Raw genomic sequence first — 125409 nt, 5'->3', positions numbered from 1 at the left:
CTAGTTTCTTCCAATCCATTCTCCACCTAGAACTTACAATGATCTCTTGAAAATGGGATCATATCAATCTCCTCAGATCACATCAGTACCCTTTTTGAATTCATTCAGTGTCTTCTAATCACACTCAGAATAATATTCTAACCCTCATAGTAGCTTGCAAAGGCCTTTCATCAATGTTATTGATTTATTTGTCAGAGAGAGAGAGAGAGAGAAAACAGTATGAAGCCTGATGTGGGACTCGATCCTGAGGCCCTGGGATCATGACCGGAGCTGAAGGCAGATGCCTAACCAACTGGTCACCCAGGTGTCCCAAACAATAACTTTCCATTCCTCCACTTCTTTTCATCTCCTGGCAACCACCGTCTTACTTTGTGTTTTTATGATTTTCACCTCTCTAGGCCCCTCATATAAGTGAAATCATATAGTGTTTCTTTTTTTTGTGACTGGCTTATTTCACTTAGCATTATGCCCTCAAAGTGTATTCATATTGTAGCATGTGTTAGAATTTCATTCCTTTTAGAGACTGAATACTATTCCATCGTGCATACATGCCACATAATTTTTTATCCATTTATCTTTTTTTTTAAATATATTTTTTTAATTATTTGACAGATCACAAGTAGGCAGAGAGGCAGGCAGAGAGAGAGGAGGAGGAGGCAGGCTCCCTGCTGAGCAGAGAGCCCAATGTGAGGCTCGATCCCAGGACCCTGAGATCATGACCTGAGCCGAAGGCAGAGGCTTTAACCACTGAGCCACCCAGGTGCCCCTTATCCACTTATCTTTTGACAGACACTTAGGTTGCTTCCACATTTTGACTTTTGTGAATTTGCTGCTATAAACATAGGTGTACACATATCTGCTTGAGTACTCACTTTGGATTCTTTTGGGTATATACCTAGAAGTAGGATTGCTGGATCATACTGTAATTCTACTTTTAATTTTTTGAGGAACTACTGTACTATTTTGCAGAGCAGCTGCACCATTTTACATTCCCACCAGCAATGCATAGCGTTCCAATTTCTCCACATCCAACCAATATTTGTTATATATATATTTTTTGACAGAGAAGAAGATCACAAGTAGGCAGAGAGTCAGGCATTGGGGGGGGAAGCAGATGGTTGGGGGTGGGGGGAAGCAGGCTCCCTGCTGAGCAGAGAGCCCGATGGGGGCTCGATCCCCGGACCTTGAGATCATGACCTGAGCTGAAGGCAGAGGCTCAACCCACTGAGCCACCCAGGAGCCCCAATATTTGTTATTTTTTGTATTGTTTTTGTTTCGTTAATAGCTATCCTAATGGGCATGATGTGGTATCTCATTGTTTTGATTTGCATCTCCCTAATGATTAGTGTTGTTGAGGATCCTTCCTTGGAGAAATGTCTGTTCAGATCTTTGCCCATTTTTGCTTTTTCATTGTTTAATTGTAGGAGTTCTTTATATATTTTGGATACTAATTCCTTACTATATATATAATTTGCACACATTGTCTCCCATTCCATGGGTTGTCTTTTCTCTCTTGATCATGTCCTTTCATACTTAAAAGTTTTTAATTTTGATGAAGTCCAATTTATCTACCTTTTTTTGTTGTCGGTGCTTTTGGTGTCATTTCCGTGAAATTATTATTAAACCCAATGTCAGGAAGATTTCTCCAATGTTTTCTTCTAAGAGTTTTACAGTTTAGCTCCTACATTTAGGTCTTTTTCTTTGTTTTAAAAAATTTTATTTATTTATCTGAAAGAGAGAGAGAGAGAGAGCATGATTAGGGGGAGGGGCAGAGGGAGAGGGAGAAGCAGGTTTCCCACTGAGCAGGGAGCCCAGTGCAGGGCTTGATCCCAGGATCCTGGGGACATGACCTGAGCCAAAGGCAGATGCTTAATGGACTGAGCCATACAAGTGCCCCTCCTACATTTAGGTCTTTGATCCATTTTAAGTTAATTTTTTGTACATGGTCCTTAGTAAAGGTTCAACTACATCCTTCTGCATGTGGATATCAATTTTTACCAGTATCTTTTATAGAAAGTTATGACTAAAAAGATATAAAATATGACAGCATATACATAACATGGAGGAAAGAGAGGAAAAAAAGAGAAAGAATGTATTTGGAGGCTTTCTTTCCTCTTCTAATTTTGGGAATAATTTGAAGAGAATAAGTATTAACTTCTTTAAATGTTTGGTAGATTCACCTATGAATCCATCTGGTCCAGGACTTCTTTTTTTTTTTTTTTTTTTAGTTTTTTTTCTTACTAATTCAATATTATTCCTAGTTATTGGTCTGTTCAGATCTTATATTTCCTTCTGATTCAATTTTGGAAGACTGTATCGTTTCAGGAATTTATCCATTTCTTATAGATTTGTCCAATTTATTGTCATAAAATTTTTCATTGTACTTTTTGTTTGTTTTTTTAATTTAAATTCAATTAATTAACATACAGTGTATTGTTAGCTTTAGAGGTGGTGTTCAGTGATTCATCAGTTTTATATAATACCCAGTGCTCATTACATCATGTGCCCTCTTTAATGTCCATCGCCCAGTTAACCTTATTCCCCAACCCTCCTCCCTGCTTCACATGACAAAGAGTCTCTTATGGTTTGCTTCCTCTCTGATTTTGTCTTGTTTTATTTTTCCCTCCCTTCCCCTATGTGCCTCTGTTTTGTTTCTTAAATTCCACATATGAGTGAAATTATATGGTAATTGTTATTCTTTGACTTATTTCTCTCAGCATCATAGCCTCTAGTTCCATCCATGTCATTGCAAATGTCAAGAAGTCATTTTGTTTAGTGGGTGAGTAGTATTCCACTGGGTAGATTTTATAAGAAATAATATCTTCTTTATCCGTTCATCAGTCAATGGACATCTCGCTCTTTCTATAGTTGGGCTATTGTGGACATTGCTGCTACAAACACTGGGGTGCAGATGCCCCTTTGGATCACTACATTTGTATTTCTAGTGTAAATATCCAGTAGAGCAATTGCTGGGTTGTAGGGTAGCTCTATTTTCAACTTTTTGAGGAACCTCTGTTTTCTAGAGTGGCTGCACCAGCTTGCATTCCCACCAACAGTGTAGGAGGGTTCCCCTTTCTCCGCATCCTTTTTTTTTTTTTTTAAAGATTTTATTTATTTCTTTGACAGAGATCACAAGTAGGCAGAGAGGCAAGCAGAGAGAAAGAGAGAGAGAGGAGGAAGCAGGCTCCCCGCTGAGCAGAGAGCCCGACACGGGGCTCGATCCCAGGACCCCGGGATCATGACCTGAGCCGAAGGCAGAGGCTTTAACCCACTGAGCCACCCAGGCGCCCCCTTTCTCCACATCCTTACCACCATCTGTTTTTTGCTCACTTATTAATTTTAGCCATTCTGACTGGTGTGAGGTGGTATTTCATTGTGGTTTTGATTTGTGTTTCCCTGATGCCAAATGATGTGGAGCATTTTTTCACGTGTCTGTTGGCTATTTGTGTGTCTTCTTTGGAGAATTGTTTGTTCATGTCTTTTGCCCATTTCTTGATTGGATTATTTGCTCTTTGGGTTTTGAGTTTGATAAGTGCTTTATAGATTTTGGATACTAGCCCTTTATCTGATAAGATAATTGCAAATATCGTCTCCCATTCTGTCAGTTGTCTTTTGGTTTTGTCGACTGTTTTCTTTGTTGTGCAAAAGCTTTTTATCTTGATGAATAGTTCATCAAGATAGTTCCAATAGTTCATTTTTTAACTTTGTTTCCCTTGCCTTTGGAGATGTGTCTAGCAAGAAGTTGCTGTGGTCGAGGTCACAGAAGTTGCTGCCTGTTCTCCTCTAGGACTTTGATGGATTTCTATCTAACATTTAGGTCTTTCATCCATTTTGAGACTATTTTTGTGTGTGGTGTAAGGAAATGGTCCAGTTTCACTCTTCCGTATGTGGCTATTTTTCATTGTACTTTCTTATTATTCTTTGTATTTCTGCAGTGTCAGTTGTTACTTTTCCACTTTTGTTTCTGATTTTATTTATTTGAGTCCTTTCTCTTCATTTCCTTGATGAGTCTGGCTAGGGGTTTATCAGTTTTGTTTATCTTTCAAAAAACAAGCTCTTGATTTCATCAATTGTTCTTTTTTTTTTGTCTCAGTCATTTATTTTTTTTAAATCTTCTATTATTTATTTATTTATTTATTTATTTATTTATTTAAAAGCAAACCCTATGCCTCCCATGGGACTTGAACCCATGACCCCAAGATTAAGAGTTGTATGTTGTTCCAACGGAGCAGGCCAGGTGCCCTTCTGTCATTTATTTCTGCTCTGACCTAATTATGTCCTTCCTTCTGTTATTTCCTTCCATCTTGGGCTTTCATAGTTCCTTTAGGTATAAGGTTAGATTGTTTATTTGAGTTTTTTCTTATTTCTTTACATAGGTTTATATCATTATATATTTTCCCCAGTATCGTTTGTAGAAAAGATTGACCTTTTGCACATTGAATGGTCTTGGCACATTTGGGACAAAGAAAAAAATATATATATTTTATACTTATTATAAATAGTAAACTAGACATAGTTGAAAAGAGAAGTTAGTAAATTAGTGGAGAAAATTGAGTAAATCAAGTAAATGAGAAAATTGAGTAAATATGAGGACCATATTTCAGCATGGGGAAATATTTAGTATAAAATAGAGGTTAAGAGATATAGATGATTCAACATATTCTTTTTTTTTAAAGATTTTATTTATTTATTTGACAGAGAGAGATCACAGGTAGGCAGAGAGGCAGGCAGAGAGAGAGAGGGAAGCAGGCTCCCTGCTGAACAGAAAGCCCAATGAGGGACTCGATCCCAGGACCCTGAGATCATGACCTGAGCTGAAGGCAGCGGCTTAACACACTGAGCCACCCAGGCGCCCTCAACATATTTCTAATAGGGGTTCTAGTTAGGAATAATGACAAAAATGGTGGAAAACCAATATTCCATGAGTTACTGGTTGAACATTTTTCAGCATTAGCATGAATCCTCAGATTAAAGAAGTGTATTATGTCCCAAACAGGAAAAATAAAGAACACATACATGTAAAAGGGCAGAACCTTGAACAATGTGAATATCTTAAAAGACACCAGAGAAAAGACAGTTTTTAACAAAATCATGAAAAGCAGGCTGACCGGAACTTTTAATCAGTGTATGAAAGCCAGAAGACTATGGAAAGAAAAATGTCTGAAATTGTCAATCTGTAATTCTATACACAGCTATTCTGTCATTTCAAATTAAGGGTGAAATTAAAACAATTTTACATATATAAAGTGTCTTACTTTCATAAGGCTGCCATAACACGTACTACAAACTGGGTAGCTTAAGACAACAGAAATTTATTTTCTTATAGTTTTAGAATCTAGAAGACCAAAATCAAGATGTTGACATTTGCCATTGTCCCTCTAAAAGCAATAGAGGGCTTCTTGCCTTTTTCAGCTTCTGATAGCCTGAAGTATAACTAAGAGTCTTCACATGTCATTTTCCTGTCTCTTCATATAGCCCTCTTTCTGTGAAGTCTCTTTGTGTCTAAATTTCCCCTTTTTAGGAGTCATATTGTGCTATGGTATAAATGTTGTGTACCCCCAAATTCATATGTTGAAATCCTAACCCACAAAGGTAATGGCATTAACAGGTGGGACCTTTGGGAAGTGCTTAAGTCTTGAGAATGGAACCCTTATGAATGGGATTGATGCTTTTATAAAAGAGACCCTATAGAGATCTTTCATTCTTTCTTGTGAGAATACAGCAAGAGGTCAGAAGTCTGTAACCCAGAATAAGGCCCTCATTCAACCATGCTGGCACTCTGATCTTGAACTTCCAGTCTCCAGAACTATGAGAAATAAACCCTTGCTGTTTATATAAGCCATCCAGTCTGTGGTATTTTGTTACAGCAGCCTGAAGGACTAAGACATATTGGATTAGGGCCACCCCAAAAACCTTATTTTATCTTGATTACCTCTATAAAGTCTTGATTTTCAAATAGATGACATTTGGATGTACTTCAACTCATCTTTTTTTGGGATGGGGGACACAATCAAACCCATCACACAAGGCTAAAAGTTTACTCTCTAAGACTCTTCCAGAAAGAATCTACTAAAGGATTTATTTCATCAGGAAGGAAATTAAACTCAGGAGGAAGGAGTGGTATGTAAAAAGGAACAATAACAAAAATCAGAGAGAAGATTCTTTCTTAAGGTCCCACCACTCTTAAATAGCGCAGGCAGTATTTGAACCCAGGTTGTCTGACACCTTAGCCTATGATTCTAACTTGGACACTACATACACCTCTATGAGGAGTGTTTTAAAATCTCACGAGGTAATGTACAGGAAAGTGTACGTTACTTTGAATTTTGATATTCAGTCCTTATTTATTAACTATAATTAATGAATTTGATGTTCAGTCATTATTAACTATAATGAAATTCTAAGAAGATCCCAGAGGAGAATTAGACCTTTCTTTTCTTTGCCAAATTAGAAAGAAATGATTGGTTTTCTTCTGAAGCATTCATTCTTACTGAGTGTTTATTTTGTATTTATTCCCTGTGAAGTACTGTAATTGGTATTCTGGGTATAAAAGGAAGAGCTATTACTCCGTAGTTCTTGATTTCCAGAAATTACAGTTAATAAGAATTTTTTTTGTGTGTGTGTGGGTACACCTGGGTGGCTCAGTTGGTTAAGCGTCTGCTTTCAGTTCAGGTTATGATTCCAGGGTCCTGAGACAGAGTCCTACATCAAACTCCTTCCTCAGCAAGGAGACTGCTTCTCCCTCTGCCTGCCAATCCCCCTGCTTGTGCTCTCTCTCTCCCTGACAAATAAGTAGATAAAATATTTAAAAAAGAACTTAAAAAAATTATTTTTTAAAGATGGGAAGTATCATGTACCTGAGAAAGGAACAGATGTAGTTCTGAAGAGACTTTAGAGGAAAGATTGTTTTTGGTATGTGTGATGAATGATACAAGAGACAAAAAAGATAATGGGAGAGGTGGCCTGCTTCCTAGACCTTGAAAGACATAATAATGCTAAGCACATCACCTTAACTGTAACTATTGTGTACCTACTGTGAGCATGATGCTCTGTTTGGAGCTTTTCCTAGTTTACTTATTCCCTAAAATAATCCTGTGAGGTCAATGTTGTTACTCTCAAATTAAATGAGGATGCAAACTCTACTGTCATACAGCTACTGAAGTAGAACTAGACAAACAAGAGTGAACTTTGAATCCGGATCTAGTTGGCTCCAAATTCCCTGCCCTTTCCGCTCTCTCTCAAATTTTTAGAGTAGGTAAAACATCCATTTCTTCCTTTTCTTTAAGTCTAATTACCATTCATCTTCTGGTTTAAATGCCAGGTCTTTTATGGCAGATTCTGAAAATGTGGTCTGCAGATGGACTTGTATCACGTCATAAAGGGAGTTTGGGAAGACAAACTTCTGGGCTCCAATTTCAGAGATTTCTCAGTACTTAAGTATGGGATGAGGACCAGAAAATCTGTATTATTATTATTATTTCTTCAAAATATTATTTGAGAGAGAAAGCATGAGGCGTGAACGGGACAGAGGTAGAGTCCAAAGCAGACTCCCTGATGAGTCGGGAACCCAAGGCAGGGCTCAATCCCAAGACCCCTGAGATCACCACCCAAGCAGAAACCAACAGTCAGGACCTTTAAGCAACTGTGCCATCCAGGCACCCCAGATATTCTGCATTGGTTTAGTAAATTTGGCCTCTTGAGAACCACTGTGTCTAGAAGGTCTTCCAAGAGATTTCGGTAGAAATAAATTCGTTGTTAGAACACTTCTACTAAAACTGCTGGACTTCTCCATACTGGCATGCCTGAAGCTGAGGCTGATTCTTCTACTTCCCCGAGAGCACAGGGTCCAGCTGAAGTAATGAACACCTGAAGAGGTTTGGCCCAATGCACATTCAACTCTATTCACCGGGCACTAAAGAAGCTATTTGTCAAAGCGCTTAAAACCATGCTGAGAATCTGCGTGCCCAGCCTGATAGATCACGTGAGGAAGACGTAATCTGTATCCGTAATACTTCAGAAGACCAGCTAGCCCGACTCGTGCGCAGGCGCAGAAGGAAGGGGGACAGTCGAACCGCCAAGGCGCGCCCCTCCTCCACCTCTTTCTATCCTACTGCGCAGGCGCGCCGAGTGAACAAAGATGGCGGCTCCCGTGGATCTGGAGTTAAAGAAGGTAAAGGAGGGTCCTGAGCCGCCACAGGCTTCTCTTTGGGAAGCTAAGGGGACTGTGGATAAGAATATCGAATGAGACTGGAGTCCTGAGGAAGGCAAGAGGCCCCAGGGAACTGGGGAGTGATTTCCCAGAGTCCTGAGGCGGGACTAGGTCTCCTTAGGTTGGCCTGGGGGGCGAGCAACTCTTTCTGGGTAAGAGGCGGTTGGGCTGGTCTGTTTAAGTCTGGCGGGGAAAGAGCTGCCCTGTCTTCTCATTCCGAGCTCCAGAGCCGTTTCGTTGTGTGGAGGCTTCAGTTTCATAGCAAGACCTGAAGTAAGCGTTTCATATTCGAGCCCCTGCGGACCGCTTGCCCGAGCTGAGGCGTCTGTAATTCTAAATCCTCATTTGCTTTAAAAATTCCCAAGTCCACTCTGTGTTTTTACGCCACTTTTCTCGATCCCGTGCTTTGAAAGGTCGCAGTATCTACATGAAGTTCAAAGTTATTTTCAAAGCAACGTTAGTATCAGGGCTTTAACTCCCAGCCCTAGGCCCCCCACCCCCTTCTCCTTTTCTTGAAGGACTTGTCAAAAAAACCCAAAACAGGTCCGTAAAATTTTCCAGATAAAATCGATATCAGAAGGAATTGGGCTTCTCTCTTCAAACAGTTGCTTATAAATGTGCTGTTAGTCAACGTATTCGCCATCTAAGGGTTGTAAGGGTAAGGATCCTGGACTTCATCTACTTTAAACCTGTACTTTTTCTAGAGAAGGAAACTGAGTTCCAGAGAAGATTTAGTCAAAAGTTGGAGCTAGAAACCACTATTCTCTACTTTCTCCGCACGTTTTGATTGTTAGTTTAGGTTCTTCAGAAGAGCAAATTTTATGCCTTAATACTTCTGGTCAAGCTTTGCATATGAAATAGGACAGCTGAGCGAGTTGTTGCTCCTAATAAATGAAGCTATTTGTTATTGCCCTGAGGATATATTTATGTGTAATTTGCTCTTTGTCTTCTTTTGAAACTTGTAAATTTAGTCTTTAAGGTGATGTTTTCTAATGCTGCAATATCTCAGCTTGAGCACTACACCAGCTTCCTTAGCATAGTGTGTACAGGTCAGGTAATTTTACATGCAAAACAATTCATTTTAAGAATTCTTAACCAATTCTAAAAATTTACTTTTTTTTTTTTTTTCTGTTAAGAGTTGAGATGTAAGTCAGGGTTTAGTGAAAGAGCTAACAATAAAATACAGCTGTGAATGGTCTTACCTCCCAGTATTTGAATTTGTTATTAAGAAACCCCTGGACAATGAATGCAAACTAAGAAAATGATTGGAAACTTAAATTGGGTAGTTTTGACAGCTAATTAAATTAACTAAAAAAGAAACTTCTTGTTTAAAGGTTTTATCTTCTAATATCTTTATAAGGTCTTTTGTTGTTGTTGTTGTTGTTGTTGTTGTTGGAGACTAATAGGAAATTTCAGGCACCTGCCTTCCCAAATCAGTTTCGGAAACCTACTAGTAGGGGAGAACAAAGTCAGAAAAATGTTTAGTAGCCTTTGCCATGTATTGTAGTTAAAAATGTTATTATTAAGGCATAAATTTGACAGCACCTGAAAGTCATTCCAGGCACTTCAACAAGAGTATCCAAAAATTGTTTATCTTTGAGTTAAGTGCACATGAGGGTCAAATTTGGCTTGGTATGTAGATACGAAGATCAAGATACAGTTCTCCCACTGCTTTGAATTTTTTTTGTTTGTTTTTTATCTTTTTCTCAAAAAATATTTGTAGTCTGAGTTTACTGTAGGCAGTAGAATAGAAACATCCTGAACTCGGGGGCGGAAGAAATGGATATAAGTACCTGCCTTTCCACCTAATAGTTGTTCAACCCTGTGCAAGTCACTTTTATCTCTTTAACAAATTTACTTACTTTAACTTGTAAAGAGTGATGTTGAAACTGCCATCACTAACTCATAGGATTATTGAGAAGAGTAAATGAGATATTATTATATTCCTTAATGTTCTCATATTAGTATTCCCTTGTTAGTATTTCAAACAAATGTGGGAAAGTGTTTTGAAACCTAGTTATGTAACACAAATGAAGTGAGTCTTACATTTGTGGTTCTTGTTTTGAATCTCGGGGTTTCATACTCTGGCTCTCCCACTTATTGTTTTTTATTAGTCCTTGGATACCTGCTTTTTCATATATTATTTAATATGCATTTGTTCTGCTTCAAATAGATTGCATCTTTTGAGAACAGGTTAAGTTCATTATTTAGTATGGTGTCTTGATTGTTTACAATTATATTGACTTTTACTGATGTTTGTGTCGGTAAATTTAACCACTTTGTCTCTGGTTAGCATGCTTTATTTTCATGTGTTTGGATTTGACTTGTGTTTCCTGTACATGTTTCACCCACTAAATCAAGGACTTGTTTTTATTAGGCCTTCACAGAGCTTCAGGCCAAAGTAATTGACACTCAACAGAAGGTGAAGCTTGCAGACATACAGATTGAACAGCTAAACAGAACGAAAAAGCATGCACATCTTACAGATACAGAGATTATGACTTTGGTAGATGAGACTAACATGTATGAAGGTGTAGGAAGAATGTAAGTAAAATATATCCTTAAGGGGCTTATTGTGGGAGGGTTTTTGTCTAGAATTTGTTCATTTCAAAACTTGGGTTAAAGTATCATAGTAGTTGTAAGGATCATCTAGTCAAAACCTCCTTTTAAAAAATGCTAGCTGAACCCCAGGTAGATGTGTTTAATTTTAGACTTTGAAGTACATTTCTTAAATATTTTCCTGTTCTTCTCTCTATGATCAGGTAGGTACTTAAGTGTGTAACTTTAATGACAAAAATATGATTTGTCATGAAAAGATGTTTATAGTAATTTTGTGTGTGAAGATTTATTTAAGTAGTTGTAGTTTTAACTTCCCCTATCCTATCTGGTTTATTAGGAGTCATACAAATCCTTCATCTTTTAAATGTTTGACTGGTGTTGTAAAATAAAAATAGATTCATTTATCATTTAAATAAACTCATCCTAAAAAAAAATAAACTCATCCTATCATACATGAGAAATCAAGTAAACCAATTTACCTTTTGCTTGTTCTAGTTGTAATTATCATTAACCACCCACACTGCACTTTTTTTCTTTTAAGAAATATAGTACCCTTGTGAGGGAGAATAGATCTGCTTCGCCTTCTCTAAGCAGCAAATAAGGAATGGAAAAGCCCCTAACTACAGGTCACATTCCATTACAATGAGCTAAAAGGGGAAGACTGATTTTTTTGTTTGTTTGTTTTAAGTGGGGGAGGTACAAGAGGGTTTTTCTGGAATTTGGTCTTTGAATATTATTTAGTAAGTGGACCGTTACTTCAAGTTTGGAGATCTTTTAGTTGAATGGAATTTGACCTCAGTCTTAGGATGACTTGTTTTGTGATTGATTTGAGGGAAGCATAACATGTGTAACATTTAGTAATGGCTTTGGAATGACATGAGAAGTGGGCCCTGCTCATGACTAGCTACTCCATTTCTTTCTGGAAAAGAGATAGATTATGATAAACTTAATGTGATTTGTTTTCTCAGGATAAACAATATATCACAAATAAATTTTATCTCTATAGTTCATATTTTTCATTTTAGCTTATTTTTAGAGGAAGAGAGTCCCACTTTGAGGGTTTGCTTACTGGGACATGAAAGAGCTGGAATGGTAACAAAGTAGAACCCTTGACTATCTATGTAGTATGAGGTGCATTGTTGGCATTCACTACAGGGTAATTTTATCCTTAATGTGAATACCCTTCTGTGTTAAAACAGTTATGCTTGCTTTTCCATCATGTTTGTTAACATGTTGCACCTGGATATCCTGTCAGAGCATTAGCCTTTGCAACAGTTAAAGAATCTCTTTTTCCAAAAATAGAAAAACTTTTTTGACTGTCTTTGGCCTTTTGAGCTATAATGAAGTTGTTAGTTTTAATCAAAATAATTTACTAAACATTGTGCAGAAGTGCTAGGGTAGTTGCTTTTTTTGCATACTGCCCTAAGTGCTACAAATAGGTTGTATTCCATGTGAAGAAGTCTAGAATTAAAAGGCTAGGATATGATTCCTTAACAGTACAACAGCAGTAGTATTTCCGGAAGATTTATTTCATGTAAAAGAAATACATAGTTTTAAGTGTTGGATAAAGTAGAACCTACATAGTTTCAAACTTTGGCTTTCAATTTGACTTTTATGCTTTTTGCATCCCACTGGGGTGCAAATTAGACCCTGCATTTAAGGGGCATTTAAGGTGAATTGTGTTTGTTGTTTGGCTAGAGTATTAGTGCCCTCCGGAAGAAAAGACTTGCTGAGTATTAGTCTAAGTATTAGTCTGGTCATGAAGATGGATGTTCTTCTTGATGCTAAACCTGAAATAACTATTTCTGAATTTATAGTCTTGAGTAATCTTGAGTATCATTGTGATTCACTTCTTTAGTTCCAGTCTTTATCTTAATTTTAATTTGTCCCTTCCTTTTTGAGTATTATTTGGGAATTCTAATTAGAATACTAATTTTTCTCAAGCGTTTGTTTTATTTTTTTTTTAATTTAAATTTTTTTTTTAAAGATTTTATTTATTTATTTGTCAGAGAGAGAGAGGGAGAGAGAGCGAGCACCGGCAGACAGAATGGCAGGCAGAGGGAGAAGCAGGCTCCCTGACGAGCAAGGAGCCCGATGTGGGACTCGATCCCAGCACGCTGGGATCATGACCTGAGCCGAAGGCAGCTGCTTAACCAACTGAGCCACCCAGGCGTCCCTCAAACGTTTGTTTTAAAACCATGAATTATAAAAGCCAAAACACTCTGTTTTTGTTTCAGAATCTGCAGTAGATTTGTGCCATCACTGAAATTCAGGCCTCATCATATCTTGTCTGGATTATTGCAATAGTATCTTAATTGTTCTTTCTGTCTTTATTCTCTCTGTCCAGATACAGTCTTCATACTTCTGCCAGAATTGATCACATCTGTATTTTTCATAAAATTCTTTGATCTATTGTCCACAGGATAAAATCTGTACTTGTTATCCTAGCAGTCATGTTCATTCATAATCTGTCCTTAATGTATCCCCCTACCCTCAAGTCCTGCCACCTTCTGTTCCCACGCTCAGAATAGCACATAAATTTCATGTCATGGACTTCTTGCTTTGATTTTGGGTTATCTGTTGAGTTTGAGTTCATGTGGGCTTTAAACATGTTTTAGTTGATTAGTAATGGCTGTCGTGGGTGAAGGTAGAAGAGTATTAAGTAGCACACGTTCCAGAAATAGTTGTCCCTGCTTTTGTCACAGGGCTTTGTCACACACATTTTTGTGCCTTTTTGCTTTTGCTCATTCTGTCCTTGGCCTGAAGTATTCCCTTTCTCTTGTGAAATTCTTATCCTTTGAGACATAGCTCATCTTCTCTGAAGATTTTTTTCTGTCCTCCATGGCGGACTTACTCACACTTCTGGGTGATACAAGAGCTTTTGTTCATGTGACTAGTACAGCAGAGAGAGAGATGATTGATTTCTAAGTGGGTCATTTTCCTCAACTAGATCGTCAGCTCTGTGAGACCATATACAGATTTATGTTTGTTTCCTCAGTTCTCACCATAATGTCTGGCACAAAATAGGTGTTAAATGTGTCTTGATTTGAAATGAATAGGATTCTTTCTCTTGCCTAAAATAACTGCATTTTCTTTTATTTCTTTAGAAAGAAAATATGTTTGGAAAGTTGGACAATTAAGAATTAGACTTTCTTCTGTTTTAAAATATTCCAGCAGAGGTGAAATTGTAAAAGTAATGTGTTTTGATTAAGGTCAGAGGAGTTGTTTTTCACCAAAATTATGTTCTTTGATTGGACAGGATTAATTCTTTATTACATCTACTGAGAAAGTTGACTAATTCTAAATGCCAACCATTTGCAGAGATGTTCATTCAGAATTGATGGAATAGAAGAACCTAAGCCTTTAGAATTATGCAGAGGGCAGTATAATCCTTAAAGAATAAAGGCTATTCTGTGCAGAATAATATCAATATAATCGTATTTTTTTTACCTTTCTCATTTTCATATAGGATAGAAATCAGATTTTCCTTTACAGGTTATGTATTTAGTTTAACAAATCTTGCCAGCCTAGATGTCTTTCAAATCACAAGTATGGAGAAATTTGGTAGTGTTAAATACCTCTTATATATGGCTAATTTTAGTTTTAAACAAGGCGTGAATTGCTATATACTATAAGCTCTGCGTATTCGTTGCTCAAAGCTATAGTCCGTCCAGTCACTTGGCATGTTTCCAGCACATTTTAGTTCTCTTACTTCATATTCTTTGGAGAGGCTGTTAAGTAGCCTGATACTACTACCACCAATTTCTAGTTTGGCTACTTAAGCTGTTTGTGAGCTGACCTCACCATACTGCTTTGAGAACTATGATGAAAGTTACAACTGTGGAATGATCTGTCTGAATAGTTGCAAGTGTTTGTCTTTGCATCTTTCTAGCATGCAAGGAGGGAATAGACATAGTCCTCAAATACTACATGAATGTTTCTTGTATCTTTTTTTTTTTTTTTCCTGAATAAGAACCAGTTTATAATGGTTTATGGGGGTTTTCTTCCCTTTTACTTTGCACATTAGAAAATAAGAGTTTTTTAAAAATAAGAATTACATTTGAAAGTGCATGTAAAGGACATTTAACCATGCTGGTATTTGAAAGGACCATAATTAGAATAAATGTCAGACTTACTTTTATTAACAGTAGGTATGATCCTGACCCTGATGTCAGGTTTATTATTCTGTAATTTTAATGTCCTTTTACTGGAGCATTACATAAACTTTTTTTCCAAAGGGACAAATTAAGCTTTTAATTTTTTTAATATGGGAGGAACTTGAGTAGATTAGCCTTTGAGAAGAATGATTAGTACCTTTTTAAAACTTGAACCTAACCAAAAATAACTTTGTACCATATTTAAACCAATTTAGGGGTATGCCACCATTCTGTGGGTATTTTTTACATTTAAGGAACTAAGAATGAACAATGGTATAAATCTACCAACTAGTTAAGTGTCTAGCAATGCAGAAATTGCTGTTTGGGAGCGGTGTTGCTATTTCTACTTGTTGAAGTAATCTGATGGTTGATCTCCAATGGTTGAAAGATCCAGAAATGTAAAACCTAAGATAAATGTGGCACAGGTAGAAAGTAAAAACAGTAGATATATTCCTGATAGGTAACAAATTAACATCAGCAACAAAAATCTAAATGGTTGAGCAACTTTTCAACTATTTAGGATGTAGTAATCTGAAGTCTCCATGACAGCTTGTTTGAAATGCCCTTTGTTTAGAATACTGTGTTGCTTTTGTTGTGATTTTGTTAGTTTGGATGTTAACCTGTAATCTGAAGCCAGGTTGAAATATTTGCTCTTTCTGTGTTTCGTTATGTTAAATATTAATAGAAAGGGACATAGTCATGGTGCCTCAAGTTTTGCAACAATTTTATGATTTCGTGTAGCTGTAGAGTTGGTATTCCAGTCAATTTGGGGTGATTTTAAAGCTGACAAAATAGTTGTACTAGATTAAGAAATAAACCACAAATCTTGGTGCAGTAAATATTGTTGATGTTATAGTAAAAATTGTTAGGTATTGTTCTTACTGGAATTGAGTTTGGATATTTTATTTAGTGCTTGCTGTAAGAAAAAAGTGCACATTACTTTTGTTGTGAGAGCACACTGCAGGTACAAATTTATCAGCTCCTTGTATACTCTTTTTAAAGGTAGTAATCTGTTTTTTAGGAAAAAATGAAGCAAAGATAACTAAAGAGTTCTAATTACCTTTGAAAATTATTTTGTTTTTTTTTTTAGATTTCATTTTAAAGGAGGAGGAGTTCCTGATGTTGAACTGCTTTTACTAATAGAATGTGACCCATCCTTTTTGTGTTTTTATACGGAGCCATTTAAAGTCCTGACTTACATTGCTCAGAGTTCTAAAGGGAAAAAAAAACTTTTCTGTTGTGCAGGGAAAAATGACTTCAGTCTTGTTGATTATGAGTGTGTATATGACCCCAGATGGGCACACTCTCCTCTTTCACAGATGTGGTACTCTAGGGAGAGGAGATTTTTGAGTAATATTCTTAATTTCCTTAAGTTGTCAATGATTTAAAAACTCAAGTGTTGATTATAACTGCTGTATGGCTATGTAGAATGACATCACTGTTTTTGTGCCGGGGGAAGTTAACAAACATTTGCGTAGGAATTACATAGCTATGTTTTTTTTTTTTTTTTAGAGGAGTATTTTTAATAATTCTTTCCCTTCTTCCCCTCCCATGTTGTCCAGAATCCAGGCTGTCTCACTGAAACACAGGAAATTAGTTTCAAAAATTGTTGTGCTAATTAGGAGTTTATTGTAAAAAAGGAAAAGAAGTCTGTTATACTTACCTTGGGATGTACAAACATGCTAAAATAAAATTTTTATTTAATGTGTCCTTGTAGGGTTACTTATTTTAGGCTGGAACTTGATTTAAAAATGTAAATGTAATTGATTCATTTGGTTACTTGGAGGACTTGGCTTTTGCATTTCCTGACATCAAAAGGACTGACATTTTTTTTTTTTTTTTAAACTGGCAAAGGATTAAACAAGACCTGCTTTTGTTGCATGAAAGTAGCAATTACTCAGCAACACAAGAGGATACTACAGTGTATTCCAGTTGGTGATAAGGATTGATTTAGTAAACTGAGGGAAGGGTGAAAAGTACCATTACCTTGTTGTTCCTATGTAAATAAAAATTAAGGTAGCATTAACCTTGAACTTTACTTTGTCATTGGGGAATTGTTTGCTGCAACTGACTTCAGCTGAATTTCTCTGAAATGAAAAATAATCAGTTTTAAGCTGTACCAAGAATTTTCTGATTTTAGCTGCCACTTATCTCATAATGGCAAATTTAGGAACAACTTGCTATCTAATCTTTTTGAGAGAGGACTGAAATGGTTGTGTCAAGGAACATAATCTGCTTACTGAAACATCCAAAAGGAGCTCAAAAAAATATTGACCTAGAAGATGAAAGTCAGTCTGTGTATGTGAACATACACTTGAGAGTAACTTCTTAGTATTCTTTCTAATTCCTTGTATCAAGAATGGCTGTGAGCTACAAATACCCTTTGCCCAGAAGGAATGATTAGGATTGCAGTTTGTTGCATGCACCATTAGTGCATGTGGTTTTGTGAAGAATGTATGCTCAATTTATTTTTAGCATTTAAGTTCGAATAGACATGTCTGAGGGAATGTTTGCTTATTGTACCGGCCAGGAACTCTCATTACTATCTCTTGTTTTGGGGAAGGTCAGCTACCTTGAAATGGACCAGATTATTTGGAAGACACTGTTCCCCTGGCTTTGAAGAGGAGTTGAAATGTTCTCATATCAAAATTTGCACAGCAGCAAGAGTCCAGTATTAAAAATGTATCTTTAAATAAGAACATGACTGCCCTAAACTGAGCCTTTTACATTGTTTGGCTCAGGGTGAAAAGATTTGAATCACAGTATACATCCTGTATGTGTATTTGACGGAGTCTTGCATTTGTGGCAAAATATATTTATATTCCTCTGACTTTTCTGCTTTTGTACCAGGAGTCTTCTGTTTATGTCCTTCAGTACTCACTGGATAGTAATTTTTAATATCCAGTGGTTATGTTTCGGTGTTACATTTTAACCTTCTAGTAAAATATCATATCTTGGAAAAAGTTGTAGCAAATCTTGATGATTATATGTGGATATGTTTGGGGTTTGATGAGGCTAGAATAAAAGTGGTAAACATCAGAGGTGATTATTTACCAGAATACTTAGAATACCAAATAGTGACCAAAAATAAACATCGTGTTTAAAATAGATTAACATACTACTGCTTCCATTTTAGGAGTGATAGTTTGATTTAAAAATACACAGTGATTTCTAATTAGTACAAATTAAAAATACACAGTGATTTCTAATTAGTACAAATTGAACCTAGCAGTGTGTGAGTTACTCATCTAGAAGAAGAGATATTTACATGGACCTGGGTTCCTGAAGGGACATTGGTCCTCTAATAATTCCAGTGAATTCTCAGTCCTCATTTAATTTGACCTATCAGTAGCATTTATTCCCGATGGTCTTGCTTCCCGTTGAAGCCTTTTCTTCCTTTGGCTTCTAGGATATCACCTCTTGGTTTTCCTTTTATTTTACCGGCCATTCCTTCTCATTCTCCTTTACGGTTTCTTTTTCTTTCCCATTTCCAATTTTTTTTTTTTTTTTGAGACTTTATTTATTTTGACAGAGAGAGAGACAGTGAGAGCAGGAACAGAAGCAGGGGGATTGGAAGAGGGAGAAGAAGGCTTCCTGCTGAGCAGGGAGCCTCATGCTGGGCTTGAAGCTGGGCTCCATCCCAGGACCCTGGGATAATGACCTGAGCTGAAGACAGACTTAATGACTGAGCCACCCAGGCAACACCTGCCCCCACCCCCACCCCCATTTCCAAATTTTAGATTGCACTTAGGCTCAGCTTTTTAAATTTCTTTTCTCTTGTCTATACTCAGTCTCTTAGTGATCTCATCGAGGCTTATCTCTTTAAGTGCCTTTTTATATGCTGGCAACTCCCAGATTTTTATCTTTAGCTTAGACCCCTTCCCTGAACTCCAAACTTGTATATCCACCTGCCTCCTTTATTCTCCATTTGACGGTCTAATAAGCATCTTAAAATTAACTTGACCAAAATAAAATTCTCACTGTTCACAAGTAAACCAGTTCCTCCCTACAGTCTTCTTCATTTCAGTAGATGGCTTTCGGTCCTTGCACATGTTATAGTCATCCTTGACTCCTCTCTTTCAGTCTGACACTCAGTCCATTAGCAAAGACTATCTTTAACTTTGGTCCAGAACCTGAACATTTCTATTAACCACTACCCTGATCTCAGCTACCATCATATTGCAGAGCTTCCTATCTGGACTCCCTGCTTTCATCCTTACCACTTTATAGGTGTTCTCAACTGAGTGCCCAGAGTGATCCTTTCAAAACATGTTTGATCACTGTAGTCAGAACCTTCAGATGATTATTATTGAAAAAGAAGGGCTCTGCAGTTGCTGATCTCTCTGTTTGGAGTTGCCTTCTTCAATATGTCTCCTGTACACCTTTCTCTTCCTTGAGGCCTTTATTAAAAAGGCCTATATAACCATCCTATTTAAAATTGTGTACTTACTTTGACCCCCAGTCTCTTGCCTCTTGTACTCTCCTTTGTTGTCTATTTTTCTCTATAGCATGCATAACCATCTGGCATACCGTAGTACTAATTATCCATTTTTCTTAAGTAAACTTTATTGAAATAACATCTATAGTAAGATACTCATTTTTAAGAATACAGTTAGATGAATTTTGACAACTGTAACTATCACTCCAGTCATAATAGAACATTTTTGTCAAAAATTCCTTCTTCTCCCAAGTCATTTCTTCCCTCCCCCAAGTTCTCTAGCCAGTTGATAATCTGATTTATATCAATGTAGATTAATTTTGCGTATTTTAGAACTTCATATGGAATATGTGTGTGTGTGTGTGTGTGTGTGTGTGTGTGTATGTGTATAATCATTGTAGAATGTACTCCTTTGCATGGTTTCTTTCATTAAGCCCAATGCTTCTGAGATTTATCAGTGTTGTGTGTATCAGGCTTCCTATGCTGAGCTGCAGTTTTACTTCTTTACTCTTGCCTCTGCCCTCTTTGTGCTTGCCAGCTTTATCTTCCAGGTTGGCTGTAGGAGTTCCAAATACCTCATTCAGATGTGACAACATCTGGAGGTAGAAAGTATCATGTTTTCTATGTCACATTTGTAGGAGCAAAGAAATCTTTCCCAGAAATCTTCAAAAGGGCCACCTCTCACATTTCATGACAAGAACTGAACCACGTGCTTAGGCTTAAATTTTGGGGGATGGGACTGCCATGATTGGGTAAGACCAATTAAGATTCACCCCGGGATTCACTTCCCTGAGTCACTTGGGGTAGTTGAGGGTCTCTGAACAAAATTTGGGTTCTATCAACAAAGAAGAAGAATGGATATTGGATAGCCAACCAGTAGTGTCTACTAAAATCATCAGCAAGTATTTTTACAGTGACCAATAGTGGAGGGCTAGCTACATGAAAACTGTTGGTAATATATGTAGGATGAATTAGAGTTTAATCAGGGAATACAGAAGGAAGCTATTGATATAATTCAGGAGTGTAATGATAAGGGCATAAGTTAAGGTGGCAGAAGTGGATGGAGAGGAAAAGAATCAGTATGAAAGAAAATGATGAGTCAGTGATATATTGGGAATATAGAAGGTACAAAGAAGATAGATATTTGCAGGTTTGAGACTTAGGTGAGTGGACAAGTGGTGTTGATAGCTGAAGTTGAAATGGGAAAACTGCTTTTAGGGAATGTTGGTATGGGTAGGTAAAAGGAGTTTAATTTGGGACATGTTGAGCTTGAGATGTGGAACATACAATTAGAAATGACAGATGATGCAGAGATAGTCCAGGTGATGGGAGTGATTTTATTTTGTGGGCCATTAGCCGAGTTGAAGCCTTGAAAATAATTGAGTTCTTGGAGGGACTTTGGGTAGAGATTGCTTAGTAGATAGCCTTCCGTAATGCTTAAATACTGGTCCTGGAAGAGAAGAGGAAGGGGTGTGTGTATTTAGGGATATAGTAGTTGATGAGGGGAACACAGTATAGTACTAAGATGTAGCAGCATCTCTCAGAGTTAGATTTGAGCGTACTGTATTCTGCAGATTTCTTTTGCCTAAGGTATGGCAGGTCTGGGTGCTCTATTTCTGGATTATAATCTGAAACTACGTTATTTTGTTGCTCAAATAGTTCCACTTTGACATTGATTCTTTTAGGTTGTCTCCAACTTGTCCCCAACCTTTTGTTATTTGTTTCTTTTAGAGGGAGTGAGCAAGCTAGCACGTGCACACACAAATGCTTGGTAGGGGGAAGGGCAGAGGGAGAGGGAATCTTAAGCAAACTCCACACCTGATGGGATCTCACGACCCATGAAATCATGACCTGAGCTGAAATCAAGGGTCAGATGCTTAACCAACTGAGATACGCAAGGATTTAAGGATGAATAATATTGTGTATATATACCACATTTTCTTTATCCATCCATTAATGGACACAGGTTGCTTCCATGTCCTGGCTAATGTAAATAGTGGTACAGTGAGCATGGAGTGGATATCTTTTCAAATTGGTGTTTTCATTTTCTTTGGACAAATACCCAGAACTAGAATTGTTGGATCATATGGTAGTTCTATTTTTACTTTTTGAGGAACCTCCATAATATTTTTTATAGTGTTTACAGCAATTTATAATTCCATCTGCAGTGCCCAAAGCTTCCCTTTTCTCCTTGTCCTTGCCAACACTTGCTATTTCATGTGTTTTGGTAATAGCCATTCTCATAGATTTGTGGTGATATCTCATTGTGGTTTGATTTACATTTCCCTAATGATTAGTGATGTTGAGTACCTTTTTATGTACATGTTGGCCATCCTCTGTCTTTGGAAAAAGGTGTATCTAGATCCTCTGCCCATTGTTAAATGAGGGCTGTTTTCTTTTTTATTATGTTGTGAGAGTTCTTTTTTATCTTTTTTGGGTATTCACACCGTATCATATATTTGTGAGACTGACGCGCTGCCTACTGCGCTAAGGAGGCACCTAACACCCTATCATATATTTGATTTGCAAGTATTTTCTCCCACTTGAAAGTTGCCTTTTCATTTATTTTCTTGGCTGCATAGAAGCTTTTTGGTTTGATGTAGTCCCCCTTACATATTTTTGCATTTGTTGCCCAAATTTTCTTCTGGAAGTTTTATGGTTCAGATCTTAAGTTCAAGTCTTTAATCCATTTTGAATTGATTTTTGTGCATACTGTAAGATAGTGTTACAGTTTAATTCTTTTCATATGGCTGTCCCGTTTTCCCAACACCATTTATTGAAAAGACGGTCATTTCCTCATTGTATATTCTTGGTTCCCTTGTTGTAAATTAATTGAGCATGTATATGTAGATTTGTTTCTGAGGTTTCTATTTTGTTTTGTTGATCTGTATATGATTTTAGGCTAGTACTATATTTGATTGCTATAGGTTTGTAATATAGTTTAAAATTAGGAAGCATGACACCTCCCCCTTTGTTAGATTGCTTTGGATATTTGGGGCCTTTGATGGTTGTATACAACTTTTAGGATTGTTTGTTGCAGTTCTGTGAAAAATGCCATCAGAATTTTGATGGGGAATGCATTAAATCTATAGATTGCTTTGGGGAGTGTGGACATTTTAACAATATTTGTTCTTTTGGTTCATGAGCATGGACTGTATTTCCATTTGTATTGTGCTCAGTTTCTTTGATCAGTGTTTTATAGTTTTCAGAGTACAGGTTTTTCATCCCCTTGGTTAAGTTTATTCCTAGGTATTTTATTATTTTGGGGGCAATTATTAACGGGATTGTGTCTTAATATCTCTTTCTCCTACTTCGTTATTAGTGTGTAGATAGGCAACAGATTTTTGTACATTGATTTTGGAGTTTTTAATTTTTGTTTTTTCTTTTTTTATGTTAGTTTTGTGACCTGCAGCCTTACAGAAGTCATTTGTTCTAATAGTTGTTTGGTAGAGTCTTTAGGGTTTTCTGTTTATAGTATTATGTCATTTACAGATAGGGAAAGTTTTACTGTTTCCTTACTAATTTGGATGCCTTTTATTCCTTTCTCTTGTCTGATTGCTGTGGCTAGAACTTCCAGTACTGTTAAATAAAAGTGGTGAGAGTGGACATTCTTGTCTTGTTCCTGATCTTAGGGGAAATCTCTCCATTTTTCACCATTGAGTATGATGTTAGCTGTGGGTTTTTGATATATCGCCTTTATTTTGTTGAGGTATGTTCCCTCTAAGCCTACTTTGTTTCAAGGTTTGCATCATGAATGTGTGTGTGTGTGTGTGTGTGTGTTTTAAGATTTTAATTTATTTGAGAGAGAGAGAGAGAGAACAAGCTGGGGGAGTGGGAGAGGAAGAAGCAGGCCTCTCGCTGAGCAGGGAGCCCGATGTGGGCCTCAGTCTCAGGATCCGTGGGATCATGACCGGAGCCGAAGGCAGATGCTTAATGACTGAGCCACCCAGGTGCCCTGTGACTGTGTTTTATCCTTCGTCAGGTGCTTTTTCTACATATATCGAATGATAATGTGGTTCTTATCCTTTCTTTTATTGTTAATGTGATGTATCACAGTGATTTGCAAATATTGAGCCACTCTTGGCATCCTGGGAATAAATCTGACTTGATCATGGTGACTGATTTTTATTTTTTATTTTTTATTTTTTTAATTTTTTTTTTTTTTTAAAGATTTTATTCATTGATTTGACAGAGAGAGATCACAAGTAGACAGAGAGAGAGAGAGGGAAGCAGGCTCCCCGCTGAGCAGAGAGCCCGATGCGGGACTCGATCCCAGGACCCTGAGATCATGACCTGAGCCGAAGGCAGCGGCTTAACCCACTGAGCCACCCAGGCGCCCTGGTGACTGATTTTTAAAAAATTATTGTTGGATTTGATTTGCTAATATTTTATTGAGGATTTTTGGATTGATGTTCATGAGAGATGGTGGCCTATAATTCCCTTTTTTTGTAGTTTCTTTATCTAGTTTTGGTATGGGGGTAATGCTGGTCCCAGAATGAATTTGGAAGTTTCCCTTCCTTTTCTGTTTTTTGGAATAGATTCTTCTTTAAATGTTGGGAAGAATTCACCTATGAAGTTCTTCAGTCATGGACTTTTGTTTGTTGGGATTTTTTTGATTTTTTGATTCAATTTCATTGCTGGTAATTGGTCTGTTCAAATTTTCTGTTTCTTCCTGATAGAGTTTTGGGAAGTTATATGTTTCTAGGAGTTTATCCTTTTCTTCTAGGTTGTCCAATTTGTTGGCTTATAATTTTTCATCTCATTCTCTTATAATCCTTTGTCTTTCTGTAGTCGGTTTTTATTTCTCCTCTTTCATTTCTGATTTTGAGTCTTTTCTCTCTCTCTTATTTATTTATTTACTTTTTTTTTAAATGAGTCTGGCTAAAGGTTTATCTTTTTTTTTTTTTTAAGATTTTTATTTATTTGAAAGAGAGATAAATTCCTTTAACTTTTGTGTGTCCAGGAAACTCCTTATCTTTCCTTCTATTCTGGGAAATACTTTATCTCTCTTTTTGGGATAGAGAAAAACCTGGTTGCAGGTTTTTTTTCTTTCATTGTTTTGAATATATCGTTCCATTCCCTTCTGGTCTGCCAAGTTTCTGCTGAAAAGTCAGTTGATAGTCTTACAGGTTTTTCCTTGTTTGTAACTGTTTTCTCTTGATGATTTTAAAATTTTCTCTTCATCACTACTTTTTGCCATTTTATTATTTTTTATTATTTATTTATTTTTACTTTTTGCCATTTTAATTACTTGTGTCATTGTGTGGACCTCCTTGAGTTGCTTTTGTTGGGGGCTCTCTGTGCCTTCTGGACCTGGATTTCTGTTTTCTTCCCCAGACTGGAGAAACTTTCAACTATTTCTTCAAATAAATTTTCTGCCCCCTTTTCTCTTTCTCCTTCTGGGATCCCTATAATGTGAATGTTATTATACTTGATGGTGTCACTGAGTTCCCAAAGTCTTCATTTATTATTGTTACTTTTTTCTTCCCTGTTCAGCTTGATTGCTTTCCATTACTCTGCTTCCAGGTCGCTGATTCCTTCTTCTGCTTCCTCTAGTCTACTATTTATTCTGTCTGGTTTGTTTTTAATTTCAGTTATTGAATTCTTCATCTCTGGTTAATTTTACATTTTCTTTCTCTTTGTTGAGGGTGTCTCCACTCTTTTCTCCACAGAGTGTCTTTCTAACCATTACTTTAAGTTCCCCATCAGACATATTACTTACCTCCATTTCATTTAGCTCTCTTGCTGTGATACTGTCCTGTTCTTTTATTTGGGGCATACTCCCTTGTCTCCTCACTTTGTCTAACTCTTCTATGTCTGTTTCTGTATATTTGGAAAGTCAGCTATTTCTCCTGTTCTTGAAAGTAGTGACCTGATGAAGAATAGGTCCTGTAGTGTCCTGCAGTGCAGTGTTCCCTTTTCAGCAGTCCTGGCCCTTAGGGGTGTCTCCTGTGTGTGTTGTGTGTGCCCTACTGTTGTGTCCAATCTGTGTTTGCCTTCAGTCTAGTCATCTTTAATAGTTCTCTTTGCCTCTTGTGGGCAGGGTTTGGCCCCTGTGTTGTTAATGGGCCGGTCTGGGTCCACTTTGTGCTTGAGTTGAGTCAGACCAGGTTTTTGCCAGAGATGCGGTAGCACTGAACTTCAGGGTACTCTCCCTGTGTTGTCCCCTGAGAAACTTTTGTTGCTGGAAAGGGCCTGCAGTTAGACCCAGTGTCTGCCCCCAGTTGGGGCTGTAGTTGTAGTGGTGTGTGGGGTTATCTTTGCTTCTCCCTGGGAAAGGAGTCCCTTTGAAGTGGTGCTGGCCCCTCTTGGGACTGCTTGCAAACTACCAGGTTTGTGACACCACTTTAGAGGGCTCTGAACAAGGGCATATTGGAGGGAGCATGTTAGCAGCAGAACATGGAGTGGGGTTCACGGTGCCAGCCTGGTCTGTGCTGTGTCCCTGCAGCCTCCTGGGAAAACTCTTGCTGAGGCCTGCTAGGTTGGAGGAGGCAGAACTGCAGAGGTACCTGTGGATGGGGACGCTGTTAGCAAGCAAGATGGGGAGTATAGGTGCTGTGCTGGTTCCCACAGGTGTATCTATGCTGTAGGGTGGGGAAGATAAGTGGTATCTGCTAGGTCTTTAGTTCCCAAGGATCCCAACCCTTCCTGTACAGACTCTGAGATTAGTCAGTAAATCTTCCCATATACCCCAGGCATTTTTCAAACTGCTTCTTCTGTGCTGTCTCTCAGCAGGATTGTTTCTTGTTCTCTTTTTTAAAGGTTTATTTATTTGAGAGAGAGTGTGTGTACACATGTATGTGGGCGGTGGTGAGGAGCAGAGGGAGAAAATCTTCAAGCAGACTCCCCACTGAGTGTGAAGCCTGATGCAGGACTTGATCCCACAACCCAGGAGCTCATGACCTGGGCCGAAATGATGCTAAATTGCCTGAGCCACCCAGGCATCCCTGTTGTGTTGTCTCTTTAAGGACAGGGCCTGTACCCTCCCCACTCTCCTAGAGCAGAGCTTCCTAATTATGAATATTCCAGGTGTTAATCCCTACTGATTGTTAGGTTCCTCTGGTTTCCTGAGCCAAATGTTATGGGGGATCTGTCTTCCCCTTGTGCCTGGGTACCTGGTTTGGGGATCTGGTCATCTCCCCTTTCTGCATCTGCCAGTCCCTCCTACCACAGACAGTCTTTGGGATCCCTTTGGCTTTCCACCCTTCCTATATTCTTTGATGTGGTGCCTTCTCTACATTTAGATGTGGAGAGTCTGTTCTGCGAGTCTTCAGGTTATTTTCTGGGTCATTTATGCTGATATACGCGTTATCTAGTTGTTCTGTGGGATGAGGTGAGTTTAGCATTCTCCTATTCCACCATCTTTCCTGGAAATCTCCCCAGTCCCCCCTTGTAATGTATATTGAATTTGGTTTGCTAAGATTTTGTTGGGCATTTTTGTTTCTATGTTCATCAGTATATTGGCCCGTAATTTTCTTTTCTTTTTTGTTGTCTTTATCTGGTTTTGATATTACGGTAATGCTAGCCCCCTAAAATGAATGTGAGAGTGTTTCCTCCTATTTTTTTTGGAAGAGTTGAGAAGGGTTGATATTAATTCTTATTTGAATGTTCGGTAGAATTTATCAGTGAAGTCACCTGGTTTTGGACTTTAACCCTTTGGGAGATTTTTGATGACTCCTTCAGTCTCTGTAGTAGTTGGTCTGTTCAGATTTTGTATATATTTATGATTCAGTTTTGGTAGATTGTATGTTTCTAGGAATTTATCCATTTCCTCTAGGTTATCCAGTTTGTTGCCGTAAGATTGTTCAGTCTTTAATGACCTTCTGTATGTGTGGTATCATTTTTAAAAATATTTTACTTATTTTAGAGTGAGCATGAGTGCATGAGGGAGTGTGGAGAGAGGCAGAGGGAGGGAGAGAAGCAACTCCCCACTGAGCAGGGAGCCCAATGTGGTACTGGATCCCAGGACCCCATGAGTTTCTGTGCTATCGATTGTAACATTTCTTCTTTCATTTCTGATGTTGCGTCATCTCCTTTTTTTTTTTTTTTGTCTTGGTGACTCTAGCTGCAGGATTGTCTATTTTGTTTATCTTTTCAAAGAACCAGCTCTTAATTTCATTGATCTTTCTATTGTCTTTTTACTCTCATGCTCTCTCCTCTAACATTGTTATTTCCTCCTTTTGCCTAACTGAGCCTTGTTTTTTCTTGTTTTTTCTTTTTTTTTTTACCGTAGTTCCTTGAGGTATAAAGTTAGGTTATTTGAGATTTTTCTTCCTGTAAATTTTGCTATTTTGCCTTTCCAGTTTCATTTATCTCCAAGTATTTAATTTCTCTTTTGGTTTCTTCATTGTTGCCTTGCTTGTTTAGTGACATGCTGTTTAGTCTCTACATATTTGTGAATTTTCTAAGGTTTTTTTTTTAACATGTAATTAATTTCTAGTTTCATGAAAATATGCTTATATGTTTTCAGTTCTCAAATTTATTAAAATTTGTTTGTAGCCCAACATATGATCTAACTTGGGAACTGTTTCATATGCACTTGAGAAGAGTGTGTATTCTGTTGATTTGGGATGGAATGTTCTGTAAATATCTGTTAAGTCTGTTCGGTGTTAAATGTGTCACAAAGGCTGATGTTTCCTTAGTGATTCTCTGTCCGTTGATGGAAGTGGGGGCATTAAAGTGCCCTGCTATTATTGTATTGCTGCCTGTTTCTCCCTTTGGATTTGTTAATATTTGCTTTAATTATTTATTTTTTAAAGATTAAAAAAATTTTTTTTTAAGTACCCTCTATATCCAACATGAGATCTAGAGTTGCATGCTCTTCTGACTGAGTCAGCCAGGTGCCCTGCCTTGCTTTATATTTAAGTGCACCTGTGGTTGGCATGTAAATATATACAAATGTTATATCATCTTTATTGGATTGGATTGACTCCTTTATCAGTATGTAGTGCCCTATTTTGTCTGTTATTACAGTCTTTGTTTTAAAGTTTATTTTGTTGGATACAGGTATAGCTTTCTTGTGGTTTCTATTTGCATTGAATATCTTTTTCTATCCTTTCACTTAAAGTTTGCATATATCTTCACATCTGAAGGGAGTATCTTGTAGGCAGTAGTAGGTGGATGAGTCGTGTGTGTTATTTATTAATTCATGCTGTTTTTTTTGACTTGAGAATTTAGCCCACTAACATTTAAAGTAATTGTTGATAGATTTGTGCTTGTAACCATTTTCTTAATTGCTTTCTGGATGTTTTTGTGGTTCTTCTTAGTTCCTTGCTTCTCTTGATCTTTTCCTTTGTGGTTTGATGAGTTTTTTAGTGGTATGCTTATATTTCTTTCTCTTTATTTTTTGTGAATTTACAAGAGATTTTTGCTTTGTGGTTACTATGAGGCTTATATACAATGACGTGTCTAAAATAATGTCTTTTAAGTTGATAACAACTTAAGTTTGACCCCGTTGTAAAGCTTAACATTGTTAATCCTGTCCCATCACGTTTTATGTTTAACTTCACATTTTACATCTTTTTTTAAAATACAGGAATATTTGTTTATTTTTAGATTGTAATTCCAGTATAGTTAAGATACAGTGTTACATCAGTTTCATGTATACAAAATAGTGGTTCAACAATTCCATACATTATCGCGCAGTGCTCATCATGACAAGTGTCTCCTTAATCCCCATCATCTGTTTGAGACATCCTCCTTCCACACCCCCTCCACCATGCCCCAACCCTCAGCTTGTTCTCTATAGTTAAGAGTCTGTTTCTTGGTTTGTCTTTTTTTCCTTTGCTCATTTATTGTGTTTCTTAAATTCCACGTATGAGTGAAATCATATGGTAATAGTTTACATCTTTTTAAAAAACTTTTATTTAAATTTAACTAACATATACTGTATTAGTTTCAGAGGTAGAGTTCAGTGATTCATCACTTGTCTGTAAAGTCGGTGCTCATTATATCACATGTCCTCCTTAATGCCCATCACCCAGTTACCCCAGTCTGCCCCACCACTCCCCTTCTCTCCAGCATCCCTCAGTTTATTTCCTATAGTTAAGAGTTTCTTATGGTTTGTCTCCCTCTCTGATTTCATCTTATTTTATTTCTCCCCTCCGTTCCCCTATGAGCCTCTGTTTTTTTTTTTCTTAAATTCCACATATGCTCGAAATCATATAATCGTCTTTCTCTGGTTGACTTTTTTTGCTTAACGTAATACCCTCTAGTTCCATCCACATCCATTTTCCATCTTTTGATCTTGTGTATCCCTTAACTAATTATTGTACTTGTAATTTTTTTTTAGTTCTTTTTAAAAAAGATTTTCTTTATTTGAGAGAGAGCGAGAAAGTACTAGTGGAGGGGAGGGGCAAAGGGAGAGGGAGAAGCGGATTTCCCTGCTGAGCAGGGAGCGCAACACGGGGCTTGATCCCAGGACGGTGAAATCATCATCTGAGCTGAAAGCAGCTACTTAATTAACTGAGCCACCCAGGCACCCCTAGTTCTTTAACTTCCACAATTTGTTCTTTTTGTTCAGTTATTCTTGATAAGTATCTGATTTTATTTCGTAATTTAAAAAAATGGATGTTCTTTAGTCACTTTGAAACTCTTAAGTGTACGTATGTTAATGTCATTCTAGGGTTAATCTATTTCCATTTTGTTACAAATAAAACCGTTTCCTGATTTTTTTTTTTTCTTTTTAAAAAAGATTTAGTTATTCATTTTGGAGCAGCAGTGTGGAGGGGCAGAGGGAGAGAGAAACTCAAGCAAACTCTGCACTGAGCACAGAGCCTGACACATGTCTAGATCCCACAACTCTTGAGATCATGATCTGAGCTGAACCAAGAGTCGATGCTTAATCACCTGAGCCATCTAGGTCCCCCAGACTTCCCCTTTTTAGTCATACAGTTCTCTTATCTTTTGACAAACATATATGGTTGTGTAATTAACACCACAGTCTGGTTTTAAATATTTACATCTCCTCAAAACATTTCTTAGTCATTCTTCTCTTTTTACTCTTACTCCCCATTAACTATTGGTTTATTTTTTTTTTTCACTTATTTTCCCTTTTTAGAATGTCATGTAAATGGAAGCATACGGTATATAACTGTTTGTATCTGTTGCCTTTGACTTGGTGTAATTTTGAGATCTTGATGTTCTTAGGTGTGTATCAGTAGTTTGTTCTTTTTATTGCTGAATAGCATATGTGGCTGCACCACATTTTCTCTGTTCACCAGTCGATGGACATTTGAGTTTACAGTTTTGGGAAATTATGAATACAGTAGTCCTAAATATTTGTGTACAGTTTTGTTTTGTTTTTGCAGACATATGTTTTTATTTTTCTCAGATACAAATTTAGGAATGGGATTGCTGGGTTCAATGGTGAGTGATTGCTTAAGTTTATAAGAAACCTGCCAACTCTCTTCCAAAGTGGCTGTATCGTTTTATAATATATACATATATATGTATAATATGATTGTGTTTGCCTTCTCAACATTATATTTTATTTGTCTTATTTTAAGTATTCCTTATTTCATCTTGATGACCCAGTGTGGGGCTTGAACTCATGAACCTGAAATCAAGAGTCACATGCTCTTCTGACTGAGCCAGCCAGGCACCCCTCAGCATTATGTTTTAAAGGTTAATCCATGTTGTAGTATGTATCAGTCAGTACTTTATTCCTTTTCATTGCTGAGTAATATATCATCGTAGGACTGTACCACTTTGTATTTATCCATTCATCAGTTGATGGACAGTTCAGTTGTTCCCACTTTTTGACTGTCATGAATAATCTGCTTTGAATATTTGTGTGTGTGTGTATTCATTTCTCTTGGTTATATTCCTAGAAGTTAAATAGCTGTGTCATAATTAACTCTATGTTTAACATTTTGAGAAACTGCCAGAATGTTTTCCATAGCAGCTATGCTATTTTACATATCCACCAGTAATGTATAAGGGTTCCATTTTCTCTATATCCTATCCAACATTTGTTACTTTCTTCATTATTTACATCCCAGTGGGTGTGATCATGCTTTTACTTTTAACCTATGTATGTGTTTTTATTTTAGGTAGATTTATTGGTGATTGTGTAGCTGGGTCATGATATTTAATCCAGTCTGACAATTTTTGCCTTCTTTTTTTTTTTTTTTAAAGATTTTATTTATTTATTTAACCGATGGATATCACAAGTAGGCAGAGAAGCAGGCAGAGAGAGAGGAGGAAGCAGGCTTCCTGCTGAGCAGAGAGCCTGATGCGGGGCTTGATCCCAGGACCCTGGGATCATGACCTTAGCCAAGGCAGAGGCCTTAACCTACTGAGCCACCCAGGTGCCCCCAATTTGTGCCTTTTACTTAGGGTGTTCAGATCATTTATTTTTCAAGTAATTGTTGCTGTGGTTGGATTGAAATCTACCACTCTGCTACTTGTTTTCTTTTTGTTTCATTTGTTCTTTATTCCTTTTCCTTTTTTTCTGCCTTTTAGGTTATATATATATATATATATATATATATTTTATATGTATATATGTATATATTTTATATATAAATATATTTTTTAAATATATTTATATATATAAATGTATCCTATTTTTTGTTTTTTAATAATTTTTGTTTCTCTTTGAGTTTTTATTTATATATATATAAATATATATAAATGTATTTTTTATATATATAAATTATATATAAAATATATAAATGTATTATATATAAATTTATTTTTATATATAAATATATATTTATATATAAATTTTATATATAAATATATATTTAAGATTTATTTATCTCAGAGGGAACATGTGTGGCAGGGAGGAGCAGAGGGGGAAGGAGGAAGAGAAACTCAAGCAGATTCTGCACTGAGCAGAAAGCACAAAGCCCAACATGGGGCTCAATCTCATGACCCTGAGATAATAACCTGAGCTGAAACAAGAGTTAGACGCTTAACAAACTGTGCCACCCAGGCACTCCACGTTTAGATAATTTTTTTATGGTCCTATTTTATCTTCATTTTTGGCTTATGAGTCTTTAGTTTAAAAAAATCAGTGATTTTCCTGTTTTTACAATATGTTTTTATTACAATCTACCTTTAAGTACTATTATATTGCTTCATCTTTAATATTATATTTCAAATCCCTTCCCTCATTCCTTTTTTTTTCCTTTTTACTGTGATACCTTTTACATGTTATAGTTTATTTGTTTTTTTAAAAGATTTTACTTATTTCTTAGAGAAAGCAAGAGTATGCACAAGCCGGAGAACAGAAGGCAGAGGGAGAAGCACACTCCCCACTGAGCAAGGAGCCCAATGCGGGACTTGATCCCAGGACCTTGGGATCGTGACCTGAGCCAAAGGCAGACTCTTAACCAACTGAGCTACCCAGGTTCCCCTATAGATTGCTTTTGATCAGGAGTTGGCAAGCTTGTTTTGTAATGGGCCAGACACTAAATATTTATGACTTTGCTGGCCATATGATATCTGTCACAACAGTCTCTTTTAACTCTGCCTTTGTTGTGAGAATATCCATAGACATTATAAAAGCAAATGTGCCTGGATTGGACTGCTAGCCATAGTTTGCCAACCTCTGCATTAGGCTGTCACCTATCCTTTTTTTTTTTTTTTTTTAAAGATTTTATTTATTTATTTGAGAGAGAAGAGTGAGAGAGAACATGAGAGAGGAGAAGGTCAGAGGGAGAAGCAGACTCCCCAAGGAACTGGGAGCCCGATGCGGGACTCTATCCTGAAAGTCCGGGATCATGACCTGAGCCAAAGGCAGTTGCTCAACCAACTGAGCCACCCAGGCACCCTGTCACCTATCTTTTAAAATGATTAACAGTAGGGGAGCCTGGGTGGCTCAGTTGGTTGAGCATCTGACTCTTGTTTTGGGCTCAGGTCGTGATCTCAGAATCATGGAATCAAATCCCACACTGGGCTCATGCTCAACATGGAATCTGTTTGGCCCTCTCCCTCTGCTCTCTCCCTGCTTGTGCTCTCTCTCCCTCTTTCTCTCTCAAGTAAATAAATAAAATCTTTTTAAAGTGACGATAAAAAAAAGTCTCTTATATTCATCTTAATTTATACTGTCTCCAGTGCTTTTCATTTCTTCGTAAGTTGCCTTGTTATACTCCTTCTGCTAAAGAACTAATTTTAACACTTTTTACGGTCTATATTTGTCAAAATAAATTGCCTCTACTTTTTTTTAAATTTTTTTCTTCATTTTTTTGAAGTATTTTAAAAAATTATTTCTGAGAGACAGAGTGTGCATGAGTGGGGAGAGGGATAGAGGGTGATAAATAATCCTCAAGCAAACTCCCCACTGAGCGTGGAGACTGACTTAGGGTTTGATCCCAGGACCCTGGGATCATGAAGTGAGCTGAAGGCAGAGGCTTTAACCCACTGAGCCACCCAGGCGCCCCTCCTTCATTTTTGAAAGATATTTTCACATTGTATGTTCTTCTGGGGCAATAACTTTTTCCTTTCAGTACTTTGAAAATGTAAGTCCATTGTCTACTGCCATATATAATTTGTGATGAGAAGTTTGTCATGCCTCTTTGTTTTTCTGAACATAATCCGTCATTTCTCTGGATGCCTGTACGATTTTCTGTTTATCTTTGAGTTTCAGTAGTTTGATTATGCTACCTGTTTACATCTTTAGTTTTGTTGTTTTGCTTGGGTTTCTCCAGGTGTCTTGGAACTGTGATTTGGTGGTCTTTTTGTTTTTTTGTTTTTTAATTTGTTTTAGGAAATTCTTGTGCATTATTTCTTCAGGTGCTTCTTCTGTTTCACTCTTTCCTTCTGTATCTCTCCTTACACATATGTTAGACTGCTCAATATTGTTTTCTTAGGTCTTGTGTGCTGTTTCCTATTTTTTTTTTGTTTTTTTTAATAGTTTTTTTCTCTTAGTTTGATTAATTTTTATTAACCCATCATCAAGTTTACTTGAACTTTGCCATCCACCTAATTAGGAACACTGTAAATAAAAGCCTGTGCTGGAGATTTCTAAACCATACAGTAGGCCGAATTTGACCATAACCCATGAGAAGGCCAGTTATGGTTACACATTCTTTGATTCTTTTTTTAAGTTAAGACTTTTTAAAAAAATTTTTTTAGGAAATGTAGGATTACTTTTAGTGAGACTTCAGCAACTCTTAGCACTGCTCACCAAAGTTTTATAAGTTGTTAATTATTTAATGTTATGTCTTACTTTTAGAAATAGTTTGCAATCTGCCTGATTTGCTTTTTGTTATCTACTTAAAAAAATAAAAATAGCAGAGCCCTTATATTCCAGTAAGAACTGATACCTGAAACTAACATAATGTTACATGTTGGTTATATCCCACTTAAAAAAAGATACCCAAGTTTTTGGGTTTTGTTTTTTTTTTGTTGTTGTTGTTGTTTTTTTTTTTTTTTTTGAGTAAAAATGAAAATTTTTTTTATGTCATGCTTAACTATTTTTTAAAAAAATTGAACTAGCTTTTGTCTTGAAAAGTTATTTACATTCTGAGAATTAAAATGTGGAGATTACACTCTTCCTACATAACTGATGTATCTTTAGTCAAATTTAAAAAAATACCATTTCACTATATATTTCATTTTTTTCTTGTGTTGAATTTTAAAAATATTTTTATTTTTTAATTGAATTGGGATCACCAGTGGGATGAGGCAAAGAAACAAGATAGACTCACTCATTTTGTTTTGTTTTTATTAAAGATTTTATTTATTTATTTATTTGACAGAGACACAGCACAGGCAGGCAGAGCAGCAGGTAGAGTGTGAGGGAGAAGTAGGCTCTCCACCAAGCAGGGGAGTCCAATGTAGGGCTTGATCCCAGGACTCTGGGATCATGACCCAAGCTGAAGGCAGCTGCTTAACCGACTGAGCCACCTGGTGCCTCTGTTTTAAGTAGGCTCCACACTCAGCATGGAGCCCAACATGGAGCTTGAACTTAAAACCCTGAGATTAAGACCTGAGCGCGAGATCAAGAGTCAGACGCTTAACCAAATGAGCCACCCAGGTGTCCCAAGATAGACTCATTCTTACTCATTTTTATTTTTTTAAGATTTTATTTATTTGACAAAGAGAGAGCACAAGTAAGCAGAGCAGCAGGCAGAGGGAGAGAGAGAAGCAGGCTCTCTGCTGAGCAGGGAGCCAGATGTGGGGCTCCATCCCAGGACCCTGGAATCACCACCTGAGCCAAAGGCAGCTGCTTAACCAACTGAGCCACCCAGGCACCCCTTTTCATTCTTTACTGTGCCACTTAATTTGTGAATGCCCTAAATACCGTATGTTTTCAGATATCCTCCAGAAGTTTCTCACCCAGGGGCGCCTGGGTGAATCAGTCATTGGGCTCAGGTCATGATCCCAGGGTCCTGGGATTGATCCCTCATTGAGCTCCCTGCTCAGTGGGGAGCCTGGTTCTCCCTCTCCTACTCCCTGTGCAAGTATTCCCTCTCTCACTGTCTCTTTCTCTTTGTCAAATAAATAAAATTTAAAAAATAAATAAAAAGTAAATAAAAGTTTCTCGCCCATACAAACTACATTATCATAAGCATATTATTATGTCTAAATACTCTGTGTCCAGGTGAGCATACCCAAAAGACAACATTGTCACTCACCTTGGCTTGTATTTTGGGTAGGCAAACAACACTCTTGTTTTTTTTTTTTAAAGATTTTATTTATTTATTTGACAGAGATCACAAGTAGGCAGAGAGGCAGGCAGAGAGAGAGGAGGAAGCAGGCTCCCTGCTGAGCAGAGAGCCCGATGTGGGGCTCGATCCCAGGACCCTGGGATCATGACCTGAGCTGAAGGCAGAGGCTTTAATCCACTGAGCTACTCAGGCACCCCGGCAAACAACACTCTTAATTCATGCTGAGTTGTAAGAAAGTGGAAGTCACGGGCACCTGGGTGGCTTAGTTGGTTAAGCGATTGCCTTAGGCTCAGGTCATGATCCCAGAGTCCCGGGATTGAGTCCCGCATCAGGCTCCCAGCTCCATGAGGAGTTTGCTTCTCCCTCTGACCTTCTCTCCTCTCATGCTCTCTCTCACTCTCTCTCAAATAAATCTTTAAAAAAAAAAAAAAAAGTCATGTACCAACCTGCTGGACAGCTCAGAACATAACCTCTGACATCTCTCAGGAAGCAAACACAAAAGCCATCATAAAAATTATGTATTTTTAAGAAATGTGTATTTTAGGTGGCTTTATTCTAAATAAATTAGGAAATTAAATAGGAGGCTACTTGGGCTTGGAAGTTGACCGTGCAGGGCCACTTAGCATTGGTTTCCAGTGTAAAGGCCTTTTATAAAGCAGTGACTCTAGTCTAGAATATATAATCCTGAATATTGTAAGCACATTCTTTGCATGTTATTTGTCGTATAAAAATAACTTTCCTCTTCACAGTTTATTTTTCCTTTGTGGCACATTTTGAACTGCAGAATCCTTTATCTACCATTTGGCTTTCCATAAGCTATCAGGCAGGATCTCTGTGAGATTCTCTACTTTGAGAAACTATGTGCCTAATATTTATTTATGATATGTGACTCATTATTACATTATTATGTGTTTTCAAAATAGTGTCTGATAATTCAGTGCCTTTTAACAATAGATAAAATGTTTCTAAAGACTTTCCAGAAATTCATATGTTTCTTGGGGCACTTCCCAATCTTCATTGGATTTATGGTTGGTGTTTTTTCAAAAATAAGGGACTAAACTAAAATTTCCACAAGTTTTTTTTTTTTGTTTGAATTTTACAGTGTAACTACTCACTGAGGTAAACATTTCTGTCTACTCAGTACTCATCCTTGTTTAAAACTTTTGTGATTGAGATGTCCTTACACTTATAGTAAATTGGTTAGCTTCAGTGACATCTCTCTGGCCTTTGAAGTTGGCATAGTCCATTATAGCTACCTAAGGGTTGTGTGGCTATGGAAAAACATGTTTTTGTTGTTGAGTGTTCTTGCTTTCTAGTAATTTTATTTTCTGCTCAAGGGATTTAGTATCTGTTCAGATATTTTATTTTTAAAGGCCACATAAGTAATGACTTGATCTCTAATCTTAGCTTTGAAAATTTCCTAGACACTAATAAAGGTAATGTCTGATGACCTATTACATGAAAATACTACTCACTGGCCAGCAATCAGTGTTATTTAAAAATGTGTATTTTATTCTGAAAATTATTTCTATGGCTAAAAGTCTTTGTTAGTAAAATTGTGCATCTAATAACATAATTTGGTGACTTTGGACCTAGGTTTATAGTAACTTTTTACTGTTATCACTGAGACTTAGTATAGTTTAAAACACTTTGCTCTTCAAAAACTACTTAATTTTTTTTTTAAAGATTTTGTTTATTTATTTGAGAGAGAGCGAGAGAGAGCGTGCACGCGCACAAGCAGTGTGAGAGGCAGAGGGAGAGGAGAAGCAGACTCCCCACTTAGTGAGGAGCCCAGCATGAGGTTTGATCCCATGACCTGGAGATCATGACCTGAGCTGAAGGCAGCTGCTTAACTGACTGAGCCACTCAGGCTCCCCTGTACTAAATAGTTCTGAGAAAAATATTCAATAAATCATAGTCTCACCAGAAACAGCACCTGTCTCTTGGACTAATAAGAATTTTTGGTCATAAAATGTTCTATAGTAATCCTTATTTTGCATGAATATGCACTATCTTGGCAGTGACTGTATGAGTAAGATTTTAACGAAGGATCAACTTACTGCTGAAGACCAGGGTTATCAGTTATATCATGTAGACTGTCCACATAAGGACATTAACAAGGTTGATTATTAGTGGAGTGAAAGAGAACTTTACCGGGTTGTATTATATATGACAGGGTGTATTCATAAAGAAGAGGAACAGTTTTCTCCCACTGGTCTGGACAAAGCTGGAGTTGCCATTTGTGGTCTGTCTTTACTTGTTTTATATCTATAATAACAGATCCTCTTGGTAAAAACCCACCCTAGGCACAGTGATGGTTTTTTGTTTGTTTCGCTTTGTGTTGTTGTTGTTGTTTGTGGTTGGTAGAGAAAACTGCACATTGCTGCCTTGATATGTTTTCTTATTTGGCATTCTGTTAAAGGGAGATATACAGGTCAGTGAAACAGAATAGAGAGCCCAGAAGTAAACCCATGCATATATAGTCAATATATGACAAAGGAGACAAGAATGTATAGTAGGGAAAGAGTAGTCTCTTCAGTAAATGGTGCAGGGAAAACTGGATCACAATCTTACTTCATATTCAAAAACTATCTTAAAGTGCCTTAAAAACTTCAGTGTAAGACTTTAAGCCAATAAAACTTCTATAAGAAAATATAGGTAGTAAGCTCCTTGTATTAGTCTTAGTGAGGTTTTTTGTTTTGTTTTTGTTTTTGTTGTTTGCATCTAACTCCCAAAGCAGGGGTAATAAAAGCAAAAATGAATGAGTGGGACTACATCAAACTAAAAAGCTTTTGTACAGCAAAGGGAACTGTCAACATAATGAAAAGGTAAACTGCTGAATGGGACAAGATATTTGTAAATCATATGTCTGATAGGGGTTACTGTCTAAAATATTACAAAGAACTCCTACAACTCAACAACAACAACAAAAAACAATCCAGTTAAAAAATGGGCAGAGGATATGAATAGATGTTTTCCAAAGAAGACATACAGATGGCCAAAAAATATATGATAAAACACATACCTGCTCCCTCCACATGCACATAGGAATAGTACTCAGCCATAAAAAATAATGAAATATTGGCATTTATGACAACATAGATGTAGCTAGAAGGTATCAGTCTAAGTGAAATAAGTCAGAGAAAGACAAATACGAAGTGATTTCTCTATCAGTGGAGTCTAAAAAAAACAGAACAGAGAAAACAAAACCCAGACTCATAGATGCAGAGTTTAGGGGTGGGGAGTGGTTGGGGTGCAAAAATTGGTCAAGGGGATTAAGAGGTTCAAATTTCCAGTTATAAAATAACTTCAGTCTTGGGGATATAATGTACAGCATGGGGAATACAGTCAATAATATATTAACTTTAGGGGCGCCTGGGTGGCTCAGTGGGTTGGGCCTCTGCCTTCGGCTCGGGTCGTGATCTCAGGGTCCTGGGATCGAGCCCCACATCAGGCTCCCTGCTCAGCAGGGAGCCTGCTTCCCTTCCTCTCTCTCTCTGCCTACTTGTGATCTCTGTCTGTCAAATAAATAAATAAAATCTTTAAAAAAAATAATAATATATTAACTTTATATGGTTAGAGATGATAACTAGACTTACTGTGGTAATCAGTTTGTATATACAAATATTGAATTGTATATACAAATATTGAATCACTGTGTTGTACACGTGAGACTATTAGAGAGACTAATAGAATATTGTTTGTCAACTGTACTTCAATAAAATCAACAACAAAAAGAAATGAAGTTTAGTTCTTTGTTGCTAAACTCTAAGTTATAAAAGTGAAGAAACTATCTGCTTAATTAATTTCAGCCTTTAATGGAAATGTGTTATAGCCTAGTTGGACACTTGATTCCAGTAGAAGGGAAATAATTCATTCACTTTTTTGAGGATAGAAAATAGTTATTCTTCCTTTCTCTACAACAAAAATCATGAACGTATGTTCACAAAACGTATTCAGTGTTAATTTTTAAAGTTTCCGCATATTTCCACTCTCATCAGTTGTAAATAATGTATCTGACTATAAAATGGAAAAAGTTGAAATTTTCCACTTGTGCATTTTGAGCTTCTCAGAGGTATTATAAACTCTGGAAATAATAATAAAAGATACTAGGCTTTATACAGTGCTTTTTGTTTGAGGAACTCCTATAAACACTAATGCATTGATCCTAACACAGTACTTGATTGTGACTTTAAAAGGTCATGAGTTAGTGCTGTTACAAAAAAAAGTTTAAAAAGATTGGAGGGGGAGCTCTAACTTATAAATATTGTTTAAAAAATATCTAGATAAAAGTTGATCTAGACTATAGAAAAAATAAAAATTAAGGGAGATTTTTATTATTTAACTTTTCTCTTAGTCTGTGATAGATTTTTATCCCTTTAATTTTTTTTCATTTATTTATGAATCTTAAAGTCTGATTCCCTTCTTAGAGTAGTAAGCAGAATTGTCTTTTAAACTTTTAGTTCTTCTCAGCCAAGGCTCAAACCTGTGATGGTTTTCTGAGTTTGTCACATTAACATAGCAATGCATTTTATTGGTCCTGAATTAGGAGATCATTGTTTTAATTTTCTTAGTTTAATATTTATGGTATGTAGCTGTTGATTTTGATGATTATGGTGGTCATGTGGCTTAATACTCAACTTTTTTGTGTTTTGTAGGTTTATTCTTCAGTCCAAGGAGGTAATTCACAGTCAGCTGTTAGAGAAACAGAAAATAGCAGAGGAAAAAATTAAAGAATTAGAGGTAAGTTTTAAGTGAATATTGACAGTAAATTTTAAGAAAAAGCGAATTATCTCACTATGTGATGTTAAGTGAAAACGTATGCCTGCCAAAGTCAGGTAACATTGTTTTCATCTTTTCAAATTGTGTTAGAACAATAAATCAATCATATGCATGGCAGTGTGTAAGATTCCACCCCTCTCCCTGCAAAGGAAAGAAAAAAGGAGGGAAGGAAGGAAGAAAACAGAATAGTCTCTTGGAAATTTAGAGTTTTGAAGATGGGATGCTGTTAATCTGAATGTATTTTCTCCATTGCCTTCAAAAGAACATGTCTGTTTTTAAAAACAAAGCAGGGGTGCCTGGGCATCTCAGTAAGTTGGGTGTCCAACTCTTGGTTTGTCCAGCTCTTCAGTGTGGTGAGATTGAGCCCTGCTTTGCGCTCCCTCCTCAGCACGTGGTCTGCTTAGGTTTCTGTCTTCTGCCCCTCCCATTCGTTCTCTCTCTCACTCCTGCTCTCTCAGTAAAAATAGGAAAATCTTTAAAAAAGTCGGGGGGGCACCTGGGTGGCTCAGTTGTTAAGTGTCTGCCTTCAGCTCAGGTCATGATCCCAGGATCCTGGGATTGAGCCCCGCATCGGGCGTGGGAGGCCTGCTTCTCCCTCTCACACTCCCTCTGCTTGTGTTCCCTCTCTTACTGTCTTTCTGTCAAATAAATAAATAAAATCTTAAAAAAAAAAAAAAAAGGAAAACACAATATATGTTTAAACACCACATATTGTGGTGGGTTGGCATGAGAGTGGGTAATGATAATAGTATTTAAAGGGTCTTGATGTTTGTCTCTTACGTATTGTAATTCATTTAACGTAGATAGGTATAACTAACTGAAGGATGGTGCTGCAATGAGGAAAACAGTTTTTTTCTCTCTCTTTTTTTTTTTTGCTAGGGAAAAAGGTGATGACAGAGTAACTTAGTAAATTCTTGGATAATTGGAATTTATTACATTTTCCATATACATTAAGACCTTTGATGAGATACTCTTCTTGGGCTTGAGTAGAAAGTCCATCCTATATATAGTAAAAGTTGGCCTGGGCAAAAGACTGGTTGTTATTTCTTTGGGGCCAAGATTTCCTGAAATGGGGGTGGTTGCGATGACTTCATAGGTCACTTTATCTAATTTTTGTGAGTACTGTTTGAGGCAGTAGTTCAGAATCTGACTCAGCCCTCTACGGAATTGGTGAGACACCCCCTGTATCCTCCCGGGGATTTCTTATGGGCACCAACTTGGCATGGCCTGACTGTGTAGTGTCTTAGGTTACTTAGGTTTATTTTTGACTACTGACCATAATTTAAACAAACTTGATAATAGATTTATAGCTTAGAAAGGTGTATTGTAAAAACAAAACAATTAAGCATACAAACAAAAGACAAAAAAAAGAAAAACTTAACTTTTAGTGACCAGGTTGTTATTGTGTCCTATTTTATCATTCTTGTTAGCCCAACTGTTCTAGATTGAATTTTATATCTTCTACTGTTCTCAAAGTAACTTTTTTTTTAAAGATTTTATTTATTTATTTGACAGACAGAGATCACAAGTAGGCAGAGAGGCAGGCAGAGAGAGGAGGAAGCAGGCTCCCTGCTGAGCAGAGATCTCGATGTTAAATGGCTTTAACCCATTGAGCCACCCAGGCACCCTCAAACAAAGTAACTTAAAAAAACTCTAAATAAAACTATTTCATGTAGATAAATGAAAACCTGTTTTTGCAGCTGTAGGTAAATACATCTAAAAATTATCCTGATGAATAAGTAACCAGATGTAAAGTACTGTGTATATGACTCTCTTTTTATGAAAACACAGAAAGTAAGAGCTCTATATAAACATTCAAAATGATATGTCAGGGGGGCGCCTGAATGGCTCAGTCTCTTAAGCATCTGCCCTCAGCTCAGGTCATGATCCTGGTTCTGGAATGGAGGCCCTCGTTGGGCTCCTGAGGAGGGAGCCTGCTTTTCCCTCTCCCTCTGGTGTTCCCCCTGCTTGTGCTTTCTCTCTCTCTCTGTCAAATAAATAAAATCTTTAAAAAAGAAAGATATGTCCATATATGTATTACATTAACCCTGGTTACCCTAAGGAAATTAGGTGGGATATGGGCATGAAATTATTTTTTTTCTTACAATCTTTGCATTGGATAAATTATAGCAAGCACGTGTTAACTTATATAATTGAAAAGAATATTATGGTAAAATTGCCACAGATGATGATTTTAGCATACTGTTCAGTTTTGATGAATATTAGGATTTTTTTTTTTAAGTAAGCTTGAAGTCACGATCCTGACATCAAGATCTGAGCTGAGATCAAGTGTTGGATGATTAACCAACTGAGCCTCTCAGACACCCCAGGAAATTTTTTCCCCCAAGTTACCTTTTTTTGGAGTTTCTCAAATATTGGTAGAGTATCCTGAATCTGCCAGATAATAGAAGTAGATTAGCTGGCTTGTTGGTACTATTTGAAATGCTAATTGCAGCTACAAAAAACTTGCACTTAAACATCTTCTTTCCTAGAACATTTCATTGTGTTTTTTTCTTTTTAATCCTTTATTTTACATGTTCTTTAATATGACAAAAGCATTATAATGTGTACTGTAAAAAAAAAAGAAAAATAGCCAATAAATATAGCATGATTAAATGAAGATGGTGTTTTCCCCTCTTCCCTGCACATGCCCAGATGTCACCTCTGCAGTTTGGTGTGTATCATTCCAAACTTTATTTTATAAGCACATTCATACACATGTATATACTTTTTTAAAAACAACTTTATTTTTTAAAAAATATTTTTGTCAGAGGGAGAGAGGGGGAGAGAGGCAGGCCGAGGGAAAAGCAGGTTCCCCATTGAGCCAAGGAGCCCAATGCAGGACTCGATCCCTGGGATCATGACCTGAGCCAAAGGCAGACACTTAACCAATTGAGCCACCCAGGTGTCCCTATACTTTTTTTTAAGATTTTATTTATTTATTTGACAGACAGAGATCACAAGTAGGCAGACAGGCAGGCAGAGAGAGAGGGGGAAGCAAGCTCCTGCTGAGCAGAGAGCCCGATGTGGGGCTCGATCCCAGGATCCTGAGATCATGACCTGAGCCTAAGGCATTGGCTTTAACCCACTGAGCCACCCAGGCGCCCCGCTATAACTTTTTTTTTTTTTTTTTTTTTAAATAGGAGTTATGCTGTGTATACTGGTTTTCATCATTTGACAGTTTATCTTTCCATTTCTAGTTTATATTTTCCACTTTCTTGTTTTCTACTTTTCTTATCGTTGTAGGTTACCCAGTATTTAATTAATTGCATGATCCCTATCTCTGCATTTTGTATACTTTCCAATACTGCCCTAATATGTATTTTTAATAGTATCTCCCACTACACCCTCTCTTCTCTCCCCTTCAGTAATCCTATACTTTGCACTGCCATACTCTTACAGTTTTGTTACCTCAGCCCGAAATGTATGCATGTACACAAGCCCACATGTGCACTAATGCACACATACATTAATTGTAGTGTTCAGATTCTGTGTTTCTTACTGATTTTTTTTCTGATTGTTCAGTTAATTATTGAGAGAGATATGTCAAATCTCCATGGTGATACATACCAGTTTTTCCATCTTTTAGCTTAGTGGGCACTGGTGTTTAGAGTTCACTCTCTGTGTAGTTAAGTGCTCATTATTATTGTATGCATAGTTTGGAGGATAGGTTTCATTTTGCTTTATATATCTGGGAATTTCTCAGGTCTTTTAAAGATAATATTCCACTGACTTCTGGCTTCTGTTGTTGCTGTTGAGAAGTCATCTGTCAGCTTAATTGTTGTTCCTTTGTCTTTTTTCTCTGGTTACTTTTATGTATTTATTTAAAAGATTTATTTATTTGAGAGAGCCTGCACATGAGTAGGGGATAGAGTAGAGGAAGAGGAAGAGAGAGAATCCTCAAGCAGATACCCCGTTGATCGAGGAGCCAGACATGGGGCTGGATCCCAGGACCTTGAGATAGTGACCTGAGCCAAAACCAAGAGTTAGCTGCCCAACTGGCTGATCGACACAGGCACCCCTCTGGTTACTTTCTTTCTTTCTTTTTTTTTAAGATTTTATTTCTTTCTTTGAGAGAGAGAGAGATAGTGAGAGAGAATACGAGCGGGTGTAGGGAGAGGGAGAAGCAGGCTCCTTGCTGAGCAGGGACTCTGATGTGGGGTTTGATTTCAGGACCCTGGGACCATGACCTAAGCCAAAGGCAGATGCCTAACTGACAGAGCCATCCAGGTGCTCCCACTCTGATTGCTTTTAATATTCTCTTTGTCTTTCATGCTTTGTGGTTTCTTTGGGATATGTTTAAGTGTGGAGTTAATCTTTTTATTATTTTATTTTCATTTTTTTAAAAGATTTTATTTTATTTATTTATTTAAAAAAAAAGACTTTATTTATTTCACAGAGAGATCACAAGTAGGCAGAGAGTCAGGCAGAGAAAGAGGGGGAAGCAGGCTTCCTGCTGAGCAGAGAGCCCCATGCAGGGCTCGATCCCAGGATCCTGAGATCTTGATCTGAGCTGAAGGCGGAGACTTAACCCACTGACCCACCCAGGCACCGCAGGAGAATGCTATGATTAATCTGATATATATTTTAGAATTATCATTCTAGATTACCAGGTAAAAATGGTGTTTTTTGTTTTTGTTTTGTTTTTTTTTTTTAATTTTATTTTTTATAAACATATATTTTTATCCCCAGGGGTACAGGTCTGTGAATCGCCAGGTTTACACACTTCACAGCACTCACCATAGCACATACCCTCCTCAGTGTCCATAACCCCACCCCCCTCCCAACCCCCCTCCCCCCATCAACCCTCAGTTTGTTTTGTGAGATTAAGAGTCACTTATGGTTTGTCTCCCTCCCAATCCCATCTTGTTTCATTTACTTAGTGAAATAAGTCAATCGGAGAAAGAGTAAAAGAGTAAAAGATTTTATTTATTTATCTGACAGATCGAGAGATCACTAGCAGGGGGGACAATGGGGAGAGAGAGGGAGAAGCAGACTCTTGCCGGAGCAGGGAGCCAGATGCGGGGCTCTATCCCAGGACCATGGGATCATGACCTGAGCCAAAGGCAGATGCCTAACCATCTGAGCCACCCAGGTGCCCCATACCCATATTTTCTTAATCCTACTTGGTTTAAGTTGGGTTTCCTGAATCTGAGGATTAAGATCTTCCATCAGCTCTGGAAAATTCTTTTTTTTCTTTTTCTTTTTAAAGATTTTATTTTGTTTCTTAGAGACAGAGCAGGAACTGGGGGAAGAAGCTGAGGGGGAGGGAGAAGCAGACTCCCCACTGAGCAGGGAGCCCAGTGTTGGGCTCCATGCTAGGACATTGGGATCATGACCTTATCTGAAGGTAGACACTTAATCGATTGAGCCACCCAGGCCCCCCAGTTCTGGAAAATTCTTATATTTCTGAATATGACTTCTTCCCTATTATCTCTATTAAGTGGTATTTCCTCCTGGAATTCCCCCCCCCCACCCCGCTACCTTTAAAGCAGCTGTTTCCACCATTGGCAGTCACATCTTTTTGTTATTGTTGTTAAAGATTTTATTTATTTATTTGACAGAGAAAGAGCACAAGCAGGGGGAGCAGCAGGCAGAGGGAGAGGGAGAAGCAGGCTTCCCACTGAGCAGGGGGGCTGACATGGAGCTCAATCCCAGGACCCTGGGATCATGACCTGACAAGTAGGCAGCCTCTTAATGGACTGAGCCACCCAGGCACCCCGGCAATAGCATCTTAACTGGCTGTTTTTGTTTTTTCTTTTTCACATCTCTGGTTTCCCCCCATCAATTCTTTTAATGTATTTAAGCTAGAATATCCTTTGTTACATATTAGAAAATCTGGTCCTATTATGCCTCTGTGTAAAACCCATCATTGTTCTTGGGTAAAGTTCAGACTTGTTAACATACCTTCAAGGCTTTTTGTGAAATGACTCCTGTCTATTTCTCTCATCTCCCTCATTTCCTTTGCCTTCTTTTCTTTTCTTTCTTTTTTAAAGATTTTATTTATTTGAGAGAAACTGAAACAGAGAGAGTGAGAGAGCATGAGTGGGGAGGAGAGAGAGAAGCAGCTTCCTGATGAGTGGGGAGCGCAACGTGGGGCTTGATCCCAAGATCCTGGGATCATGACCTGAGCTGAGGACAAATGCTTAACCAACTAAGCCACCCAGGTGCCCCTCTTTGCTGCCTTTTACATTTTATACTTCAGCCTTTCAGAAATAATTCTGTTTTTAGAACTTGCTGTGCTTTCTTTGTTTCTATTAGATCTTTGGAAAAAATAATTTCCTCCACTGGGGAACTTTTTCCTCCTGCAGTTATTAGTGGCTCTATATATTAATACTCAAGATCTTAGTTTAGGGCTACTTCTAGGAAGCATTTTCTGATTCCTCAGTCTTAATCAGGTCCTTTTTCCTTGTTATCTCTAATGATTTTATCAGTTTCATACCACATTGTGGTAATTTGAGCATAAAAACTATTACCACTTGAGATAATTACAAATAGGGTTTCCTGGGGGCATTTGGGTGACTCAGTTGGTTAAGCGGCTGCCTTGGGCGCAGGTCATGATCTCAAGGTCTTGGGATCAAGTCCTGTGTTGGTCTCCCTACTGAGTGAGGAGTCTGCTTCTCCCTCTGTCCCTCCCCACTGCTTGCTCGCTCGCTCTCCTCTGTCTCTTTCAGGTACTAATACCCTGCCTTCATGTTCCCTTGACATATGGAGTTATATTACTTACTGCAAGGGTAAAGGCAAGTACTAGCTAATCGGGAAGGTAGTCTTACTGTCTTTTCTGTCTTTTTATTCTTAACACTCCTGTATTTACAAAATACTACCCAAATGTTGGGTTATTCTTTGGACCGTAGTCATTTTACTGGGCTTGATCAGAAAATATTTTCATTAAGATTCACAGTACCGTAGTATTAGATTTTTATCTGTCCTTTATAAAGATGGTAAATCAGATTCTTGGAGGAACAAACGCCATTTAATCCTAATGGTAATTAGTATAGACCAATGATGCGGATCCTGTTTAAGAGAAAATATAAAATGATGGCTTTAGTATGATAGAGTAACCATGTTATTTATGTCTTTTTGTTAACAATTTGATAATTTTGGGGGGGCACCTGAGTGGCTCATTCGGTTAAGCATCTGCCTTTGGCTCAGATCATGATCCTGGAGTCCTGGGATTGAGCCCCACACTGGGCTCCCCGCTCAGCGGGAAGCCTGCTTCTCCCTCTTTGCTTGTGTTCCCTCTTTCACTGTCTATCTCTCTCTCTCTCTCTCTGTCAAATAAATAAAATCTTATAAAAAATTCTGGTAATTTTTAAATAAAATAGCTGAAAGAGTGTATATGATACATAATACAGTATATGTTAGAAAAGTACAAAAGCTTAATTTCTTAAATGACATGAGTATAATTGGGATTTGGAATCATGACTCTGAGGTTTGTTTGTTTTTTAATATTTTATTTATTTATCTGACAGAGCGAGATCACAAGTAGACAGAGAGGCAGGCAGAGAGAGGGGGAAGCAGGTTCCCCGCCAAGCAGAGAGCCCGATGCGGGGCTCGATCCCAGGACCCTGAGACCATGACCCGAGCTGAAGGCAGAGGCTTTAACCCACTGAGCCACCCAGGTGCCCCCATGACTATGAGTCTTAATCTGTTTTGTTTTTTTTTTTTTTTTAAGATTTTAAAATTACTTTTAAGTAATCTTTACACCCAGTGCAGGGCTTGAACTTATAAGCCTAAGATCAAGAGTTGCACACTCCACCAACTGAATCAGCCAGGCACCTCTCATCTGTCTTTGTAAAAATAATTTTCTTTTTGAAATGTACAACATTGCTACAGTGGGAATATAGAAGTTTTTTTTGGTATTTTTGTTTTGTTTGAGAAAATTCAATTTTAGTTAAAGTTGAGTTACAACATTATTGGTTGAGGAAATATGTTCTAAAGAGTGAAAAAAAATACTTCCTGTATTTTTTGCTCACTTTTTTTGAAGTAAGAAGGGTATAATTTATGGAGTTTTTTTTTTTGCTTTTAAAAAAAATTTGGATTCCGCTTTCAGATGAGCCTAAAGCTCAGTTTCTGACCCTCTTGCCTTATGAATCTCAACATTTTGGAATCCTTGAAATAACTGTAAGCTTTCAGTGATGTGTTTGAGCGCATTTTGAATACCAGGTTCGTGCTTAGGTTCGCTCCCTTGTTCCAGATGAGGGGCAGTTATTGCTTGAGCCTCATCTGCATTTAGTCTAAAGTCCCCATTAGCTTTTAGACACCCACGTGTACTGGGTGACCACTTTCTCTCCTTTATCTTTGACGTCACCACACCTTCCACTACCGTGGTTAACTTAGCAGTGACATAATAACAATAAGAGTAAGGAAACCCAGGACATTCTGGCCTGCATAATGCTGCTTCTGACGCAAAATATTATAATCTCAGGGTTGTGAAATAGCTCTGCAGCCCATGCTGTAATTAAAATCTAAGAAACTGTAAAAGTCCCAACTCTTGCACAAAAAATGACAATTTTGGTCAGATAGTGGTTCCTGAAACAAGAAGGAAGAATAGTGGCAAGGGAACTGGTAGGAGGTACTTGTGACGTTCTGCAGTTGGCTGAGTTTTGAGACTCTGATGAGAAAATGTTTTGGAGGGGTTCCCATGATTGAGGAAGTTTTACTCTGCCTATTGAAGATCATTTTTTCCATAGCATGGGTGGTAACTGGTAGGCACTTGGCTGGATGTCCATGTTTTGCCCTGAGTACTTCATTTTTGAGGTGGCACCGTTGTGGAAATTATGGGAACCCTTCTTTGGAGGCGATATCAGGTGGACACAATTACATGATAGACAGTGATTCTGTTATGTTTCGAGAGAAGGGCAGGTGAGAGAAGAGCCAGTGATGGGATTTTTTAAAACACATTAAACAAGAATTATACTCAGTTCTGGCATAGCTCAAAATTTAGAATCCACTAAGAAATTAGTCATTTATTTTGTAGTGAAATATAGCATTTAAGATAAAAAAAAAAGGGGGGGGCGCCTGGGTGGCTCAGTGGGTTAAACCCTCTGCTTTCTGCTCAGGTCATGATCCCAGGGTCCTGGGATCAGGCTCTCTACTCAGTGGGGAAACCTGCTTCCCCCCTCTCTCTCTGCGTGCCTCTCTACCTACCTGTGATCTCTGTCAAATAAATAAATAAAATCTTTAAAAAAAAATAAACCTTAAAATACATAGAGCTTAATACAAATTGACATGCATGAGGCTCTCCCACTCTTTTCTTCCCTTAATCACAGTGCCATGCCTGCCCCTTCCTATAGCTACAACCCTAATTTTTGTGATAGGTATTAACTTTTTCCTTTAAGTTTTCACTTAAATTCCTTTTAGTTAACGTACAGTGTACTGGTGCACCTGCTTGGCACAGGTCATGATACCAGGGTCCTGGGATTGAGCCGCACGTTGAGCCCCATGTTGTGTTCCTTGCTCATTGGGGAGTTTGCTTCTCCCTCTGCCCTTCCCCCGCTCATGCTTTCTCTCTCTTTCTCAAATAAATAAATGAAATCCTCAACACCCCCCGCCAAAACCCAAACCATACAGTATACCCTTAGTTTCAAGTGTACCATATAGTGATTTAGCACTTCCATACATCACAGGTGCTCATCACAAGTGTACTCCTTAATCCCCATCACCTGCTTAACGCATCCCTTCACCCACCTCCCTTCTGGTAACAATCAGTTTGTTCTGTATAGGTAAGAGTCTGCTTCTTGGTTTGCCTCTTTTTCTTTCTTTTCCTTTTGCCTATTTGTTTTTTTTTCTTAAATTCCACATGTGAGTGAAATCATATGGTATTTGTCTTTTTGTGACCGATTTATTTTGCCAGCATAATACTGTCTAGCTCCATTCATGTCATTGGAAATGGCAACATTTCATTTTTTTTAATGGCTGAATAATATATACCATATCTTTATCCAGTCATCCGTTGGTGGACATTTGGGCTGTTTCCATAATTTGGCTCTTGTAGGTAATGCTGCTGTAAGTATCAGGGCGCATGTATCCCTTTGAATTAGTATTGTTTTTGTTCTTTGGGTAAATACCTAGTTGAGTGATTGCTAAATTGTAGTTTTATTTTTAACTTTCTGAGGCATCTCCGTATTGTTTTCCAGCATAACTGCACCAGTTTGCATTCCCACTAACATTGTGTGAGGATTCTTATTTCTTTGCATCCTTGCCAACACCTGTTGTTTCTTGTGTTTTTGATTTTAGTCATTTTGACAGGTGTGAGGTGATCTCTCATTGTAGTTGTGATTTGCATTTCCCTGATGAGCGATGTTGAGCCCATCAACATCGCTCTGTTGGATGTCTGTATGTCTCTTTTGGAAATACATCTATTTATGTCTTCTGCCTGTTTTTTAATTGGATTATTCATTTTTGGGGTGTTGAGCTTAATAAGTTCTTGATATATTTTATTTATTTATTTTAGAGAGGGAGACAGAGTATGTGCCTGAGCAGGGCCTGGGGCAGAGAGAGAGAGAGAGAGAGAGAGAATCCCAAGCAGACTCCCTGCTAAGCATGGAGTACAGTGCTGGACTCCGTCTCAGGACCCCAAGATCATGACCTGAGCTGAAATCAAGAGTCAGGTGCTTAAGTGGGTGAGCCACCCAGGGGTCCTGGCTGCCTTTTACTTTTGTTGATAGATTCCTTCTCTGTGCAGAAGCTTTTTATTTTGATGTAGTCCCAATAGTTTATTTTTGCTTTTGTTTCCCTTACCTCAGGAGTTATAATCTAGAAAGAAGTTGCTATGTCTGATGTCAAACAAGTTACTGCCTTTGTTCTCTTCTAGGACTTTTATGGTTTCAGGTGTCACCTTTTGGTGTTTAGTCCATTTTGAATTAATTTATTTTTTTTAAAAAAGATTTTATTTATTTATTTATTTGACAGAGATCACGAGTAGGCAGAGAGGCAGGCAGAGAGAGAGGAGGAAGCAGGCTCCCTGCCGAGCAGAGAGCCCGATGCGGGACTCTATCCCAGGATGCTGGGATCATGACCTGAGACAAAGGCAGAGGCTTTAACCCACTTAGCCACCCAGGTACCCCCATTTTGAATTTATTTTTGTGTATAGTGTAAGAAAGTGGTCTAGTCTGTCTTTTGCTTGTAGCTATCTAGTTTTCCCAGCACCATTTTTTGAAGACATAGTCTCTTCCCATTACATATTCTTTCCTGCTTTTTGAAGATTAATTGACCATATAATTATGGGTTCATTTCTCAGTTTTCTTTTTTTTTTAAAAGATTTTATTTATTTATTTGTCAGAAAGAAAGGAGCGAGAGCAAGCACAGGCAGACAGAGTGGCAGGCAGAGGCCGAGGGAGAAGCAGGCTCCCTGCCAAGCAGGGAGTCCAATGTGGGACTCGATCCCAGGACGCTGGGATCATGACCTGAGCTGAAGGCAGCTGCTTAACCAACTGAGCCACCCAGGTGTCCCGATTTCTCAGTTTTCTGTTGTGTTCCATTGATCTGTGTGTCTGTTTTTGTGCTAGTACCATACTGTCTTGATGACTACAGCTTTGTAGTATAACATGAAGTCTGGAGTTGTGATGCCGCCAGCTTTTCTTTCTTTTTAAAAAAATGATTTTATTTATTTATTTGACAGAGATGACAAGCACACAGGCAGGCAGACAGAGAGAGGGGGAAGCAGGCTCTCCACTGAGCAGAGAGCCCAGTGCAGGGCTCGATCCCAGGACCCTGAGATCATGACCTGAGCCAAAGGCAGAGGCTTAACCCACTGAGCCACCCAGGCGCCCTTACTTTTCTTTTTCAAGATTGCTTTGGCTATTTGGGGTCTTTTGTGGTTCCATACAAATTTTAGGATTGTTTGTTCTAGCCCTGTGAAAAATGTTGTTAGTGTTTTGATAGGGATTGTATGAATGTGTAGATTGCTTTGAGTAGTATGGACATTTTAACAATATTTGTTCTTGCATCCATGAGCATGGAATGTCTTTCCATTTCTTGTGTCATCTTTAATTTCTTTCATCAGTGTTAAGGTTTCAGAGTACAGGTCTTGTACCTCTTTGGTTAGGTTTATTCCTAGGTATCTTACTGTTTTTGGTGCAATTGTATTCTTTTCCTTTCTCCTTTTTAAAAATTTTACCACCTATACATACCTCCACCCCCCAAACAGTGTATTTTACTTTCATTTGTTCTTGCACTTCATATGAACAAAATCACTGACAATGTATTTTTTGCCTCCTTTTGATCACCGTTGTGTTTGTGAAGGATGTCTGTGTTACTCGAGATTGTGATTTGTTCATTTTCATTGCTGTATGGTATTCTGTTATGTAGAGTTACCACAATTTATCTTCATAGATAGTCCATTTTTATTCTTAACAAGTCAAGATGTTTAATAGAATGTACAATTTATCTTTAGTCATTTGCTGAAGGGAGCTCTTTTTCAGAGACCTCTGCTGCTCTGACCCAATACTTTGAGTACTAAAGTATAAAATGTCTGTACTCTAAAAATTAGCTTGATGGTGTCCCACCTCCACCTAGGTCACTAGACCCTCTGAGTGGCCTTTTTGTTGTTAAAAAAAATAATTGCAAGTTAGTAAATTCATCTCTGTTCCATGTTTTGACTTGGAGAGTCCTGAGTGATGTTTCTCTTGCCATCCCATACTTTGGGATTTCAGATATGAATACTTATCTCTTTATAGAATTCATTTGCATTCTCAACATATATAAAAATGGATGTTTGTTTTAAAATAGTTTTTAGTTATTTAAGACTTAAATCTAAAAGAGCCTGATGGTTGGAAGCCTTAAAGTTTGTAGTGAACTATATATATTCTCTCTGTCCTGGTGTCTTAAGGCTTAATGTAGCTGCATAATCTTCCTCTTTGGCTTTTGGAGAAAGACAAGTCTGAAAAAGCCCAAAATGCTCTTTTTCTGGTTGAGTATTCTTTGTTGGTTATTATCAATATTTTCAATGCCTCTGTCAGTGTATATGTTTTGTTATGATCCAAGTTCTAGTATTTACCCAATGTAAACTGTGATGTATTTCACTTCCTTATTAGAAATATTTCAGTTCAGGGATGCCTGGCTGTCTCAGTCAGTATAACATGTGACTCTTTATTTCAGGGTTGTCAGTTTGAGTCCTACGGTGGGGATAGAGTTTACTTAAAAAATAATATTTCAGCTCTGGTGAGAACTCAGATGTGATCCTGTTCAAATAGATTTGGCCTGTTAACTGGACAGTCTTCCTTATTTGTAAAATATATATTACAAATATTTTACACATAACACCGCTCTGATTTCATCTGTTGACTGATATGTGTGTCTTCATTTTATAGTTAAGGTAAAAGAAGGATTTGCATTCCAGTTAGACTTGAGTTAAGCTTTCTGCATCTTCAGTCTGTTAATCTTTTATTCTAGAATGCATTCCCAGTGTGCCTTGATTTCCTTCTTAGAATATTTGTCTATATCCACACCAGACTATCCCTTTAAGTGTTTCAGAGGGTTGTTGACTGACCTCAAGTTTCACTGCTTTGTATTTTTTGTGATCTGACTTTTCTCTGTGCCTAACCATGATTATTTGTCTTTATCCTCCTCCCTCCCATGTGTGAGAGTTCCTGCAGTCACTTTCAGCCTGTCTAGAGAATGATATCTTTGATGAGGTAGACTTTGAATTTCCTTTCATGTTACTGCATGCCTCCCTGCTCTTGTATCTAGATGGTAACGGGTAGTTAATCAGTATATTTTCTTTACTCTAGATTCTGACTCTGGTCAGTCCTTACAAGCACAGGTCTTCCCTAACCCGAAGTAATAGATACTGTCCAGAGGAAGTGAGTTGTTCGAAACTCAGTGTGGACAGGCCACACCTGTATTAATGAGCACACACTGCATGTCAGCTCAAAAGAACAAGATCCATACTGATATCTGAACCATAAATAGAGATCTCCAAGTCTACTAGATTTACAACAGAGCATTCATTACCCTAGATTCCTAATTTAAATACCTTCTGCTGAGTTAGGACTTCTGAATTCTACCCCTTGCTATACTCTAAGCTTCAGTGTCGTCATCTATAAAATGAGAGGTTGGATTAGAAGATATGTATGGGCAGTTCTGTTAAATTTATCATTATAACCTTGGTATTCTTCTGAATTGACACTTGAAGAGCAAAAAATGCCCTCTTAAAAAAAGTTGGAAGGAGGCAAAACAAAACAAAAACCAGTTTCCTTTCATGTCCAGATTTAATTTAAAAAGTTAATTGGAATCCTTTTCTTTGAAGGTAAAATAAAAGTAGTTTTTCTGCTCACAGCTTTGCCATTTAAAATGTAGTAAAAGGTAACAACATTTCTTTTGATATCTTTGTAGTAGTTGCTTAAATTACAGTAATTGCTTGTGATAGCTTAAGGTATATATTGGGCATTACCTGTTTTAGAGATACTTTTGGATGGAGCTGTATTATTAATCCCATATATGTAAGTTAAAATAACAGACCCAGGAAGACATCATTTTATTCATTTGTAGAGCTTTATTCTATACTGTCTTATAAAATACATCATACTTAGAATAGTGGCAAAAAATGTTCAGAAAGTGTTCATAAATCATAAATTCCTGAACATACATGGACATTTTACCTTACTAAACAATAAAAAAAGTATTTTTATGAATTTTAATCTGCTGATGCAGATAGTTCTACTACATTATCCCTTTTGTTTTTTCATTTTTTCTGAGAATTTTTAGTACATTATTTCATTTATAAATAGAGTGTCTATGGGCAGTGCTTTCTTCCTAATTTTGATTACTTAGGGGAGTTTCTCCTACCTCACTTAAGCTTATTGCAATTCTTTCACCTGTCACCAGCGTAATAAAAATATTTGAATTCCATTACTATTCATGAAGCCATTCTTTTGGGTGCATAATTATCTTGTGAGGGAATTCTTCCAAAATGGACACACGCATTTTACTCCTAACTTTTGTGTAAAACAACTTAGTTCATTTTATTCTGCTTTTGTTTTTAAGAAAACACATGTGAGGGTGGAACAGTCCTTCAGATCAGGAAGCATTATCGGTTTCCACTGATGTTTTATATGGACTCTGTTTTTATGTGAGACTCTAAAAGCTCAAACTCTGCATGATGCTATGAAGACATGGAAAATGATTCTTTCTTAGGGTTGGAGGAAGTGATGACTAGTGTTTTTTTGCTGGTAGTATCTGATAATCCCCCCTCCCTTTAGCTATTCTAGGCATGTTTAGTTGTCAGGCGTTGTCGGACTAAATTGCTAAAAATAATAAATAAGGGGGAGGCTGTTCTAAGGCCAGATCTTGCCGCTGTCTGTAATCTGTTTAATTTAGTTTCTAGGGAGAAAGGGCAAAAGGAACATGGTGCCATTCTCACTGAATGGATTTTTTGTTTAAAGTGCTGACAAGAACATTGTTTGAGCTCTCCTTTTTCCTAAGCCCCAGTGGGCTTACGCACCCACATCCACTTGCAGAGTACAGCCAGCACTGGGGGACTCAGAGCATGCTCCAGTCAGTAGTTATGCTAGAGGTTAACAAGGTGATTGTGGTCTTTTCCTAGTCTTTTAATGTGGCTTTTGGCAGTGGAAATGCACAGTTAGTGTGTGAGAGAGGGTGAGAAGGAGAGAATGGTGATTACAGATGGGGGAATGAGTGTGAGAATAAAGAAATGTTTCTGTTCAGTCCTTTTCCCTAACTCATTGTTCAGAGAGTCAGGTTGTTTGATGAAATTACCACATGGTTGAGCCCGGTATACCTGTCAATTTTAACCCACAGCGCCAGCATGAAGTTCTACTTGGATCTGGCTCTTGACCTCTCTTTGCTTTCAGTTTTTTCTAATAATAGAAATAACTTTCTATAAAGTAGACATAGCAATCTAGTACTTGTTTGTAAAGCAAAGGAATTCACAAAGGAATGATTTACATGCCTTTCCTGTCCCTTGCTGTGTATTTGCCAGTGGTGGACCAAAGTTTCAGTTATATTGTGGTATTCTGCAGTTTATGTGGACACACCTGAGGGATTATTGATTTGTATATTCTTAGGTTGCTTACTGATCTCTGTATCTGAAGTTGTATCCAAAATCCCTTCCTTTGTATATATATTTTTTTGTTTTTGGGGGAGCGGGGAAGGTGGTCTGAACCTGACCACTTTTTAAGCACCAAAGAAAGAAATGGATTGGTTTTATTATTTGGGGGGAAATGTCTTGGGGAAGCCTCTATTAATGTTGAGCTTTAGGTGTTTACCTAAAGCTTTGGGATCTGAGCACTTGGACACTGCAGGCTTTGGGAATGCTTACTTTTGGACATTTAAGTCACCAACCTGCTCTACTCTCTAACTTAATAAAATCATGATTTTAACTGAACTAAAGGTTCTCAGAGAATTTAGAACACAGTCTTCAGGATTATCTGGGATCTGTATATATGATAAAGTCTTGTGATTCATGTAGAATGACATATCTGGCAGTGCTTTAAATATTTTAAAGTGGTTCAAAACAGATAAAATTTGTGCTTGAGTTTAATCAGCTCCAGAAATTTATAAAGAAAAACTTCACTTTTTGCTCAGAACCTCGGCTTTCTTTGGAGTTCAAATTCAGAGCCTTCATTAATGCATACTCTCTGTCTGTTTTCGTTAGGTAAATGGTAAAGAAAAATAAAAGAGAAAGAAGGAGCTTCTAATTGTATAGTTGAAGCCTTAAACTGGATCCAGTTTCAAACTAAACTATAAAATACCAATTGCCATAAACTTTTAAACTTAGATACTTTTAATAGCAGAGGCTGAACTTTTTCACTTAAAACTGATTCCTTTGGGAGGACTAAACAATTCCTAGATTTATAACATAAGACTTTGGCCAGTAACGTTGTTAGATAGACCAGAAGACATATACGCATATTTTTAAAAAGGCATTATTAAATGTTTCTGAGTGTCTGAATTACACACAGTACTTTGGGATATGTCTGTGGAGGCTTTTTGTTCTTTCTTTCATACATTAAGGAACATATAGTCTGTTGTATTTGCTATATGCCAAACAGTGGTATATGCGATGTAGGCAGAATTAGCAAAGGCCCTGATGGGCATGGAGCTTATATTCTGCTGAATGGGAGGGGGCAAGAGATAATAATATAATTTACAATTGCTAAAAAGAGAAATAACTTGGAGTAAGGAGACAGAGAATGATGGGAATGTATAAGCTGTTTTATATAGTGTTGACAGGGGAGGTTTTTTTTTTAAGGTGGTATTTGAGCAGTACTTGGAACAAGCTGCATGTACATCTGGGAGGAGAGGACTCCAAGCAGAGGGGCTAGCTAATATGAAAACCTGAAGGTGAGAGTGTAATTGACCAGTTGGAAGAACAGCAAGGAGGCCAGTTCAGCTAGAGCTGAGTGAGGTAGAGAATACTAGGTGAAGAAATCAGGGAAGGGTCTAGGAGTAGATTAAATTTTACAGAGCTTGCAGGCCATATTAAGGATTTTGGATTATGCTCTGGAATTGGGAATTTGGGAATGGTTTTGAACAGATGAACTAGATGATCTGATTTCATTTTTTAACGAGACCAGACTGGGTACTATATTGTAGATTAGATTAGGGGTGGCTGGGTAGTTCAGTCAGTTAAGTGTTCACCTCTTGATTTTGGCTCAGGTCATGATCTCATGGTCCTGGAATTGAGACCTGTGTCAGGCTCTGTTCTCAGTGGGGAGTCTGATTGAGATTCTTTCTCTCCCTCTGCCTGCCCCCCACCAAATAAAGAAATAAATATTCTTTAAAAAAGGTAATGGATTATAGGGGACAAGGGTGTAAGCATGGAGATCTGTTAGGAGGCTGTTGCATTATCCAAGTAAGAGACTGATGGTGGCTTGGACTAGAGCAGTGCCAGTGGAGGTGGTCAGACTCTGGAAATATTTGAAGGTACAGCCAAAGACAGTTGGGTGTAGGGATGAAAGAAAGGCCAAAATTTTGGCTCCTCCTTCCTCCCACGTGTATCATTCATTCTCCTCTTGGAGAGATCTGGACAGGGTTCATGGGAGAGGGGTCATTTCATCTGGACCTTGACAGTCAGAATTTTGCTTGCTCAGGGCCGGGGCAGAGGAGAGAACATTTCAGATCAAAGAAATAGTGGCGATAGATGTCTGGAAGTGGAGTGGTAAAGGAGGTTGGGGTGAGAAATGAAGCTAGAGAGATCTGAGAGAAAAGAGTTAAGGCTAAAATGAATGAAACCCGCATCGTTTCCACTCGCTTTGTAGAAGTACTACTTGTTTTGCTCAAGTAATAATTCCCAGTGCCAGTGCTATTTATTTCGTTTGTTTCCACACAGCATTCCATGTATACTGGGCTCCACAGAGATTCCATGTTTATGGGAACACATGTGCTGTTGGTAATTCATTGGTCAGTTTCTCCTAGTTGATCTTCAAGTTTCAAAAGTAATTTTAAAAGCAAATTGAAAGTTTGATTTGTGATACCCAAGTGGAGATATTGAATAGACAGTTGTATACATGAATCTGGCCCTCAAGGCTAGTGAAATACAATTGAGAATTATGTATAAATTGTCAGTTTATAGGTGTCATTTAAAGTTAATAGAACTGGATTGGGTCCACTAAGGAGAAAAAGGTAGCTAGAGAAATAATGAATAAGAGTCATGCAGCAGGATGTACAAAGCTCTTTCCAGAGGTGTGGACAGTGTGTAGTGTGAGTCCAGAGACCTAAGTGAATGTCTATATGGGCAAGTCTGTGCTAAGGGGCTACTCCCTCCTTGGTGAGGAGGCTGTTCATGCCCTTGGTTTTGTGGTGGCAGCCGGAGCTGTCAACTCAATTAGACTTGAGTTGCAAATGCTGGTACTGACCCTGGAGGTAGGTAAGCCTGATCTGCTGAGGGGAACCTGTTCCCTCGGGGAGGGGTTGCCGACGGTAGAGGCTGACATCAGGTGAGGCTCAGAACTGAGCCCTCTGTCCGTGGGACTGTACTTAAGGGAGTGGTTGAACACAGTTCATTTAGAGCACAGGAGATAAGTAGCCTTGCTATGCATCTGTGGTATCCTGAGTCATAGTTGAGGGAGGTGGGTATTTACATGGGTGAAAGCAAACCTGCCTACTAGTTTTGAACTAGTTTTGGAGGTTAAAAGTTTCCTAAGGAGATTTTATAAGAAATCGTACTTTCCCCGTACACGCTGTCACATATGCACACACTTAAATATGTGCACTTTCCTACCCTCTTTCAGTATGTACTAAGAAAAGCTTTAACCTTTATTTTTTAAGTTCATTTTGAAGATTTTTAGTGAGTTGTAGGTATTGCTTTTCTATGCTTGGATATGGTAGCATAATGCCTTGGCTTAATAATTAAGAATATGAACTCTGAAATAATGAATATGAATTAGAACTCCAGCCCTGCTGCTTACTACACATTGGGTAAATTACTTAGTGTCTATAAGCCTAAATCCGCTCTTCTATAAAATGGCAACAACAATAGTGTTGATGGAGAAGGACAATAAATAATCTCTTTATTATCTGCCTAAGTATGGAACCAACTGAAAGTCAGATTGAGATAATTTTTATATATTTTCCCTTTATTAGTTACAGATGGCTTGAAGAATGTGGCTTCACTGTGTAGCGATAACAGTGATTTCTGAAACTGATCCAGAATTAGGCATACTGATGAGCCTAATTTACCCAGCACATCTCTTCAAGTGTAGGACAAGCACATGTCTCTTTCTCCAGAGGCACACTGATACTGTCAGATGAAGAAAATGTGTACCTTTTGCAAGCAGGCACATCCTGGCAAACCAGGAGCTGAGCAATATTGTTTTTTCCCCAAACACACCAATCAGAAAAACCACTAGTCTTCCTGAGAGTAGATTGAGGTCAGGGCTATAGCTGATGAATACTAGAAGTGAGGAGGATAAGCATTTCTCCCTTAAAGAATACTACCTTTTTTTTTTTTTTTAAATTTTTGTAACTTCTGTACCCATCGTGGGGCTTGAACTCTTGACCCTGAGATCAAGAGTCTCATGTTCTACCAACAGAGCCAGCCAGAGGCTCCCCCCACCAGATACCTGCCTTTTAACATAATACATGTAAATCACTTGAATTGTGCCTGTAAATAATAAAGATTTGTTGTTTGCATGTGGTGGGTGCTTAATGATTAAGACATTGCCACCAAATGTTTATAAGATAAAGGTTTTTTTTTCTTAATTTTGAAAAAAAATTGAAGTTACACAAATACACAAGGCTAACTTAACACCTGTTTACTCACTAATCAGAATTAACAAATGTTAGTATTTTGTAATATTTACTTTTTCATTATTTTATAAAAATAAAACCGTACTAATGAAATTGAAATCTCCTTTGTAACTTCCCTTCCAAGCCCACCTCAGTTTTATTCCCAATCACCAGAAGCAACTACTATCAGGTTTTTCGTGTGTTATCTTTCCATTCCATGTTTTATGGCATCTTATATTTAATAAGTGACATCATATTGTTTGTATCTTTCAGTAACTTTTTTTTTTTTTTTTGAGCTCTACCCACACTAATATATGTAGTTCACTCATTTAAACTGCTCTAGGGTATTCCATAAGAACATAAAACTTTCTGTATTTTATGCAAAGGACCTATTATTTATACCTTCAGTTTATGCCATGTGCGTGTGTCAAAAGAGCCCAGTGATTTCTTCGATGTGTAGCATAAATATAGCCACTGGCAGGGCTAGTTGATGGGCTCAAGGATGCAAGTTCCAATAGATTAGTGATGTTTGCTGCTCTTATTTCCTAACAGCCATGGATTCTGTGGTGAAGCCATCTCATAAATTTTGTGGCATCTACCCATTTTTAAAAATTAAAAAAAATTTTTTAAAGCTTTTATTCATTTACATGACAGTGAGAGAGGGAACATAAGCCAGGGGAGTGGGAGAGGGAGAAGGAGGCCCCTTGCTGAGCAAGGAGTTCGACATGGGGCCCAATGTCAGGATCCTGGGACCATGACCCCAATGCCAGGACCCTGGGACCATGACCTGAGCTAAAGGCAGACGTCTAATGACTGGGCCACCCAGGCAACCCATCTGCCTGTGTTTTAAAAATGGAGATCAAGTATCCTTTTTAGAGCCAGAACCAGAATCTGTCCGGGAAAGAGAGGAACCTGAGTGGGAACCCAGGTTTCTAGATTCCAACCACGATACTCACCTTTACTCTGAAAGAAATGGGGGTTCCCGTACTACAGTTGGATATTCCTAGTAGCTGGGCCTTCTAAAAAGTTAATGGTCCTTTTCTTAGGAAATCGTAAACCCGCTCAACACCATTTCTTTGAGTTAAAAGATTTTAAGTGGTTTCTAAGTGACATAGCATCTGGAAATTGAAAAAAGGGCAAAGTGAATACCACCCCTTGAATCATGTTTGCAAAGAGAAGTGTGCCAAGTGCTCTTTTACTATTCCAGTGTCATTATAAATTTAATTGGTGTTATGTCAGCTATTTAGATCAGAGCTAATAGCATATTAAACTCCATTCTGTTTGTATGAGTTCCATGGTAACTTGGGTGTGTGTAGAGCTGGGACAAGTGGCAGCTGTGACGTCTGGTCTGTAGAATCATTTCATCATGGTATGAGCTTCTGGATCACCCCGGATGGAGAAGTGTCACTGGGTGATGGGAGCTGACCTGCTGGTGCCCTTCAGAACACGGTGAGCAATGTGAGCAAAGAGCCTAGTTTGCTTGCCTGACCTAGAGGTTTAGCTTGGAGTTTGAGAACAGTAGTAATTCCTCCTTTTGTCTTTCTTAATGAAAAGAAAGCCAGTCTTTTGGAAAAGTTTTATAAATAACTCTTTGATACTGGAGTGTATTTGTAGTTCTCCAGTTCTGCCCTCTGCTGACCTAGACAAATCAGCAGAGGAGGTGCCCATGAGTCATGAATCTGTGCTTGTGGTGCCTTTGAGCTCTTGTTTTCACTGTCTCCCGTTCCTTTTACGGGTTTCCGGTTGCCGTATCTCTATTTTTTTAGTTGTATAAATATGTTCCTCGATTGGAAAGTAGTAGTGTGATCACATAGAAATTTCCTTACCCTTGTTTGTTCATTGGCTCTCTCAGAGTACCTAATTAACTCATTAATCTAAATGTGTAGTATTTACACTGATAACATTAAAGTTAGTTTTCAGAAATTAATATGCCACTTTATTTTACCTTGGTCAGTTTGTGTGTAATTTTCTGAGTTTTTGAGTGGAGCAAAGACTGATTTGCTCTGAAAATAATTCATTTGGAGCTTGCCTGGCCATGCCTGTTTTTAAAATTTAGTTATTTTATTTTATTTTTAAAGATTTTATTTACTTATTTGACAGACAGAGATCACAATTAGAGAGGCAGGCAGAGAGAGAGGGAGGGAAGCAGGCTCCCTGCTGAGCAGAGAGCCTGATACAGGGCTCAATCTGAGGACACTGGGATCATGACCTGAGCCGAAGGCAGAGGCTTTAACCCACTGAGCCACCCAGGCACCCCAAATTTAGTTATTTTAGAGAGAGAGAGGGAATGAGCAGGAGGGGCAGAGGGAGAGGGAGAAAGAATCTCAGGCAGACTCTGTGCTGAGTGTAGAGCCCAACACGGGGCTCAATATGGGGCTGGATCTCACGACCTGAGCTGAAACCAAAAGTCGATGCTTAACTGACTGTGCCACCCAGGTGCCCCACCATGCCTGTTTTTAAACACAGGGCTTTCATGTTCTGTCTTTTCTCCTTGTGGTACAGCATTTTGAGAAGACTAGGAATTCTTTTTTATTTGTAATTGAGATGAAGTTTATGTAACATAAAATTCGTAGTGTTGTGCAGCCATCTCCACTATCTGACTCTAGAACACTTTGATCCCCCCCCCCCCCCCCCCCCCCCCCCCCCCCACCCCACCCCACACACAAAACCCCCACCCCCCCCCCCCCCCCCCGCCAAAAAAGAAACCCTTATGCATTAAGTAGTCACTGGCCATTTCCCCCTCTCTCCCAGCACCAGGCAGTCTTTAATTTGTTGTCTGTCTGTATAGTTTTGCCTGTTCTGATGTTCATGTAAGTGGATCATACAGCGTGTGGATTTTAGTATCTGGCTTCTCTCACTTAGCTCCATCTTCTCAAGGTTCATCCATGCTGTAGCATGCATCAGAACTCCATTCCTTTTTATGGCTGAACAGTATTCCCTTGAATGGTAGATCAAGTTGATGGTAGATCTCAGTTGATGGGCATTTGGGTTGTTTGCAGTTTTTGGCTATTATGAATAATGCTGTTACGAACATACAGTTTAAAAACAAAAGTGTTTTGTTTGGACACCTGTTTTGATTTCTCGAGTATATATACAGGAATGGAATTGCTGGGTCATGTGGCAGTTTTATCTTTTAACTTCTTAAGTAACTGCCAAACTTTTCCACAGCAGCTGTATCATTTTACATTCCCACCAGCAATATATGAGTTCTTTTTTTTTTTTTTAAGATTTTATTTATTTGTTTGACAGAGACACAGCTGGAGAGGGAACACAAGCAGAGGGAGTGAAAGAGGGAGAAGCAGTCTTCCTGCTAAGCAGGGAGCCCGATGTGGGCTCCATCCCAGGACCCCGGGGATCATGACCTGAGCCGCGGGCAGATGCTTAACAACTGAGCTACCTAGGCGCCCCAGTATATGGGAGTTCTAATATCTCCACATCTTTGCCGACACTTATTTTCTGGTTTTGATAATACATAGTGTCATCCTGGTGGGTAGAAAGTAGTATCTCATTGTGCTTTTAAAAAAAATGGGGGGGTATTTATTTGAGAGAGAACTCATGTGCAAGCGAGGGTGGAGTGGGGTGGAGTAGAGCGTAAGGGGTCGGGGAATGAATCTCTGTTAGACTCTGGTACTCATCCTGTGTGCCGAGCTCATGAGGGGATGATCTCAAGAGCCAGGATCATGACCTGAGCCGAAACCAAGAGTTGGACACTCAACCAATCCAGCCACCCAGGCAACCCTCGTGGTGGTTTTTATTTGCATTTCGCTAGGGACTAAAATTGTTGAACATCTTTTCGTGTGCTTATTGGACATTCCCATATCTTTTTTGGAGAAATGTCTATTCAAGTCCTTTTCCCATCTTTTAATCGTATTCTTCATCTTTTGTTATTGAGTTGTAAGAAAATTGAAATTCTTGATTTGCTTGGAGCAAGAGTAGTATTGAAGTGACTTCAGGTGCTTGCTTCATGTACCTCCCTCCTAGTCCTGTGCTCACAGTTGAGTCAGGTGCACCTCCAGTTCCAAGAATGTGAGGTGTTGCCTTACTTCCTCTTTGAGAAGGCACACCCTTTTCCACCTAGCCCTTTATCATGCCTGCGGGCCAAACTCCACAGTACACACTATTGATTGGATTCTCCAGCTTTTACAGGACTAGAACAAACCAAAGACACATAGTAAAACTTTATTTGCTCATTTGGAAGACGTGTAGAGACAGTATTTGGCCAAAAGAGTCATAGAGGTAAAAGAAGATTGTAACAGATTCCTCTGCTCTATAAGTGTCTGCCCTTGGCTCAGTTCATGATCCTGGAGTGCTAGGATCGAGCCCCTTGTCCGGCTCCAGGCAGGGAGCCTGCTTCTCCCTCTACCCCTACCCTTCCTGAACCCCCACCGTTATGCTCTCTCTCTCTCATGTGTGCTGTCTCTCAAATAAATAAATAAATAAAATCTTTTTAAAAATAAGCAAAATAGTAATTGGAGATTGGAGACATCTGGGGAGCAAATGGGAGGTAAGGAGTGGAGAGGGAGCTACTAAAAACAATTGGTTTAAGAAATCATGCTAAGAAGGGAAGGAGAGAAGGGGAGAGTACCTGCAGGCAATGTGAGGACATGAAAGTTTTTTTTTTTTTTTTAAGATTTTATTTATTTATTTGACAGACCGAGATCACAAGTAGGCAGAGAGGCAGGCAGAGAGAGAGGAGGAAGGAGGCTGCCTACTGAGCAGAGAGCCCGATGCGGGACTCGATCCCCGAACCCTGGGATCACGATCTGAGTTGAAGGCAGAGGCTTTAACCCACTGAGCCACCCACGTGCCCCACGAAAGAAGGGATTTTTATTTATTTATTTTATTTTATTTTTTTTTTAAAGATTTTTTATTTTTATTGATTTGAGAGAGAGACAGTGAGAGAGAGCATGAGCAAGGAGAAGGTCAGAGAGAGAAGCAGACTCCCCGCGGAGCCGGGAGCCCGATGCGGGACTCGACCCCGGGACTCCAGGATCATGACCTGAGCTGAAGGCAGTCGTCCAACCAACTGAGCCACCCAGGCGTCCCGAAAGAAGGGATTTTTAAATGATTTGCTTCAACAAGAAAGATTTTATAGAGAAAGAGAAATTGAAAATTAGAAAAAAAGACAAAGGCTGACTGCAACAGTGAAAGTTTTGAGAGGGTGAGTGGAGAGGGAATCAGTGCCTAAGTGGAAGGGCTGTGTTTTGACAGAAGCAGGGACACTACCCATTTTAACACTAGAGAGAGGAGTATCTGCATAGGTGTGGGTCAGGTAATGGATGTGGTAGTGGGTAGAAGAGGCAGTTCTTATGAGATTGCTTGTATTTTCTCAGTGACCTGAGGAGAGGGGAGGAGAGAGTATAGGAGATTTGAGACCAAATAAAATATGAAATAGTTATTTTGGAGAACACACAAATGAACTTATTAAAGAAGTTTAATAGAATATTAGGGCAATGTTGAGTGCCCGTTTGAGATTTATGGTCCTGAATTTAAAGTGAAACCATTCCATACATTTAAGTGTTCTTCTCTAACAACATTTAGGTACAAGCATGGAGTAGGCAGGTGGTTGGATTTAACTTGGGTTGGCATTTTTGCCAGGCAAGTGCAACAGAGGGAGAATAGGGCAAAGAAGAAAAGGATATTTGTAAGGGATTAATACATAAAGGATGGACTGTGGAAGCCCAGCCAGGTAGGATGGGTAGGAGGGGAAAGGCTATGGAAGCAAGCATAATGTATAATGAACAACGTGTCATTAAGGGGCACCTGGTGGCTCAGTCAGCTAAGCGTCTGCCTTTGGCCTAGGTCATGGTCTCAGTGTCCTGGGATCGAGTCCCATGTTGGCCTCCTTTCTCAGTGGAGGTCTGCTTGTCTCTCTCTCTCTCTCTTCCCCCGCCCTGTCTGTGCTCTCTTTCTCTCTCTAGCTCTCATTCTATCTCAAATAAATAAATAACAAAATCTTAAAAAAAAAAATAAAACTGTCATCAAGATGAGGTTGAAGAAGTGCTAGAGTTGAGAGTTATCAGGTAAAAGCAACCTGAAAAATATGCAGTGGTGGTGAACTTGAGATTTCAGAGGTGGCGCATTTGGTGGTGTTGACATGGTGCCTCTGGTGTGACTGTGGGTGGGTGGCTGAGTTGGGGTGAAATAAAAATGGTGAGGGGAGGGAACGTCATGGTATTGAAAGGATCATCTACATTCTTGTTGGAGTCACCTTGAGCTGTGCAGCTGTGGTGGAGAGAAGACAGTGAGCCATCAGTGAATGAGGGACAGGACTCGGGATATTGTAGATTGTGGCAGCAGGACAGGGAGAGCTGCTAAGACATGATGCCACAAACTTTAAGAACCAGAGTTTTGGAGGGAAAGAGAGAAAATGGTTTGCCACTGGGCTGAATGAACAAATGGAAGAAGGATGGGTGGAAATTTGGGCTTTTATTAGGCAGCTTTCATTGAAGTTAAAAATCTCTGAAATCTCTGCCTGCTGGAATCGGTGCTTTTAAGACTTTCCTTTTTTTAAGAACAGAGGTTGACAGACTATGTATCCTGTTGGTCAGACCCACCTTGCTGCTTGTTTTCGTGTTGACATAGTTATCCCCGTTCATTTACACTGCGCCCATTAGTTTACACATTGTCTGAGGCAGCTTTTATGCTATGATGGCAAGGTTGAGTAGTTGTGACAGAGACAAAGCCTAAGATATTGACTGGCCCTTTATAGAAAAAAATCCAGTTTGCCAATTCTCATTTTGAACAGTGGTTCTCAAAAAGTGTGCCCCAGAATCACCTGGAGGGCTGTGAAAACACAGATTGCTAGGCCCCATCCCTAGAATTTCTGATTCAGTGGGTCTGAGTTGAGGCCTGAGATTATGCTTTTCTCACAAGTTCCCAGGAGTTGCTGATACTGAAAAAAATTCCAGGAGCCACGTTTTAAGAGCCATTGCTTTAGATATTTAAGGCAGTGGTCAAGTTCCTTCTCCTCGTAATCTTTTCTGAGCCACATTTTTCTACCCACTTCAGCTGCTTATCACTTGCATGATTTACTGGCTGGTCTCATCCTTTTTAAGCCTGGTGGCCCAAAATGTAATGATGCTTTGGATGTAGCCTATTCAGTGCCATGTGCCTTGGAACACCCGTCCCTTCTGCTGGCTTTGCGCTTACCTGGAGTTTTCTACTTACTTTCCTAGATTGTCTGATGGGCTGGGCTTTTTCTGGGACTTAAATGGAGCTCATGTGTTAGGGAGGGTGACACTGGTATTGATCACCCAAACCCTAGGGGGACTAAGTGGAGGAAATAGGAATCCTTCTTTCCCCACCCCCTTCCCCAGTGTATTTCTGCCACAAGATGTCGTGTCGAGGTTTTTCTTGGGCCGACTGAGGATGCAGTCACAGGTGGGATTTGGGAGTCTGATCCCACTTGGTAGTAGTGTCAGAGTCTGTTTGCTGGTAAGAGAACACCTAGGAGAAAAATAAGGTCAGTGTCCAGTGAAACCAAAACCACATCTTTCAGCAGAGGAATTTTTGAAAGCAGTTTCTTAAAGTTGCAGAGACAGTAACTCCTTAGATTTCTCTTAGATTCTCCTGTTCCATGCCTAAAACTACTTTCTCATTCTTTGAGCTTATCTCCCAGCCTTGTGTTATAGTTCACAAGTTCCTTTATTGCCTAGTTGTATCTTTTTTTTTTTTTTAAGATTTTAATTTATTTGACAGAGAGAGAGAGCACAAGCAGGGGGAGCCGTCAAAGGAAAGGGAGAAGCAGGCTCCCTGCTGAGCTGGGAGCCTCACTCTGGGCTTGATCGAAGAACCCCGGGACCACGATCTGAGCTGAAGGCAGATGCTTAACCATCTGAGCCACCCAGGTGCCCCGCCTAGTTGTATCCTTAATGGTGAAGTGGATGCCCCCGATGAGTTCCCAAGTAGCCGTGTGTCTGTGGATCAGTCTCTTAGCTTTTGGTTCCCGGTGAGGCGTGGTCTGTCTTTCCTGCCCCTGGTGAGTGCCTCACCGTTCTACTTGGACTTTCAGAGCTCTGCACTGTTTCTGCTTGCTACGGTTCTGCCATCTTGGTCTCATTTCCCTTCCTCAGTTCTCTGATTGACCCCTCGTTGCCTTTCTTACTTTCTCTTCCTCCTTTTTCTTTGTGCCTTCATCACATTTTACCCCCGTCTGCTAAGACATGCCTTCTCAGCCTTCGGTGAATTCTTGGCCTCTTGCTAAACTTCCCCAGTGCGGGCATCTGGCATCCTCTGGCCATTTTTAAGTTCTGCAAAGTGAGAGAGCATGAAAATCACTGCAGCTCTGGGTTTTTAATTTGGGAGCCAAGGCAGCAGCAGTGAGAAGGTGGCCTTTGCTTCACATGTTCTGATTAATAGTAGAGCTTGAAGTTGGCAGTGGTCTGCAGAAGTTAGCAGCCATGGATTCAGCATAAGGGAGAAGTGTGTGGCCAGGATAGGTCAAAGTTGGGATCTGAAACATGGGACTCAGCAGAGGGTCTCTGAGCATAGATCTCACAGAACATCAAGGGCAGAAACGAATCAAGATGCTCATTTCTGCTACCCCTGTAGCCTGGATTGGAGGCATGGGACAAGCCAGAAATTCTTCTTTTATCCACTGTGTCTTCCCATCCCTTCCCTCAGCTCTATTTTACCTGTCTTACTTGTTTTGTGTTTGAGACAAGAGTTCATTTGAAGAAAAAGCTGTGTCTAAAGAATAATAATGGGGGAGTGAGGATACTGGTATTGTCCAAATTCTCATTTTACTAATGGGGAAGTAGAGGATGAGAGAGGAAAACTACTTTCTATGCTCTAAGAAATGGCAAACAGGAAAAATACGCGAGAAAGAGAGGGAAACAAAGGCCCTAAGGAAAAAAGTCTATACAGATAGCAACACAAGACGAATTACCTCAGCTGTCTATTTGAGAGATTATGTCATGTCAGAAAAGTTCTAGAGACTTGAGCCTCTTTCCTTCATGGGAGGTCATAAAGGGAACACTGGCCCCTCAGCCTGACTCCCAGAGAGAACATCAGGCTGATGAGCAATAACTGCAGCAATGCCCTTTCCCTGGCGGTGCTGAGCCCCACAGGAAATCTCAGCATTTCACTCCAGAACAAGGCCCACAGGAATGTCGCTGCACCCAGAGCTCTGTGGTTTGATTTCACTGGAGAATTTCCTAGGGAAAAGCTTCTGAAGGACATTGTTCAGCAAGACAGAAAAATGCTGCAGTGAGGCCAGCAAATGTGTTCCTGGGACTCCTGCTGGAAGGTGTTGGTTTGACAGTCCTCCTGGAGTTTACACAGCAGTCATAATCCCCTTGTAGCTCACAGCAGTCCTGGCCAATCTCTGAGCATTTTCTTAAGGATTTCCCACTCCAGGACGTGGGAAATTGGGATAGTTTGTTTTACAGTTTTGTAAGTTGATCTAATAAAGGGCTTGACCCTTAGGCCCTGTTCTGTTTGTGGAAGCAAGCCTCTGATTTTCCGAGGGACATCACATCAGTAAGGGTTGAGTTTTAGACCCATGTTTACCTGGAGCAGAGGTTAGGAGGCATTGCCCCAAACTGCGAATCATCTTGAAGGAGATGGTCATTTTCTGTCTTTGCGTGCTCTGTTGGTGTTCCTCATTCACTCATGTTATGAGGGGAACTACAAAGCAGTGTGGATACAAGTACAGCAGTAAGTCATTTCCCATCACAAAGGCACTTTATTGAACAGGTATTGAGTTCCTCTCCTGTACCAGCTATTTTTCTAGACACTGGGGTATCAGCAAACAGAACAAAGTCTTGCCCTTGAGGACTTTTCTTTTTTGTAAGGGAAGAAGGCCTGGTGTTGCTGCTCTCAGTGCTGCCAGATGCGATGCAGGCACATTGTGGGGAGAAGAGGGAGCACATAGCTGCTGGGTATTAAAAACCTTTCCCAGTGAGGTGGCATTTGAGAAAGGTCTGAAGGAAGTAAGGGAGCTAGTACTGTGGATATGTGAGGGAGAGAGTTCCTAACAGAGCCAAAGGGCAGAACCGGGCAGGAGCTTGGCTGCTGGATTGGGAGTGGGGGGTGGGGGAGGAGCAGCACAGAGTTGGAGGTGCAGGCCAGTGTGGCCAGAGCTGAGTGGTTGAGAGGGAGTTGAGGTCAGAGTCCGCTGAGAACGAGACTAAACATGGCTTTGCAAAAGGACTTTTTGCCTTTCCTTTTGAAACTGGAAGCCACTGGAGGGTTTTAAGTGTTCACAGAGTACTCTGAGCACTGCCTGGAGAAGAAACTAATGGTGATCAGAGGGAAGAAGATAGGAGACCACTTAGGAGGCTATACATTAAGGTCAGATTCTGGATACCTTTTGAGGTAGTGCTCATAGGAGTTGTTGGTTGATTGGATATCAGATGTGAAAGAAGAAAGATTCAAAGATGACACCAAAGGTTTTGAGCATTTGCAAGAATGGAGTTGTCATTTACAGAAATGGGGAAGACGGGTCTACAGAATTTCTGATTTGACTAGTAGTTTTAGGAAGAACGTGTGGAAATAGAAGAAAAAAATTTGATTTAATCACTGGTTCCTTAATTTTCTACATCTTGACAATCTAGTTTGTATTTGGATCACTTCTAGCACAATTTTCTCGGGAGAAGTACAGGTCCCAGTGTACTAACTTAATAGATTCCTTAGCCAGACCTCTATGATTCAGTGTGGTCAGAAGCTGTGGCTACAGAAGAAATTGGGGGTAGATTCTGTCTCTGGGACATCCCTCATTTCATGATTTCCTAGGCTTGCATAACAAATTACTACAAACCAGTTGGTTTTAAACAACAGGAAATTATCCTCTCACAAGTTGTGGAAGCTAGAAGTCCAAAATCAAGGTGTCATGGGGCCACGCTACCTCTGAAGCCTCTGGGGCAAAAAAATCCTTCAGTTTCCTCTTCCTGGCTTCTGATGGTTGCTGACCATTCTTGGTGTTCATTTGCTTGTAGATGCATCGTTCCCTTTCTTCCTCCCATCAGGGGTTGGCATTCTGTCTCTGTGTCCCTTTTGTCTTCATGTGGCCTTATGAGGACACTAATCATTAGATTTAAGGCCCTCCCTAACTCACCATGACCTCATTTTAACTTGGTTACCTCTGCAAAGACCCTATTTCCAAATAAGGCCACATTCACAGGTAGGAGGGGGTTAGGACAATGTATCTTTTTGTGAGACACATCACGAATATTGATTCAGGTTTGATGACGAAGATCTTTTTGACTTAGGTATGTTTGAGGATGAAGGCAGGAAAAACTGAAAAAGAAAACAGGTCCCTCTGTGCTAGGGATGACCCAGCTGTTAAGATGAAATGAAAATTTGAATGTGCAATAAATTTACATTAGGTAATTAAAGATTTAAAGATAGGTTTATTTTGCATTATTTTTTCAAGCTTGAAGACTCTAGGTTATGCAGTGGTTAAAAATCATGAAAAAAAAAAAAAAAAACCCCAGAAAACTGAAACTGGAAGATAGAAGAGACACAGAATGACGAATTTTAAAATAAGAATTATAACCCGAATTTGACTGTCTAGAGGCATGTGCAGTAGGTAGAAAAGCTCCAGCTGATGCTCCAAGTTTGCAGTTTTGACAGCTGGGGCAGCAAGTTGGCAGAGATGGAATGCAAAAGACCTGGGTCCTGAGCACCCGCTGACCCCGTGGGAGCACAGCCCTGCTTGCCCCACTGGCCTTTTCCTCCCATTCCCAGGGGGCTGGGAAGGTGCTCAGACGGTACATGCCACTTGTTTAGCTGCTGCTCCCCTCCTGTGCAACACCCAGTATATGAACATTCTTCAGTGGTGTGTCAGGAGTTACTAGTATTTCCCTCTTTAAGTTAACCACATGTAAAGTCTAGGGGTTGTTTATCAAAGGAAGTTTAAATTACCATTCTGATAGCACAATGATAGGCCTGTATCAGGTGTAGCAATGTAATAAATTCCTTAGCAACAGGGTACATTTGCAGCCACTGTGAGTTTTTATGGGGCTCCTGTTGTTTACAGGTTTGACGGGAATTGTGTGCAAGTTGGACAGATGGGAGATGAGTAAAGAGGTATCAGGAAATTTGAAGTTAGGAGACAACCAACAGGAATCAGAAGTTCACACAAGAACTGGTAAAGATGGCACAGCATTGGTGTCAACAGGAAAACATCTCTAAAATTATCATTTAATAAATATCTGGGAGCGTCTGGGTGGCTCAGAGGGTTAAAGTGTCTGCCTTCAGCCCAGGTCATAATCTTGGGCTCCCTGATCAGCAGGGAGTCTGCGTTTCCATCTCCCCTCAGCTCATATTCTCTCTCTCACTCTCTCTTTGTTAAATAAAATCTTGAAGGAAAAAAAAAAATCTGGGCAGAGTGTGGTTCTAAGAAGTTAGCCACAGGGATCTGTAGAATACCAGAGACCCTGAGGCCTTCATTTCAATATTCCTGCCTCAGTGGTTTGATTGGGGATCAGTTCCCAAGGAGAGCCTGTCAGGCCAGACTGCTCACCTGTTCTCTGGCCCAGTATTGCCCTGGTTCTCCCAGGTCATCTGGGCACTTTCGTGGTCACAGTGAACCCACAGCTGCTAGGTCGGGTTGAGTGAAAAGGGCACTGGTTCCTCCTGGGTTGCCCAGTGCTCTAGGCTTTGCGTGGCTGCCTGGCCACAGTGTGGCCCAGCCACATGGACCCTTAGAAAGGGGACTATTGAGTATTCCTCAAAAAGGGAGCCTCATTTCATGTCTCTTAAGTGGGAATGCAGCCACAACTCTGTCCTCAGGGCAGGGACCAGTGGTGAAGCCACCATACTTTTTGGGTGACCACAGGGCAGATACAGACATCATTTCCTTTGACTAATCTTTTGTAATCCTGGCCCAGATGTGGCTCCTGAAAGTAGTTAAAGTTCTTTGTCTAAGTTGAGATTTTTAATTTAGGACCCAGATGGGGTAGGAGGTAAACTTCCAAAAGGTCTGTTTTACTCAGTGTGTCACTGTCCTGGATTCCTGGCAGGCAGAGGTTTCATTAGAAAAGCAGATTTCAGCCTGACTCATCTGCCTCGGTGAGACATGTTACAACCTCTTAGCACTCATGCAGCCTGTCCTCTCACTGGACAGAGCAGAACCCTCTGGTACCCTGTCCATTCCGCAGCAGTGGTGGCTATAGGCGCCTGGCCCAGGCCATGGAAAACCTTGAGAGACTGACTGTTAGGGGGGCCAGAGCTTTGTCCTGGAATTTCCTGGCCTTTGTCTATCTGGTATAACTTCATGTACTGAGACGCCTGTTTTGAGTCCACTTCCTCCTGGGGGAAGAGCACAGCTGCCTTCCACAGAGCACTTCTGCTTCCTGCACTGAATAACCTCTTCCTCCCCACTCAGGCCTGTGGGTGGGATGAGAGGAGCACTCTGGGCAGGTGTGTGTGTAGAGACAATACGCTATTGGAAGTCACTAAACCAGCAGCACCTCCATGGCTGTCTAACCCTTTGGCCAGTGTCAGAGAGGTGGACACTGAGGAGAAGCCATTACCATTGACTGTAAATGCTGCATTTGCCAAACCGTCCCATACCTCCTAACACTTGATTTTTTTCTCATACTGCAGCAGAAGAAGTCCTACCTGGAGCGGAGTGTGAAGGAAGCTGAGGACAACATCCGGGAGATGCTGATGGCACGAAGGGCACAGTAGGAAATCTCTAGCAGAAGCTTCCTGCCCCCTCCCATTCCTGGCAAGGGCAGAGGGGCTCATGTGGGGAAACCGCCTCTCTTCTACCCTGACGGACTTTTTATTTGGATGATCTGGTAACCCTGTGTTTTCTACTTCACCCTGATCCCCTTTCAGATCCCAACTCTGTATTTTTTATCCTGGCTCTGTCTGCCAGCCCTACCCAGAACACTCTTCTCCCTTAGGGGTGAATCACCAACTCCCAGGAGAGGGAAGATGGGAGCCAGGACAGAGAGGGGAGCTCTGCCCAAGCCTATTACTCATTACGCTGCTTAGACCAATAAAAGGCATCTGTTCCCCCAGCCACTCTAGTAAGTCTGCCTTTCTCAAGCTGAAGGATGCAAACCAAGGACCCGAGAAGCAGAAGCTTTCAACCTCAGCTCCTTCCTGTCCTGTCTTCTTCCAGAGCTTTGGCTTTGTTCCTTCTTTATTGGAGCCTTTCCTGTTCTTTTTTCCCTTTCTGTTCCTTTGAGTAAATAAATCCCTCACCTTCTGAGCCTCCATGAAGATTAGGAAGGAAGGAGACCAGGGCATAGCTGAATTTAAGTAACTTTGGTGGCAGTGTGCCTAAAGATTCCCTCCTGCTTCCTCACAAATGTTCCTGAGGAAAATGCAGTAATAAACCAGCAGCACCTCTGTGGCTGTCTAACCCTTTGGCCAGTGTCAGAGAGGTGGACACTGCAATCCTAAGGCTCCTAGAGGCTTAGGGGCAGTGGTGTGCAGGAGCTGGCTTGTACTGGCTGGTGAGAGCCAATTATTAAAACAAGTGTTAGAATTTTGTTTTAAGCCAGTTGTGAAACACAACTGTCATTAAAAATTAAGTTAGGTAAATATACAATTAAATTGTATTTAAAATAATAAATATGCAGAACTTATCCCTTCCTAATTACTAAATCTGGCCATTATCTATGTTTTTGATGTTGACAGTCTATTGTATCTGGATGGAAGTACTACATAATGGTGCACTCCTGTGCTTTTTTCCCCAACTCTGCGTTCAGGACATCATGTTGGTAGCTTGAAATCAGCTCTTGTGGGACCATTTACTCCACAGAATCAGGTGATGGATAAAATAAGGTCTTGTTTTAAAGAAAACTGGTAGTGAACTGCTGAGCACATCATCACTTCAGAGTGAAAGTGGGCAGGCCGAGAGCTGTCTGCCAGCCTCTCCAGCTGGGAGAAATCGGACTCTGTTACGGTGGCTCAGCGCCCCCCTGCGGCCAGAGCTGAGATGGGCTGTCTGGCTTGTACTGTGACAGCCTTTCTCCTGTGTGTGTGGATGAAGGCTGGGGGCGGGCAGCAGAAAAGAAGGCCTAGCTCTGGGTAGCTTGGTGAGCCTGTCTCTGAGTGGGATGAGAGAGAAAATGCTAGTCTGGTGAGGGCCCCGTGGAACCTGCCTTCCTCATAGCACCCACCTGCAGTGGAATGAAAGCATAAATAGACCCCCTCCTCGTCATAGTGGACAGTGGCTCCAGGGCTTCTGTTCTTTCTGGAATTATTCAGGCAGTTGAGGTTTAGACAAATTTATTGAAACATACAGGGTGTTAGCAGAGAAATCATTCAGTGGTATTACATCATGTCACTACCTTGAATGTATAATTTTAAAATTATAAATACATATTTTATAACTAAGCCTTTGGCCAAAAAAATAAAAGTCATTTAGCACATTTGTGAAAGGCCAATAAGAAATGGATTTTATACATTAAAAAGATAAAGTCACTGAATTAAACAGCAGTGCAACCCCTGCTAATCTAGAATCCCACTGTGTTGAAGGTAGAAGTGTCTGTGCAGAGCTAGTCATTTTCATTTATTTCAGCAATCAGAAGAGATGGGGCAGGCACACCTGTTGAAGGTGGTGGCACAACTGGCAGGACAGGAAGGCCGGGCTGGTCAGGTGAGCATGTCCCAGAGACAGCAGCAACAGAGTGCAGTCCAGCAGGCTGTGAGGCAGGTGGATGGGCCCAGGTCCTCCCTTCTTTGGTCTTCCACCACATACACTGGAGAGAGAGGATGAGAATGAACTGGCACAAAGCCCAGGCCCTACAGAGCCAGTGCTTCCCAGACCACAGGTGGGCTGCAGCAGTGAGAGCTACTGGGCAGACTGGGTGCAGCCTTTCACTGTGTTGGAGGAAGCTGGCTTAGCTCCTCAGCTACTTTTGCTCCTCCTCCTCCTAAGGACTTTTACCCCTACAGGGACAGGTAACTAGGGAACCAACAAGATGGCCTCACACTAAGGCAGCCAAAGGGATAGTGATGGACACTTCTTGCCTGCCAAAGTTGGTGAGCCCTGCTTGCTTTAGAAACCAGGCAGCACTATGCCCTATACCTTACTGGTATTTCCTCAGATACAGTTAGGCCAGCTTACCCCCCACACCAACCCTCCAAAGCCGCCTAAAAAGGAACTACAGGCCCTAAGAGAATAACCAAGAATTCTGGTTTGTCAAACTTGAGCAATGCACACTATCACAGTGTCCCCAACCTCTTAACTTCTGCACACACACGTCAGGTCACTGGTCAAGTGAGGGGGATGGCTAGAGCCTGGCGCCCTGGCTTTTTCTCAGAATGGAGGTGGAAATCTAAGCCCTGTCAGGGCTAAGTGCTCTATTAAGGAATTTGAGTGCTACACAAATCCACAGGTCAAGAAGGACCCCAACCTCCCTTCGCTAGTCAGTTGACTTGTGGCCGTCATCAGCCTTCCTTCCGGTAAGCACATACTTGAAATGGCTGATGGTCAACCTCTGTCTCAGAGGATCTGTGGCCCCTTTTAAGAAAATCTGAAAGCCACCACCACTGCTAAACTCATTTATAAGCAGTAAGGATTTTAAAGTTTTTCAAAGTTAATGAATACATGAATCTTATAAATTAAATTGGTCCTATGGCAGTCTTCTTTCAGTTCTATTTTTGTGTATCTATTTTTATATCTCCTCTCTTGGCAACTTCTCTCTCTGAAGCCTGGTATAGTAGCTAGAATACTCTGGGTTAGTAGTGAGCTTTTCCAAGTTGTCCCACAGTGTCAGCCACCCTCCACAGACCTCCCCTCCCTTTTCTTGTGGCACAGCTTTCAACTCGGCCTGCTTTCATTTGGCGCCACTCAGCAACACAAGCAAAATTGTTCTAAGGTCTGGGAGACAAGACCCAGTCCCAGGGAATCCTAGTGAAAGAGAAGACATTTATTCTGAAGCCTGATAAGGTTACCTGATTTAGTCCTCTAACAGCAGCACCTGAACATAGATACTACCATCATACTCATTTCACAGGTAAGAAATGTAAAGCTTCAAGAAGTTAAGTCTCTTGTTCAAGCATACATAACCACCCAGAGGCAGGCTTAGGGTCTGAACTCAGGCCTTTGGCAAGCTAGACTTGCCCAGGGCCAACTGGGATAAAAGAGGCATTGGGAAGACCACAGGACTGAAAGTGCTCTAGGACCATTCTCTCACCAGGCAGCCCTCACCCCACCCATTAAAGGCATGCACAGTCCAAAGCCCTGGGGTCACCTCAGCAGGAAAGCCCTACCCGAGGGCTTTCAGCTGCTTTCTGTCAAAAGACCTACCCAAGCCCCCAGCCTCCCTTCATCCTGCTGTGGGCAGCTTCAGACAGGGAGAAAAAGAAAACAGAATGCACACACCCAAGAATCATTCCTTACGTATTCTACTTGCCAGAAGGGCCCTCGCCCCTGCCCGCTCTATAGAAACTGCCTGCTTCATCTAGGTCTGAGACCCCACCTGGTTGCTATGCGAAAGGTCCCGCAGCCTCCTTAAGCTACCATTTGTTGAGATCACAAATGTGCCAGAACCTGTGCCAAAAGCCTATATAATACCACTCAGTCTTCACAACCGTGTGGTATAGGCATCAGGATACCCATACGACACTGCTTCTCTTCCCTGTGCCTCCCTCCCATTTTACCATGGAACCATGGGCAGCTTCATCAGGAGAACTTCCTTTAACACCTTTCTCCTTGCTGCCCTTGCTAAGACTTATTTCACATGACAGTAACTGAAACCTGGGGCAATGGGGACTCGGAGCTCATTGCTCTCGGTGCTTATGGGAGTGGTGGGGGAGGATTAGAAATAGTCCATCTGGCTACAGGATGGGAGACTTCAAATCAAAAGGCTGTGTCAGACTCATTTCTGGGGTAGGGGGGTGTCAGTTCTCTGCATACCTTAGAAACCCTGTCACTTATTTCCTGCAGTACCAAATCTTCTGAGCCCTAAGGGCTTTTTTCTTTCCATTAGGTGACAACAGAAACCTCTACCCGCAGACTACTGAAAAAGTAGGGGGTGGAAGAGAGGGTATGGGAAGGGTAGGTCTGGAGGTAGGAGTGATGTATGTTTTCCTTGCTTTTGTGTCACCCCAAGCAGAGGTGACTGGCCCAGAAGAAGGCTCTTGAGGAAGGCCTCACAGGCCCACCATTGGGTTGTGGAATGGCATACAACTTTAGGTTTCTAGATGCCTGCCTACCAGTAGGATCTGGGGTCCTACACCTCCAGAGGGTACCTGCTGCACTGAGCAACATGGCCTCCTCTTCCCCAGCACACCCATCACTGGGGTCCTCACTGCTCCTCACCTACTCTCCCACCCACTAGGTCATTCTGTCCACAAGCTCCTACACGCTCCTGGCTGACTGGCCAGCTGGAAGGCAGCCCACTCTGCCTGAGGCCCGGGGACTCATGTGCCCAGAAGCAGTCCCAGCAGTACTGCCTTCCCAGCGGGAGCCCTGGGACTCTAGCACACGTGTTCATACCCAGGCCTTCCTGGCAAGTGACCTCCACCAGCAAGCAGGGCATAAAGGGGGACAAGCGCCATGGTTATGCAGGATGTTAAACGTTAGGGAAAGCAAGATGAAGAGTATAGAGAAATTAGTATCTCTGCAACTCTTCTGTGAGTCTAAAAATTATTTCAAAATAAAAGACTTTAAAAAGGGGTGGGGAATATTGGTCTGTAATTCTCCAGCAAAGGAAATAGTCAACAAAACCAAAAGACAACTGACAGAATGGGCGAAGATGTTTGCAAATGACGTTATCAGATAAAGGGTTAGTATCCAAAATATATAAAGAACTCATCAAACTCAACACCCAGAGAACAAATAATCCAATCAAGAAATGGACAAAAGACATGAACAAACATTTCTGCAAGGACATCCGGATGGCCAACAGACATGAAAAAGTGCTCCACATCACTCGGTATCAGGGAAATACAAATCAAAACCATAATGAGATACCACCTCACACCAGTCAGAATGGCTAAAATTAACAAGTCAGGAAATGACATGTGTTGGCAAGGATGCAGAGAAAGGGGAACCCTCCTACACTGTTGATGGGAATGCAGGCTGGTGCAGCCACTCTGGAAAAGAATATGGAGGTTCCTCAAAAAGTTGAAAATAGAGCTACCTAGCAGTCACACTACTGGGTATTTACCCTAAAGATACAAATGTAGTGATCCAAAGGGGCACGTGCACCCCAATGTTGATAGCAATGTCCACAATACAAAACTATGGAAAGAACCTAGATGTCCATCTACAGATGAATGGATAAAGATGATGTGGTATATATATACAATGGAATACTATGCAGCCATCAAAAGAAGTAAAATCTTGCCATTTACAATGACATGGATGGAACTAGAGGGTATTATGCTAATCAAGATAAGTCAATCAGAGAAAGACAATTATATGATCTAATATGAGGTATTTGAGAGGCAGGGCAGGGGGTCCTGGGGATAAGGAGGGAAAAAATGAAACTGCCTACCGGTAGGTAGATGGGATCAGGAAGGAGACAAACCGTAAGAGACTCCTAATCTCATGAAACAAACTGAGGTTTGCTGGGGGAGGGGGGGTTAGGGGGTATGGATGGGGTGATTGGGTTATGGGCATTGGGGTGGGGTATATGGTATGGTAAGTGTTGTGAATTGTGTAAGCCTGATGAATCACAGACCTGTACCCCTGGGGCAAATAATACATTACATGTTCATTTTAAAAGGGGGGTGGGTGGGGAGGGGGCTAGAAGAACAGTGGGGGTGGGAGAGGCACTGCCCTTCCAGGTAGGTCAGCAATCTGCCGAGGAGGGGAGGCAGGTTCCTACCTTCAGGTGCTGCTCTGATGGAGCTCCTTAGAGATCAAATGCCCCGCTGTGGCCAGCTTCGGCTCCAGCTCCCGCCGGACACAGATAAGGCCTTCGGGATGGGCTTAAAGCCACCTCAGCCAAAAGTCCTGCCCTGCCCGTTCGTGTCTGGTGTCTCAGTGCCAATACCACCAAACTCAAACCTCTGCTCTACCACATGCAAGGAGGGACTCTGTTCCCAGAAAACTACAGCTGAGTGGTGGCTCAGCTCCAAGGGTCCCCTCACCAGCAGGTCTTGCTTATTCCCAGATAGCCCTTTGACAACGACCCTCAGAGTTTGCCATGTGCATGCAAGTGCAAAAGAGTGTGTATGTGTGGTGTGAGAGAGAAGGGAGCTAGAGGAATGTTCAGGGAGGAGTGTACGTGCACCCAGGTATGACCCAAAAACCTAGACTAGGTCAGAAAGACTTAGGTTAGTGTTGGGTGCTGGGCAGCTCTGGAAGGAGCTGAGCAGCTCCTGGGAGAAGTTCCCACCAACCTGTCTTGCCTCTGTGCTGGAAGGAGAGACAACAGATGTTCGGTAACTAGAGGCATGCAGCCCCCTGTGCCCAACTACCTGCCTACCAAGCCCTGGGGTCTTCTCCATAGTTATCAGCCCACTACAACCCACACGGCCAGACTCCCTAGCCAGCAGCCCCATGTTCTGGGGCTACTGTGTTGTACAAGCCTGACAGTGCCGTTTACAGGCGCTACTTGGAAACCTGCTTCTGGGCAGCAGTGGGCATGTGGGCGCCAGGCAGCAGAAGGGCCAGGGCAGAGATGACCTGCAGAAATGTGAGCAGAGGGCTTCTCAGCTGCAGGCTCCAATACCTCAGTCAGCCCTACCCTGGAACCTGAAACCTTCGCTTGAACAACTCAGACATTTTAAATGATTCATCAAGTGCTATGAAGTGGTGCTACAGCCTTACTACTCAGCCCTTTCTATTTGTGTGTGCACCTGTACACAGTCCCAACCCAGGAGAGCTAATAAGGAGAAGACTGGGGCCTCCTAGAGTTCTGATGTCTGGGGCTTTTATGCTCCAGTAACTAGAAGGCTGCCCCTTGGCCTCTCACGGCCCACACCACTGACGGGCACCCAGGACTACTCAACGGCTAAGACCGCCATGGCCAAAGGAGCCCCCAGGAAGTAAGAGCAAGAAGCAAGAGGTGATGGCTTTGACAGAGGCAGGAGCCGACTAGTCTGTGCTCAGCTGCCCTCGCCCAGTCTTGAGAATCCAAGACTCGAAGAAAGCCAGTCTTCCAGGAGGTATCAGAGGATGCCTGAACAGCCCTCCTCCTGCTCAGACAAGAGGTAGGGAGTAGCAGATCTTTAAGCATTTTAGCAGTTAGCAAAATCTCAAGACAGCCATAGGGTTGGATCCTGTTCCTTCCATGCAAGTGTTAGAGAGGAGAGCACACGACTTGTGGAGAACTCCCTTCAGCTTTCCGTGGCGTGTATGTGCAGTGGGATCATTTATTATTCAGCACAAGGGGCTACAAGGATGAGGAAAGACGTTCTAAAGGCAGGACCACTGTGCCACCTGCTCTTGCAGCCTGTGAGTACCAGGTACGTATGCTGAGGGGGTGAGAGATGGGTGACGGGTGGCCAGAAATGGTGGGGGCAAAGAAGGGGCATAGTTTCACTGGGGTGGGAAGGGTAAAAGCAGGACAGAATGGGGAGCCTTCTACGTTCCTATTCCTCCACACACAGGTGGGATTTGGAGCGGGCAGCACTGGCATAATGCTAGCACAGTCTGGCCTGGTCTTTCCACAGCAGCTGCCTTTGCTGGGCTGAGCTCAACACCTTCCCCAGGCCTCCTGGCCCACTTTGCACGCTGCTCCTTATGCTTCCTGCTCCCACGGCTTTACCTCTGGCCGCACTGTGAGAAACTGAGTCAGATGAGGCCATGTTTCCCAAGCCCCTGTCCCTCTCTCTTGCTTCAGTGTTCCAAGATACACACTCCAGTCCAAGAGTCTGGGAGCTGGCCAGCCAGTTCACCCCTACTCATGCAGCTACTGACTGCCACCCAATTGAGTAAGAAGCCCACCATCGTTCTTTAGGCCTTAGGTGCCAGGTGTTTATGTGGGTTGGTCTGGAAAAGGTGAGAAGGTGCCGACCTGCACGTGGGTGGGTGTTCTGAGATCTCCATGAATGCAGCTGCCACCATCAGGGGACAGCTGCTAGACAAAACCGACGGAGCCTTTGGAGAGATATGACCAGGGTCTAAGAAGACCCAGTCTCCCTGGCCCCCAAACCTCTTGTGGATCAGCCAGTTTGTGTGCTCGCCCTGCCCACCCCCAGTCAGTCCTATAAACGGTAGACATGATAAGATTTTTTTCATAAACAACAAAAACAAGCATATTTTGGCGCATTGTGCCATTATGACAAGTAGGACTGCACTGCCACCACCTCCTGTGGCCCCATCCTTGGGCTAGACCTGCCAGGACAACTAAGACAGAGTTGGTTGTAGGCACTGGGACAGTTGAGAACATCCTGGATGCCAGAATTGCACATGAAACTGCCTTGGGGATCAGGCTGACCAAATCAGACAGTAGCCTGGCTGCTCGTGACTTGAAATGTGGCTGTGTATAGAGGGGTGAAAGGCCTCCCTTCTCTTGAGGCCCGTTCTCCCTTGAAATTGAAGGTCTGGTTGGAGGGCAGGATCTAGTCCTTGTCCTGTTTCAGTGTGTGTCCCTAAGACAGTTTAGGGTCTACTACTTCAGAGTGACCTGGTTCAGCAGCTAATTGGGAGGCAGAGTGAATTTCAGGGTCCTTCTCAGTATTTACTTGGCAGTCCTCAGGCAGGAAGGTGGGTATGCTCGCCCAGAACAAGGTACCTCCTGGGGGTGGGGGGAAGAGGGGTGACTTTGTTCTCTAAGGCTTAGTAGTAGTACATGGGCTCCAGAGGGGCAGTATCCCAGGTTCAAATCCTGATGCTGCCACTGGCTGTCTTTGTGACCCTGGACAAGTCAAAGCTTCCCTGTGTCCCAGTCTTCTCACTGCAATATGGAGGTGTGTGTGTGTGGGGGGGTAGTATCTAAGAGCCTAGATTTACTGACAAAACGTAAGCAAATAATGTGCTTGGCCCAGGGCCTTGCATAAAGTGAATCAGGGAAGAGGACTTCTGTAGAAGCCACAATGTGATGACGTCTTACAGAAGAAACCACCAGAAATCTGTTTTCTTATTCTGGGTGTGTGTATGTGGATGGGCTCCTTCAGTCAATCTACATTCAGACTGGCCCCAAACTGTCACAGGATGACAAAAGCAGGGACACTGGCAGTCCATGCAATGCAAAAGCTGCTCAAGGAAAAGGAGAGACAACCCAGAGAAGCAGCAGGAGGCCAGGGAGGCAGCATATACATGGGGCTTTAGCTGGTAAGACCCCTTAGAAACTAGAGAGGGGGAATTATTTACAAACATCTTATTTCCTTAGATAAACAGAGTAAGAAAACCCTCCTATGTGTAGGGATGAATCTCTGGCCGTCATTAAGACAATGCAGACACACAGGTCCACAGAAGAACATGATATGCAACAATATGAAAGGATGGTCAGGGAGGAAGGAATGTACACATTTCAAGGATTAGGTACTGAAGAGTAAGGTGTTTCTCCTTACGCCTTAAAGGGGGAAGAAAAAGCCAATCAAATGTGATGAGCTCACAACTGAATCTTAAAAATTCCAGCAGGTCCAGTAGCCATGTTCACTGAAACTCAGGAAAGGGACTGAATTCTCTAGGGACAAGTGTGTCTTTACAGAGGCAGCTCCCTCCTGTCTTGTTTTTCAGTCTAGGAAAAGTAAAAAAGTGCAGTAAGGGAGCTGACAGCATTTTTTGTCCATGGTCATAGAACATTCAAGTGAAAAGACCATCTTCCTCCTTCCACCTCCCAAACAGAGATGCTGCAGAAGCAAACAAGATTGCCAAGGAGGCTGAACAGGGCAGGGTGTGTGCTAGAGAGGGGAGAAGTTCATGCCACTTTGCTAACGTGAACTCAGTGCAGTGCTAGAAGCTGACAGTTGAGGTACAGGTAGCTGGAGATCCAGACATGCTTGGTACTTTGCAGTAAAGACCATGCTACATAACAGGAGAGTGGGACCCACTCCACTCAAGTAACAGAGAAAATAAAGGTTCTCCCCCACACACCATTACCAACAATAGAACAGGGCAAAACCAGGACCCATATCCCTGCTACCAACATGGGAGTCAGGCACACTTGAGCTGAGATGCTGGCTCTGTTCTTCCATAGCCCGATGACATAACACGGGAAAGTATGATAAGGACAAAGATGAGTAGTATTAGGACAGGACAAAAAAATACCTCAATTTACTAACAGGTATGCTTCATCATGAGGCTTCCTAAATAAAGCAATCCTATGGTACATTTCAAACATCTTTCATATTTGATAGACATTCTGGAGCTTATGGTCAAACAAATAGAGAACAGAGGTGCCAGCTGTTGCGATGCAACATCTGCATTCCTGTTTGCTGGTCCAGAAGCATGGACCGCAGGGCCAGAGCAGTGTAGGAACCTGCACATCCCCGGAATGCCCCAAGCTGCTGAGAGGACTGACCGCTTGAGTGGTGTGGGGGCTCAGCGAGTTGAGTTTACAAAACTGAAGAGTTAAGATCTTTTTCTCTGAGGAAATAATCAAAAACTACTCATCTGGTGAGAAGAAAAGAAGTCATCAAAAAGGAATTTCAAACGTTTACTAAGGTGACAGTCCCAATTCTGTTGTACCAGACTTTAGTGAGTAATCTCATGTACTGTGAGGGGGAAAGATATCTTAGAATAACCTGTGTTTCTACTTTAGTTTGGGGAGTAAAAAGCAATCTTTCTTTTATTCTGAAGACCTTCTAGAGCACAGGGAGGGGACCGAACGTCACTAATGGGAAGGAGTAAACAAGATGAGAATACAAGCAACAACTGATTCCTTGGCACCCCACTACTTCAGTAGAAGTCTGTCTGTACCACTGTCTCAGACCAGAAGATTCATGATTGTCAATCCAGACCATAGACCACCAGTTCATGGGCGTGAACTGAGAAGATGTCACTGTAAAGGTCCAAGGGCAGAGGGGTCAACAAGTACGAGAAGCTCCCACGATGACACTACAGCAAAGGGGAGGAAGCAGTTCGTTTTATCATGATAGATTCTGAGTGTATTTCTGATGCAGTTTTTGGAGAAAGAAATGTGAGGCTGCTATGCCAAGGAGAAGAAGTTAAGGAAAATCTAGAGAAACAATCTGACCACGCTCACTACACAACAGTTGTACGACCCTGAGCAGGCTGGCTAATGGCACACGATCTCGCTTATGACCCGCTCAGAAGGGAGATACAGAGACCAAAGTTGGGAATGATGGAGGCTGATCTGCCTGATAAGCCCCTCAACATTCTGGTGGTCTTTTCCCAGCCATTTCTACCTGTTTTGATGCATAATCACATCAAATCCTTTCCTGCCAGACTTCAAAAGACACCACTATAGTGAATCATAATCTGGGGCTTTAACTGAAATAATCACAACACGGCAAGTGAAGAGCAGGCTGTCTTGTGTCATTAAAGCTTAAACAGCACGTGAGAGTGAGCAAGCAGGCGCGCCTGGGTGGCAGAGTTGGTTGAGCATCTGATTCCTGGTTCCAGCTCAGGTTGTGATCTAGGGGTTGTGAAACTGAATCCTGTGTTGGGATCCTTGCTCTGCATTGAGGCTGGTTAAGATTCTTCCCCTTTCCCTCTGCCCACCCCCGCAACCAGGGGTTGTTCACTCTCTCAAATAAATACATCTCTAAAAAAATAATTTAAAAAAAGAACAAGCAAGGAATCCCACTTAGATACTCATCAGGCCCTGTAACGATCTACAGATTTAATGCAATTCTAATAAAAATCCCATCACTTTTTTTTAAACTCGCTGTAAAATTTATAGAAATGCAAAAATGTGCAAGAATAACTAATAAAACAATTTCCCCCTTCCCTTCCCCACTTCCCTTTATACATAAATGCACTCCTATGGAGTGCTACTTGGTATTACCAAGCACCCACCAGAGCTTCACAGAACACTCCAGCAGTGACATACAGATGATTCTATTTGCAGGGCAATGTTGTAGGCATTCCAGGGCAAAACCCATCCACACCAAATCTCCCTTTGCCAAATGTACTGGAAAATCCAGAAAGACCGAAGGCTTCCTAATGTTCTCCTCAGGTCCCTGGGCTTCCTTAAAAAGGCAGGTGATGGTCCCTTCCTGCCTGTCAAAAGCAATTCCACATACTCTGTTTTCCATACTGGAGTTACATTTAAAGATTTTATTTATTTATTTGACAAGAGATCACAAGCAGGAGGCAGGCGGGGATGTGGGGGAAGCAGGCTCCCTGCTGAGCAGAGAGCCCGATGCCGGGCTCCATCCCAGGACCCTGAGATCATGACCTGAGACGATGGCAGAGGCCCAACCCACTGAGCCATCCAGGCGCCCCTGGAGTTACATTTAAAGTTTCCTTTGAAAAGATTGATAATAGAAAAATATGAAAATGATGACCAGGAGTGAAAATATAGCCTGGAGGGTCTATACTGTTGCTCTTGTTCAGAAAGGCCTTCCTAGAGCATGGATGATCACATGCTTGGTTATCTGTGCTGGACTCTCCAAAAGACACCCTAGAGGACACAGTTTGCTTGAGGAGCAATGTCTCTGTTCAGGCTCCAAGCTGAGAGACAGCAGCCTGACTTCCTTACTTGGTGCCTGGCCTTTCTGGAACCTGCTGTCTGACTGCATGCAGCTTTACTGGCTCCAGTGTGGCAGGGCTTCCCAGCCTTCATGCTCTAGCTGGTTCTTTGCACCTCTGAGCTCATGTCTTCCCCTGTACTATGTCTGCCTCCCTCCAGGCCTGGGGAGCCCTGTTCTCTAATCCTAGCTGTCGTCTTTCCCTCTGTTGGCGTCCTTCACAGAATAGAAACTGGAGACCATCCTCAGTGACAAGAGCATGACTTAAGTACAGTGGACATTTGTGAATTCTGACCTGACCTAGCAGCAACATCTGATGCTACTGGTCATTCCCTTTCTCTAAATACAAATTCTTCAACCTTCAGGACACCCCATTATCCTGGTTTTCCATATCTGACTCCTTTGCAGGTTTTGTTACCTATAATCCAACTTAGTTTTCCTTCAAGCTCAGCCCTTCACTGCCACCTCTTCTTTTCCCTACCCAACTTGATCTCATTCACCCCCACATTTCTGATTACCACGGATATGTAACGCCTTTCCACAGCTCTATCTCCAGCCCAGTACATCTACAAGTGCTTAGCCAACATCTCCACTTGAATGTCTCATTGTCGTCTTGACCCCTCCATCTAACCCAACATGATTTTTTTCTTCCTTCCAACCCAATCATAGTTCCAAGCTCCACAAACACAAGAGGCATCCAGTTCCTGTCAGAAGCCCATGAATCGTCTCCAAGAGTTTGCCTTTCTCTTTCAATCCCCATATTCAGTCCATCACCAAGTACTCTTGATTTTACTTTCAAATATCTCTAATGCATTCATGTTTCTCCATCATCATGTGAACGTGTGCCCCCTCCAAATCATTCTCTATATAGAAACCAAGGGGAGCTCCTAAAAATGCTAATTTGGTCATATCATCCCTTTGCTTAAAATTCTTCAGTGGCTTTCCACTGCTCACAGATCAAAAATCGGAATCTTTAATTGGGATTATGAGTTCCTTATCTTGCTCCTGTTTCTCATCTGTTCCAAACGCCCCACTGCTCTTGCCGTGATAATTTCCTCTTCTAGTTTCTCAAACGAGGCATGTTCTCTTCTGCCACTGGGCCTTGGCACCTGCTCTTCTACAGTGGTTTTGCCTATTAACACCTACTCATCTTTCAGATCTCCCCCAGACTGTTCAAGATAGTCCCCTTTTATATGTTTTCATTTATGTCTTCCCTTCAAAGGAAAGAAGGCGGCTAATTATTACCTCTGGGATTATTCAATGTCTGGTTCCTTCCCTAGAGTGCAAAAAAGCTCCATGAAGGCAGGGAAGGGTATCTATTCTGTGTGGTCCATTACCTAACACTGGACATGTTCAGCATTTACTCAATGAACGTTGGTCCTTGGAGACTGACCGTGGTTCCCCAGGAGTGTGCATGGTGTAGACTGAACAACTCCTCCCACAGTTTAAAGTGCCCCATAGTGTGGGTGCCTGGCTGGCTCAGTAGAGCACATGACTCTTGATCTCAGGGTTGTGGGTTTGAGCCCCACATTGGGCACAGAGATCACTTAAGTAAATAAATAAAAATAAAGTGCCCCAAGAAAACGCTGTGGTAACACTTGTTTAGAATCTTCTAACCTGTGACCCCACTAGAGTGAAGAGATTATTTCTACCAAAAATGTAGTGTCTTTAAAAGATTTTTATTTATTTGAGAGAGAGAGAGCATGAGAGGGGCGAGGGGCAGAGGGAGAAGCCGACTCCCTGCTGAGCAGAGGGCCCTATGTGGGACTTGATCCTGGGACTCCAGGATCATGACCTGAGCCAAAGGCAGTTGCTTAACCAACTGAGCCACCCAGGTGCCCAAAAATGTAATATTTTAAAAAAAGAATCCATTCTGGGGCAACTGGGTAGCTCAGTCAGTTAAGAGGCTGCCTTCAGGGAGCCTGAGTGACTCAGTTAGTTAAGCAACTGCCTTTGGCTCAGGTCATGATCCTGTAGTCCTGGGAACGAGGCCAGCATCGGGCTCCCTGCTTGGTGGGAAGTCTGCTTCTCCCTCCACCCACCTGCCTCTCGTGCTCTCTCTCATTCTCTCTCAAATAAATAAAATCTTAAAAAAAAAAAAAAAGCGGCTTCCTTCAGCTCAGATCATGATCCCAGGGTCCTGGGATCAAGCCCTCCATTGGGCCCCTTGCTCAGTGGGGAGCGTGCGTCTCCCTCTCCCTGTTGCTCCCCCTGCTTGTGCTCACTTTTTTTTCTCTGTCAAAAAATAAAAAAAAAAAAAAATTTTTTTTAATAAAAAAATAAAAATTTAAAAAATTTAAAAATCCATTCACAATAGATAGCATTAAAACTAACAGACCTCAGGGGCATCTGGATGGCTCAGTCGGTTAAGTGTCTGACTCTTGATCTCAGGTCATGATCTCAGGTCATGATCTCAGGGTTGTGAGATCAAGACCCACATCGGGCTCCCTGCTCAGCACAGAGTCTGCTTCTTCCTTTGGCCTTCCACCTCCCTACCACTCATGTTCTCTCTCTCAAATTAAAAAAAAAAAATTTAAAAAAATAATGAAAGCAAAAAAAAAAAAAAAAAAGGGATGTGCAAAAGCTGTGTGATGAAAACTGTATGATTTTACTTAAGGAAATAAAGATGACCAAAATAGAGACCATGTTTCTGACAGGAAGAATATAATATGTGAATATAAATATGTGAATTCTTTCCCCAGTTATTTTGTAAATTACATACTGTTCCAGTTAAAGCCAAACATGGTACTTTTTTATAGAGAAGGACATATTTGTCCTAAAATCCAGATTAAAGATTAAAAGCCTGAGAACAGACAAGCAAGTTCTGAAGAGGAAAGGGGTATGTACAAACATATGTATGGAGGTAGGTATGTGTGTATGTGCTGGGGGTAGGGAAGATACTTATCACACCAGACTTCTGATTCTAGCCTGTTCCTATAGGGTAACTTAGTATATGACAAATCCCATTTTAGATCAATCAAGAAAGAATGACCTAATGTTTGTTGGAAATTTTAAAAAACAACAAACCAGAACTCTAACCTATACCATTATCAAAACTAAAATTAGGTCAACTAAAAACTATGTGAAAAAAATTTTTAAGAAAATACAGACTTATCTTTAGGATACTGGAATAGAAAAGGATTTTTCAAAGACTAAAAACACACAAAACATAAGGGAAAGATTGATAAACATGATATTTAAAAACTTTCCTATTGGGGTGCCTGGGTGGCACAGTCAGGTGTATGACTCTTGGTTTCAGCTTAGATCATGATCTCAGGGTCGTGGGTTGAGCCCCATGTTGGGCTCCCTTACTGCGGCATCTGCTCGGTTTTCTCTCCCTCTCCTTCTGCCCCCCCACCACCCCCCACACGTATGCTCTCAATCTGAAAAAATTTTCATATTAGAAAATACACTATAAAAAAGATTAAGAGAGAGAAGATATTTAGTTTGTGGAATTAGTTTTAGAAGAAGATACTAGTTTGTGGAATATTTAGAGATTCCCTATAAATCAGTAAGACAAACCAAAGAAAGAGAAAAACCAGAAGGTTTTTAAAAGCAGATCGCCAAGGGGTGCCTGGGTGGCTCGGTGGGTTAAAGCCTCTGCCTTCGGCTCAGGTCATGATCTCGGGGTCCTGGGATTGAGCCCTGCATCGGGCTCTCTGCTCAGTGGGGAGCCTCCTTCCTCCTCTCTCTCTCTGCCTGCATGTGATCTCTGTCAAATAAATAAATAAAATCTTTAAAAATAAAATAAAAGCAGATTGCCAAAAATTTATATTTTTATGTTAAGGTCATTAGTAATCAGGGAAGGTAAATTAAAATAGTGAAATGCTAGATAAAATACCTAGGAATAAACCTAACCAAGGAGGTTAAAGACCAGTATTCTAAAAGCTAGAAAACAATGATAAAAGAAATTGAAGGGGCCTCTGGGTGGCTCAGTGGGTTAAGCCTCTGCCTTCGGCTCAGGTCATGATCCCAGGGTCCTGGGATCGAGCCCCACATCGGGCTCTCTGCTCAGCGGGGAGCCTATTTCCCCCTCTCTCTCTGCCTGCCTCTTTGCCTACTTGTGATCTCTGTCAAATAAATAAATAAAATCTTAAAAAAAAATTGAAGACAACACAAATAGAAAGATTCCATAGGGACCCATGTTGGTCCACGCCCAGTGTGGAGTCCGCTTAAGACTCTCCAGGCCCTCCCCCCACCTGCATGCTCTCTTGCTAAATAAAATCTTAAAAAAATATATTCCATGCTTATGGATTAGAAAAATTAATACTGTTAAAATGTCCAAATAAATGTCCATACTATATCGATGCACCTGGCTGGCTCTGTAGGTGGAATGTGTGACTCTTGATCTCAGGTTGTTGGTTCAAACCCCATGTTGGGTGTAGAGATTACTAAAAAGAAAATCCTGCCCCTAAGCATCCTGAGGTGACCTCTGAAAATGGTTCCCTATTCGCTTGACCCAGAAAACCCTACGAAATCATGCAAATCGAGAGGTTCAAGTCTTCTGTGTTCACTTTAACAACACATGTGAAACTGCCCAGGGTTGCATCAAGGGTATGCATTTCCAAAAAGCCACCAAGTATCTGAAGGCTGTCATGTTGCAGAAGCAGCGTGTGCCAATCTGTCACTATAGTGGTGGAGCTGGTAGGTGTCCCCAGGCCAAACAGTGGGGCTGGATACAGGGTTGATGGCCCAAGAAGAGTGCTGAGTTTTTACTACACTGCTTAAAAATGCAGAGTCATGCTAAACTTAAGTTTTTAGATGTCCATTCTCTGGTCATGGAGCATATCCAGGTGAACAAAGCCCCCAAGATGTAGTGGAGAACTTATAGGGCTCATGGTTGGCTTAACCCACACATGATTTCTCCCTGCCACACCAAGATGATCCTTCTGAAAAAGAGGTGACTGTTCCTAAAGCAGAAGAGGAGGTTGTGCAGAAGAAAAAGATATCCCTGAAGAAACTGAAGAAACAACAACTTATGGCCTGGGAGTAAATTCTGCACAGAATAAATGCAAATAAAAACAAAAAGAGAATGTTGGTTGTCTTCTATTATTAAACATATTTCAAGTATCCTCAAAAATAAAATAAAATAGAATCTTTTTTTTTTTTAAATGCCATACTATCCAAAGGAATCTACAGATCCAATCCTGTCCCTATCAAAATACCAACAACATTTTTCACAGAACTAGAATAAAGCTAAAATTTGTATGGGACCAGAGAAAAACTTGAACAGCCAAAGCAGTCTTCTTCTTTTTTTTTTTTTTTTTTTTAGATTTTATTTATTTGTTTGACAGAGAGAAACCACAAGCAGGCAGAGAGGCAGGCAGAGAAAGGGGGAGAGAGAGGGAAGCAGGTTCCCTGCCAAGCAGAGAGCCCGATGCGGCACTCGATCCCAAGACCCTGAGATCATGACCTGAGCCGAAGGTAGCGACTTAACCCACTGAGCCACCCAGGCGCCCAGCCAAAGCAGTCTTAAGCAAGAACAACAAAGCCGGACATAGAATCCTAGATTTCAAGACCTAAAACACAAAGCTGCAGTAATGTAACAGTACGGTACTAGCATAAAAATAGACAAAAAGATGAATGGAACAGAAGAGCTCAGATACATACAAAACCCACACATATATGGTCAATTAATTTATAACAAAGGAAACAAGAATATAAGGAAGAAAAGACAGTCTTCAATAAATGATGCAAAGAAAACTGGACAGCTGCATGCAGAAGAATGAAACCAACCACTTCCTTACACCATATACAAAAACTCAAAATGAATTAAAGACCCAAATATGAGACCTGAAATCATAAAACTCCTCTAAGGAAACACAGGCAGTAATCTGACATCAGCCTTGACAACACTTTACTAGCTTTGTCTCCTGAGGCTAGAGAAACAAATGCAAAATTGAACTAATAGGACCACACTAAAATAAAATGCTTTTGCACAGCAAAGAAAACCATCAACAAGATGACAAAGCAACCGACCCAACGGGAGAAGATACTAGCAAATGACATATCCCAAAAGGGGTTAACACCAAAAATATACAAAGAACCCATATAACTTACCCAAAGCAAAAAATAATTCGATTAAAAATGGGCAGATGACCTAAATACAAGTTTTTCTTCTTTTTTTTTTTTTTTAGAGGGAGAGACAGCATGAGGGAGCATGCATATCAGAGTGGGGTGAAGGGGCAGTGGGAGGGAGGAAGAAAGCAGAAACCACTGGGTATGGAGCCTGACACGGGGGGCTCAATTTCATGACCCCAAGATCATGACTGGAAATCAAGAGCTGGACGCTTATGGGGCGTCTGGGTGGCTCAGTCGGTTAAGCTCAGGTCATGATCCCAGGGTACTGGCATTGAGCCCACATTGGGCTCCCTGCTTCTCCCTCTCCCTCTGCCCTTTCCCCTGCTTGTGTTCTCCCTAGCGCATGCCCTCTCTCATGAATAAATAAAATCTTCAAAAAAAAAAAAAAAAGTTGGACACTTAACCAACTGAGTCACCCACACTCCCTCTGAATAGACATTTTCTCAAAGATGTACAGATGGGGGCACCTGGGTGGCTCAGTCAGTTAAGCCTCTGCCTTCTACTCAGGTCATGATCTCAGGGCCCTGGATTGAGCCCATATCAGGCTCCTTGCTCAGCCAGGAGCCTGCTTCTCCTCCCTCTCTTGCTCCCCTGCTTGTGCTTCTCTCACCCACTTGCTCTCTCTCTCGAAATCTTAAAAAAAAAAAAAAAAGGATGTACAGATGGCCAGTGAACACATAAAATGATCCTCAACATCACTATCAGGGAAATACTAATGAAAACCACAATATCACCTTACACCTGTTGGAATGGCTACTATCCCAAAAGACAAGAAATAGTAAGTGCTGGCGAGGATGTGGAGAAAGTGGAATCCTTGTGCACTGCTGGTGGGAATGCAAACTGGTGCAGCCACTCTGGAAACAGCAGAAGTCCTCAAAAAATTAACAACAGTTTTCACACAATCCAGTAATTCTACCACTGGGTATTTACCCAAAGAAACAAAAACATTACTTTGTGTTTATTGCAGCCTTATTTATAATAGCCAAGATATGGGAGCAACCCAAGAGTCCCTCCACAGATGAATGGATAAAGATGTGGCACATGTAAGAACAGCCCCCCGCCCCCCACACACACAGTGGAGCATTACTCAGGCCTAAAAAAGAATGACTGAGGTCTGGTGATTTGGGAGAACATGGATGATGCTGAGTGAAATAAAAAAACAGTCTGAAATAGACAACAACTGGTGGCCAGACGGCAAGTGGGTAGGAGGATGGCTGAAAGAAAGGCATGAAGCAGTACAAACTTCCAGTTGTAAGTTAGTGGCAGAGATGAGAAGTACAGCACGGGGAATACAGTCCATAATGATGTAATAATGCTGTATGGTGACAGACAGTGACCATACTTATTATGGTGGTGAGCAATGCCTCGTGTACAGAATTGCTGAGTCAATGCGTTAAAAGGATAGTGAGATACCACTTCACACCTATCGTAGGTGCTAAAATGTAAACATCTGTAGATGCAATCTTTTTCAAACAAAGAAAAAAATGGAATGGTCCAGCATTAATTGTTTATTGCAGTAACAGAAGGCAGCGGGCCCGGAGGGAGCACTTGGGGCCCGGCCGCTCAGTCCAAGGTGTCCAGGAGGCAGCAGCAGCAGAGGGTGGCCCAGCATGCGGCCAGGGCTGCCTGACACCCGGTGTCCATCTTCCTTTCCCGTTCCATCACGTACACTGAGGGGCGGGGTGGGGCGGGGGAGAGAGAGACCTGATCAGAGGGGACTCTGCGAGCAGCAGCATCCTATGTAGGTGGCATGCAGCACCGGCCATGGAGACCCTGGAGGGTGGGCTCCATGAGAGGGGGAGCCACGCCTGGCCACTTTAAGGCTCCATCTCCACTCCCATGTCCAGCACACATCAGGAACTCATGAAACGTTTCTTAGATGTGCGAATGCAGAAGACATCTGCTCAGCAGCTGTCAGACCATGGTTTCCTGCCACCTCCCCTTCCCCAAGCTACAGCGAAACCTACCCCAGCACCTCATCTGGTGCTTGTCCAAAGTGATCTGGCTCTAGTGAGCCCTGCCGTGCAGCCTGGTGGCACAGGCGCTGGCTCAAAGTTTTCCACATTCTCTCATTGAATCCTCACAACAGCTGCACGTTGCCCTCATCATTCGTAACTGAAACACTATCACAAGTGTGAACTGGCAGAACCCCTTTGAAAGGGGGGGGTGTGCATACAATTTTTGACCCACAAAATCCACAGCTAGGATTTTTCCTACAGAAGCAATGGTCTCAGCGTTCAGATATGTGTGTCTGCTCTGGTATCAAAGTGACCCCGGACCACCACCTCCGTGTCCAGTGGAGAGATGAGCTAAACCAATGCATACTGGAAGACAGAAAGGAAACAGCCATTAAAAAGAACTAGATGGTTCTTCCATGTTGCCAACAAATTAACCAAGGTACATGCGCACGCTCTGTTTGATCTGTACAAAGAAGAGAATACACACACATGCACAAATAAGTTTCGGAAAGAATACAAGAAACATAAAGATCAAGGTATGGCAAGGGGTGGAGGATTTTACTTTGCATTTTACATTTTCCTCAATCCAGGCTTGTCTGATTCCAAAGCCACACACTTCTGGACTGTCACTGCCGGCTCCTGTCACCCCTGGCAGGAGGGCGGGCCCATCCAGTTTCAGCACACCTCGTACCCCTTCTAGCCTCTGCCACAACTGCTAGCTCCTGGGTCTTTGGGGGCAGCTGTCACTGACCGACCTGGGCTCCCTGGTGGACTGGCCTTAGCCCTGGACTGCTGTCCCTGTGTCACTATTACTTGGACACGGCCACCCCACCCAACCCCCAGCCCAGCTCCACCTGATCTGGGCTCCCAGTTATTCCTGCTCCTCTCATAGCCTGACCTGGCCCCTATGACCCCAAGTCCCACCTATGAGATATGGCTTCAAGGCAATTCTGATTCCTCTCAGGCCTTGCTGACTCTCAGGTCTGGGCAAACCTAGTGAGCTGCAGATTCCAATCACAGCTCCCCACTCTCTCTCAGTGGCTTGGACACTGGAGAATACTCCCAAAGGGGTATAATTCTAAGGCTGAGCCCCACGCCTGGTCCCCCCCGCCTGTACACAGACGGAGGACTCCAGTCTTCCGAGGGCCATCTTCAGGTCTCCTGACCACTCCCGTGGCTCTGCTCTTTGCTTAACCTTGAAGGCGACCATCATGCTCTTTCTCCTCTGGCTTCCTCAGCAGAACCCCTCTATTCACCATGCCCCCGCCTGCCCATCACCTCAGCAGTGTTGTCAGGAATGTCAGTGCCTACTCAGTGGACCCTGAAATAGTGCCCACCGCACCCCTTGGCCCTCTTGACACCGGCAACAAGGTCACTAGGCCCATCCTCTCCATCTTGCAAACATCCCCTCCACACTTCTGCTCTCGCTCTCCTTTCGGGCCCTCCAACACCAGCCTGGATTGCAGCAACATGGGCTGGATGCCACCTCAGCCAAGGCACCTGCCCAACACTCCTGGACTCCGCCCTCACCATCTCTGTCTTCGTCTCCGGACTGAGGTCTGTACAGCCCTGTGCTTACACAAGCAAAAAACCCACTGTGGTCCCATGTTACAGAGGAGGCAACTGCTCAAGAGAAGTCTACAACGGTCTGTCCAAGATCAGCTAGAAGGTAGCACTCACATGTGTTTCCTGACTTCTCACGTAGCACACGCCCACTGCTCTGCACTTAAATGCCCACCACGTCACTCCTTTGCTCAAAACACCCAGGTCTGAGACGCCTGGGGGGGCTCAATCAGTTAAGCGTTTGAATCTTAATTTCTGTTCAGGTCATGATCTCAGGGTTGCGAGATCAAGCTCTGCACTGGGTTCCATGTTGGGCATGGAGCCTGCTTTAGAGTCTCTCTCTCTTCCTCTACCTCTGCCCCTCCCCTGCCTTGAAAACAAAACAAAGCGGACAGGTTCCTCCTCCTGACACACTTTCCCCAAGGCCCCGGGACTGCTCAGTCAGCCTGCATAGATCCCAGGGGTCTGCATCCACCCATGTGCGGCAGCCCTGCTACCCACCCTGGCTGAAGGCCTCCAGTACCTTCAGCGCTTCTGCAAGACCCAGATCAGACCTGTCTGCCCCCACGGGGAAGGCTGCTCATTAGACTCGCCCTGCGTTGACGTCAGCCTCCTACATCACAGTCCCTTTCCGGAGACCTTGGGGTGCTGTGTGGGAGGCGGGCCCATCCTTCCTCTTTGTGAGGCAGAGAACCCCATTCCAGGTACATGCTAGTGTTAGTGACTGATAATCCAAAGAAAAGTGTTCATTCTCTGGGCTGAGTTTCCTCTGGGTTTCAGACACCAGGCATATAGCTGGGTAAGGACAGGTTTGCTATGAGGAGGCGGGCACCCACTGAGGGCTGTGTTTGTAGGGCCAAGGGGCAGCTGCCCGGAACCCAACACCCGCCCCCTTACCCCCACCTCCGCTGAGGACAAGTGTACCTCTGCCCCACTGTGCAGGAGGTCCAGGGGGCACTAGCTGTGTGCTCAGCTCCGCCTCAGCTCCCCAGCCTCCTCCTCACAGCTGGCCCCAGCTGTTCTAGCATCTCTTCCCAGGAAACAGGTTCAGCAGGAAGACAGAGAGTGAGTGTGTGAGAGCCTCTGCGGGTGTGTGTGGGTGGTGGGTAGTAGGGTTATAACCAGATTCTGGAGATGGGAAGTTCAGAGAGAAGCCCAGAAGGAACCCTCCCTACCTGACACTGTTACTCCAATCCAGGTCACAATTCCCAAAGACACCCTGTTCCAGTTTAGTGGGAGGCACCACAATTAGGATTTAAGAACAGAGATTTTTAATAAAACATTATCAAATTGGATTTAAATATAGGCTCATCTACGTACTGGCCATATAACCTTGGGCAGGTGACAGCCTCTCTAGTCTCAGTTTCCACTTCTGTAATACAGGAGGAACACTGGTAGTCTGCACCCCACAGGTTGCTGGGAAAATCTGGAGCTCAGGCACATAAAATGCTTATTAGCACAGCGCCTAGTGAACTATGAGGCTTTCAATCAATGTTCTGTGATGTTATCACTATTATTCAAATGACCATGGCCCGGCAGGCAGACCCCTCCCCAGACTGAGCGGGCCTCTGGCAGATAGCTCCACGTAGGAAGAGAGGAGGGGGCTCTCACTGACTCTGGGCAGAAGCCTTAGAAATAAGAGGCTGGGAGGCAGAATCACAGGCTCACCTGGGAGCAAAGGGTCCTAAGATAAGCTGGCTCTTTGCCATCAGGTCCAAGAGAGGGGCATGGCCCAAATCCACTCCAAGGGCAGGGGGTGAATGAACAGAACCATGCCCCATTTCTAGCAGGCCCCTGCTGGAGGGGGATCTGCCAGCAGCTCAAGGCCCTGCCCTCACCCCAGCCCACACACATACACAGTCCCCATCACTCCTCCTCTGGCCTCAACCAACCACATGGCAGCAGAGCCCAGAGTCAAGGTCACATCTTTGGGATCACATCTTTGGGAAGGAGGGCTCTGAGAAACTCAGGAGGGCCCAGGACAGAGCAGCTTCCGGGGGCAGGGAGCTGGTAGGCTGAGTTTGGGACGGAAGGATGGCATGGCTAGCATGGGGACAAATGGGAAAGCAGTATGGGGTCTATAATCCAAGGGCCAGAGATACCTGTATCCTGACTGTCAGGCCCAGGCCTAGTGACAGCCCATCCCCCCGAATGAAAGGCCCAGGCACCCAGGGCTCTGTGGCCACCCTTTGCAGCAGGAAACCCCACTGTGTGTTTTTAGGCACCTGCCAGCTGTCAGCCCTCCCGGACAGACAGCCCGCCTCTGGGATCTGTGTGTGCACTCCATGAACCACCTCTTTCTTCTCTCCCTGCCCCAGGAATGGCTCGCCTGCCCCAGGAATGGCTCGCCTGCCCCAGGGCAGAAGAGTGTCCCCTCTCCTTCTCATGTCAGCTCCAGGAATAGCTGCCTGATTCATCAGCCGGGCCCCTCCCAGCGTTTAGGCCAAAGACCAAGCTTGAGGTTGGGTTACTGTGTGAATGGCTCTTCCTCCATACCCCACCCCTCTCTCTCCGACGCTGAGAAGCATCTGATCTGCTTTCTGGCAAACCTGGCCCTTCATCCTCCAGCATCTAAAACAAACCCAAAAAAGGCGACCATCAGGGGACTAAATAGCCACCATCCTTGGAAATACTGTTGCCTTTTCTCAACTCAGCTAACCTAGACTCATGTATGCTCCCTCCTTGCTTCTTGATTGGGGCCTCAGGGTGGCTTGCCCCGATGACTCAGCCCTCCCCTTGCCTCTTGGAACCTCAGTGTCCTCACCTGCAAAAAACCAGGATTCATAGTGGTACCTGTAATGAGGCCCCAAAGAGATGAAAATGCATTAGCAATAAGTTTTGCCTTGATCCTCTCCCCTCCTGGGAGTATGTACCAGAACAGCAGGAGAAGCTAACAGTCAGCCCTGAGAAGAGCAGGAGACAAAAGGAGCAGACCATGCATCACCAAGATGCGTGGTCCCCACTACCTGGGGTTCTGAGGGGCGTTCCTGACCCAGCCCAGCAAGGATATCTCTCACTATCATTACAGTCATCCGGAAACAGCCTCAGAAATATCAAGCAGTGCTTAAGAAGACGGCAGAAACAGACCCCAGACGAGTGTTTGGATGAAAAGGGAAGGCTCCCCAAAAGTCCGTGTTGATGAGTGCCCAGCACAGCTTGGGGAAAGAACAGGAGACTTTCCCACAGTATGTCAGCCATCTTTCCATTTTCCCATGTGTCAGTGAAACAGAACAAGAACACAGGAATCTCCAAGAAATGGCTGCTTTATCGTCAGGGTTTCTGAATGCCCTACCTAGACTGAGTCTTCTTCAAGTGCAAGTTCCTCAAGTGCCGGGAACGGGCTTTCCCAACGCAGTGTCCCCCGCAGGGCCTGCCGCACAGGAAGGCCACGCAGTGTGAGGGATGGGAACGAGGAGCATGCAGTTTCCCTTAACACGCAGCACCGAGAACCTTCCAGCCAAGGACAGGAGGCTCACGCAGGCAGAGACAGGGTTCTGGCCTCATTTTACAAGAGCTGGCTGCACAGCCCACACTCTCATCGGGTCATGGGCTCAGAGCCCACCTGGGCACTGGTTAATTCATAGTGTCCTTGACCATGCAGAAGAGCTATAAGTTGGCTCATCTGTGGATCTGGGGAATTTCTAATAAGAAATTAATTAAGAGAATAACCATATAGGCATCCAGAAAAGAATTTCACACCCAGCCATCTCTACTCCCTAACTGAACAGGTCTGGCAAATGCAGAGGCACACTGGCCTAAGGAAGTCTCCTCTAGAAGGAGAGAGACCCATGACAGGACAGCTGAATCCCGCAAAGCCCCATCACCCTCCAGGTGTGTGCACCTCACCCGCTGCCAAGGCCCCCAGGACAAGGTCTAAACTGGTGTAGGGGAAGACCAGTCCTTGTGGCAACGTCAAATGCTAAGGTATTTCAGAAGAATATTGCACTTTTGGAGGAAAAAACTTACATATAATTCTAATAATGTTAAATGCTGTACAAGAACTGGATGAAATTAGACACCTGGGTGGCTCAGTCCATTAAGCATCTATCTTCGGCTCAGGTCATGATCCCAGGGTCCTAGGATCGAGTCCCACGCCAGGCTCCTTGCTTATCAGAGAGTCTGCTTCTCCCTCTGCCTGTTGCTCCTCTGCTTGTGCTCTCTGTCTCTGACAAATAAATAAAATATTAAAAAAAGAAGAAGAAGAAGAACAACAACAACTGGATGAAATGGAAACAAATGATGAGAACCAGCAAAAGTGGGGGAGAATACTATGCCTCACAAAGCTGCCATGGGGGAAGACAGGAGGTCTCAACAGCCTCAGCTGTCATCAGTGGGTTCAGGGTTTTAGGTCCCAAGATGGAGCCAGATCTAGGGACAAGGTCAAAAGACCAGCACAACTTGGGTCAGCGGCGGGGGGACGACTCAGAAAGAGTTGGCACGCCAGGAGCAAGCCAGCTAAAATAAGGTGCACTGCCTAGCCCCGGTGCCCACCAGCAAGTGACAAGGTGCCTCCACAATCACAAAGTAGTGGCCGACTAAGTGTAGATGATGAGGTAATATGCAAGGCTGGAATCGTAATACACTGCAAAAGCCTATCAAATATCAAATGAAGCATGATGTTACAAGTGACCAGTGGTGCTTAAGTTGGAGTCTAAAATTAGATGGTGAGTAAAGCTCACTTTTGGTCTGCAAGCCTCACCCTCAGGGCAGTTTATCAGAAACTGACCTTCAAAGACATCTGGCTCCTTGCGCTTTATAAGAACTGAAAGCCTGAACACGAACAGGTATCTGTGCATCCATGCTTTTAGCAGCATATTCACAACAGCCAGAGAGTAGAAGCACCCCAGTGTCCCTCGCTGGAGGAATGGATCAACAACAGATGGGGGGCTCAGTCGGCTAAGCATCTGACTCTTGGTTTGAGCTCAGGCCACGATCTCATGGGTTGTGGGAGGGAGCCCTGTGTCCCTGCGGCAGGCTCCCCGCTCAGCAGGGAGTCTGCTTGAAAGATTCTCTCCCTCTGCCCCTCGTCCCTTCCCGAAGGAGGGGATGGTAGGGAAGGTGGTTCATGCCTGATCTGTTATTTCATCCCCTGCTGAGCAGAAGGAAAAATGCTTGGAACCAGGGAATCGCAGAAACAAAGCAAGGGGAGAGAGAGAGAGAGAGATCAGAGACCACAAACTCCCAATGCCCCTGGCTCTTGAATATAAAACAATGTCATCATGATTTTGGGAGCTAAACAGAAATCAGAAAAATTATTATTTTCCTGGTTTTCAGGCACTGGGTTACAGAAAAAAATGGAGAGGTAGGATACTCTGAGGGGAGCTGGCTCTTTAGAACTTGCCCAAAAGGGCAGAGATCGTCAAGGAGGTGGCTGTTGGGTCCCACCAGTTAAAGCCAAGGCACAGACAGGCACAGGCTGTGCTGTTATCTACCAGGCCACTCTGACTCACACGGAGAGGCGGCCTCAGGAGTCTCATTCAAATAGGACCAGCTGCATTTTGTAACAAGGTAAACACTGCCATATCGTTTTTACTGAACCCAAAGTATGTTTTTATCTTAGGTATACAGACCATAACTGGCTTCTACATGTACGAGATTTCTATGTTACTCATTAACAGTCCTAGCCGATCTATTTATACAAAGCACCCTCGGCTGTTTCCTCCTTCCACAGTGAGGCTTAATTGTGCAAAAGTAAAAGAGCTGCGTTTTCACCTGACTGCACCTCAGGTTAGAGCCCTGGTGAGGACAAGGTGAGGTCTGAGGTCAGGGATGGAACAGATGACCATGCTCAATGAATGTGCGGAGGTAATTCAAGGCAGACCTCACTGGTAAGGACAGTCCATTCTTCCTAGTTCCCTGCCCACCAGCTCAGAGCAACCATGGCCATGCTTATAGATCTGGAAAGAAATGTGACTTAGTCATCTGCGATCATCCCCTCTGCTCTGTAACCCTGCCACATGCCATCACTGAACCTCACTGAGGGTAAGGGGTCCTCACCCACTGATATGTGATAGTTAGTGAATGTGAGGCCAGAGACGTCCCCAGTGGAGAAAGGGAGATGGAGGGGTGGCCTGGTCTGTAGGGCTGTGACTACGACTCTGTCAGCCTGGAGATAGGGCTGGAGTCTAGGAAACCAGCTTCCTTCTGTGGTCAACGGGTGAGTTCTAGCTAGCTTGCTACTGAAGCCCAGTCAAACAAAGTCTCTAACATGACCAACCACCTTTCCACTGCCAGAAAATTTCCATTTCCATTTCCAGAAAAGGCAGCTAATCCTTGCAATGAGAACCCTGAAGTGGGAAACTAAGTGCGCTTATTAGCCTTGGAAATGGAGTGGCCACGTGGGGAGCCACCAACATGTGGGGAATGACAGAAGACTTCTGCTCCCCATCTCGTGTGTTTATTCACCGCACCACCAAGTGTGGGGAACGGGAGCATCTCAGCTCCCTCGGAAAGTCCAGCACTCTCAACCCTCTTGCGGCTCCACCACCATCATCGACAGGAGCCCCTTCCCCAGATCAAAGCAGAAGCAGCACCAAGAGACTGCTCCTGGGCCTAGTAGCTGGCCGAGGGACCCGGGAGAGAGGAGGAGAGGGGGCTCTAGACTTGGATATCCTGGGGTCCACACTGGGTGCCGCCGAGAGGGTGTGGCCTCCTCTCCCAGGCTCAGGCTCCTCACCTACAAAATAGGGATCCTAACAGCACCCATGCCCTCACCAGGCTCTTCAGGGACTTAATGAGTTAATCCACACAGGCCGCAGCCTGGTATACAGCAAGTACTCAGTATATGTGAGCTGCTGTTAGTCCTCCCAAGACAAGAGATCAGAAGGTCAGAAGGCAGAACTCCCTAACTGTTGAGCCCCGGAAGCAACACAGGCCTAATATAAAGCTGGTAGGGAGGTTCCGAGGGCAGTTTTCACTTGGTACGAGAGTCTGTCTGAAGAATAAACAAGGGACTCAGAAATGGGCTAGGAGAGGCATCTACCTCTCCTTAGCACACCCCACGCGAGCTGCAGGTAGAGAGTTAGCTGGCTGTTCTCTGAAGCAACAGCAGAGCATTACTAAGAAAAAATATGAAGGCCTTATCAGTTTTAAGCTCTTAAGGAAGGGAGTCACTCCTCCTCCTGTCAGCTCAAACCCTTCACGAGCCCTTGCTTAGCCTCAACTTTCCTGCAGTGGCTGATAAAAGTCCTTGGTATGGGAACCGGGCACTTTACCCCAAAGGGGATCAGGCTGACCAGGAGGAGACCTGGGGAGTCAAGGGAGTAGAGGGAGCTCAGGGTCCAGAGGCTGGCTAACCCAGGGAGAGTGGACCCCACAGAAGACAGCTTCTCCAGACAGGCCTCTTGGGAATCTTTCCTTTAGCTCTATAGGCACAGGGCATCTTGCCCACAGCCCTTATCAGTCCGTGGTTACCCGTGGCTGCCCGGGGAAACTGGACGAGTTTTGTGGGGGGTGAGGCTTCATAAAACTACCCGTGATATACACCCCACCCAAAGGCAAAAATCCATTTTCCCCATTAAGAACTCAAATACAATCTCATACTGTCTCTAAAATCCATCAGGCTATAAGAATCGCAGGCTACCAAAGGGAGTCATTTCAAGGGTAAATGGAAAAGCTCAGAGGGAACCAAAACACTGCAAAAAAAAGTCTAATGGCAATTCTTCCCTAAGGAAAGTGAAATCTTTCCCAGGCCACTCCCAATTTATGGCCTTTAATCAGGTGTGTCCCTGGGAAAAGGGTCAGATGCTTGGGACCCCAAGGAGAAAGCTCTCTGTGCCACACATACATATCTAGGGACATCCCTAGAAGGACAGTGGGTGCTCCAGCGCAGGCAGGCAGGGCGGGGGTCTGGTGGGCAGAGGGCTCTGTTCCCTTCTTCAGCTCCAGAAAGCCTTTACATTCCAAGGGCATCTCTAGAAAGGGTGCTGCCTTTCCAATCAGGATCTCAGCCTGGACATATAAGTCACCTTTGAGCAAATGATGAAAAAGCCACTGAGTCCAGCAGTGGGAAGACTCGGGGAGCAGTACCAGCCTCTCAAAACCAGAAGAGCTGCAGCCTGACAGCAAGCAGCAGCGAGCTTCCTGCCGCAAGCTGGGAAGGCTTTCCGTAGGAGTCAACAGAAAAGTCACTGCTTCCTGGAGGAGGGGAACCAGGTAAGTCTGGCACAGAAGACCTGGGCAGGCCACACATACTGCCAGGGTCCACTCACTGGTCTGCCTCTGCGGGTCACTTGGCCCCCAGCAAACTGCTGGCTCAGCTCACAGGGCAGGAGCAGGGCCCTCCACTCCTGTGCTCCACAAGGCCCAGCTCCTCCGAACACAGGCGCACCACGTCACGTGGTGAAGCCTGCTGCATCGGGCACCATCCATCTAAGGAAGAGGCAACTCCCTTAACCTCTCTGGGGCTCCATTTCCCCACCTCAACACTGCAGACAATAAAATAACCCACCGCTTGGGACTGTTAGGAAGATTATACGATGACCTCCTTGAGAACAGTGCTGTAAACAGGCAAAAGGCTGTAGCTACTATTGTTGCTGCTATTCTATGAATTAAGTAAAAGGCAAAAAGGAAAAGCAACCTATATTCTAGAGTTTTACACTGTACTGAGGTCTCTCAAAACAATAAAACTTTGTGTGGGGGTAGGGGTAGAATCAGACACTCCTGCATGAAGTCCGCAGTGAGGGACTGATATCTAAAATGGAGCCCTCAGAGGCCTTGGTGGCTCAGGCAGTTGAGTGTCTGACTCTTGATTTTGGTTCCTGGTCATGATATCAGGGTCCTTGGATTGAGCCCCACAATGGGCTCCCTGATCAGCGGGGAGCCTGCTTCTTCCTCTGCCTACCGCTCCCCCTGCTTGTGCTCTCTGACAAATAAATACATAAAATCTTAAACACACACACACACACACAAAACAGCTACCCAACAATACTTTTATGCAGCGTTAAGGTAGCTGCTAATGTATTCCCTGAACAGAGACTAACACACTAGCTGAATTTCAGCAAGGCCTGCCTCATAAAAAAAACTGAACACAAGGCAAAAGATTCATACCAAACAGTTAACTACTATCTCTGGGGAGCAAAATTGCAGGTATCATCTACTTTCTATAAGGAAGAGCTATCTCTGTAATTTAAGAAGTTATTTTAAAACCAAGGCCACGTTTCTCTGTGAGAAAACCGGGGTGTGGCTGAGAAGCAGCAGCCTGGGGTGTGGCGAGGTGCCCTAAGTCATGGTGTGGGAAGAGCCATTCTCCTGGCCCCCAGTCGTACTGGATGGGGTCACCGGCCCGGTGTAGCAGCTGCTGGGATAAGCCCTCAACCGCAGATGTGGACACCGAGCCTCATCTTCACGGTGAGCATGTTTAAATCACCCTCTGTCATGTCCTGCCTTTTAGGACAACCCTGGGGAACCACACTATAAGCAGAATATAGATTCATCCCCACTGTGGCTAACCACTGGGAAGCAGGCACCAGGTATCCGCAGGCCCTGTGCCACCTCAGCGGCGGGGGCGGGGGCAGGCGGTGGTATGGTCAGAGCTGTGGAGCTGGCCCCTTCAGTGCAGCAAATGCCTGATTCCTACCTGGAAGGGTATGTTCTAGGGAAAGTCCCTTGTCACTCTAGGTGACCCCACTCTCACTGGAGGTCCCAACACCACGGTCTTGGCTCCAGTCCTAGACATTGACCTACACAGTCCCACCTGAACCTTCTAATTTCCCTACATGCCTTTTACCCTAAGCAGTTTTCCCTCTTATGCCCACCAAACCAATTTCCTTATTGTTTACGTTAATATAACTTTAAAAAGCTTCTGCGAGAGGTGATGTGAATGTACAGGTCATGTTTCAAGACCAGGTAAAAGGAGTCTTGGGGCAGAAAACCCAGGCCACACCGGGGTGGAAGGGGGTAAGAAAAACGAAGCCAGCTAGTCTGGGAGCTAGTGAGACTCCCAACACCTTCTGCTCCCCTGGGCCAGCCAGGTCTGGCCAAGCCACCCACTCCCAGTCAGCAGGCACTGAGCACAACCCACCAGCAGGCTCAGTCAACTGAATCTGTAAAGAGCAGCTGCCTTTTTATACTCCATTACCCCTGAGTGCTGGGCAGGCCAAGGCTGCTGAAAAGGCAAAACACAGTGTTTTGCATAAAGTATTGGACCAAACCAGAATGTATGTCGATATCCAAGAAAATGGAAAAATTCGAGGCCAACTTTGGGAGCCTATGGTCCCCCAGCCTGTGAGCAGAATGTTTTCACACGGGGCACCTGGGTGCCTCAGTTGTTAAGTGTCTGCCTTCAGCTCAGGTCATGATCCCAGGATCCTGGGATCAAGCCCCAAATCGGGCTCCCTGCTAGGCAGGAAGCCTGCTTCTCCCTCTCCCACTCCCCCTGCTTGTGTTCCCTCTCTCGCAGTGTCTGTCAAATAAATAAATAAAATCATAAAAAAAAAGTTTTCACACGATGCCCAGGTCCATGACACCTACAGCAGTTGCTAGAGGGACTTCATCAAAGCAGCGGGCACTGCTGAGTAGATCTGTCAAGTTAAAGACTAAAGTCACAAGTGTGTGGAATGAGAATTAAAGCTGGTACCAAGACCCCAGTATATTCACTCAAGGCTAATCAGACAGACCTGGGTTCAGTTTCTGGCTCAGTGAGTTACTTTCTGACCTTAGGCACATTACTTCCTTTCTCCGAATCTTAGTCTCATCTGAGAAACCACCCAGACTGCTGTATGGATTAATTAGATAGTGTAGACGAAGCATCTGAAGAACAAGATCTAATTAGAAATGGTAACATTTACTTAGTACCTGACATGAGGGAAAAAGGAAGATGAAGGTAGAAAGAAGTTTTTTTACTCATTCGTGGGAGGCCAGATGACACAGGGAAGCATGTCCAGCCCCGGGCCAGATGCCTGGGAGCCCAGGGGCAAGACATCATAACTTCTCTAAGTCCCTGGTTCCACATCTGTAAAATCTAGGAAAGTACCACTTAGCCTGAAGGACGACCGCAAGGACTGAAGCCTTGTCCAGAAAGCTCAGCCCCGCGTCAGGCAGCTCACGCGGTGTCCAGTAAATGGGAGGCACTTGAGGGGCTTCTGCGTTGGATCTGTTGCCCATTCCTAGCTGGGTGACCACAAATAAAACTTAGCCTTTTCTGTGCTTCAGAGGCTTTATCTATATGATGGGGATAATAAAAGACCTACCTTAGAGGGCTGTTCCTAAAGGAGTGAATGACTAAATGAGTTAATATATTAAAGTGCCTGACACACAGTGACCACTTAAGTATTAGCTCTATTATTTAGCTAGTTTTTATTATTTAGTAATAACAGTTAATATTAAATATTTTATTTTGCTTTTTAAGATTCTATTTATTTATTTATTTAAGAGAGAGAGAGAGAGAGAGAGAGAGAGAGACAGCTGACAGACAGACAGCTGGAGAGGGAACACACAAGCAGGAGGAGTAGGACAGGGAAGAAGCAGGTTTCCTGCTGAGCTGGGAGCCAGATGCAGGGCTCCATCCCAGGACCCTGGGATCACGACCTGAGCCGAAGGCAGACGCTTAATGACTGAATCATCCAGGCATCCCAATTCAATATTTTAAAACTTGGACCACTGAACTCAAAACTCTTCTTGTTCTTTCTCTTTTAAAAAATTTTATTCTTAAGTAATCTCTACACCCAAAGTGGGCCTCGAACCCACAACCCTGCTCCCTGTCTGAGCCAGCCAGGTGGCCTTCTGCTGGTTCTCATATCGGGATGGCTATCAAATACCCAGGTTCTCCAGCCCCAGACTGAAAAGAGGCTCAGAAACAAAGGCTGTCCAGTCACAGGTCGAGAGCGAGTTCTACGTAGTTCCAAGTTTCCAGAACCTTCTTCTTGGGCAGGCCACCAGAAAAAGTCATGTATTTTTCAGCTGCTGATGAAGCGGATTAGGAAGTCCTTTTCCGCCACTGCACTCAAAAGCAACAGGCAACTTAATTTTTCATTATGCAGACTCCATCTCAGTGGCTCTCAAAGGCAGGTGATTTGTGCCCTGAGGAAATCTGGTAATGTCCAGAACCATTCTGGTTGCCATACTGAGCAGATACTACCGGCATTTAGTGGATAAAGCTGAGGGTGACTGCTAAGCATCCCACAAGGCATGAGACCGCCCCACCACCCCTCACAATAAAATTAATTATCCGGGGTGGGGTGGGGTGGTGTTGGCTGGCTCGGTGGGTGGAGCATATGACACTTGATCTCAAGGTTCTGAGATTACTTAAAAAACAAAATCTTGAAAGGGCACCTGGGTGGCTCAGTCAGTTAAGCATCCAACTCTTGATTTGGCAAGGGTCACAATCTCAGGGTTGTGAGATCAAGCCTTGCATCAGGCTCTACACTGTGTGTGGAGCCTCCTTAAGATTCTCTCTCCGCCTCTGTGCCTCCCCACCCTCTTTCTATCTCTTTCCCACTCTCTAAAAAATAAAAAAATAAAATCTTTTTAAAAAAATTACCCAAGGAAACCGTGCCCTACAGGCAAGCTGCTTCTTGACAAAATAAGGGAGAGAGGACACAATACAACACCATGACTCTACGCTATGATGGCAGCCGGGTACAAATGACACGTGCACATTAGCAAGAATTGCCTAGCAAATAAAAACACAGAAGTGATTTCAGATGATGGTGTATGTGGACTATATGCAGTATTTAAAAAAAAAAATTCTGCGTGAGTTGTTACTATGTTTAGGGGCCAGAGAAAAAGTGAGGGCCAGCACTAGGTGGAGGCAAGAATGACTCAAAGCTCCATCTCTCAGGTCTGACCATTTGCACCACTGACGGCCAGCCAGGAGTGACAGAGCTCCAAGCCCCTGTGACACAGGGAATACTCTGCTCTGAACCCAGGCAGATGAAGACAGTGAGGGAGGGAAAAGTAGTGCAAATGGTCTTTTCTGCAAATCCAAGCCCAGAGTGGAACAGCTTAAAAAAAGCTTATTCCAGAATCTCACCTGTCCTCTCTCCTGCCTCTCTCTAAACTCTTCTTCATCTCTAATTAGCAGCTACAGTGCTGGGTCTGGGGACCATACTGCCTTCACCTCCTACCCCTTCCTTATTCATCTTTCTCCTCCTCCCTCTCTAGAGCCCTCCATCTTCTAGCCACTGGATCTGTCCCCTCCTCAGAGCAAAGAGTATATAGGACTAAACCCACTTGTTGTGTCAGAAACCACAAGCTTCTCAATTCTGACAGGATTGGCTAAAGTCTTCAAGATGCTGGCCCAGTCCCATGTTGAAACCGAGGGGCATTGCACAGAATTCCACGTAAACGCCATCTGGGTATCAGAAGATTCAAATGAATGACCAGGGATATGGGCTAAGAGATGCAAGAGGAAGGACAAAGGTTAAAAAGACTGAACAAAGAGAAACTGAGGCTAAGACAATAAAGGAGTATTCTGCAGACCCCTGAAGATGCAGGAGACCAGGGTGAAGCAGGAGGCCAAGAAGGAAGAAGAACCAAAGAGGCATCAAGTATGCCAAGGGTGGACCTCAGCCAGGTTCGAAGGCAGCAAGGGAGCAGAGGCCACGGCCACCGGCCACATGTCCTGGAGGGGGCCCAGTGAAGCGGAGAGAGGCTCTCAAGTCAGAGCCGGGATTAGAGCGCCTGCTCCAGCACTTATTAGCTTGGACCTGGGCAAACTCTCTCCCTTAACAGGACCCACCTCACAGAGCTGCCATGCCAACGAAATGGTGGAGGAGATGCCATGTTTAGCATCAGACCTGGCGCTCCGCAGAAACTCAGCCAGCAGTACCTCCTAGGGCCTCTCCCAGGATTCGATGTACAGGAGGAAAGAGAACCTGAGGTGAAGCCTGAAGCAGAATGACTCATGAGACACCTGTGCAAGGAAACCATATCACGGGGGAAGGGGACGCTCGACCATTCGACAAACAGTAGGAACTGAGTAGTAAACCTAACATACACAGGCTCCTGCCATCAAGGAGCTTCTATCCCGGCAGGAGGAGAAAGGCAGCCAGGGAACACAAAAGAGTATGACGTGGGAAGGGAGATGAGAAGGGCAGGGACAGAGAGGACCCAGCTGGGGTGCCACATTTAGGCAGAGGGAGAGGGGAAGCGGCTGGAAGGCTAACTAGGTGACTGCTAAGTATGGACCAAACGAGGCCACAAGGTGTGTAGATTTCTGAGAAAAAGCAAAGGCCCTGGAGGACAGCCCGAGAGAGGGGTCAGAGCGTGCAGAACGGCGCGGGCTCTGAGTGGGCCTTGCTAGCCCCTGGAAGGACTCTGGCTTTTACTGTCAGTGACCTGGGAAGCTCTCATGGGGTCTGGGCAGAAAACAGACAGCAGGGGCAGGAGCAAGAGGAGGGAGACCAGGTCTGTGGCCTTGACTGCAGAGGACTTAGGAGCTGTCCCAGTTGCCTCAGGCCTGTGGGCAGATGGGGCAGGACACTCAGCAACTGGCTTCCCCACCTGGCCCCTGAGGACTTCCTATCTTCACGGGCCCTATCCACAAGCAAAATTCAGAAATTTATTGGGCTGAAGGAGAGTATCAACTTCCTCATGTGCCATTAACTGTATAAGGACAATTACTTTATTCTTCATCACAGCCCCATAATCCCTATTTTACAGAGAAATGGAAGCCCAGGGAAGCAGAGAAACTCCACCCAGATTCCTAAGCAGTGTGGCTTTCTGTGGCACCATGCAGCGTCCTTGCTGGGACACTGTCATCTGATACCTGGCAAGAAAGGTTCTGAGCTGGACTTTATCTCTGCTGGAAAGGCTTCCCAGGGCAATGAAAGGGCCCGATAGGAGTTTCTGATGAAAAAAAAAGCATAAAAAGCTCAAACAAGCCACACTGTAATTCCACACCCCAAGCCAATCAGCCAGAGATGCCAGACCATTAAATTCCTTCCTCTTCCGTCCTCATGACGACTGATGACAGTAGTGGCAGACACCAAGAAGAGCATCCAGAAAGAGAAATAATGTCATTCTATCACCACCCTGCCCCCAGCTGCTGACCTTGGACTAAAGGAGAGGCGACGCTTAGTGTCTGGTTGGTTGGCCAATGACCCAGTAGGGCACTCCAGGAACAGGCACTCCCCCTCTGCATCTTCAAGTTACAAAGAACCATAATAAGGTCATTTTTCGTTCCTGATTGACAGGCCTAGAAACCCGGTTCAAAGGCCAATTGGGCTTTTGAACTCCATGGGGACAGCCCAAGGACTCTGCTGAAATAGAATATATTCATTTTTTTAAAAAAGATTCTATTTACCTGAGAAAGAGAGAGTGAAAGAGAGCATGAGTGGAGGGGAGGGGCAGTGGGAGAAGCAGACTCTATGCAGAGCAGGGAGCCTAATGCAGGATTCGATCCCAGGACCTTGGGATCATGACCTGAGCCCGAGGCAAAAGTCTAACTGATTAAGCCACCTAGGTCTCCAAATCTATTTCATTTTAAATCAATACCTTGCCAGATATGACAGTCCTAATCCAGAAGAACATGTACAAAGCCCTGACATCTGGACTTCCAAGGTGAATAGCACGGGAAGGGGCTCGAAGGTCAAGGGACCTGGACAACTCACACAAATTCACAACCACCTTTCAAAACGGTGCTATTTCCACACATCCACCACATATTTCCTGAGCACATATGATGTATCAGCACGGCTCTGGGGGAGGCAGAGATGCAGGAGACAAAGACAGCCACTGTGAGGTTTCCAAGGGGAGGCAGGCATGCAAAGATCAGGGTGGTTAGGTAACCTGCCCAGTCCTGGTGTTAATAAGGGATTTGAATCCAGATTAATCATATTCCACTTTGCATCTGCTACTAGGAAGCAGATATCCTGCTCTGAGCTACCAAGTGTTGTGTTTGTTTTGTGGCGGATGGGGGGGGGTGGTGGCAGCGGGGAGATGGGAATGGGCTGTGAAGAAGGTACTGCCCTGAGGCGGTGTTTGAGAGGGGCTGTGGAACCTGCTGGACCACAGCACTAGGACAAAATAAAGACAAATATTTAGCTTGGAATCGGGACTTACATCCAAGGTCAAACTCACTGACCCAGGGCCAGTCACTAAACCTCTCTGAGCTTCAGTTTGAGTTTCTCTAAAAAGAGGGGGTGAGCCTTGCAAGGGATGGCAAATGCCTTCATCTCATCCAGCAACTCAAGCCTATTCACAGAGCCTGCCCAGGGCACTAGGGGTAAGGAGCATTCTGAGGCCACATCTGGGCTAAGCAGAAAGGGCCAGCAAGGGAGGTCTGCCAGGAGCCTGGAAGGGCGATTAATCTGGGTGATCCTCTGAGGACTTCCGCTGCTGCTGCTGTGAGGTAGCTGAGGGGCTGTCATTTTATTTTGGTGACTGAATATTTAAAACTCTCTTTCACTACTTTCTAACCAACTCACAGAACCTTTCTTCAATAAGCATATTTCCTAATATAAGACTGGAGATACTGCTGTGTTTAATGTTTCCCTTTAAACCATTCTGTAACTGTGGCATAGTCAGGAGAACCTAGAAGCAGCTGTGGCAGTTGAGACTGCCTCACCGGACAGGAGTCCACCCATCACCACGGGGACGGAAGATGCCCCCCCCCCCCAACACACCATGCTGCAGTGTGGCTCTGCCTCTACCAAACCAAGCAGGGAAGTCTCCTTCCCCTTGAATCCTGGCTACACAGCCCCATGGCTTCGTGGACCAATTGGGTGTGAAGTGCTATTCTGAGCCTTCCGGGGCTTCCTTTTCATACAGCATCCCTAGTCTTACTTCATTAGGATCTATCTTCTCACATATCTAAGCAATTAGAGGTATATTCCCCCCTTTTCTTCTAGCAGGGTTGTGCTCCTTGCATTGTCTCTGTCTCCTTAGAGTCCCTTTTTTGTCTGTTTTGGTCACCATCCATCATTTTGGAGCCTTCACTCGGGTCTCTGATGACCCTCTGCTGTTGGTTAATACCTAGGGCTGAGACTTCAGCCTATCACTCACAGCCTGAAGAGTCTTGACTAACCACCAGTGGTCAGAGTCTACACTAGGACAGCATCAGGGAGGCTGGCTGAATTCAGACACAGACGAGACAGAACACAAAAATGAGCTGAGTTCAGGGGGTGGGGTATGCTTGGAAAGCAGCCTGTCCAGGGGTGTGGCTGGAGCATGGGGCACTGGTAACACCTACCAGCGGTGGGACACACAGGGCAAGCTTCACAGGAGTGACATTCCGTGTCACCCCGAGGTGTGCAGGTTGGGCCAACTGGGAATGAGGGGTGTGGAGGGAAGGAAGTGGCATGGCAGTGAAGAGGCCCTACATGCGTCTAGATGCTGACGATGACACCCTGGGCTTGAAGTGGATGTGGTGACTGAGGAGACAGTTGGGGCTCTCGGAAGGGGGTGGACAGAGCTGGTCCATGGGGAGGGCTGGGGACGGCATGAACTGTCAGCGGCAGACTGCCATGTGGTGAAGCATCTGCCGAGATGGCGGCTGACGACTGCTCTGGCTCCGCGTCCCCACACTTCTCCTCAGAACACGGAGCTTACTTTGCACAAACGGTCGTCACAGCCGCCACTTCCTAGTCCTAACAGCCAAGCGCAGTGTCCGTCAACTAATGAATGGATAAAGAAAACGTGGTGTATCCTTAAAATGGAATATTATCTGGCGACACAAAGAAATGGAGGACTGACAGATGTTTACAACACAGATGAACCTTGAACACATTATACTAAGTGGAAGAAGCTCGTCTTAAAAGGCCCACATAAGGGCTGTGGCATCTAGTGGCGAGCACTGCGTGTTGTAGGATTCCATGTATAAGAAATGTCCAGAACAAGCAGATCTACAGAGATAAAACAGTTTAATGGAGGGGGAGGGTTAAGGAAATGGGAGCTACCGCTAAAGGATATGGGTATCTTTTGGGGTGATGAAATGTTGTGGAATTACAGTGATGATGCTCGTACAACTCTGACTATACTAAGAACTACTGGATCGTACACATGACACAGGTTAAGTATATGGTATGTGAATCATCTCTTTAAAAAGTTGTTACTAAAAAAGGTGGGGGGTGTCAATGACGTCTAGTTCCCCTCCCATTGAATCCAGCTGCCCTTATGACTTGCTTTGAACGAGAATATGGGTAAGCCATGCTGGGCCAGTTCTGGGTCTACCCAGGAAATGGCTGGCAAACTTTCACTCTCACCCTCTTGGAAATGAACTGCCATGTAGATACACCAGGCTAGATCACAAACAACAGGTAGAGAGAGGCCGCATGGTGGTAAACCAGGACCCCACTCATGTGAACGAGAACATCTTGGGTCATGCCAGCCCCAGCCAAGCTGAATTAAACCAAGCCGAATTAAGTGACCGCAGGAGAGATCCCATAAAACCAACTCAGAGAGTCAGGAGAATAAATCATTATTGTTTTAAGCCACGGAGTTTTGGGGTGCTATGCTATAGGATGGATAACTGACATACCACCTCTCCAAGCCCCGGATTCCACCTCTGTGACATAGGATTAAAGCTACAGGGCTCTTGGGAAGGTCACATGAGGCTAACAGCAGGCACCAGCCTCAAGAAATACTAGTTGCTATAGTTATTATTAGTAACTATCATCCTAGGAGCCCCTTGACATACTGCAAGTATACTCCCGGGGAGGCCCCATTGTCATAAGCACCTGGTACCTCCAATCCCAGGGTTTCCAAAAAACTGGTTTCCCAAGAAAAACAAAGCAATTTTTTCCTACAATTTCTGTAGTACAAAAAAATTAACTTGGAACCATAAACAGCCCAGGGTTCTGCTTAGATCAGCCATCCACCCAGGTACCTATCCATTCAACACACCTTTATTAAGTCCTTACTGATTACCAGACACTGATGAACAGCAGCTCAGAAGACTTTCCCCCCCCGAAACAGCAACAGTTACCAGATAGGGGGCTGCTAACAGAATGGACTACACACTTGCACTTCAGCTAGAGATGGACCTGAAGTCATAGATAAAATCTAAACTCACCCGGAGAAAAAGGTGATAGGTACATATTCCGACCCAAACCCTCAGGATTCCCATCGGGAATCTGCCCTTTTAGCAGGGTGATCTGGAGCACATCATTAGTCCCCTCTGTGACTTCATGACTTCCCATAAAATGGGAATAACCTCACAGGAATGTTGCAAGGATTAAATGTTAATGTAAACAAAGCTCTCAGGAGTCCACTCGGCACACAACAAGCACTCGGGAAGAATTAGCATTTTTAAAAACTTGAAGGCACAGTAACACAGCAATTGTTCTGCAAACCAAAAGGTCATAGAACAGTCCTAAAAGTCACCCAGACACCCAGCACAGTGCTTCTCAAGACATTTCCTTTCTACTGATACTTTTTGCAAAATACCAATCACCTGCCCTAATGTCGCAGCCATGTCCAGTTGCTCTCAAAGTTCTTCACTGGTTGCTCACACTCTCTACTTCTCAGAGCCGTCCCCAGACTGGCACTTGTCTGCACAGGCAACTTTGAGTAGCACTGTTCTAGGACACAGGGACAACTCACAGGCCTGCTGAAAACTCAGCTCACAGGTTCAAGAGAATTACAAAAACACGGAAGTAAAGAAAATCAGCCCAACAGCTGGGGCAAGAGGATGACTTGCGGGTCAACAGAGAGAGAAAATAACCTCGACCGGCCAAATCTAAAAAAACCAAAACCGGCTGCCAGAGCAAGGACCCACCTGGTACCTTCCCCACCAGTACTCCAGAAGGTCCCTTCGTGAAACACGTCGACCAGGAAGTCATCAGCCCCAGAGCGATAAGAGACATAGAGAAAGTAGGCAGAACTGACTCAGGCCTCCCAAGAAAGAAGTCCTTCTCAAGAATTAGAAACCACCCTAAGCAGTCACCAAGCTTTGAGAACATCAACCATGGCACACAAAGGCCTGAGTGCCTTCTCTACAAAGAAAACATGCAAAAATTTCCTTTGGTGACATAGGACTGTGCCCCACACACACCCACATATACACACCCCATTCCCAGTACCTGTGGTTTTAGGAGGCTCCTGAGGTCCGCCTTGCCAGCCATACTGTGGGTATCCTTGATAGGGGTACCCCTGAGGAGGTGGGTAGGGTCCCCCCATAGGTCCTGGGTGGCAGGCCCCTGGTCCCATTGGTTGTGGTGGATAAGGTGGGTATGGGGCCGTCGGACCAGGGCCCGGATACGGTGGAGGGTTCCCTGGGTTCATCAGGGACCTGCAGAGTGTACCTAGGAGACAAATAACAAAAAATTATTTTCATCTAATCCATGGAAATCATTAGTAAAAAAATTTCAACTCAAGAGACCATTTATAAAACACCTTAAAGGTTATAAACCTCTCGTAAACCTTCAGTTCTGCCCATTGTTTCTTTCTCACCATTTCCACAACTGACAGACAAGTATCTTCTGTATCTATTTACCTGCCTTCTGCTTGCCTTCCTCACTAGACTGCAGGCCTTGAGAGCAGGGACCAATCACCTGTGGGTCATCGCCACGATACTGGAGCTTAGCATACTGCCCAGTACAAGAACAGCATCTCTTTGTAATTCTCTGAAATGTCCAGAAATGTGACTGCATAGCTCTAGGAAGAAGACACCAAGTGTAACAGCACTAATTAGGAGTCAGACCAGTGGGGGCTAACCCAGCATGAGAAATTCTCCAAAAAAACAGCGCTGGGCCACGCTGGGATCTTCTAACAAACAACACTACTGCCGTGACCAACGAAGACCCACGGCTCTAAGCAGCTGAGCTGTGTGCTTAGTTCTCACTGGACAGAGGGCACTCAGATCATCCAAGGTCCCAGGACTCTAGAGAGCTCACCAGGAACCCTCATATTTGTGTTTAATGATGCCTGTTCTTGGTGGTTTGCTTCTGTGAGGGAGGCCATTGCTTCCCAGCCCCCAAAGACTTGTTAACCATTCTTGACTGGCCTTGAAGGCACGGAGCCAGCACCTCCTCTCCATCATCTCTGCAACCCCCACAGTGCCTGACATGGCAATGACTTGACTAAGAGCATTACTGGGGAATGCAAAGTCCATACTTTGGATGAACGTGGCATCAGTACTCTTGCTACGTTGTACTGTTACCCATCTGGAGTGCTATTATTTAACTCTCTATCTATTCGAGGATTTTCTATCCCCAACCAAACCCTAAGTTAATAGAAGCAAAACTCTCATAGTCAAATTCACTATTAATTTTTCTTTATAACAGTAATCAATAAATTTGTAAGTGACTATGTCTGTATATGAAGACAAAAATAACCATAAAATAAGGTTCCCTAGAAAAACCAGATTAAAGTATAGTGGACTTTGCAGTTTGCCCACACAACAACCATATCCCCTTCAAAATAGCGGTCAGGTATCCATCCATTCTTCCTTCCGTAACAGCTCCGGGATGAGCCCAGGGTAACCTAAGCCAACCCAGGCCACTCTTTCCCCCTTTGCATCAAGACTGGTAGAAGGTATCCAGGACTAAATCAATCACAAAATGGCATTCCTTGGCCAATAGGACTGGTTCTGACGTAGTCCGGTAATTAAAAGCTAACACACTCCTGACCTTCCCTTCCCCTTAACTCGAGTACACACACAGTCCAGTGAGGACGCAGCCTGGAGCACTGCTGACAGCCCGTGTGCAGCCCTGAGGAAGCCAGCCCGAAGACGAAGAGGTGCTCCAGAAAAACAGAGCCGAAAAGGAAAGTATTCCAGGTGACTTTGTAATGGTTCATAAATCAGGCAGAAACCTAAGCCTAACCTCAACTACCTCTACAGAATTTCCAGTTCTGGGAACCAGTGGTAAGTAAGCTAATGGGCCCCTCTGAGTGACATTCCAGCAAGCACACAGTTACACAGTGCTGACCGTGCCTGGTGCTGTGCTAGGTAATGGGGGTACAGAGATAAATAGGGCTCAAGTGCATCCCTTGGGCACCTGGTTAAAAAAAGGCAAACATAAGGATAGTGAATTTTAGAAAAGGTGGTAAATAGACAGCTGGGGAGGAATAGGGGCTTAAACCCAGTAGGAGGTGAGAGGGTCACTTGAAGGAGGTGATTATAAATTGAAACTTTAAAATACTGATTCAGAATGGCTTGAAGGTCTCTATTTTGACCACATCTGCATTCTGTCCCTCATGTTAGAGACTTACTTTTCCAGGGGCCTAATAGGGACTCAGAAAAAATTGGAGTTCTTTCCCTTCTCTCCTCTCAGCCAACAGGGCATCACACTCTGACCTGAGAACAGCCTTTCCCCTCATACTAACACGAAGGCTCATGGTGACTAACACTGCAATAATCACATGGTTCTGGGGACATGTACATAACCTCAAACCACTTCTGCATTTCCTCTCTTCTACCAAGAAGGCTGTGGAAAACCTAGTGAACCTGGTCTAAAACAGAAATAAAGGGGTGTCTGGGTGGCTCAGTGGGTTAAAGCCTCTGCCTTCGGCCCAGGTCATGATCCCAGGGTCCTGGGATCAAGACCCTCGTTGGGCTCTCTGCTCAGCAGGGAGCCTGCTTCCCCCTCTCTCTCTGCCTCTCTGCCTACTTGTGATCTCAGTCTGTCAAATAAATAAATAAAATCTTTTAAAAAAATTAAAAGAAGAAAGAAATCAATCTCATTGACCCTCCCAGTCCCCCAATTGGCCATTTCATTATTCACTTTTTAGGTCACAAAAGTAGAACACAACCATCATAAGTACGCTTTCCAGTAATTTCGTATATGGGGGGTGGGCGGCTCCTCTGAACTGAACTAATCCCATCAAAACTGTATTTTGTCTTGATTACTCCAAAAAGACCCTGTAGTCATGATCATTCTCACTCTAGCAAAGTCTGGACCAAACTCTGTAGACATTGTCCTTAAGAACAGCGATCCATGAGAAGAAAAAAGAACAAAGTACACACAACTATTACAACAGACCGCAATATTTCATGACTTTTCTGGGTCCATTTACTTGCAGCTATTCCCCATTATCCTGTGCTGTTCTCTCTCTGAAACCCTCAAAACTCTTCCAAATGTATGTGTCCTCTCTCCTTCTCCCTCAATATGTTTCCCCCTCAATTTTGGTATGTACCTCTCTCCCTCTTCCTGGGGAATCACTTCATGTCTAGGGAGGAAAAAAAAAATCCCAGGTGCTACTCACAGAGGCACTTATAAAGAACATAAACCAGTCGGGGCTCCAGCTGCCACACCTCCTGCCCTACTCTGTCCCTATGTTCCCAAGACACCCCGTCATCTTAAAGGGATAAAAATTTGGACCTATCTTCGTTTCCCTCTAAATAGAAAAAAAAAAAATCTCAGTAGGAGAAGAGGGAAAGTCACAGAAACAGCATCTGTGCTGAGATCAAAGAACGCAGAGCTGACATTTGCAAAGCACAACTTCACCTAGTGGGAATCAATCGGGAATCCCAAGTGTGTAGAAAAGCCAACCCAAGTTAAAAAGATTACCTAACACTGACTCAGTCTAGTACAAACCATTTAATGTCATCAAAACACAAATGAGCGTTAAATTCAAGGTATGATACTTAACTCTGTACCATGAACATTTTCCCTTACAAATCTGCTCAGGTGAAATGCAAGCCCTGCTCTACCAGAGTGTGTTACACCGAGAGTCAAATGTAAACTGGAAATTGTACTATTAAAGACAAATCAGAGCTCCAAATGGGAGAGCTCAAATTAAGCAGCAGCCAAGATCCCATAATGGACTGCAACGAACAATGCTAATTGATGAAGCCCATCAGGACGGGCTCAAAGTCCCAGCACCAGCGGCCATTCATCATACAATGAGAAGAGCAGGAACTATGCTTTCAGAAAGTGCTCCTCTGACATAAGACCACTAGAAAGGACCTCAAAAAACGCAGAGACACAGGAAAGACCAATATTTTTCAAAGTTGTCGTTGTTTTTTAAATTACAAATGACAAGATACCTGGCAGCCTGGCATTTACCCTGAAGGGAGAACAGTGAAGAATTTTCCTCTGGAAAAACTAAAAAGTCCCCATGGAAGAAGTATTCCTGTTATCAGTATTTGAGGAGATGCCAAGAAATGACTCACCCAGTCGCCCCACAGCAAAGCCCGTGCACACAGACTTCTAACTGACTTTTTATTGCCTAATACATAAATGAATGGACAGAAATGATCAGACATTTGAGTAAAGTCTGCAACAAAAAACAGCAAAACAGAATAGGAAGAAAAAAAATTAAATATCCAAAAGAAAAATAAATTATGGTACAGCTATATAGTAGTTCTTTTGAATTTTTAACTGTTTTTGAAGCATGATGTGGTATTAAGTATAAAAAAAATTTTTAGGGGGCACCTGGGTGGCTTAGTTCGTTAACTGTCCAACTCCTGATCAGGCCTCAATCTCGCAGTCATGTGTTCAAGCCCCTCCACAGGCTCCATGCTGGGCATGGACCTTACTGAAAAAATTTTTTCTAAAGCTATATATTTAGCATGATCCCATTTTCTTCTTTTTTTCTCCAAAGATTTTATTTACTTACTTATTTGAGAGAGAAGCACAAGTGGTGGGGAGGGTGGAGGGACAGGGAGCAAGGGTCTCAATCTCAGAACCCTGAGATCATGACCTAAGCTGCTCAACCTACTGAGCCACCCAGGAGCCTCAATCCCATTTTCTTTAAATATTCATAATTAAATTAATGTACAGAATGAAAAGGCCTACAAAAGACTCATATAGTAGTCACCTAATTGTATAGGAAGGCACCACTACATTCATAAAGTAAAAATTAGGGGCGCCTGGGTGGCTCATTGGTCGGGCGTCTGCCTTCGGCTCAGGTCCCGCATCGGGCTCCCTGCTCAGTGGGAAGCCTGCTTCCCCCTCTCCCACTCCCCCTGCTTGTATTCCCTCTCTGGTTGTCTCTCTGTGTCAAATGAATGGATAAGTCTTGAAGGAAGGAAGGAAGGAAGGAAGGAAGGAAGGAAGGAAGGAAGGAAGGAGGGAAAAATTAGTCTTTCTAAAACACAGTGCTGGATATTCTTGCAAAGGGGGAAAAAATGAACCCTGATCACCAACCTTATAAACAAAAAATTATTCACACTACAGCATGGGCCTATATATAAACACTACAACAATCAAGCTTTCACAAGAATATAATATATTCATGACTTTGGCACTATTTACCTTATGACCCAGCAACTCTGCTCTCAGATATACAGCGAAGTGAAACGAGCGCATAAGAACATTCAAAGCCGTTTTATTTGTAATAGCCCCAAAGTGGAAACTGTCCAAATGTTTGTCCATAGTAAAACACACAGCTTATGGGCTATACAAGAGAAAACTGTCCACCAGTAAATTAAAAAAGAACAATTACTACACGCAACAGCGGGATGAATCTCACAGACGATGATGAGTAGAAGGAGCCAGATTCAACAGACTTCACACTGTACGATTCCATTTATATGAGGCTTGAGAACAGCCAAAAGGAATCTACAGATATTGACTGGAAGAGGCACAAAGGGAGGCTTCTGGGATGATGGAAATGTTCTACATCTTGAGCTGAGTCATGTTTACATGAATACTACAAACTCATTGAGATGTACATTAAGATTTTCACACTTTAAGCTGCACAGCAACAGCAGACAGAATGTGGCTAGGAGGAAAAAACAACATTTACAGTGGTTTTTCCTGGGTGCTGCAATTATGGGCAATTGTTATTTACTTATATTCTTCTGTATTTCCTAAAATTTCAAGAAGGGAACCTATACAGTCAAAAAAAATGTGGTTCTCTTAGTGCTTTTGGATATTTTCATGCTACTCACTTTTTTCTTGGCCACTAGCATGCCTCTGTAGACATCCTATCTACCCATTTGCAGCACCCTGATATACCTTCCCACGGCTTATCTAACCCTTGTTGGTAACCTATTTTCTACCTGCTCTTCCCTGCTTTTTACAATAATTTCTGCAATTATGATTCTTTTCTCACAAGATATTTGGCTACTTAAGTACTTTCAGTGTTTTTTGTTTTGTTTTTTTTCTACTTCAAACTAAGATGTCACTTGACTGAGTACCAGACATGGGGTGAAAAGAAAAGGAAAGGAAAGAAAAGGAAAGGAAAGGAAAGGAAAGGAAAGGAAAGGAAAGGAAAGGAAAGAAAAGGAAAGAAAAGAAAAGAAAAGAAAAGAAAAGAAAAGAAAAGAAAAGAAAAGAAAAGAAAAGAAAAGAAAAGAAAAGAAAATTCTCATGAATGCATGGAGACTTCCCCCACCTTGAAACTGTTCTTGTCGTCAAAGCCAGAAGTCATGCTTATCCTTCCATCCTTATGTATATTCCTTCGGAGTTTACAAAATTATCTTTAAAGTTTAAAAGCATGAGAGCAGATATTACTCTAAAAACCTCTGTGTCTTTTTTTTTTTTTTAAACTCCCTCATTAGCTGGCCTTTTAACAGTATCTTTGTGAAAAGATTTATATTGTAGGTCCCTCACTTTTCCTTGATTCTCATACCCATAATTTTGGGTATGGTTTGCTGGGCTAAAAAAAAGCTTTAGAATTACTGGTTTTGTGTTGCTCTGTCCTCTTAGGTTTACAGTTTTCATTAAATTTTAGCACTGACGTGTTGGTTTATTCTGTTCACACAGTCTTTTGTTCACTCCACAAATACTCCCAGAAGCACCCACTAGGAGCCAGCACCAGTGGTTCAAGGCACTATGGAGATAAAGGTAAGCAAGAGATAGCTTCTACTGGGACTCGTGAGAGAGGCAGACATTAACACCAGCAATTATGAAACCAAGCTGAGAGAGAGGAAGCACTCAGTACAGCAGACCTCAAAGTAGAGACAACAGATCAGGAAAGTCAAACAGAGCTTCTGGGAGGAAGTGACTATCACACTGAGAGTTGAGCATAAACAGAAATCCAACCACTCATCCTTCACCCTCTGGTCAGATACAAAAATCTGTGAGAAAAACCTGAGCACACCGGAGTTGAAAGGGTTCAAAATGGCCTAAGCAGACAGAATGAGACCGGGCCAAGAGTCAGTTCGCAAAAGTCCCTGCTAAGAATAGACTTTTCAGTATCACGGCAGCTTCCTTTTGTGTGCGTGCATGTTTAAAGATTTTATTTATTCATTTGTCAGAGAGAGAGAGATCATGAGTAGTGGGGAGTGGCAGACAGAGAGAGAAGCAGGCTGAGCCAGAAGTCCAACTCAGGACTCCATCCCAGGACCCTGGGATCATGACCAGAGCCAAAGGGAGACGTTTAACCAATGGAGCCACCCAGGTGCCCCTGCAGCTTCCTTTTCTATACTTGTTACCTCTTGTAAAAGGATTCATGTAACCTTACTTACATTTGCCTTTCTGATGCTATTGGCAAACCTCAGCATTTGTTTATTCCACAATAAACAACATTCAACGATATGAAGGACAAGAGAAACTGGTCCCATGGATATGAGAGAACAAACCCTAGCTGGCTTGCTCTTGCCCTTCAGTACTGCTAATCATAAAAATAAAATGGTCATTTCCACTTGTCTGTTATTGCATCAGATGGAAAATGCTGGAAGTTCTCCAAATTTCTAGGGTATAGTGAGGATAGCTTGGCTCTTTAGACTATACAAAATTCACTTTGGGTGGTCACCTGAATGAGTTCTGCAAATTCTACTGGAACAGGCACAAGAAGCCTGCCTGAACGGCCCCCCTAGTCCAGGAAGTTGTGCCACACACATGCGCAACAAGCAGGGAGGAGAAGTAGCGGCCTCAACTCTGAGCCCCAAAGCTCCAGCCACAAGAATGAGCATTCAAGAACCATGGGCCCACACCTCAGAGGAACCTACTCCTGACCTGGCCTACGTGACACAGGAGACCTGGGGAATAGTAACCGGAGGGATTTGCCTTTTAAATACAGTAGTGACATGCCCAACCACAGAGCAACAGCAGGAAACCTCTGAGAGTTAACAATTATCACAACATAGGCAAGATCTTTGATTGTTGTAGCTTGCTCACCATTTCTAACACATTTTGCTGTGTTACCATTTCCTAAGCCGCTTTTCGTTGGGGGGCAAGCTCTAAGACATAACTTGCAATGTAACTTCCGCATTGTTGAAATACGGATTCTGGTGTTGTCCTCCCAAATATTACCAGTCATCCCCTACCTCATTCAGGACCTTCTGCTTGACAGAGTTCTACTAGGTACTGGCTGTCCTCACAAAGTCGATGAGTGAATATTAGAGCATGTCTTTGGTATCAGTATTCTGGCTTGTGGCCTCTTTGTGGAGGACACAATGACACAGAGCCCAAAAATGGCACCTTTCACTGAACAAGGGCATCAAAATGCACGTGAAAGGAAAAAAAAAATAGTGTATCTGTCTCCAGAGGCCCTGTCCCAGAGTAATGAAGACCTTCATTCCTGACACACAAACTGCAAAGGAACCTAAAATCCTACCAACTATTTATTAATATGCTTTGCTAATGCCATTCAGGTAATTGCTTCA

General features: G+C 42.4%; 1 protein-coding gene and 1 long non-coding RNA gene across 3 annotated transcripts; one reads left to right on the top strand and one right to left on the bottom strand.

Moving 5' to 3' along the window:
• The first annotated feature begins 8100 nt into the window (after positions 1 to 8100).
• Positions 8101 to 74937, top strand: PFDN1 (prefoldin subunit 1). Of its 2 annotated transcripts, none has more exons than XM_032847513.1 (4): positions 8101 to 8170; positions 10587 to 10753; positions 40644 to 40728; positions 74515 to 74937. In XM_032847513.1, the coding sequence occupies exons 1-4, from the start codon at positions 8138 to 8140 to the stop codon at positions 74596 to 74598; spliced, it is 369 nt and encodes a 122-aa protein (XP_032703404.1). In that variant the 5' UTR covers positions 8101 to 8137; the 3' UTR covers positions 74599 to 74937. The 2 variants fall into 2 exon arrangements, with proteins under 2 accessions (XP_032703404.1, XP_032703403.1); XM_032847512.1 differs by lacking the exon at positions 74515 to 74937 and adding an exon at positions 57983 to 58074.
• Positions 74938 to 95002: 20065 nt separating this feature from the next.
• On the bottom strand, positions 95003 to 117101 carry LOC116861052. The gene is made up of 2 exons (XR_004381399.1): positions 116993 to 117101; positions 95003 to 95180 (listed from the first exon to the last, which is right to left on the bottom strand). It is a non-coding gene; the product is annotated as an uncharacterized LOC116861052 (long non-coding RNA).
• Between the last annotated feature and the right edge of the window lie 8308 nt (positions 117102 to 125409).

This window comes from Lontra canadensis, unplaced genomic scaffold, assembly GCF_010015895.1.
Source record: "Lontra canadensis isolate GAN:19392208 unplaced genomic scaffold, GSC_riverotter_1.0 scaffold189, whole genome shotgun sequence".
NCBI classification, from domain to species: Eukaryota; Metazoa; Chordata; class Mammalia; order Carnivora; family Mustelidae; genus Lontra; species Lontra canadensis.
Note: the sequence above shows the minus strand (reverse complement) of the source record. Positions and strands in the feature narration are given on the sequence as shown.

Bases quoted from the DNA above. Each gene is read 5' to 3' on its own strand.
- PFDN1 (XM_032847512.1), top strand. From the start codon at position 8,138: ATGGCGGCTCCCGTGGATCTGGAGTTAAAGAAG. The intron at 8,171-10,586 runs GTAAAGGAGGGT...TGTTTTTATTAG, and splicing joins TGGATCTGGAGTTAAAGAAG to GCCTTCACAGAGCTTCAGGC. The intron at 40,729-57,982 runs GTAAGTTTTAAG...TTTTTTTTTAAG, and splicing joins AAAAAATTAAAGAATTAGAG to GTGGTATTTGAGCAGTACTT.